Consider the following 117,098-nt stretch of genomic DNA (forward strand, 5'->3'; position numbering starts at 1 on the left):
CTCTTGGGATGCTCCCATCTATAGGTGCTTGGGTTCAAGTCCTAATTCCATACAGATTTTCAGCATCTTACACCCTGGGAGGCAACAGGTGATTGCTTACATGCTTGGCTTCCTGCCACCACAAGGGAGAATTAGAGGCCTGGTCTGCTAGGTCTGGCCATGTTCCTGTTGTAGATTTTTGGAGTGAGCCAGCAAATAGTGTGTGTGTGTGTTTCAAATGAAATTTTAAAAAAAAATTTAAATACATTGGAACAGATGTTGTGGCTCAGCAAGTTTAACAGCTGCCTGGGATACCTATAACCCATCTCAGAATGCCTAGTTCAAGGTTTGGCTACTCCACTTCTGATCCAGTTTCTTGATAATGCAACTGAGAGGTGGCATATGATAGCTCCAATGTTTGAGGACCAAGGTTCTGGCTCCTGGTTTCAGCCTGGCCAGCCTTAGCTGTCATAGACCTTTGGGAATGAATCGGCACATGGAAGACTTAAAAATCTCTCCCCAACTTCTCCATTCACTCTCCAATTTCTAAGAAATGCATATTTCAAAATGAAACAAAACACAGAAGTCACATTCACTGATTATGGATTCCTTTGTGCATTCATTAAGAATTATATCCTGGGCCTGGCATGATAGCCTAGTGGTTAAATCCTTACCTTGCATCTACTGGGATCCCATATGGATGCTGGTTCATATCCCAGCTGCTCCACTTCCCACCCAGCTCCTTTTTTTTTGTGGCCTGGGAAAGCAGTCAAGGATGAACCCAAAGCTTTGGAACTCTGTGCCCATCTGGGCAACATGGAAAAAGCTTCTGGCTCCTGGTTTTGGACCAGCTCAGCTTTGACCATTGCAGCTTTTGGGGGAATGAAGCAGCAGACAGAAGATCTTTCTCTTTGTATCTCCTTCTTTCATATGTCTGACTTTCAAAAAGAAAGAAAGAAAGAAAGAAAAAAAAGAAAGAGAGAAAGAAAGAAAGAAAGAAAGAAAGAAAGAAAGAAAGAGAACCAAACTTAAAAAATTTAAATTAAGAATTATGTTCTAGGAAAACACCTGTAGACAGTTTCTAATCTCAGAGACTGCTCTCTGTCCAGTTTTCTCTCTCTGAAAACGATGTTTTAATCATCTTAGAGTCCTTACCCAGGGGTCTGGTCAGCTAGAACGTGACAACCTAGTGTTCCTCACACTTTCATTGGGCTCTGCCTGAATTTGGATCGCTGTGTGATTGTGGCCTCATCTTGAGGATTTATAAAAGTAACCTAGAGTCTTGCAGCTGAGAGTTGTATGGAGAGAGGTACAACTTGTAGAGCTAGTGCTCATGCTCCTGTTTACTGGAACAGCAGAAACCTTGTCTATGATATATGAGAGCGGGACTCGGGGAGTAAACAGCTCAACTCAAACATCACAGTGCTAAAGGGCAACTGGGGAGCACAGAAATTCTCAACTGCCAGCACTTAGCGAGTACTTGACTCAACAAATGTGTAGTATGTAGAGTGAGTAAATTGTTGCAGGCTGGACTGGGAACTGTAAACATCATTTAGAGCCTGCTTCTGCTGGGAAAATTTGTTTTAAGTTCCAAACAACTTATTAACACAGGCACTTGGAAACACATTATGTTGTAACATGGGAACTTCCTGAACTTGAGCACTGTAGAGGAGAGCTGGATCCTGCAGAGCCAGGTGTGACTGCCTTCGAAAGGAGCAAGGGGAAGGGAGCCTGGTGACGTTCATTGCAATTGGAAAAAAAGTCATTCTGACTGCATGGTTTTTAACAAAAGTGGGTGAGACCTGAGGGAAAGGCAAGAATGCTCAAATGGGAGAATAGGAATGGCAACAAAGAAATGAAGGCAAGAGCAGGCAAAGGAAAATGGATGAGGGGCAACAGGGAATTGCAAAGAAAAAATCCCCTACCTCTACCCCAAATGCCAGCTTTATAAACTTTTAGAAACTTCTGGTTGCTCAGGGGTTAGCTGTCAGGAACTTCTAGGGTATCTTCTTTCTCTACCAAAATACTTTTATTGGTAGTAAAACCAAATTTTATTTTATTACTTATTCCTAAGCATAATTAACATTAAAAAGGGGCAAGCATGAAGCCTGTTATACCAGGCCTGGCGTGTTATTCAAGCATTCTCAATTAATACTTGCTAATCAGCTTTCTATAAACAAAGTGTGGGGGGTTGGGGTTCCTGGGGATGCAGATTTGCAGCAGTGTTTTTATAGCAAAAGGGGGACATCCCGGGGTGCCTGACAAAACACAATTTTGGTGGCTAGATATCTGGACAGCTATGACCCTGGAGAAATTATGCTAGCCAGCTTTTTCATGATAGGGCATGAATGCTGCATCACCTCCTGGCATGGTAGAAAGCCACACAGGTCTTCCTTTCACTCTGGCTTTATGGAAAGGCGCCCACATTCATCAGTCCCTAACTCAGCTAGAACTTTTGATCACCTGGACAGGAAGCCACAGTGTCTCTGCTACTACCTTTGAGAAGCACGTTTACTGAATTTGCCCATGTATTCTAATCAGTGACAAGAATGCCTATGGACAGTGACTAGAGTGAGAGAGTTCAATGGGGGCTGTAAAGAGAACGTCTTGGTGGCACAATATTGGTTAGCTGGAATGTTCTGAAGAAATGCTGAGTAAACAGCTCCATAGAAAGCAAATGAAAAGAGAGCTGGTAGAGGCAAGGAAGTGGCCCTGTAGAATGTCTCTCAACTGCAGGAGAGTAACTGCCATTGCAAAGCAACAGAAATATTTCACAATACCAAATATCTCAGATTCTATGTAAGTTCATTTAAATTAAGCAAACCATATCAATATGCAGTGTGAAAGACCTTTACACTTGATGAAGAAGTATAAATACTTTTTAAGTATTCATCTTGGGACCATATAATTCTGTGTATTTTTGTGCTTCAGAAAAGAGTGACAAATTTTGAGAAAGCTATGAGGGGAATCTTGCCATAGCAGATACAAAAATATATTATAAAAACATTAGATCTGGTGTGGCTTTTGTACTGGTTTGCCCAGGACAATCTAATTGTGAGGCCTGTCATCCAATATTTGATGCAGTCATGTTAAATCATTAGGATATGGAAGATTTATTCAGTCAGTTACACTGAAATTAATCATTGACTGTAGCAGGAAAAATTAGGTGTAATTTTCATATTCTTTAAGGAATTAATTTATCAAAAAGAAGAGAAAGAACTATGAAACAAAATAAAATAAATATTGATGCTCCTTTTGTTTCAAAATTGGAAGGGAGTTTTTAAAACATAAATGCAGAAGAAAAATCACAGAGGGGGCTGGAGATGGGGGATAGCAGGTAAAACCACTATCTGTAACATGGGCATCAATATGAATGATGCCTGTTTGTGTCCCGTTGTACCTCTCCCAACACATGCTAATGGTCTAGGGAAAGCTGAAGAGCTAGACCAAGTGCTCGGGCCCCTGCCACTCGTAAAGGAGACCAAGATGAAGCTACGGCCTCTGTGTTGGACATTGCAACCATTTGAAGAGTGGTTGAAAAATTTCTCTTTCTGTTTCTACCACTCTATAATGCTGATTTTCAAATAAACTAATAAGTTTTTTTAAAAAAAAGAAAAAGAAATCACAGGGAAAGTATTAATGCAGCAGATTACTGTGAGAAAATACTTCTAAAAGTAAAAACTAATGCCATAAATTAAAAAAAAGAAATCAAACAAAGAGCAAATGTTATCCTTGTGGTTAAGATGCCCACATTCCACATCAGAGTGCTTGGGCTCAAGTTCTGGCCACATCTCCATCCTGAGCTTCCTGTTAATTTAGACACTGCTCCAGCTCCAGTCCAGCCTTGACCATTCTGAACATGCAGGAGACAGTGCATGGGAGCACTCTTCCCTGCCCTCAATCCAAACGCTTGGGGGAAAACATTTTTAACATAGGATACATGGAGAGTTGTTAGCCTTCTGTATTACTTATTGAGAGGTATGTAGAACTCATAGTAATAAAAACTAACATTAAATGGAAAAATTAGACAAGTATATGAACAACTGGAAGGAGAATTATCAAAGAATGATGAAAGTGAATTCAATCTAACAGTAAAGAAAATTTAAATTAAAATGAAATATGGCGTATCAACCATCAAAGTGGCAATAGTATTTCCAATGTTGATTAAAATATGAGAGAAATGTACAACTTTGTGTTGTTACTGGTGGGGTTATAAATTGGCAGAAATTTTATCATAGGCAGTTTCCAAAATATTTCATTCACTGTTCATTTTGGATTAGTTAGCATTGCTTGTCCATATGCACCAAATTTGGATAACAGATATTACTGGTTGGGAGGGTCCATTCCATAAATTTGGCATATAATAACTCCATATAATATGGGGTATAGTGTGATATCTCAATACCTGTATACAATTCATAATGATTAGATGAAGCAACCAGCATTTCCATTATCATAAAAGTGTATTATTTTTTTCTGTTGTGAACATTCAGAATTCTCCATGCTAGCTCTTTTGAGATACACAGTTGTGAACCATAATTATTCTACAGTGCCAAAGAACATTAGAAGTTATTCTTTCTACCAGCCTTACCTCCTTGGCTACAAACCATGCTCCTCCACTCTTCTTTCTAATTCTTATACCTCCCATCCTCTGGTAGCTACTATTCTACTCCCTTCTATGAATAGCTTTCATATTTGCATGAATGTTTTCAGCAGTTCATGGAAAAAATTGACTTAAGGGGAAAGTTTAGTCGTGTGCAAAATATTTTTCAATCCATGTATACATTTTTTTCATAGAATGCATTTTACAGGAATTTTTCAAGGTATGTGGATTTCAAATTTTCTGCACCAAATTAAATTTATCTTTATAAATCCCCTTCTCACAGATGTTTTTGAAGCACACTTGTTGAAAGCTAGCATTGAAATCCTTTATAATTCCTTTACAATGAGCCTTGGAAAAGGACAGTGCACACTAGAATGATGCTTGGGATAGATATTTGGAATCACAACACTCTAAAGTTCTCACCCGATCAGGCTTTACTTTTTAGCAAGCACTTCATCAACTTTTCAACTATGCTAACATTGCATTTGGAAGCAATAATGGAGGATTTATTGGGTTTGCTTTCTCAGTTGCCCCCGTCCCATGTGCCAAGAGCATCCATTGAGCTCTCTGGCCATTTCCCAGTGTCTGAAAGCAAAAGAGCCGAGCAACAAATCTTTAAATGAATAAAAAATGTCAGCTCTTGGTTCCTAGACTCCTAAATGTTTTTTTCAATTCATAACAGGAAAAAAAAAATCTTACACAGAATGACTATGACTTGCAAAGCAGAAATTCTCCGGAACTTCAAAGGCTAAATGATGAAAGAAGCTGAATGTAAACATTTGTTCTAAGAGAATGGGTTACAATAGAACAGATGAGGAACCAGACCACCCTCCCTGCAGACTGTGTAGGATTTCCTAGATAGGGTTTCTGAGGAGCAGAATTTGATTTACAGAAGAAACAACACTGAAAGCCATAGGAAAGAAACTGCTGATACCACACTTCTTCCAAGACTGCTATTATGAGAACTTAGGTCTTCCTTCCATTAAGGAACCAAGGAATAATGAGTAGGCTTATGATTTTGAAATCTTATGATTTAAAAATGGCAGCTGTCACTTTCTAAGAGAGAATTGAGCTCCTCCACTCCAGTGTCGAGCTTATCCTCCTGACTTGCTTTAACCAATAAAATGTAGGCTTCACTAATCAGCATAATGATTGTCGACTTTACCCTCTAAGTCAACAGTGTTGTCTCCACCTGCCTGGATCCAAAGGAAGAGGGCATGAAGAAGCCCTGGAGGGCCAGGCAAGTGAGAAATAAACCTGTCTTTCTAATCCAATAAGACTTAGGGAGCAATCCTCACCACAGCCAAAACTTCACCTGTCTTGACTAATATAAATAGAATGGTGAGCTGTTTCCCACCTGAGCCTTGGATTAGAAGGGTTAATGCCTATGTGCTCATGCCTTGCTAATACGGGAACAGTGAATTTTTAGAAGATTTATTTTATTTACTTGAAGGCAAAGTTAAAGGAAGAGGGGAAGGGTAGAGGGGACACAAAAAAGGAGGAGAGGGGAAGAGGAGAAGAAAAAGAGGAGAGAGATCTCCCATCCACTGATTCACTCCCCAACTGCACAACACCCTGGGCTGTGCCAGGCTGAAGCCAGGAGATAGGACTGTGGGTTCAGTGACCCAAGCACTTGAGCTACCTTCCGCTGCCTTCTCCAACACATTAACAGAGAGGTGAACCAGAAATGGAGCAGCCAAGACTCAAAGTGGCAACCGTAAGGGATGCTGGCATGGAAAGCAGCAGCTTAACCTGGAAAGCAGCAATATTGAAGTGGTGGCATGATGTACTACACACAGGTGGCACTGAATTTACTTGTTTTCATGGATCCCAGGGTGATGCTGTAGCCCTAAAGTCAGTTCTTTTTTTTTATGATTTATTTATTTTTATTGGAAAGGCAGATTTACAAAAAGAAGGAAAGACAGAAAAATCTTCTGTCTGTTTGTTCACTTCCCAAATGGTTGCAACAACCAGAGCTGAGCTGATCTGAAGCCAGAAGCCAGGAGTTTCTTCTGGGTCTCCCACATGGGTACGGGGTCCCAAGGATTTGGGCCATCCTTGACTGCTTTCCCAGGCCACAAACAGGGATCTAGATGGGAAATGGAATAGCCAGGATATGAACCGGCACCTGTATGGGATTCCAGTGGATGCAAGGTTAGGATTTGGACACTGAGCCATCACATGGGCCTACCAAAATGAGTCCTTATCTAATAAATACCTAGAATGGGAACCTCACTAACGAATGCAGCAGGGACAGAAGGCACAATCATCTCTCAAAAAAACATCAAAAACGAGTTCTGTTTTCCCACCATTCTATGGCAAAACCCAAATACACCATTATTCCTTTGGAATTTAGATACTGTAATTTTTTTTTATGGGGGGGGGCAGCGCAATAGTCTAGCAGCTAAAGTCCTGGCCTTTCACACATCAGTATCCCATTGGGTGTTGGATCTAATCCAGGCAGCCCCACTTCCCATCCAGCTCCCTGCTTGTGGCCTAGGAAAACAATCGAGGACAGCCCAAAGCACTGGGACCCTGCACCTGTGTAGCAAACCCAGAGGAGACTCTGGGTTCCTGGCTTTGGATTGGTACAGCTTTGGGCATTGCAGTGGCTTGCGGAGTGAACCAACAGACAGAAGGTCTTTCTCTCTCTTTCCTCTTCTCTGTATATCAGACTTTCCAATAAAAAATAAATAAATAAATGGAAGACAAAGACTGCTGAAGTTGTCTGAGTCATCTGGAAAAATGACAGGATAAAATTCTCAGTCATGGAAAAAGGGGACTCAAGAGATAATTTAGGTCCACTATTCTAAAAATCATGTTTACATAGCCACATCTGTACATATCATACCTAAGATACTCTGGAAGGGCAGCATCAAGGTTGTTTATTTGAACCAGTTGTAACAGCTGAGGTCTGCATAGGCAGAGATGGAGCCACATGTGGCCAAGGACTGCACCTTACCTAACATACTAACTTTCCCAAACCTGATGCTCAAGCCATGAGCAGATATTGGCTTTGCCTGAAACAACCACCAAGAACCTGCTACCAGCAACACTTTCAGCTGCACAAGTATTTATTCTGGTAAGCCTGAAAAATGACAAAATAATAGTTGTAAATAAATCCTGCCAGAATTTTTTCTATTTTATGCAATGTTATTTTTTTTCCTTGTTTTGTAGATGAAAGCTGTAATATGACACCAGCATTTCATCCCTGTGATTTTTATTTCTATTGGATTTGATGTATTCTGGCCAGATTAATATTTAATGTTTTTATGTAACTTAAATAATAACACTGTAGACTAAGACTCAAATGCATCATGAAAAACAATCTGAGCTGTTAGCTGTTAGTTCATTTAAAATAGAAAATGCATTCCTTTAAAATGGAAGGTCCAGAGTTTAAAAGTTTTCATTCAGGGCCAGCATTAGCAGAGGGTCAAGCTTCATACTGGCATTCCCTTATCAGATGCCCAGGTTATCTCAGCTGCTCCACTTCCAGTCCAGCTCCCATTAACATACTTGGAAGATGGCCCTGGTGCTTGGGCCCTGGCCACCTATTTGGGAGACCCAAATAGATTTTCATGGTCCTGGCTTTAGCATGGCCATCCTCAGAAACTGCAGTCATTTTGGGAGTGAGCCTGCATATCCAAGATCTCTCCTCCCCTGCTCTCTCTCTCTGTTTCTCTTGCGTTTTCTGTCTCTTACTCATTCTGTGTGTGTGCGTGCGCGCATGCGTGTCCGCGTGTGTCTAGCCCTCTCTGTTACTCTGCCTTTCAAATAAGTATATGAGGTTTAAAAAAGAGAAAGAAAAAGAGAGAGGGAGGGAGAGAGGAAGAAAGGGAGGGAGAAGGGAGGGAGGGAGGAAAGGAGGGAGGGAGGAAGAGAGGAAGGAAGGAAGAAAGGGAGGGAGGAGAGAGGAAGAGAGGAAGGGACGGAGGGAGGGAGGGACGGAGGGAGGGAGGGACAGAAGAAAGAAAAGGAAGAGAAGGAATCATCTGGGGCTGGCACCATGCTGTAGGAGGCTAAGCCTCTGCCTCCAGAACTGACATCCCATACAGAAATCCACTTGTGTCCCAGGAACTCCACTTCCAATCCAGCTCTCTGTGGCCTGGGAAAGCAGTAGAGGATGGCTCAAATCCTAGGATTCCTGCACTCACATGGGAGTCCCAAAGAAAGCTCCTGCCTCTTGGCTTAGGATGAACTATGCTTTAGCCATTAGAGCCAGTTGGGGAGTGAATCAGCAGGTGAAAGAACTCTGTCTCTCCTCTCTGTAACTTTGCCTTTCAAATAAAAGCAAAATAAATCTTTTTTAAAAATAAAGTTTCATTATTCTAGTTAATGTAAAGATGATAAAATAATAATAAATCTAGATAATAAAATAAGATTATGTAATATTTAAAAGTATAATATAGTAATTATATTATGGTAATTTCTCCTTAATTTGTGTTCACTAATATTTTCTTCCCAATAAGAAAACATGTCATTACAAATTATCTTGATGTAATATAAGATTTTCCTGTAAGGTTAGTCAGTTTCATTTTAACTGATGTAGTTTGCTTTGATTACTTTGATCTTTATGTTCTGTTCGATGGGACTGATCCAGTAGAAAAAAGTAATAACAGAAATAGAGGGTAAACTATGAATATTATTTAGGAGAATAATGACTGATGTCTGTCAGAATAAACATGTAAGTTAAAAGTTATGAAAACCAAACATATAAAAAATAGGACATGTTCTAGGGCTTTACCCTAGAATATAATATTAATCAAAATACTCTTGACTTTGAAGATTTGCTGTCAAGTTCAAGAACTTTAGAATGCACTACCATTTTTACCAGTTATTCAACCTTGGCCAATTTAAACAGTTCCCTCAACTATAAATAAAACAATATATTACCTATCTCTAATACAGTAAGAATTAGAAAGACAGTATACTATAATAATTTTAATGAGTTTGTTGCTGTAAAAAAGCAGAAATTAGTTAGTGATGGTAAGAGTCAATTCTTTAAATAGAAAACCTCCAAAATATTTGCAATAAAAGTTAGCATAACTAGAGGATTAAAAATACAAATTCATAACCCTAGTTGGAGACTTTAACATTTCTCAGTAATTGAGAGTACAAGTAGAAAAAAAAAATAGGTGATAGAAATGTGAATTGCATTGCCAATCAACCCGACCTAATTGGCACTCAGGAAACATTTCACAATTACAAGACATTTCAGTGTTTGAGAACACATGGGACATTAATCAAGATAGGCCATAATCTGAAACTGAATCATAAAACAGGTTTCAATAAATCTAAGAACATTGGTATTATTCTCTGGTCAAATTAGCAGTAAATCAGAAGCCAATACAAAAATAAATAAATATATATATAAACCTGAAAATCTTCAAATAATTGGAAATTAAGTAACAATACATAAAAATGACTCATGATTAAGTAATAAACTGTTATGAAATTCAGAAAATATTTTATAGATAACTCACTAATAATGAAAATACCACATATCAAAATGTACCAGAGCAATATTTGCGTGTTTATAGTTTTAAATGCTTGTATTGGAAAGATAATTTAGAAATCAGTAATCCAAAATTTCCATCTTAAAAAAATGAGTGAAAAAGTAAAATAGGGCCCGGTGGTGTGGCCTAGCAGCTAAAGTCCTCGCCTTGAACGCCGGAATCCCATATGGACGCCGGTTCTAATCCCAGCAGCTCCACTTCCCTTCCAGCCCCCTGCTTATGGCCTGGGAAGGCAGTCGAGGATGGCCAAAAGCTTTGGGAACCTGCACCCATGTGGGATGCCCGGAAGAGGTTCCTGGATCCTGGCTTGGGATCTGCATAGCATCGGCCGTTGCACTCACTTGGGGAGTGAATCATCGGATGGAAGATCTTCCTCTCTGTCTCTCCTCTCTGTATATCCTCCTTTCCAATAAAAAAAAAAATAATAAAGAAAGAAAGAATAAAAATAAATCTTTTTTAAAAAAAAGAGTAAAGGGCCCGGCGCGGCGGCGCAGTGGTTAAGGTCCTCGCCTTGCACGCCCGGGATCCCATATGGGCGCCGGTTCTATCCCAGCAGCCCCGCTTCCCTTCCAGCTCCCTGACTGTGGCCCCGGGAAAGCAGTCGAGGACGGCCCAAAGCTTTGGGACCCTGCACCCACGTGGGAGACCCTGAAGAGGCTCCTGGCTTCGGATCGGCACAGCATTGGCCGTTGTGCTCACTTGGGGAGTGAATCATCAGACGGAAGATCTTCCTCTCTGTATATCCACCTTTCCAATAAAAAAAAAATAAATCTTTAAAAAAAAGAGTAAAATAAAAATTAAAATAAGTACAAGAAACATATAGATTAAACACATACACATAAATTACAAAAATTAGGAATGAAATGGGAGCATTACTACAGCTCCTACACACATCAAAAAAATTGGGGAAATTTTATGCATGTAAAGTTGATAACTTAGGTGAAAAGAACAAATTGTCTTTGAAAACCTGACTTGTTAAAACTGGCAGATGCCATGGTAAGATGTCTAACTAGTGCTATGCCTCTCAAATGAAATTAGACATGTAATTAAAAACCTTCTTACAAACAAACCTCTAGATTCAGACATGCTCATGTGTGATTTTTTTACAAATATTTAAGAAGGAATTAATATTTGTCTTCAAAGAAATTTTTGAGAAAATAGAAGAGGAGGCAAAAATTCTATTTTAGGAGGTCCACACAAGCTTTCATAGAAAAACATGGCAATAGAGCAAAATTATAGAATAATACGATTAATGTATGTTTAAAGTTATCATCAGATAATTAGCAAACCAAATCAAATTACATGATAGATTGATAGATACTATAGCATAGCTGATATATAACCCATGAATGCAAAGCAGGTTGAGCATTAGACAAATTGAAGTAAATCGTTACACTTAAAGAATAATAAATATGATGAATGAGGCAGAAGAAAGAATCTCAGAAATGAAGATATCTCCTACAATAATGATGTCACAGTGAAAAAGCTGGAGAATGAACTGAGTCAAGCTAAGACAACCATTCAGGAATTAAGGGGCACCATTAAAAGGCTGAATATAAGTTACGGGAGTTCTAGGAGGCACAGAAAGAGAAGCTGGGTTCAAAGATGTATTTGATGAAATAATAATTGAGAACCTCCCAGATACAGAGAGATAGCTAGCAAACAAAATACAGGACGGGGCACAGAACTCCCAACAAGGTGCACCAAAAGCGATCTTCACCATGACACATCATAAGGAAAAGATCTAAATAATTTATGAAAAACACAATGCCAGCATCATACTAAAAGAGACAACACTTGAAGCCTTTTTGTTAATACCTGGAATTAGACAAGGATGTTCACTTTAACCACTGCTATTCAATATAGTATTGGAAGTTCTTGCAAGAACTATCAGGCAAGAAAAAAAAATTAAAGAAATTAAATCAGATATGAAAAATCAAAATTATCCCTGTTTGCAGATGACATGATTTTCTACCGAGAGACTACTGGAACTCAGAAGAGACTTTAGCAGGATAGCAGGATACAAAAGTAATGAACATATTTAATGATTCTAGTATACATGTGTAACTCCATAGCTGAGAAAGAACTTGTAATTACATTCCACTTTAAAATAGCACAATTAGCCTAACCTAATTAACTTAACCAAAGTTGTGGAAGACCTCTTGATGAAAACTAGAAAGCATTAAAAAATAATTAGAAGAAGACATTAAAAGATGGAGAATTTTACCATGTTCCTGGATTGCAGGATTAACATCATAAAATGTCCATATTATCAAAAGTAATACACAGATTTAATGTGATCTGTATCCAAATCCCAACAACATTCTTCTCAAAAAGAGAAAGGATGATACGAAAGTTCATATGGGGGCCTGGCACCCATATAGTGTAGTGGTCAAGGTCCTCGCCTTGCACTCTCCAAGATCCCATATGGACACTGGTTCTAATCCTTGCAGCCCTACTTCCCATCCAGCTCCCTGCTTGTGGCCTGGGAAGGATGGCCAAGGGCCTTGGGACCCTGCACCCTGTGTGGGAGACCCAGAAGAGCTCCTGGCTCCTGGCTTCAGATTGACTCAGCTCCAGCCATTGCAGTCACTTGGGGAGTGAACCATCAGATGGAAGATCTTCCTCTCTGTCTCTCCTCCTCTCCATACATCTGCCTTTCCAAAATAAATAAATAAATAAATCTTCAAAAGAAAGAAAGAAAGAAAGAAAGAAAGACTCCAGGCTTTCTTTGAAAAAAAAAAAAAAGTTCATATGGAAACACAAGAGATCACAAATAGCCAAAACTATCCTGAAGAATAAAAATCAGGCTGGAAGAGTCACAATTCCAGAGCTCAAGACACACTACAGGGCAGTGGCCAACAAAACAGTCTGGTATTGGTACAGAAGAAAAGAAAATGGAACAGGATAGAACTCCAGAAAGGAGCCCACACATGTACGGCCAACTAATCTTCATCAAAAGAACTGAAAGTAGTGCAGGAAAGAATTCTGGTTCCCTCAACAAATGCTTTTGGGACAAATGGATGGCAACCTGCAGAAGTAAGATGCGTGACCCCCACCTCTTAAACAAAAATCAGCTCTAAGTGGATAAAAGACCTAAACCTGCACCAGTACCCATCCAATTATTAGAAAAAAGCATAGGGAGCACTCCCCAAGACACTGACATTGGTAAAGACTTCCTAGAAAAGTCACCAAATGCATAGGCAGTCAAAGTTAACATAAACAAATGGGACTACATCAAACTAAGAAGCTTCTGTACAGCAAAGGAAACAATCCACAAAATGAAAAGTGAAGAAACAACCAACACAATGGGAGAAAATCTTCCCACACTAGACAACTGATAGGGGACTAATATCAAGGATTTACAACAAGCTACAGAAACTCAACAACAGAAAAAAAAAATTGTGAAGAAATGGGCAGAGGAAGTGAGCACACGCTTTTCTTTCTTTTTCTTAAGATTTTATTTATTTTTTACTGGAAAGGCATATTTACAGAGAAAAGTAGCAACAGAGAAGGATCTGTGCGCTGGTTCACTCCCGAACTGGCTGCAATGGCTGGAACTGAGGCAATCCAAAACCAGGAGCCAGGAGCTTCTTCCAGGTTTCCCATATGGATGCAGGGTCTCAAGGTTTTAGGCCATCCTTTACGGCTTTCCCAGGCCACAGCAGGGAGCTGGATGGGAAGTGGAGCAGCTGGTACACGAATCAGTGCCCATATGGAATCCTGGTGAGTGCAAAGCAAGGATTTAGCCACTGAGTTATTGCACCCGATCCACAGGCATTTTTCAAAAGAACAAATTCAAGTGGTAAATAGACAGATGAAAAATGTGCAGGCTCCCTAGCTATGAGGTAAATACAAATAAAAACTACTTTAAGGTTCCACCTAACTCCAGTGAGCTTAGCCTACATTCAGAATTCTAACACCTGCTGGCATGGATGTGGGGTGAAAGGAATCCTACTTCACTGTTGATGTGAATGTAGGGTACTGGAAAGGAGTTGGGGGAAAAAAACCAAAACTAAAATACTAAACAAGAGAATAACTAAAATAATAACGAGAGAATTGTGTAAGAGAGATTTTGGTAATGGATAATCTATGCTTAAATCTCTGTATATTTTTCTAGGTCAGATAAAAATGTGAAAGGGTAAGAATAAATACTAAACTAAATACAAAGAAAGAAGAAAAACTTCATTAAGCCAATAAAAGGAAAGAGAGAGAGAAGAGGGAAAATAACTATATTTTCTGAAAAACACAAATTAGGGTGACAGACATTGCACTTCAACCAAAGATCCAGCTGCATGTTATTTCAACAAGATACATTGAAACCACGAATAAGGAATGTATACCAACAAAGTATTAACAAAAATGAAGCTGTATAATTCTACTGAGAGCAAACAAAAAGTGAACATAAGACTGAATGTGATTGTAGATAGAAAGATTGACCATATTTATGCCAGAAATAATTATTCATAAAGTTACCTTTCTAAAAAGCGAAGTTTTGTTTATAAAGCCGTTTTCTCAGAAGTCCAACGCATCTTTTAAAGCCGTATTCTTATTACCCAAAAAGCCAATTCCTATTCTATCTTCCCAAAATATCAAATCTAAAAATACTAAGTTTTCTTAGACCTTTTTTCTCTTTTTATTAATTAACCAGATAACAATCTAAAAAGTTTCAAGCTGCTTGCAATTTTTAGCCATGTCAGAAAAATGCATTTTCAGTGCTTGTGTTATTTTACTTATTAAGCTCTGTCTGCAGGAAACAACAAAAGGAATTTCAGATTTAAGTGTAGATTCCCCACCAACTGGGAGCACTGTCTCTAGTGTTTTTGAGATTGCATTAAATATTAAACATGAAGAAATGAACATTTCCAGGCAGACCTGTAAGTAGTTTCAGAAACTGTGTGCCTCTTATGTTGGGTTTCCAATATAGTTCTTACAATACATGGGCATTTCACTTAATCTTCTGCGTGTAAAAGAATACGATTTCCTCATATAGGAAACAAAGATAATAATATTAGCTCTGCCTGGCACAGGTTACTGTGAGGATAAAGCCGAACAATATATGTGAAAGCCTTTTGCAAACCTTTTAGTGTCATATAAATATAAACCATTATTCCTATTATGAATCCTTGGTGCTTGGTTGGATATTAGCTTTACCCACGCATTTCTGGAACACACCCATAAAGATCTCAGTTATAATTTATTGTGTGTTTATCTTGTCCTGAAAAGTGTCATTTATATATTTATACAAACACAAACAAATCAGGGCCCAGTAAAACTGTGCTTACCCTTCATCTTTCCACTATCAGAAACAGAATTTAAAGAGAAGGAAAACTGGTTTCAGTGTTTAGTGAAAAGAAAAGGTCCTTCTTAGCAGTGCATTTTATAGCTGTTGTAAACCTGACTAAAGTATCTTGCCATGCCTTGGCACAGCCTGGTCCATTGCTCGTATTTCAGTAAACCTGATTTTTTGGTGGATAATCTGAGCCAAAATAAACAAATGATAACAATAAAAGTGAACTAATTTGGGGGTGGAGGGAAAGGGGGGTCGGGGAGAGGATTGGCATTGTGGTGTAATGGTTAAAGCCACTGCCTGTAATACCTTCATCCCATATGGCTACCTGTTCGTGTCCCAGCTGCTCTGCTTCCAATGCAGCTGCCTGGTTACAGCCTGGGAAAAATCAGCAGATGATAGCCCAAGTGTTTGGGTCCCCGTCATTCATGTGGGAGACCTGAATGAAGTTCCTGGCTTCCTGGCTTCAGCCTGGCCTGGCCCTGGTTGTTGTGACCATGAGAAGGACTCAAGGTGAAATTTCCACCAAAAACACAAAACCTGTGTGTAACTGTGAATAAATGTTAACAAATGCAGTGAAGGGTTGTGTATAAAAATAACAGCCAGCATCATCAAAGACAAAGCCAAGCTTAGAAAATGCCACAGATGAGCGGTAGCCAAGGCAGTACAACACTGAAATCCCTTGGTGATGCTGGACTGGATCTTGTGCTGGAGGGGAAAACAACGTTAGTAAGAGAACTATTGGGACAATTCACGAAATTGGATTATGGACTGCAAACCTAATAAAAGCACATACCAATATTAAAGTTTCTGTATTTGCTTATTGTACTTTTAAAGATCATGTAAAGGATGAATCCTTTTGGACGATCTGTGACTGTCTTTGAGTTTCCTGTGTGTTGGTGAAGCTGAAGTATTTTTATTTGATTGTTGTTTACAGCCCTTACACATATTCCTTTTTGCATTTTATGTAACTCTTTATATAGTGGAACATTAAGCCTTTGACTATAAAATGAAAATACACAATCTCAAAAAATTTTTAAATGCATTTAAAAGATTATTCTTGAGCTTAGGAAATACACACTGATGTAGTAAGGCACCCCCTTTATGCCTCATAATATCTACATAATGCTCTTGTCATATTGAACCTTCTCGCAAATGGTTCAGCAAAGTAAGCTTATAAACGACAGAAAGAAAAGGAGGGAGGGAAAGGAGAGATCATAAAGGGCATCTTTTTAAAGATGTTCTCATTGAGATGCTCACACAACTGCTGACTTCATCCACAATCAAATACTACACCCAGGCAGGAAAAGGACATGAACAATTTTAAAACACATTACTAATGCCAACTCTTCTGGCTTCAAACCAGTAAGATGAAAGAGGTGCTGAGACCAGGTTTTATGGTGCAACTATCATTCTCAGTCTGAACTATGTGGTGATTCATTATTGCGCTTGCCAGAAACTCCACCCCAGTAGATATAATTACCTTTTTATTTTTTTAAGGAATAATGCTAGATAACAGCCTAATTGTGAGCATACAGACTTTGATTCATTAGTAAATGCTGCCATGTGAGTTTACTGTACAGGAGAAAGGAGGGAGGGGATGCTCAGTCCACGAGCATATATTTTAAATTATGAACATTTAAAATATGAGCCGGGCCAAAAAGACAGTCAACAATTGAGATGTCTCTATCAAACTTTAATTCTTACGTTTCTTTTAACAAAAGTTCAGTCTTATTTCTTTCTTATCTTTGGTCACCCATTGTGTCTAGTTATCATTTTCACAACTTTTTACATGCTTTATCTCCTAGACATTACATCAGCCTTGTGAGCTATCCAACCGTATTGATGGGTTGCCTGTTTCTGATGCCCCACTCTGGATGACCTTGGAAAATTACTTAGCCTCTCCGTTCTCTCCACTTTATTATTTCTGTATTACAGGTAAGAATTCTGGGACTCAGAGTTGTTCATTAAGCTGTTTAAAACACTAAAAAATGTAGTGTTACACCTGGGAGATGCTCAGAGGCTGTCAACCCCCCCACCAATGTAAAAAGTCATTTTCTATTAGCACCAGCATTGGTTGAGTTCAAGGAATGTTGCTTAACAAGGTGTTATTTGAAAATAGAAGCCACAGATCTCCTTAAGCAGGCTAAATACTTTTCCTGCCATTCAATTCTATACAGTACATATTTATTTTCAAGGCAAGAAGCAGAAAGAGAAGAAGGTTTTGGAGTTGAAAGCTTTGGATTTGGAGCCAGTCTCACCTCTTCTTTTGTGTTGTTTTCTTTGATGAAAATGAGACCCTGACAGGTAACCTAAGAAAATGTTGAGAAGAGTAGCAACAAAATATGTGTGAGTAGTAAGCATTCAACCAAATACAACTTAAAGAAATAAAGGCTCTCTCTATATTAAAAATATTTGAAAGTCAGAGAGAGAGAGAAAGAAGAGAGTGATCTGATACTGATTCACTCCTCAAATGCCAGAGTGGGCTAAGATGAAATCTGGAACCTGAAACTCAAACCAATCTCCCACATGGGAGGCAGGGACCCATGCACACTCACTCCCAGGGTGTACATTAGCAGGTAGATGGATCAGAAGTAGAGAGGCAGGGACTCAGATCAGGATGTGAGTGTCCCAAGTAGTGCCTTAAAAATTGCACCAATGTTGCTGCTGGTTGCTTTGCTTCTTATGCAAAATCATGAATGCCAAGCCTGTCATCTCAATCACACAAACATGGAAACTTTGACAGAGTGTTCTGCACAAGGGGTAAATGTCATGCCTTTCCTCAGTCCAGAGAAATGTGGGAGAGATAAGTTTATGCTATTCTTTCATTAGTCACCTTCAAGCCCAAATGTGCCTTATCTAACTGTTACCAAGTTCCTTTGTCCTCATCTTCTCCAGATGAACTGTGAAAGCATTTGTGTGAAAGAGATAAAAAGCAAATAAGCATCATTGATCTATCCATATCTTCTTTGGGCTATTACCATGGCTCCTTCAAAGTTGTTCTAGAGATATGATATGTAATAATAACGTGACTTAAAGCTGAAATGTATTTCCCAGCAAGACTTGGTGGAGGTGTTGCACAAGAATAGTTGTGAATAAGCACAGTTTCCCTTCAAAGTATCTTGCTGAGCATCCAGGGTTACTGTCCTGCTGTGGATCATTTGTAGGCCATTGCTTGGCCCCCTAGACATGGTACAGAAAGCTTGATCTCCACCATCTGTGCCAGGCTGCCTACTGTGCCCCTTGCTGCAGGATAGCCTTCAGAGCCATGAAATTTCTGTCACCACTGACATGCAGCTTGCTCCCTGACATTCTGATGTTTTGCCTTCTCTCCTCTGCTTCTTGTATTTTTCATACATTAAGGAAGTGTTGGTTTGCCACACCTAATCTACATGGGTTACGAGCATAGGAAGCTGGCCAAGTTGGAAGGAGGAATCACTGGAGTTGGTATTGTGATATGTATTTTGAAGATATGATTCTTGTGAATTTTAGTAAATAGATTTTTAAATGTTCATTTATGACATTTAAAAGGGAGATACAGAGACAGAGAGGGACAGAGGAAAAAGAGAGAGAGAATCTTTTATCAGCTGGTTCACTCCCCAAATGCCCACAATGGCCAGAGTTAGTCCAGGCCAAAGCCACAATTTCAGAACTGCATCTGGGTTTTGCATGTAGCTATCAGGGACCCAGTTACTTGAACTATTCATTGTCTGCTGCTTCTCAGGTTACATTAGCAGGAAACTGAATCAGAAGCAGAGAAGCCACTGTTCAAATCAGGACTCTGATATGGGATGCATATCCCCATGTCAGCGAATGCATAACCTACTATACCACAAAGTCTGCTAGGTAAACAAGTATGTTAATTATGATTAATATGGCTACAGCTTGACAGCAACTAACTCCATTTTGAGCTTTTCCTGGTGGCATCAGCTGTGACTGTACCAAGTGACTGGCTGATAGAAAAGAAGAGGCCCATCACTTCATATTGGCTGATAGCCACATTGACATCCATGCATTTCCACGCAGTTGAGAGTCTGGGGTTCAGAATTTTTCCTTCCAAAGTTAAAGATAATTCTCCTTCTGTGGCAGCAAGTACTGGTGCCTTTGAACTGCTCTTTGACACACATGTGTCTCTGACTCCCCTCCCTGAAAGAATTCACTCGGGATGATATCAGCTGCCATGGGCCCCGCCAGAGTATAAAACTCTTTACATCATTGCCAATACCTTGATGGTATCTGTGTCTATGTTTGAGTCATCTTGAGAGGCCCTATTATCCTGGATAATTTGCAAAACTCTCCTCCAAGACACAAAGCTTGGTTACTAACACTCTGTGCTCAGGGAAGTTTCTTTTACTTGTTTTTGCCTATCTTTTTATATAACCTTTTTTGTTCCATTTTTTAGTGTACTGCAACAAGCTGGTTAATTTAGGAGCTATCTTTGCTCCAAATGGCTTGTCATTTTACTGAAGAATAAAGGGACTTGCCCCTCTCAGAATAACTATAGTCCTTAAGGTTGAACCTGGCACCATGTATTGGGAAAACCTGGATACCTTGACTGACCTACAGTGACAGTTGGTCTCAGTACTGAGTGCCAGCTGTTTCTGCAGAGACCTGTATGGAAGTCAGTGAATCAGTACCATTTGTAAGCAGACATTTGAATCACATCACCTGTTGGGCATGCCCTGTCTACCAGCCTCAGGCTACTTCAGTCATGACCATTGTTCTAACATGATTGCTACCATCTTCTAAATCAAGTCAGTTAAGCAGATAAACTTATAAACATAAACTAATGCTGAATTAAGGATTTTTCTTAGCAGCATCCCTTTCCTTCTATAAAACATGTGTACCTAGTGTTTCCCCAAATTAATGACACTTATCACTTCCCTTGCTTAACTTTTCCTTTTGGAGACTTCCATGCTTATTAGCTAATTCTACTTTTAAACTCTTCCACCAGCTGAAGAAGATTCAATATTGATGGCAGCACACTGTCCCTTAAAGGCAAACCAAGAGGTAAGAGCCAGCTCACTGCCCTGTTATCTTGGCTCACACACTCACACACCCACACCCTTCCCTCTCCCACTACAGACAAACACACAATGGCACAAACACATGATGCTAATCAGAAAAGCATGGTAAATTCCCTCTCCTTCACACATGCTACAGCAGCCTATCATGTGAGGATGTAAATTCACTTCATCAGGACAAACACTCCTCTTGGGGGGCATCTCCTCAACTTCAAGGAGACAGTAATGACCAGCACCACAGACAGTGAGGGATGAGGAATTTACTGCTGCTGGGCAATTAGTGTTGCTAGGGGAAAAATTGCTTTCATTTAAAATTCTCTTTAAAGCCTAGATATCCAGGCTCATGGGATAATTTATCTTTCATTAGAAACTAGGACACATGCATCACACTAATAAATTGTTTCTCCCATTCACCTCAGCCAATAGATCCCAGAGGTCTTTAAGAAGTCAGAATCTTGCTGTCTTTGTTAGCTAAGATAGCGTGAAAATGCTTGCATGTATCTCATTTAGTCTCTCATTCACTCCCTGATTCTCTGGCACAGGCAGATGGCAGAAGAAACATTTGCCATGGTTGGTATGCATTGCTTTGCAGCACATTTTGTATAAATGAGTTTATGTAAACCAGCGGGAGCCTCAGCCTAGTAAGGGCAACTCCCCATAACCCCCACCAGGCCTGCCCCCTAACCTGCTTCCCATAATTACCAGTATGTACTGCAAACTTGTTCAGTCTGTCCCACATCCCATTTAGCTCTTACACATATCACTGGACGCTGAAGTCTAGCTCAACCTAACCTGCCCTACTATGCAGCCCACACACATGCTGGCAGGTGCCATTCTGTCTAGACACCCCTGCCCCAGGCCTGGTTTTCATGCTCTCCAGTGGGAGTGGTAACCCAAGAGGGAGGTGCCCACTAGTTCCCTCCTAGGTCACTCCCACTTCTGGATTATGCATTCTCCAAGTGGTTCTGCAGCTTGATTTGACAGAATTAGCCCCCAGTGCCAGCATCTGCCAGCTGATGCCACAGCAAAGCCCAAAAACTCTACCCTTACCCACTCTGATTTATGCTTGAACCAGTAGGAACAGACAGCCCAGCCTGGCATTTCCCTGATCTAGCTCACATGAGGCCCACAGGTGTTGTAGCCCTGCCTGGTCTGTTCTGCCTCATCTCAATTCACCCTCTCCAGTGGGAGTGGTTGTCCAGCAGCGGAGCCCTCCACATTCCTCTTACCAGCTTTGTCTCCTTCCTCCCTGGTTCTCATGTGTGGTGGTTGGGTGCTGATGCTCAGTCTGGCATGGCCTGCCTTGCCTCAACTTTGCCAGTGGGTGTTGTAGCCTGGCCTGGCCTGGCCCAGCCCAATTCCAGCTGATGCTGATGAGGGTTACAGATTAGCCCAGCCCGGCAGGCACCCAGTCCAAGCTGTAATGTGTACTGGTATGTGTTGCACCCGAATCTGGCCTGACCCACACTCAGTTCTGGTGCTCAGATTCGTCAGTGGGTGATGTGAACAGGTTCAGACTGGTCTGCTCTCGGCCTATGCCAAATGTATGCTGCTGAATACCTTTCCCTGGTCTGCTCTGGGCTGTTCCCTTTTGTGGCTCTTGTGCTCACCTGCAGGGACTATGTCCCAACAGAGGAGTTTCCCAAACTCCTCCATCAGAATCTCTCTCATTGCCAGATCTTGTGCATACTGGTGGGTCCATGGGCCAGCCCTACTTAGTCCACCTCCTGTCGTTACAGGAACAGTGGCTTTTCCTTGTTGGCCTTCAACCCATCCTGGTTCTTACTGTTGGATGTTTCAGCCCAACCAAGGCTCATCCATACACAGACACTGCTCACACATGGCTCAATAGGGCAGAAACCTAGCCTATTCTGTCCTGCATCTACCCAGGTTCTCATGAGCACCAGATGGTGCTGGAGTCTAGCTGGCTCAGTGCACCCAGCCTCAATTCTCACTTGTGCCAAGGAATACTCAGCCATATCCAGACCAGAACGCAGCCCTGAATCAGGCCCCCACACTCACCAGTGGGAACCCCAACCCAGCAACGGTGAACTCTCATAGCTCCCCAACTGGGCCTATTCCCAGCCAAGGATTATGTGCATGTCAGTGGTTGTTCTGAACCCGTTGGCTTAGCCCCTCACCTGTCTCAGTCTATGCCTTCGATGCCGTGGACTAGAATCCCTGGCTCATGCATACAAGTTGGTTTAAGATTCTTGCTCGGCATGACCTGTGCTACAGCTTGATTTCTGATCTTCCTTGTGAGTTAAGGTTTGCTCGGGCCTGCCCAGTCTGCCCCCTTCCAGTTGCAGCCCGGCCCACCCCACATCTTGTTTTAGGATGCACATTCTGATGCTGCTGCCTTGACCTGCCCAGACTGTTGTTAGTTCCTTTACTTGTGAGTGATGGCAGGTTCCATAGTCACACCTAGATCAGCCCATCCCTACTCCAACTCTTGAGCTAACCAGCAGAACTTGTATTTCCACCGGGTTGGGCCCACAATTCCCCCACAGAATCCATCCTCAAACCTGGTTCTCTCAAGTGCTAGTTAGTTCCTGACCATGCTAAGTGAAACTGTCCACTGTTCCACCACTCAGTCAGGTATTGTTGCCTAGCCCTGCCAGACAGGCCCCCAACCATAGCTTTGGTATGGAGTAGTGTGTGGCAGTCTGAGATGCTCTATGCTAATAGCCCATCTCGTGATTCCCATGTGGGCTGGTGAATCAGTCTGGCCCAAATAGATCTTATGAACTCTCTCCTCAAGCCACCAGGTCTCAGTCCCTACACTTGCCAGCAAGTTCTATGACCCCATGGCTGGAAGTCACAAAGGATTCATCTCTCACTTATACTTACACTGGCCTTATCCGTGGATGTCCCTAGGCAGCAAATATATACCCTAAAAACCCTAGAGATTGCCACCACGTGCCAAAAGCCTAGGACTCGCTCACCATGTGGCAATGGTGTCCTTGGGCCAAGTACCCAGCATTGGGTCCAGCCTCACTCGGGCACCCCCCCAGCCATTACACTGCAGAGGGCTCCTTTTCCCCAGTCCTCTGGCCGAACCTGAAAGTCACTATTAAAAGGCCAAATATAAGAGTTATGGGAGTTTCAGGAGATGCAGAAAGAGAAGCTGGGTTTAAAAATGTATTTAATGAAATAAAAAGGAAAAATTCCCCTAATCTGGAGAAAGAATTGGGAAACAACAACTAGGAGGGGCACAGAACTCCCAACAGGGTTGACCAAATGCGGTCTTCACCACAACGTATTTTAATCAAGCTCCCTTCAATAGAATATAAGGAAAAGATCCTTAGATGTGCACATAAATAAAAATCAATTGACATATAAAGGAATGCCAATTAAACTCACAGGAGACCTCTCATAGGAAACTCTACAGACCAGAAGAGGATGGGGTGACATATTCCAGATTCTAAAAGCAAAAAATTGTCAGCTCAGGTAACATACCCAGCAAAGTTTTTCTTTGTCTTTAAAAATGAAATAAAATTATTTCACAGTAAAGAAAAATTAAAAGAATATGCCTCTTCCAAACCTGCCCTACAAATATACTTAAAGATGTTCTCTTGACAGAGAAGAGGAATAGCATCCACCAAAACTAAAGGCAAATGTGAAGAACATCCTAGTAAAATAACAACAGAAGATTAAACTAATTAACAAACCATTGCTAAAATGACTGGAACAAATTACCACCCATTCATATTAACCTTGAATGTAATGGCTTAAACTTATCAATCAGACATCATAGATTAGTAGACTGGATTAGAAAACAAAACCCATTTATTTGTTGCTTATAAGAGACATATCTCACCAACAACGATCTGCTGGAACTATATCTCATAGATTTTTATTTTTATTTAGTTTGATCTCTTCAAAACACTTTTTCTCATTAAAATTTTCACTGACCCATAGATTATACTGAAGCATCATTTTTTCAAGAAGACTTTTGATTTTCTTTTTCATTTCTTCAGTGACACATCAGTCATTCAATCGCATGTTATTTATTAATTTCATGGTATTCATAATTTCTTTTTTTCTTCCTGTTGTTACTTTTTGTATGACTTTTTATATAAGAGAATGTATAATAACTGTGTAATGGAAACTATCACATCCAGAAGTATGTTACTTAACTTTATGGTGCTGTAAATTTCCATTTTTCTTCCTGTTGTTGATTTTATGTTGCGGCTTTTCATTTAATGGGATGTACAGTACCTGTATTGGAGACTATCATATCCAGATGTGAGCATACAATGCAGTATGCATCTCTACTTCCAGACCAAAGATAGACTCCCAATGAAATTATTATCTTGAAAATAGGATGCTGGACTCTGTCAGTTTCCATACCCTCAGCGATGGACATATGGCTGTTTAAGAAGAAGTATACTATAGTGATAATACAGGAGAACTCAATGATGAGGGAGGGATTTGGGGAGGGGATAAGGGAAATCCCAAGGCTTATGGAACTATATCATAAAATAATAATAATAACAAAAGAAGTTTTTTAAAAAGCCCTACAATAATGTCATTAATCTATGCATGAGTGTGGAGCTTCTGTTCCCAATCATCTCTTAAAAATCCCACCTCTTAATATTGCTGTAGTGGCAATTAAATTTTAATGTGATTTTTTGTTCATTGGAAAGTCAGATCTACAGAGAAAAAGAGAGACAAAGATCTTCTGTCTGCTGATTCCCTCCCCAAGTGACAACAGCAGCCAGATCTGAGCTAATCTAAAGCCAGGAACCAGGAGCCAGGAGCTTCTTCTGGATCACCCACATGAGTGCAGAGTCCCAAGCTCTTGAATCATACTCTATTGCTTTCCCATGCCACAGCCACTGAGCTTGATGGGATATGGGGCAACCAGGACATGAACCAGCAGCCATGTGGGTTTTCAGAATGTACAAGTGAGAACTGTAGCCACTGGGTTATCATGCCAGACCCTCAATATAAATTTTGAAGGAAACAAAGACTCAAAGCATAACCTCAGATCTTTTATTTTTTCACAGAAATAAATAATAAAACCTCTTTTCAATTCCCGTCTCTGGCTCTTGATTCCGGTTCCTACTAATGTGAACTCTGGGAGGCAATAGTGATGCTTCAATTAAATCAGTGTGAGCTGACCACATGGGAGATTGGAACTGTGTTCTCAGACCCAAGCTTGGGTTTCCTACCTACTGCAAGAACTTTTGGGAAATGAATCAACAGATGGGAACATTATCCCCTTTGCCTCTTTGAGATTTAAAAACCAGAATCTCAAAGGAATAGGAAAGAAAGCATGTATAATTATAAGCTGTGTAAAACAGCTGCTCTCAGGCAGTTCAGAGATCCATTTTCCTAGGTAAACAGTAGGTTTTCCTGTACTATTTTTCTTTCTTTCTTTCTTTCTATCTTTTTTTTTTTTAGGCAGACACTTTATAGAGGAGTCAGAGATGCCATAGGCAAGTAAGCTTGATTAACAGAAAAATATGCCAGTATTTGTCCATTTGTGCTAAGTAATATTTTTAATAGATCACAGTTGAGGTTAAGTTGAAAAGAGGAACTTGAGGAACTTGACTGGAATTTAGTCAAGGCCTGAGTCTCTGTTAGTCTCGCCTGCTTGTTCATTGTGCAATAGAGGTTCACTTTTAGAACCCAATCCTGCCTTGTTAACTAGGAACTAGCTAATGCAACTGTGGTAGTGGAGAATATTTGCCAGATGGTGAAAGTAGTAAGGCATTTAATATTTCTGTGAAAAAAAAGGAAAAAATGGTTAATGGTGGGAGATCACTATAAACCCAGTCCCTGAGCTCAGAGGGAGCCAATCAGGAAGTGTTTATGTGCTAGACTTACATCTGGTAGGACAGACTAAGCAAGGCAATGATCCGATTTGGCTTTTGAATCTCACTGGCAATGGTACAGACAATTGTCACAGTCACCACCTCTGTGAGATAAGTAGTAGCTCTATAGACATATTCATGATGACAAAGAAAACTGGGCAATTCCATGGAAACCCATGAAATTCGTACTTCAGAGTTCCAACCCCATGACATTTGAGGAAAAGAAACAAACTGCAAATATCAATATGATCAGTCAGTTCCAGAAACTGGGCAGGAGATAAGCAGGAATGACCAGGCAGAGGATTTTTTAGGGGAACCAAAACTTCTTTATGAAACTATAATGGTTAATGCATTAGTATACTTACCTGTACACAGATTCATGGAGTATACAGCAACAAAAGTGAACTCGATGGGAAATGATGGACTTTGGGTGACAACAACAGGTCTGTGTAAGTTCGTGGGATTTTCTGTAATAGTTGCTGGTGTAGCACTCTGACAGCAGTGTGTTGCCAATGGGGGAGGTTGTGCTAATGGGGGACAGAATGGATATAGGGACTCTACTTTCCTCCCAATGCTGCTGTGAACCCAAAACTGCTCTGAAAACAAACATTTTTTTAAAAATTTCAACTCGGGTTGTATCTCATAAATTTATTAAATTGAGAAATACAAGTCTAGACTGTGAAAGATTTATTTGAAAGGAAGAGTAATAGAGAGAGAGAGAATATCATTCATCTGCTCCTAAATGGCCACAAGAACAGAACTGGGCTGATTTGAGCCAGGAGCCAGGAACTTCTTCCACATTTCCTGCATGGGTGCCTGGGATCCAAACACATTGGCCATCTTCTGCTACTTTTCCAGGTGCAGTATCATGGAGCTGAATGGAAAGTGGAGCATTCAAGACTCAAACCAGCACCCTAATTGGATGTTGGCTCATAGGCAAAGTCTCATATACCACAGTACCAGCGACTAGATTTTTCTTAAAAGGCCATGCTATGATTCCCATGTTGTAATTTTGTGGCACCCCAATAGAACATGAAAATGCAGGCCCCTGCCTCAACACATATGAAGGATTTCAGGAGTGTGGGGCACATGACTAAACTAAGTGCAGGGTCCTCAGAGAACACACAAGCCCTATAGCACCAGAATTGGTCTTGTTTATCATGAGTATCAAGGACCTGACACAGATCAAATGGAATACTCAGCACTTGCTCACTTGTCCCGACACACAGAATCCATGTCTGGGCCAACTGTTCACCATCATCCCTGGGAGACTAACACTAGACTACTCTTCTTGATGTTTTTAGTCTTTGAGGTCCTCACCTTTGTCCCACAAGAACTCCTTCTTGCATGCTGTTATAAATAATATTTGGAAGGGAAAGACTCAGTGTCATTAAGACACATAAGTGAAATATTCCAACTTCCAGTCAGGCAGAGCAGAATAAGGATTATCCAAATTACGTGAAAATAAAGATAAATAAATTAGCACTAAATGGGGTCTGTTCGCCCACTGTTACTATAGTAGCTGGGCTATCATCAGTGAAATATTTACATTTCTGGAAATCACAACTCATTGTTGTCAGGAAACAGTGTTGTGATCAGACACACGGTAGTGGGTCAGTGACTATCCTTTCCCAATGACGTCAGAGCTCCTAGATATCACTGACAATGCTGGGTAATTGTGAACATGAAGGTCATGATGGAGTACTGACTACTTGCCAGTCAGTAAGTCTGAGCTACTACACTTCTCAGCAGCCCAGATTCTTGGCCTAGACTTCCATGAGTCTGTGCACCCTTGTTACCACTGGTACAAAGCCAGCCCTCAGTAAGAGTCAGGGAGCAGTGTTCAAAACCTCTTGAAGAGTTTTTCCTAAATATTTTCTCTTATTCTTTTGTAGGCACCACTTTGGATCAGCAGTGAGCCCAGAGGCAAGAGGGTCTGTATTTCTCACTTTCTGACAAATTGGGCCTAGTAGTAGGCTGCTGGTAGAGAACTGAAGGTCTTCTCCAGGTGAAATCTGAGACTTTGGGACAGCTAAGGCACCACTGGGACCTCTTCCCTTTCATCATGACTGCTGTGCCCCTAGTGGCAGGGCATTTGGGCTCCATCTCCACACCTCTCCCCCTACAGCTAAATGGGAGCTCCTTGGGGTCAAACTGAAAGGTAACTTATGGACAAAGATGGATGGAGAACCTTGGAACACGTAAGGACCAAACCACAGTCAAGAACACCAAAAGTGCATAGTGAGCTCATTAGAAAACAAAGATCTCCATGAGTGCCCCAGGTGAATAGATTCAGATGTCTGGAGACCATACAAGAAAAACTATTTTTTTAAGTGCTAATGTTCATAGAGCATTTAAGAGTTCTGCTCTGTTTTGTGAACTTTCTGTCTGACTCATCCAGTTCTTGCAATCTCTATCTTGCAAATGAGGAAATTGAGGCATGGTATAACCTGCCAAAGGAATCTGAGCCGGCAGGAGAATAGCCCAGGCAGGCCGGCTACAGAAGCATGATTCTAATGTCTGTCCTATTTATGTTCTCCTGGACCCCAGTTACAGTTTTGGCAGAGATTTAAGGGAAGGACAGTTTTTATTCAATGCCAGATTTTGTGTTATAGGACTTAAATTTCAGTCTCACTTGGTTGAGGTTTATCATCTTCACTAGGGTATGAAAATTGACTTGTTCAGGGCCTCCACACACACACACACACACAGTAAAGTAAGCAACAATTTTGGCTCACATCCGTCTCTATGACTCCCACATCAGGCTTTTTTCCTCTCAGCTCCAAACCAACAGCCATAAGATGTGCCCCTGTAAGCCAAAGAGTTAAGTTCTCCAAGGATTAAAGTTCCCAGAATGAAATAATAGGTAGGAAAAACAGGTCTTCCCGTTATGTACTCCAAATGAGGGCCTATGGTAGAAGAGAAAGGTTTCATCCTAGACATGTCTATCAGCCAAGTTATGAGACAACAGTTTACAATAAAATTCAAACAGATAACGCAGTTGGCTACATGTAAATTGCCTGAGATTATTTAAAAAGGGAGAAAACAATGTATCCATAGATGCAAAGTAACCTTGAAAAAAATATTTTTTTTTTTCCTGAAAGTGTTTTGTCAAACCAGAGGGAAAAGAAGAAGAGGAAACAAAAGCCAACACAAAAACACCATGAATGTGAAGTCCACCATGAATGGCCTATTCAAATGGCAGTTAAGCTACAGTGTAAGTGAGAGGCTCTCATAGCTGTTCTGTTCCCAGACGAAGTGTACAGGGGACATCTCCAGAAGTTAAGAAACACTCTAATTACATAATGAATTCTAGTGTCATGCAAATAACCACAAGTATAATAGCCTTTAGTTTAAAATCTAACATAACTCTTGGCTTTTGTTTTTCTAAAAAGGATGCTAGCTAAAATAATAATTGTCTTTTAAAAGTGTATTTATTGATCCTATTTGAAAGGCAAAGAGATACATAAAGACCTCTGTTCCACCAGTTCACTCTTTACATGCCCTCAGCAGCCAGGTTGGGACTAGACTAAAGAAAACAACGGGGACTCAGTCACAGTCTCCCCCACAGGTATCAAGGATCCAACCAAATGAACCCTCATTTGTAACCTCCCGAATGAGAAACAGAGCTGGGACTTGAACCTAGGTACTCCAAAGTGGGGCAAATGTTGTTCACACGATGCTGAAAAAGAAAGTGGCCAAGAAATGTTTCCTATGAGGAGTCTTCTTGATGATGTGAGTGCAATCTCTAAACAACTAAAAGATCATCCACTTAGAACCCTAATTTAGTATTGTGACCAACTTTGCTTCTGTGCAGGCTAAATTAATGAATGTTTTCCAAACTAAGAATCACTTTAACAATGAAAACTTAATTGATGAGCAGGTACACATCTTTAAATCATTTATTTGTACTTTCTGAAATGTACTGTTTTCCCCATCATATCATAATTAGCAAACTAGCAGAATTTCATTATCACTGCTCAATTACACTAATGCTCAGTAGAATCCTTCAAGCTCTTCTTATTCATTCAAGTTTATTAAAAAGTTGCTTTGGAACTTCAGTTATAGTCAGCCAGCTGACAGTCACTTCTCTTTTACAATCCACAATTAAATAAGGCAATCTTTTTGGAACTGCTGGTCCAAGCTGTATGGGGTCCCTCTGCATTGTCACTGGGAAGAGACCTGAAACTTAATTGTCCTTAGCAGGAGGACTTTAGTTAATAAGTATCAAGTGGTCATCGCTTGACTTCCTGTAACAGAAAGGGGGAGGAGAAAGGATCAATGATTTAAAATCTTTGAGGAAACAAAGTCTCTGAAGCTGTTCAAAAATATGTACTGTGAAAAAAAAAGACATGGATTTCAAAACTTTCTTGTACCCAAGTATATTTATCTTTACTTCCATTTTTCACCATGCTTTTTGAAGTAACACACATACAAAATGAAATATATGAGAAGGAAAACTGAACGGAGAATTTGCATTATTTGAGATTTGAGTATAGCTTTTGGAAACAAATCATGAAACATCATCCACCACAGGACCCTACCTCCACGTTCTCTAAGAAAGCCTTATCACCGTGACAGAGAAGAGGAAAACTTAACATTGCCAGCTGTTCCATGAAACATCTCTCCAAAGAACCACATCACTTTGGAACTGGAAGAGATTTCAGAGATCATGTGATCCAACCTGACGGATCCCAAGAAGGTTGGGTGAGCACATGGCTAATACAATCTCTGAAGAGCAGCTTGGGGACTGGCTTGGGGGTTAGACTGTGCCCATGCTTGTTTTCATCTAAAGCAGAGGTGGGGTTTTTAGCTGGAAAGGTTCCCTCTCTGTGTTGTCTTTGGAAAGATTCTCCAGACCAAATTCTTAATGGAAGATTAAAATTATGTTCTAATGATTACATTTTGTGAATTAATCTATCTCCCCAAAACTCATGCAGATGTCCAAACTCTATTACCTTAATACTAATGAATGATAAATTGATCTAAGCATAGGGACTTGATCTAATTGTGGTATCTATAAGATGGGTCTAGTGGGAAGTCTTCAGATCACTGGGGTGTGCTCTGAGTTGATTATCTGAGTTCAAGTTCTACCTAGTTATTCTATTTTCTGGATCACCATTCCTGCACACTACTATGAGCAGCTTCCACACAATTACAGGGCTGCCCAAGCCTGAACTGCACCCTCTTAACTGCAAAGCCAAACAACCCTTTTCCTTCCCAAGAAACTCCCTGTAAATATTTTAAAGTAACAAAACACTGACCAACATAGCTGGCTCTGTCAATATCAGGAAGCAGCATCAGTGTGAGTTGGCTGGCTAGACTACCTGGGTGAAAACAAGCAATCATATCCACACTCTGCAGAGACGGAGCTGTGAACAGGTGCCACCATCATGGTCACCACTCAGGGAGTACAAAGCCTGATCTGCACAGTGCTTTAAGTTCCCTTGTTGCCGTGGTGTGTTCCTTCTCCAATGTTCACCCTCTCCTCACGGCCATCCTCAATTCATCCCATTTTCCACATTCTACCCTTTACAGTTACTGAAGTACAGTTGATTTTTGGTGAAAGCCAAGCTGTCAAGTGTTCTCAAGCTCCAAGCCAGTCCACTTCCTTCTGCCTGGTCCTGTGGCCTTGATTTTCTCTTTACAGGGTCATTGCACTGCCCTTTCCACCAGGATGCAGGCTTTGTTCTGGTGATTCCATTTTAAGTATTGTAGCTAACTTTGCAGCCACATTTTAGTCAAATGTGCTAACAGTCAATTCTGTTTTCATATTTCCCTTTTCCAAATCTACCATCAGTTTCATAGCTGATTTCCTTGATGGACTCTCTTGTATCTTTTAATTCCTTCTTTCCTCATGATGGCCTGACACTTCTTTACCCAATCCATTTTCCCAACCACAGTTAGCATTCCGAAGTGCAGACTGCCTGTTGAAGTTACCCTTTCTCACAACTCACACCCCATCTCAGTCTCTCACCCTGCAAATCTTCTCACTCATTTCATATGCCACACAAGCATAATTTGGCAACCTTTTAAGGTGTGTTGTGGTGAAAATCAAAGTTAAGAATCTATCACAACAAAGACCTAGCCATTATTTTTCAGAACTCCACCTACATTCCCTAGTGCATGTTTGTGCCTTACAGTTAATGACATAATAGAAAGTCAACGTTGAGAGGATTTCCTTATCCAGGGCAACTCTAAGAAGGATGCTGCCCATGAAGAAGATTAATCTCTCTTCATTCCAGAGTTCAAAGCAACAGCCTAATGGTCTGAGAGGACCAAATGTGATTCTAAAAGCCTAACTCTTTCCAGAAGGCCTCATTTCATATTTAACAGACATTCCTGGGCATGCTCAGTAGCATCATTTCAATTCCCAAGATGCAGAGGAATTGATTAACAGAAAAATATGTCCTGTCGTTTTAAGGATTAATTATATTCTTGCATCTTCCATTAAGAATTTGGTCTGGAGAATCTTTCTAACGACAACGCAGAGAGGGTATCCTTCCAGCTAAAACCCCCACCTCTGCTTTAGATGAAAACAAGCATGGGCACACTCTAACCCCCAAGCCAGTCCCAAGTTGCTCTGGGATGTACTTTGTCCACTGAGGTCCAGACCCCTTCTCTTTGCATCCTGACAGGTGTCCAGGAAAACACAGTAGGTGATAAGGAGCTACTGGCACATGCCTCAGCCTGGAGCCCTTCAGCGTCCTTTTGGGCAGCTTGTCCACTCTATGCAAGGAGGGCCATCTGTTCCCCTGCCATGAAAAGACAAAATGTTTTTGGCAACCCCAGGGCCCCGCCTCTAAAAATAAGAGCTCTGACCTCTCCCTGTGGCCACTAGGGAGCTCAGTCTCTTGATTTGAAGGGCATAATCCATACTTTCTCACAAGAACCTCTTAGTTGTCCTGAGATTTTAGTCATTTAAAAAGATGATTTATTTCACACAATAAGCTGGCTCCTGGATGCAGGGTTAACCTTGGAAGCTCTCTTTCTTGGGGGAACAGAGAAGTTTGTCTCGGGAATGTGGAGAACAAACATAACACTGACCTCCTCCAACAGCAGGTATGCGACAGGAAGGCCGAGGCCTCTCTCCGCTGCTCCTCTTCACTGCTACCCCTTTTCAGGAATTGCTGTAGGTCTGTTTCAGGAAACCCATTCTGTTGGTATTTCTTCAAAAAACAGTGCATGAGGCCATTACTTTATTGATAGAAAATGAGAAATGGGCCATGCTCACCTTTGCTAAAATCATACTCTATCACGTAGCTAGCTTAGGTCAAAGAAGCAATATTAACAATGATGAATCAATCCATCCCAGAATGCCAAGCCAGGCCCACCATGGAAACAGAGAATAATCTGTGGGAAAACTCCAGACAGCCAGCCAGGGTGAAGCAGGGAAGTGATGTGTTCAAAAGCAAATGAAAGTAATAGTCAAAAAAATAAAGTGTGAGTACAATTGCAAGACCAGAAAGAATTTGCTGTCACATATGGTCATCTCTCTTTCCTCTAACTTCTATGCAAGATGGTCATTTAGTGGGTCAGAAGACAGGTTTTTCCGAAACTTAAAGACCCTGAGACCACCTTCCTTCATAACCAATGAGGTCTTCCTTCCCACCACTGAGCTCTGGCCCACTCCTGGGACACTGTCATATGAAAGACATGTGCCTACAGTTTTTCTCCTACCCAAGACATGCTGCTACAGCCAATCCCCATTCCCACCTGAAAAGTAGCCTGATCGCACACCAAAAATGTGTCCAGTAGTTTTTCTGTTTATCTGGCTTTCGTCAGGTTGGTCTAAGAGAGCATAAAGCAGAGGAAAGCGCCCAAAGCTGCCAATGCTGACCCTAGAGCAGGATTCTCCAAGCATAAGCAACTTCCGTAGAAGCACCCAATACCTAAGAAAGTGATCTTTGACCAAGCAATCAGTGGGTGAAAAAGGTTTTATGTTGGAAGGATACAGAGCCCTTTAGGTGGCCCAAGAAAGCATGAAGCCACACAATCACAAAAACTTCAGCTTTCACAGAATAAAAGAACATGCTAGCCCACGTGTGTCAATATCTACATAGTGATCAGGCAGGCAGTGCCACGTCATCATTGATATTTGACTGCTCCAAACCCAGGATCCAGGTGGCCTCACAAGGCAGGGGAATGTTTCAGCGCTGAGAGCAGCAAGCGTTTTTACCCGATCCTTTCCTCCTTCCTACCATATCTTCAAGCCTGGGTCTGGGAACAGGGACAACGTCCTAGTTGTATATTTAAAATTAATCTCCAGTATCAAAAACCATTTCTCCAAACTCTCAAGATCAAAGCAGAACTGTAATATTTTAAGAGAAAAATGCATATGCCCAAGTTTCAACCTACACAAAATTTGCTATTTGGGGGGAGGCAAATATTGATAAATGCTTACCTTAATAGTGTCGTAAGAATCTGTAATAAGTGCAATAAAAAGGCTGAGAATCATATATATAAAAAGGCTAATGAAGGAATATAAATAGAGACGGCTGAACAGCCACACCAAGACACTCTTCTGCTCAATTTGAGCGAAAGTCGCAAACATGTCATCACCATTGACCAGAGAAAAGAGGCACTCAGCAACTATGTCCAGATTTTCAAACTGCAAGGGGAAACAAAAAACAGTTTTTGAGACAGAATAACCCAAAGCATAGAGGTATCTGATTAGCTCCTCTTACTAAGGATACTTCATCATTATCAGTAACTTACTCATTCAACCTAGATCACTACCAGAAACTGAGAAGTGTTATTCAAAACGCTACCCACACTCAAAGCTGACCTCTTTCTATTTGCACCAGGTTCTTTATATACACTTAGAGCATTTACTTATTTGTTTCTCTGATAGGCAGACAAACAGAGATAGAGACACCAAGTTCTCTTAGCTGCTGGCTCACTCGTCAAATGCCCCTAGTAAACTGAGACTGCATATCCTACCTGGGAGCTGGGAAATCAACCAAAGCTGCAAAGTGGGTGCCAGGAACCCAACTACTTAAATCGTCACTGGCTGTCTCTTGGGGTGAGCATTAGTAGGAAGCCTGGATTGGGAGCCAGGGCAAGGAATTGAACCCAGGTTCCCCAATGTGGAACCCCAATATGTTTTAACCAATATTTTAAGCTAGGCCAAATGATACTTCTATACACTTTTTAATGTATTTGTAATTACACCATCTAACAATTTTAGATCCTAATACTTATTTTCTGCTTTGGATAAACAACTTCTTAGGTTATTCACATTTGTAGAGTGCTTTTATACAATATATCACTCCTTAGAGATGCCAAATTCCTTGCCACTGGACATTGCAATGGTGCTTGCCATTATAAAGAACAAAGGACTGAACACTGCTATGGATAAGGCTTTTTTCTCTTAATGGGTCTTAGCTGGTGCTAAGAATTTCAGGCAGCATTTATGTAAAATGTTTTAACTGGCTAACCCTTCTCTGGAGTTAGATGGGCTTAGCTAAAACAAGAGGGCCTGGAAACATGAAAACATAGGGGACAGAGTATGCCTAAATTTTGCCCATGGCATTAGCTAAGTCCAGTAATTCCTAATGCCTTGGCCTTCTCATTTGGAAAATGGGGAAAACACAATTTGATGGTTTATTTTTCAAAGAAAATAAAAGCCTCTGGTATTGTAAAAGCCAAATTAGAGTAATGTTTAATAATTTAAGAGCGCATTTGGAAGAATATCAACTATCTAAGGCCATTGGTGCCCACACATTTTGAGAAGGCAAGACGCCAAGTCCATTAGCGCTAAAAATGAACATTGGCAGGACAGTTTTTGCATCTTTACTTCTTTTGAGTTGAACATTGAAATTACATATCAAACAGGAAGTCAGAAAGGTAACAAAGTTGTGGAACTCCAGTTACACATCAAACAGTGGAAAATCACAATTTTCTTAGCATGTCCTTTAAAGAGTTGTGAATTTTGTTTTAAAGGAAGGCTCAGTTTGCACACTCAGGGTTGGTATGATTCTAAAAATTCTAGACACTTCTGTTCTAACGCTCAGCTGCTTAAGGCTTTGGGTGACACTGAAAGTCCTGATTCACTAGATACTGGTAGACATTGAAAATTCTGACCTTTTGACTGAATTTGGCGGAGAGAGATATAGGTGGGGGCGGGGGGGGGCAGTAAAATTTCCTGACTTCAGAATCAAATAAGAAACCATTTGTAAAAGAAAAGCACAAAATTCCAGGACGAAACTAAAGTTCTTTGTCTCCACTGACTCCCACTTTACAAAGTAATCCAAATATACATGCATTTCCCCAACAGATTAGGGTTAACCCTAGCAGAAACATCTGTGAGGGCCTTGGAAACAGCCCTCTTCCTTCCACTTCTCCTCGAGGGAGGGATAAAAAGAAGGAAGATAATAAGTAAGAAGCACAGTCCAGAAGCACATTATCTACAATGGCAGCCATTGGCTAGGTGTGACAACTAAATATCCAATAGGTAGCTAGAAAGGCTGGATTATATACTAGATCTCAAGATTTAGTATGAAAAGAACATGAAATAGCTCCATATTTTATATTGATGACATGCTACAATAATATTTGGATTTAATCAGATATATAATTAAAATTAACTGTCAATTTTTTTTTCTTTTGTAATGTGACTGCTAGAACATTTTATACGCATAGCTCTCATTTGTAGCTCACATTATGCTTCTATTAGACAGTGGTAGGCTGGAGCATCCCAATTTCACTGGACCTTTCCAAAGGACACAACTGAAATACGGAAATGCAGTCAGGCTTACAAACAGTCGCTTCACTTTCCCACATGATGACCCTGACACCAGTGACAGCTAAGACTGATGGCAAGACTTTTCTCTGTCAACCTAAAAGTACCAGCCTGCTTCTTGGGTTGAACTAAATGCTCTTCTGTGATGGTCTGTTTTAAAAAATACTAAGTAAATTCCTAAGACATATTGATTAAAGAAGAGATTGAGTTCAGGCAGATCCGCATTTGTATCCCATCTCTTCTGTTTACTAACTAGAAACCTCGGGGAATGAGATACTAGGATGCTACTTTCTGTAAAATAGTAACAACAACAATGTGAGGGAGCTGCAAAAAGTTCGCAGGAAATGGAATTCAAAGCTTTGTTTATTTCAGTGCAAACAACTTTGAGATCTATGCATATGAGGATTCTTCAAATGGTGCAAGAAAATGCCTACTATGTAAAAACCATGCATGAAACTTCTAAAACATTTTTGCACAGAAATAAACTGACCTTATAGCTACAATTTAGTGAGCTTTTGGTATCACATTCACATTTCCCTACAAGGAAAAGAAAGAGGCTTAACACAACAAAGTAGGAAAAGAGCTTGGCTAATGGGTCTAATACACGGCACTGGAGAATTACGGTTATTTAGTCAAATTCAAAGCATCAATATCTGAGTGCCTTCTAGAATCCGAATGGAAGCAGACAGATGAATTAGGGGTACAAAGTGGCAGGACAGATTGTTGGGTTGTCCTGAGACTTTGAGACCAGTGAATTAAGTCCGAATCCTTATGGTCAATATTTATTCCACACAGTGCAACACTGCTCTCTAGCGACAGAAAAGAAGAGGAGCTCCCAGAGCTCAAGCCAAGGAGGAGGAGAAACGCCAGAGCACTGAGCTGTGTCAAGTTCTTCCAGGACACAGGGATCACAGGCAAGCACTGTTTTCACTTCGCGAGTCGGCGTTAAAGCAATGGCATGGGATTAGAAGCAGTCAGGGGATCAAGATATATTACTAACCCAGAAGTTATCCTTCTATGTACTCTACTCTGTCTCAAATGAGAACTAACTTCCTTCAGACATATAAAATGCGACACTCGAAGAGAAGGCAACCAGAGGATGCCAGTCCACATGGCTTAATGTGGTAGGACAACACTGAAGGGCCGGGTTTCATGGACAGCTTACTCTTTGTGCACAGTCTGCAAGCCAGAGTTGATCCTTTTGGCTAATACAACTAACAAGGTTAAAACTGAGAGTTGAACTCCTATACGAGCTGGAATGTCATCCTCTATCGTTACCCCCTTTCCTGCCTAGCACCTCAGTGAGGGCAACAGCTGCCTGGACTGCTGTGGGGAGCTAATAAATGGGAGCATGGAAATACACAGCAAGTGCTTGAGCAACAGCGAATGTTAGCCGCTGTGGCTTTCCAACTGCCCCAGGCCCATGAAGACAAACTGCAAACTGCAATAACCCGGTTTACTATTTTGGCTTGAAAACAAGACCTCCCTGGTTTCATTTCTTGATGTATCTACCAACCTAATTTATCATTTTAAAACAAGTACATTTTAGCATAACTGATGTCCCTGAGATTAGGATGTGCAGTAATAGTTTCAAAATCAGATACTGATCTTAAATGAATATAAAAATGATGCTATAATCAGAGCCACCTGCAAGAACAAGATGTGCTGCTTTTTTATCACAAACCTAATAACAGGCATTCTCACAGTCTCTGCTCACTTGGCATTCTCCTCCACTTACTTGAATTAAAACCTTAATACCTCAAGGTAAAAAGATTTTTGGAATAATTGTCCCATTTGTTTTTACATAATGATCTCACATTCAAACATTTTGCACTTGATCATCATGTGTGTGGTTATGTGACCCCTTAAGTCAGTCTCAGACAGTCCATATTTCAATATCCTCAAGAACCTTCAATGTTCCATAAAGGGAAAAAAAAAGAGAACTGACACAGATGTATGGTGCATGCTAAGAACGTATGGGCCGGAAACTCCTTCTCATGATTCAAAGTGCCCATTGTCCAAGGAGAATGAGGGCTACGTACCTTGTCGTGATAGGGGCCTAAGACAATCCAGCCACAGAATGTGTAACCCAGATAAATCATACCCGCACAAGCACAAAATCGAAGAACTTTGGGTAGCGAGGCTTGCATTGTTAAGATGAGGACCTGAAAAATGTGAACAGAACAGGGTAAATGTATATAACCACCAGAATTCAGAGAAGAAATAAGTCAGTAGCAGCATCACCAACCAAGGTCAGCTCCTTACATTATATGCTTGGAAATAACCCAGGTAACGAATGACTCCAACCCACACAAGCAGCGTAGATGTCCCAAGTAAAATGCTGCACAGATCATAATTTGTGAGATTCTAAGGAAAAAAAAAGAAAAGATGAATGAGGAAAAATTCAATTGTACTTGGGTTATTTATCTCATTGTAAATGGGATGGAAAAGGATGGATTTCTGTCAGTCTGCAGGTGATGCTAAGAGATTTTTAAAAAGAAAAAAATACATATATAGAAACCAGAGTTCCAAATGTGTTTCTAATTTCCTTTTAGTATTTCAATGAGATGGAGCTGAGGGACACAAGGCTGAAGAGAGGAGCACCAGTGAGAAAGCTGTTGTGTTCACGGGAACAGGGAGGAAAGATGGCCTGCAGGAAGCAGGGAATGGTGGAATGGAGAAGGGGTGGGGCGCAGTAAGTGTTCGGTCAGTGAGAGCCACTGACTGACACCAGAGCATGCAGGTGAGATTGGCTGGGTGAGGAGGAGCCAAGACTTCCAAGGTGTACTCAAGCAGTTTATACAAAGGAGCAAGTGTTAGCAGGTACCTAAGCATTCCTGAACCCACCCCACCTGTCAGAGCTTCCAATGCTAGAGAAATTTCCCTCTGGCTCTTGACATGTGTTTAGTGGGATGTGACTGGTTTATGGTTCAGCTCCTCCTTCATCAAATGAAAAGAACAAAAAACCCAAACAATCATGGTTTCAGTAACTATTTTGAAAGGACTGACTAATTTTCTGGGACACATTCATAGAGCAGCTTCCTTATTGCTCCTTCATGAACTACCAAATGTGAGGAGGCCTCTCACACAAGCAGGTGCGAGAAAATGTTTAAAAGCAAGACTCAATGTCTTGTGTCTGTTGGATTTTTTTTTTGTCATAAACTGCCTGAGGCCAACCAGAAAAACACGAGAATTGAAAGGTCTCAAGTGGACTGTACCTCACCTTTGTTTTGATTTCCATTTTCATTATGGATCCAATTATTGTCATGAGGTCGCTGATAATCACCAGGACATACCATCCATTGATGAACTCCCACCGGTCCGCATCACATACCTGTCGCTTGTACTTCTCCAGGAAGAACTGTAGAAATCTCTACAGCAAACACATGAGAAAACATTTGTGGGATCCCCTCAAGGGTGGAGATTATGTCACCCATTTTTTCCCTGTGAAGCACCCCAGTCAAGAGAGCATCCAACTACCTGCTAAATGAACTAAACCACCAAATATGCATGCGTCACTTTCCACTAACTTTTGTCTTAAAAGCGGCTGTATAGCTCATTGCTAACACTCAGTATATCATTAACTCATGCAAAGCAGCCTTAAGAACCCCAGGGACTGTTGGCCCTGTCATCAGTAAGACTGAGCCAGGATCCCAGCCCAAGCAGGCAAGCTGTACTCCCATATACAGGAGCTTATTCTTGGATTCAGACTACCAAGGGGATTGGAAGGCTGGGAAAAGTGGCAGGTATTTTCAAAGTGAGTTGACAAAGGTCAAGATTCAGGAAGGTAAAATACTGACTATCCCTTGTTCTGCCTACAGCATCCCATTGACTTCTATTTGCCTGAGCCAAGTAAGAAGATACATGCACCCCACAAACCGGAAGTTTGTAAGGAGCTGGAGCATGGGTTCCTAAAAGCACTAAGTATAAAAAGGAAAAATGCAGCTCATTTTGTTAACTATTTTGCTAAAGCCAAGTATTCGATACTTTATTACCACCCATTTACCACACCTGCATATTAAAACGAACATGAATTTCAAGAAAAAAGATGGATCCTACACTTACCCTGCTGTGACACTTACTCATGGATTTAAACGGATATCATTTATGCTGGAAGCATGCAAAAGCTCAAGCTCTCCACATTTTGACCTGTTGTCATTGGTTCGATTTTAAGCAGGGATCCCACTTGATGCAGCCAGTCTTTCTGTTTACCTCCTACCCCCTGGGCTGATTAATGCGCCAGAGGAGACAAGCACTGGAAAGACCTTATTTGGAGGCATCCCAGAAAGAAATGCACTGTTTGGAGAAACTGAGGGCACAGGGCAAGAAGGGAGAAGAAGGTGTAACCACACACTTACCTTTCGCAAACTCAGGGCGAGGACAATGGATCTGGTGCACAGAGTGAGAGACGCCAGGCAAATTACAATGACAAATGTATCAAACGCCAGCACATACTGGGTGTTCTTTGGAACTGAGAGACAAAAGCAGAATGTGGATGTGCACCTGACTTGAGACTAATTTTCCAAACAGATTAGCAGTCCAGAAAGAATGATGCACACTTTGTCTGCTGTTATAACGGTAAATATCAGGAAGAGATGGCATGGCATTCATGCAGAAGTGTAGAAACAAAGGCAACGTGGGCGTAGAAAGTGCAAGTGCACTATTAACTAGGACACTGGAGCTTACTTACAAATACTGACTTGCAATGGTGTTCAACAAAAGTAAAATGACTGGCATACCCTGAGTTCTTTCAGAAAAAAAAAAAAAGTGTAGACATCAAGCATGTCAGCCATGCAAAGATAAACAGATGGGACTCTACCACCCAGAACCCCTGCCTCTGCTCCCACCCTTTCTGCACACTTTCCCAGCCAACATGGCCAGTCACATGAGCTTACTCTGCAGCTGCAAATAATGACTTCTCGGAAGGGCAATAAAGAAGGAGACTGGTGAGCAGTTTTCTTCTGGACTTCATAGGAACAGAGAGCACACACCAGAGGGAAACGAAACTCTACCCTGAGCTACCCTCCACCCTCGGGTCTTCACAGCTGCAGTCCCACCCTCCCTGCTGGGCTCCTTCCCACCTGACTCCTCCTCCATGCTGTGGCCATACTCTTCGCCCTTCTTCCTTGCCCTCACCCCAGGGACTTTGCACAAGCTGCTTCATGTACCTATAACAGCCCTTTGGTTCACACACACATATGGGCAGATTTTTTTTTTCCGAGCCTCTGGACTCAGGTGGATAATCTCCCATCTCAGCCCAGAATTGCTTAAATTTCCATCTCTATAGTCCCTCTATAGTCCCTCTTGTTTCTGTGCACAGCATCCTCCCTCAGCAGGAATGCCTCAACTGTTAGAAATTGGCTCCCTAAACTCAGCAAGATTATCTGTACCCTAAAGACTCATCTTAGTTCACAAATTAATGCTACTGGATGACAAATGCAGTGGGCGATTGAGTCATCGCGGTGTCTGAAGGTGAGCCTTTAGGAAGCCATAAGACTGGCCCAGGCTGCCAGGATAGACACCAGGGCCAGAACAGAGATGGCACCTTAGAGACCACAAGGAGGATGAACGTGCTCTCTGTGTCTCTGCTCCATGCCCACCATGTCATCATGCCTCTGCACCCACTCTGCCTCTGCCAGCCACCACCAGGCACCAGACTAATGAAGCTGCCCCATCTTGAAATGGGAGCCCCCAAACTAAGATAAAGCACACCTTTTCCTGCCTCAGAAGCTCCCCGCAGGCACTACAGTTGAAGTTATGCAGAGCCAACCAATGTAAGTTACCACTATGTCATACCCATAATTGTCCAGATTAAACTGCTACTCCCAGGATGGAAACCATGAAATGTGTGTCATTGGAGACCAGATTGTGACTCTCCTTCCTGAGTCTCCCATACCCTGTGCCTCCTCGCTTCCCTCTGCCTCTCTCTTAGCTCTCACCTTCTTAAAATCCAGCTGGGATTCTCCAGGGCTCTCATACTCACTGCCCTCTCTTCGCATACTCACAAGCATGCTGAAGCACTGTGCAAAGCACACAGTTGTTCCACTTTGGTCTGCACTAGTCATGGGCCCTGCCTTTAGAGGGAAAGATGGATACTGATGGCAAAACAGGAACCGCTGTTTTAGCAGCAGAGAAGGGCAGAGAGTCCAGGAGGAACTGGGGTGTGAATGGCACAATGCATGAGAATTAGAAGAGGAGGTGAGACCCAGCACTGCAGGAGAGCAGCTTATGCCACAGCTTACAATGCTGGCCCCCTGAATGAGAGTGCCCTAAGAACCCATGGCTCCACTTCCTCTTTTTTTTTGGAATGTAAGTGTTTTATTGTAAATTTTAGGACATCAAAACTTACTGTTTAGAATTTTTTTTTATTAATAATCTTACTTAGTTGACTAGGGTGCAAAGGGTCAAGGGCTACAGGAAAGTGGGTAAGAACATTGTTTCCACACTAATATCATCATTTTTCCCCTGTATCTGGTCACTCATCCCAGGTTGCCTGATGCGAGGCATGCTCTGAGGGTCCTGCTCAAGCAATTTTGATAGTTCAACAGTTCTGAATTGCTGCCAATCTCGCCATTCCAATCATGATGAAATCTCTTCAGAATCCACTGCCTAACATAGTCTGTTCATGGTTGGGGTTCTGAAATCAGCAGTTCAGTTGGAGGGATCCCCAAAGAAACTTCGTCTGAGGTAATCCCAGACCTGATTCTTATATGTGCTTACAGCTCCACTTCTGATTCAGCTCCCATGCCATCATGCTTGGGAAGGCACAGGAAGGTGGTAATAAGTGCTGGAGCCCCTGACTGCAACCTGGTACAGATCTGGCTATTGCAGCCATTGGGGGCAGGGGTGGGGTGTTAATTGGTGGATCAAAGATTCTCTCCTTCTTCATCACTCTGTCTTTAAAATAAATAAACCTTTTAAAATATATATATATATATATATATGAGTTCAGGTTTGGGAAGGAAATGAAGAAAGGCCAGAGAAACAGAAATAGGACTAGGAGCGTCAACCTTGAGAGGGGTGTGTAGTTCAGTGCCACATGTAACACCTGCCAGGGAAGGCATTTCAGAGGAAGATCTGTGTGTTCCTTGATTTAACAATGCAAACCTGTGTGTGACACTGAGGGCAGATTAGCTCACCCTGAGGGGAATGAGCATAGCCAGCCAACAAAGCTGGTTCACACAGCAGTGACTGCACCTTGCTAAACTACAGATGCTTCAATGACACGGTAAGGAGGACCACTACACCTGCTGCACAGGCTGTCCTGAGACTTGGGGGAAACAGCTCGTGCTTGCTAGAATAGCACTTAGGGCTCAGCTTCATCTCTGCCACTTTACATGCGGAAAAGATACCTCAAAATGCCATCTACTCGATAGGCAAGAAGACAAATTAGCTCTGAAACCCTATGTTTTCTTGGCCCCACAGAGAAGAGCAGAAGACATGGGGGCGTTCTTGTGAAGACAGGACTGAGAGGCTAATGAATGCCTCTGTTGCCCACCTTTTCGACATGAAAGAACCAAAGTCTATAAAATGGCTTGTACCACAGGGAGTACACAAACCTGAAAGACAAAACATCCCTTCAACAGTGTGGTATTCTGCTTTCCTTTAAATGATTTTTAATAAGACTTATTTATTTGAGAGTCAGAGTGATGGAGAGTTAGGGAGAGAAAGATCTTGCCTCTACTGGTTCATTCCACAAATGGCTGCAACAGCTGGGACCTGGCCAGGCCAAAACCAAAAAAACCAGGTACCCAGAACTCCATCTGGGTCTCCCATGTGGGTGGCAGGGATCCAAGCATTTGTACTGCTTTACCAAGCAATTGGCAGGGAGCTGGATCAAAAGTAGACTATCTGGAACTCGAACCAGCATCCAGATGGGATGCTGGATTGTAGGTGCTGATTTAAATCCTGCACTCCAATGCTGGACCCTTCTTTGCATTATTTTAACACTTACTTTTATTTGAGAGGCAGATCTACAGAGAGGGGTGAAAAGACTGAGAGAGAGAGAGAGAAATTCAGTAGTTCATTCCCTAAATTGCTACAATGGCCAGAACTGGACTGATGCAAAGCCAGGAGTCAGGAGCCAAGAACTTGGGCCATCCTCCACTGCCCTCAGATCATAAGCAGGGAGCTGGATCAGAAGTGGAGCAGCCGGGACTTAAACCAGAACCCATAAGTGCTGTTGGTGGTGCAGGTGGAGGATTCTTTTGCTAAGCCATGGTGCTGATCTCTTCTTGGCTTTATTGGAAAGACTAGTTTTGTGTGCTAAATATTGTAATGACCTGTGATCACTTTCTTACTCTACTAAAACCATGTTACCCCACCCCACAAGATCATTCTCCAAACCTACCTTTGTGAAACACAGGAAAATGTCCAAAAACTTGCACCTGCTTGGGGAAGTCCCCCACACCCACGCCTGGCCTGTCAGTGGGACCCTCAGCCTACTGACCTCCCCTCCAGTAAGATCATTTGCATCATCCAGCAAAGGGGAATCCTGCTCATGAATTTTCCCTCAAGGTCCTCATACTCAAAGTGCTACACTTATTAAATTGGGTTAAATGAAGGTTAGTAGGACACTTGGATGAAAAATCAGTAACCATAAATGGCAACATACTTGTACGGGGAACTTGAGATGGTAAAAGCAGACAAGAGGAAGAAAGGAGCTTTGGGTGAGTGTGTGGGAGCAAGGAGTTTTTGAGCTTCTTGGAAATGGTACAAGGGCCCCCATCAAATGTAGCCTTGCCATGACTTACTGGCAAAGTACCAGGACAACCTCAATCCACCAGACAGCTTCATATAGCAGGAAAGTTAAAAAAAAAAAGAATTTCCTAGGTTTATTTCAAACTTAAGCAATTTTAGCCTTTGACTTCACATCGTTTATTTTAACTCATATTCTCCTAGAGCTGAAAACTGGTTTCTTGGGACCCGTGTGGTAGAAGAGCAAATGTTAAGTTTCCCTGTTTTCATTCAGTGTCATGTTAGGTTTGTGCTTCTCCATACTGGCCACACGAGGGAGCCAGAGTTCCTTTCTTCCAAGTACAGGCAAAAGAATTCAAGGTTTCAGGATTTAGGAACCCTGTGTGGAGACTGCTTGGCAACAGATTTGAACTCACTAATTCCCACATCTTGATTTTCATAAAGACCATTTCAAATCACATATAAGAAAAGATCAGCTTTCACATGGTAACTAGCTACACCCTATACATGGAGAAATGGACTGGTGCTGTGTGCTGAGAGGTGCCGCTGGCTAACCAGAGAGGCCTGGTCAGTAACAGGACCCCCGAGCCAGCCCCTCATGACCATTAGCACACACTGTGTACCCAAAAAGCCGCCAGCCACACGTCAAATCTAATTTACAGCAAAACTGAAAGCAGGTCCACAGACATTTTGTTTTATCTGACAACCTAGTCATTCACTTAAAGTGAATTCACTGAAAGGGAAATTCATTCAAAGTCACATGGCAAGTTGAAAAACACAAAGAACCCTGAACGTCGTCATGACCGCTCATCTAGCCCGTGGGGCAGGGTCTGTGTGGTCCATTGTGAATGTGTATATTAAAGGTATTTCCCAGGAAAGACTCAGCAAGTGACCAGGCCTTGTAGAGGCTGCAGTCTGGGCCCTGCAGCTCCTTCTCCACTGCCTCAGATACCGTCACTAGGAATCATTCCTAGGTTTGACTTCTTACTCTGGCCCAGGCTCATGCAGGCTTTGCAGGTTTTCTCCACACACTTTGGGCAGATCTGCCATTCAGTTCCATCCTTAGCACACTAGAGTGAAGTATTTTCTTCCTCTACCCACGGTGCTTGGGAGCTAACATGTAGTAATTCTTGCTGTCAGTACTCCACTTTACCAAGGAACATGCTTTTGACTCAACATCTTGAAGATAAGCACATGCAAGAGGAAGGTGCTGAGACAGAGGGGTGGGAACTCTGTCCAAGGTCACAGACACAGCGGACAGAGCTAGCTCTGAACACAGGCCTGCTGGCTCCAGAGCCTGAGCTCCTAACCGCCAAGGCATGTTGAGTCCCTGAAGAGACAAGGAATACAGATTTGCTGACTTGAGCAAAGATAAAAAGCTCAGAGACGTGCTTTAAGAATCTAACGCTCACATGCTTTCTGGAACTCTTTTGTCCTGCCAGCATCCAAACAAAGCATGTAAACAATTGTCCCATAACCACAGCAGATTGGCAAATAGCATACGTACTGGATCCAGATATGTTTAGATCTTTACATTCTCTTATCTTGGCATCACTCTCAAAATAGACTCTGATTTTGCCACTGTGAGCTTTGTTGTCGAAGGTGATCTGCAGACACAGACAGACAGAAGGGTTACAGTCCAGCAGGGAGTGTAACCTGTTGGATGGACTCTGTTGACAAAGCACCAACAGCAGCCAAGCTGTGCTGATCTGAGGGAAACGACCAGAACAAAAATGACTTGGTCACAGGCTTATTTTGCAAATTGCTATGACCAATGACAAAATACAAGTATTACTTGAAGGTGAACCTATCTCCAGAGTTCTAAGTCTGATTTCAAATCTCTCATACAAAGAAATCCTACAACAAGACTACCTAGCAGTGCCCAGAGCGAAAAAATCAGAATTCAGTCTCGGGCAAATGAACTCAATGACCTTCATGATGATACGGAACAGACTTTAAAGGCATTTGTTTCGTATTACTCCTTTGTGTACAAAATGCTAGTTTTTTTTACTAGGTTGAAGATCCTTTTGTATTTTGCTTCAAGAGCTAATTATGCACAATACTTTCAGAAAGGACAAAAGTTACTACAAGATTGCAGGTGAATAAATGTCCAAATGCCCTCACCCTTCCATGTTGTGGAATTGAAGTTAATCATGTAAATCACTGAAAGTTTACAGGGGATATATACAAAGTAATTCTAGGGTGGCCACATTAAACAATCCCAAAGACTTACACAGTGCCTGGAGTGCTGAATGCGTCAGTGTCCAAAGCCCAAAGCATCTGTGCCTTTGTGAACACAAGCCAACTTCCGTGTTCTCTAGGAACACACCATAAGCAAACCAGGAGGTTCCAAGGTCAGTCCACTGGTCTCATTTCTATACCATAAGCTGAGGAAGCCCCCACTCACACTGGCATTCCCCACCTCCATTTCCCCCAGAAAGACCCCTAAAACACTTGTATCAAACGTTTAGAGTGTCCTAAGCAGATAGAAATTCAATGAAGAAAACAAAAATATGAAAGTCAATGTTGTTTAAATCTTCCCTGCTGACTAACAGTTGATTATACTTGGGTAGCGCCATTTCCACATGAGCCTCTTAATCATCAGGCAATACAAGGCTCCTTCAGTCCAGTCAGCCCAGGAACTTAGCCATACTCCTCTCAGCAGGAGGCATTCATCCATGTACACCTGCAGGTTTGTTTTCTCAAGAGGCCACAGCAGTTACAACAAGACCAAGGCCAAAGCCAAGAGTCAGGAACTCAATCCAAGTCTCCCACATGGGTGGCAGATACCCAGTTATTTGAGCCATCATTGTTGCATCCCAGAGCCTGCAGGAATCAGAAGCCAGTGCCAGTCACTCTTACACAGAATATGAGCATCTGAACTAGTGGCTTAGTCAAAGGCTATTCTTTCTTTCTTTCTTCCTTCCTTCCTTTCTTTCTTTCTTTCTTCCTTCCTTCCTTCCTTCCTTCCTTCCTTCCTTCCTTCCTTCCTTCCTTCCTTTCTTTCTTTCTTTCTTTCTTTCTTTCTTTCTTTCTTTCTTTCTTTCTTTCTTTCTTTCTTTCTTTCTTTCTTTCTTTTTTGTCTGGTTCTATCAGTTGCCTGTAAGGAACCCTGTATCTCTAAGACATAGGGCAATTCCTGGTACCAAGTGAGTGGGATTCAGGATTCCTCCACTATGGTGGCATGAAGCAGTCTTCTGAGTTGCAAATGGACAATGGATGCAATTTCCAGTTAATCTACCCACCCGGGGTACAGAACACTGGCCCAGCAGGACATGTAATGTCAGCAAAATCATCTGGGCTGTCCCTCCTAAGATAACTAGTGGGGCAGCAGGGGGCAGGGGAAGGTAGACTCCAAATCAAATGAAACTTTCACAAGCTAGGTTGATAATCTTATAATGTTGATAACCCATGAATGATGTTGTACATATCCAAATGGCCCCTGGTAGAAACAAGGTTCTCTACCCTCTGGTAACCTGTTAACAATCAAATAAGAAAGGAAAGAAAAATAGAAGGAGGAAGGAGGGGAGTGGGGGCATTCCACAACCATGAGAAGTACTGTCCTCACAAGACTGAGTGGTGGCTGGACTCATCTCTCAAAGTGAAAGGGGAAGCCACTCCTTGGTGGCCTGGCCCGCAGATCAAGGGTGCAGCTTCTGTTTTGAGGTCTGATGACCTTCCTCTGAGGCCAGAAAAAACATAACGGACACTTAAAACGTGTCATTCTTCAACGGATTAGGGGAGCTGGAGGCCAAAGTCACCTTGCAAACTACTCTTTTCAACCCTGGAATCTCAGTTTGACAAATCTGGAAAGGGCACATTTCAAGTGCAGAAGTAATGGTTTCTGGATCAACCAAACCATAACACATAAAAGAAACTGAAACCTGGCCACAGCCAACATGTGTGCTGGTGTGGTTTACACAGGAAGCTACAGCAGCAAGTGGCTAGGTACAACAAAGACACTGACCTTGTTTTGAAAGATGTAACAGTCAGGCAGCTCTCGGGAACGAATGGTCTGTAGATCAATGCCCTTGAGATGAAAGGACATTTCAACGTGTAAGAGCCTGCATAAGATACAGTAAAGGTATACATAGTCATAGCTTTCGACACTACTCCCCTTACCCCACTCCTGTTTCCTTAAAGTTGTACTCACTGATCAAAATCCAGTCTGAAGAATGATGACTGTTTCCAGTCCTGAGGTTCCTGGGAGAGGACCTGGAGGTCCAAGTGGATACAGTCTGGTGGTAGAAGAAACACGGATCATGGCAGGCAAGAGTCATATACTAGTCCTTGTGGGCAGGTGGGGTGGGAAATAGGATGAGAAGCAGAATGCCTGCCAAGCTTCAAAATCTCTCCCCAGAAAATATTCACTAATTGTCACAGAAGAATAGTAGCCTTTCCATGGAGAGCTTGCAGACACCACACTGAGTGAGCCAAGTGGGCACTGCCAGTAACAGTATAGACGCTCTGTGTCTCCCAAAACCATGCCCTAGAAAGATACAACACTGGCACAGGATATCTGTGAAAAATATATGTAAAGCCAATCTAGTCATGAATAAAAGCCCAAAGCAGGGGACATCCTACTCTTTAAAGTTGTCAAGGGCAGAGCAGGCATTTGGCACAGCAGTTAAGTGGCCTCTTGGGACACCCGCATTCCAAATCAGAGAGTCTAGTTTGAATCTTGGTTCTACTACAGATTCAGGTTCCTGCTAAAGTATATCCTGGGAGGCAGCAGGTGACGGCTCAAACATTGCGCCCCTGTTACCCATGTGGGACACCTGATTGGAGATCTAGATAGTCCCAGCTGTTGGGAGCATTTGGGAAGTGAACCAATAGGTGGGAAATCTCTGTTTCTTGCATTTTAAGTAAAATGAAAATAAATAAAATATTATGTTAAAAAGATCCAAGATACTCTTCTTTTTAAAAATGTCAACATTAGTTAAAGACAAAAAGTCAAACAGCTTCTTTTGCTCCAGAGTCAAAAAAAAAAAAAAAAGTAAAATTCTGGACAGGAATTAAGATTCTGGACGGGAATTAAGATTCTGGACAGGAATTAAGATTCTGGACAGGAATTAAGATTCTGAACGGGAATTAAGATTCTGGACGGGACCCCAGAGAGGGAGTATGGGTTTGGTTTGCTGTGAAGGACACTAGGACAGTTGATACAATCATCCTAGTGTCCACATCATCACCTTGGATACTGTATTGTGGTTATGGAGCAGATGACAAACGCACACTGGAATCTTTAGAGGTAAAGAAATAGCACTTCTACACTTTCAGGAGAAATATTTATACCCAGGAAAAATAATCAAGAGTGTGTGAGAAAACATTAATATTTTGGCAATCTGGATAAAAGGTAAATGGTGTTACATAGTTTCTAAATGAAAACAGAGAGAGAGAGCAATAACTCAAACAATAGCAAAGTATGAGCTGTAAACTATAAAAGAATGATTCTAAGAGCCACACATTAAAATTAGTCTCATTTGCAGGTCGCACATCCCTAACTAAAAAACCCAAAATCTGCAACTTTCTGAGTATCAACATGACATCACAATTGGAAAAGTCCACACCTGATGTAGAAGAGATAGATTTGACAGATGTTGGTGAAAATACAGGTACCAAAAAAAATTTTATATAATTATCTTGAGCCTATATGCTCAAAATATAGTTCAAACATAGATGAATACTGAATTTAGACGTAGATCTAATTCCCAAAATACCTCATTATGTATATGCAAACATTCAGAAATTCAAAACCATGCAAGATCTGAAATCTTTCCAGTCCCAAGAGTTTCAGTTAAGGGTTACTATCACTGTATCATGCTTTATAGGACAAGAAATCAGGAAGTCTGGAAATGAGCACTTTCAAGGTCAGAGAAACTTAGTGGCAGAACTGGTATAAAGCCAGTCTGACCAATTCCTCTAGAATGTGCTGCCCTACTCCTGATAACAGCCTTGTCATATAAGAGGATCCCACTCACTGACAAAAAGACCCCAGCTAAAACAAACAAACAAACAAAACAGCCCCAAAGGAAGGGGAACAGGTACATTTTTCAACCATCAGGGGAAATAAGAAAATGGCCATAATGTCTCATGCTTAAAGCATGTGACAAAAAAGTACGAAGCTTTATTATTTGAGTAACAAAAACAAAACCCTGTGTTGCCTTGTTGTAATCTAAACAATAGAGAAAAGAATGTTTTCAACAGGACTTACAGCCATCCCCTCAGTAAGGCTGAACCAGAGAGCTTGCAGCTCTAGAGACAGATATCCCTTCAGGATAAACTAAGTGAAAACACACGGCTTGGGCTACACAACCAGTGGCACAGGACGCAGAAACTCACAGGGAGAGCTGGGCTCAGCGACAGAGCTGGCACGTAGCATCCTACAGATCCTTCTCTGAATAGTAAAGACAATGAAGATCCAGGAGTCTAATTTGAAACTGCTTCTGCCACATGCCTCCTTACCCTATTGTGCCACACCGAGGAAGTCAAGCTCAGTCCTTTCACATCATCTGCAGGCTTCCTCCAAAGCATCCAAGAAAACAAAATCTAAAATCCGGCATTAAAATAAAGATGCATACTTATTTCATGATGCACATTTATTTCTTGAGGCACATTTCCCATGAACTTCTTGAAGACCCTCCTAGATACAGATTCAAAAATTTTTGCATCAAAATAAACTGAGCTTTTCATTCCATTTTTCCATAATTTTCTGAAGTAATCCTGGATTTTAAAAAGTCTTCCTTAAAGTTTTCAACCACATCTTCAGATTTTCTTTAGCAAGATCTATTTAATTAAAAAATATAAATAACTTGCTTAATAAAACTCTCAAAGTAAAATTAAATTCATAATCACCCCCTCTCCATTTAGCTAAAATATTCCATATTCTGATAGGGAGGAAATGAACAAAGATGCCACTGTCCACTGACCATGGAACAAATCCTGCTTTCCAGCTCTGTCCGTCCTACGTAGCCACTGATATTGACTTTGGCCTTATTTCTTGACCAATTTTCCAAGAAAAATCAAGTGAGAAAAACAGTATACGAATCACTGGGAAACTGGTTCATTCTATTTGAGTCACATTTATGAGAGGAAAAGAGGCAGATGGCTCATTTGAAAGCAAAAGACAACTGGACAGGCTTTCAGCCCCATGTTCAAGTTCTCCTATCACAGTCACAGGTATCACCTACAGGCACAAACAGCAGACCAGCCCCAGCCCTGAGGAAAAGACAAAGCCTGAAACAGGACTGCCTCCTGGAGGTGGATGACCAAATAGACCTCAGGTTAGCAGACACATCCTGGGCAATCAGAAAAGTCTCACTTCAGTGCTGCTAGCTTTAGAACTAGCAATCTGGTTGCTGGATGCAGCCTGGGAGGGAACCTCATCAATGTGTCTGTAGGCTTGGCAGCTATAGCCGCATCAATGGCTATAGAACACATTGACTCTTGAAGAGATTATAAACAGGCAACCTGAGAAGACAGAACCAAAATCACTGTCTTACAGGGGCATTCTGTTGTACTATCAGAGCCCCTTCAGATCAGATTGTAGGAAATGTGGCCAAAGGACCTGTGTGACTCTCCTGAGACAGGAGAGAAACCAAATTCCCTCCATCAAGCCCCTTCTGACCTGGATGGGCATCTGTCTTCGCACATGACTGCGTAGTCACCCAGCTTGAAGCCAATCAGGATCAAAAGAGCAATTCACACCCAAACCACCAGATGCCTCTACTGCCTCTTTGGGGTTTCCCCAACCCACGCATGTCCAGAATAGCCCCAGAGTGACCTGTATTGACTTTTCTGGGGAGGTAGTAGCAAGCAACATCCCCATTTCAAGACTGTCTTGTGCCAAACACAGAAGCCTGAGAAAAATTCCCATCCTGATGCTGAGCCAGAACCCTGGCCCAGCTCCCCTCATGCAGCCTGTCAGTGACACTTCTTTGTACCATGCTGTCTCCCTTGTGCTCAACCCCCCAATCAGCCTTGTCTGGGTCATGCATTGGCCTCTTCCAAATTTTTAACATGGGAGGTGGGTCAAAGAACCTTAAGTCGCAATGACTCTCATTTGAATAACGGTTCTGTTTCATTTGAAACGGTTCCAGATTTCCACTTACTAAAACCCTTGCTTCTAAACTATTTGCTACAGGAAGAGTTAGAGTCAATTCATCCACACAACTGTGGTTTGTAAAACAGTGGTTGTAGCAGCTGTGCACCGATCTGCTAAACTGATGAAAAACCCCTCCCCCTCAAATCCTAAATTAAGCCCTTTGTGTTTACACGTGGCATGCTCTTGAATCCTTGCAAGAATAGCACAAGATGATTCGTGTTCTACCAAAAGATCTCCTAGCAAAAAGTAACTACTTAAGCACAATTTGCCTTTGAGAGCATTTGTATGTCCTGGGAATACACACACACACGTACACACACAATGCATTTTTTACACACATTTCTTCATTTAATACATACAGGCCTATTTTTTCAAAATGCCTAATGACCCCTCATGAGGGCTAAAGTTTAAACAAAAACAGCACACCTGTTCCCTTAGGTGAATACAGTAATACTGAGCTGCTCCAGAGAACCATGTATGGGGGAGCTTCCTACATCTCAACAGGCACATGGTAAGGTGACAGACTGAGTGGCTGTGTGGTTGGCTGCACGTGAGGGCCCTTCGGGTCTTAGCACAGAAAACAGAAAAGGCATGTGATGAAATTATTGTCATTGTGTTACCTGTCTCAATGTCACTGTCAAGGTTCAGTGTGTCATTAGCAGAAGGCACCATCCCCTTCTTGTAATGCTGCTTACAGACCTTCAGGCCAATCCTATGGTCTTCATTTTCCCCATAATCAAGGGTGGTCAGGGAGATGTTCTTTAGATGGTGGTACTGTTAAAAATACAGGTTAGTGACTGTTAGCTAAAACCAGACATGAGCCTGCAGAACTGGAGCAGAAGTCACATCACACAGTACATACTTCAGCCACTCTGCTGTTTACTCGTGCCCCTCAGTAGACCTTTTTATTTTAAAACACTATGGAGTAATCTTCTAGAAAGATCTGGCTCACAGAGCTCAAGCCTTGAAGAGTCAACACAGAGGTTGACTCTGCCATCCTCTCAGAGCTAGGCCAGAGTCCTGCCTTATCTGACAAACACCTTGGCTCCACCCCCAATGCCTCAGCCTGCTCCTGGAGTGGCCAGGCACCATCTTCCTGCCTCTGATCTTCCCTTTTTCCTCATGTACACCTGTTTATTCTCATCTCCAGGTCTGAACTCAGCTATCACCACCTCCCCCGTACCAAGTCAATGAAAATCGCCAACATTCATCAAGACATCACACTGTGTCCCACAGAAATGTAATATATACAATTACTGTCAATTCAAAGCAACATAACATAGAAGGAAATGAATAAACACACACACACACACACAGACTGCAAGCATCCTTGGCCATGCCTGGGTGTTGCCCATCTCCAGAGATCCTGTTGGGACATATCATTGACCAAAACAAAGCATCCACATCCCCAGTTATTAGTCATATAATCTTACTATTTGACTAGCTGCACTAACAAGGCATTATTAGATCCTGTCTTCACTCATAATGATTTGACTATTTCAGAAACTTCTGTCCAGGAACACAAAAGGTACAAACAATGGTGTTGCTGATTTCAGGAGTATCTGGGAAAAATATATTTAAATAGCTACCAATGTCAAGGTTGAACCCACTAATAACTCCAAGACTCTGTGGGACTGCCCACCCCCAACCTCTATAAACTCTCATCTTGCTGTGACTGCCACAACCCAAAACTACTATATCATAATCCTTACTCTTGTTTATTTATTTATCTAGAAGGTAGAATTATATGTAGATAAAGAGAACAAGAATCAGAGAGATCTGCAGAAATCTTTCATATGATAGTTAATTCTCTGAATGGCTGCAATAGATACAGTTGTCAGATCAAAGCCAAGAGCCTGGAACCCCACCCTGGTCTCCCATGTAGGTGACTGGGGTGCAAGGATGTGGGCCATCTTGCACTTCCTTTCTAGCATTAGCACGAAACTGGATTAGAAGTGGAACAGAGAGGCCCAGCGCTGTGGCCTAGTGACTAAAGTCCTTGTCTTGAACGTGCCGGGATCCCGTATGTGCGCCGGTTCTAATCCCAACATCTGCACTTCCCATCCAGCGCCCTGCTTGTGGCCTGGGAAAGCAGTCAAGGATAGCCCAAAGCCTTGGGACCCTGCACCCATGTGGGAGACCCAGAAGAAAATCTGGGCTCCTGGCTTCAGATTGGCGCAACACCGACCGTTGCGGTTGCTTGGGGAGTGACTCATTGGACAGAGGATATTTCTCTCTGTCTCTCCTCCTCTCTGTGTATCTGACTTTGTGATGAAAATAAAAATTTTAAAAATGGAACAGATAGAACTAGAACGAGTGCTCATATGCACTGCAGGTATTGCAGGCAGGCATTTACCCTACTGTGGCACACACTGACCAAAGTCACCCCTCTCCCAAGAAACTATGAGACCATTCAAAATAGCACCTCCTTTGTTGTAACCAAAAGCTCAGCTTTGCTCATCAACACATGATGAGGGTGCTAATATGTATATATTTTTCTTTTTTTTTCTTTTTTACTATTTAAAATTATCTTTTTAAAGATTTGTTTATTTTTATTAGAAAGGCAAATTTACAGAGGAGAGACCGAGCAAAAGATCTTCCATCCACTATTCACTCCCAAGTGGCTGCAGTGACCAGAGCTTAGCCAATCTGAAGTCAGAAACCAGGAATTTCTTCCTGGTCTCCCACAAGAATACAGGGTCCTAAGGCTTTGGGCCATCTTCTACTGCTTTCCCAGGCCACAAACAGGGAATTGGACAAGAAATGGAGCAGCCAAGTAAAGAGCCAGGGCCACACGGGATCCAGGAGCTTGCAAGGTGAGGATTTAGTCATTGAGTCATTGAGCCATTGTGCTAGGCCCCAAAATTTTATTTATTAGTTCTTTTTTTTTTATGGCCAGAAAGACAGAGGGGTAAACCCACCCATTGGGTTTACTCCTTAAATGCCTTCACAGTTGAATCTGGGCTAGGCCAAATCCAAGAGCCAGGAACACAGTCTGATCTCTCCGAACTACTTGAATCATCATCCTGATGTCCCAGGGTGAGCATCAGAAACAAGTTGGAACTGGGAGTGGAACTGGGACTTGAACTTCAGTACTCCAGTCCCATGGGACATCTTAATGTCCCATGTGACATCAAATTCCCACCTCATGTATATATTTGTTTTTTAAAACAAGAAGGTAAAATATTCATACATTCATAAGTATAGGTTGTATCCAGCAAGACACTTGCCTGATCAATAGCGAAAAAGATGCTTTCATAGGTGTCCTCCTGAGTATATACACTGCAACTGTAGTCATCTTCATCGACACCAGAATAGCCTTTCAAAAACAAATGCTTAAAAGCGATGGTGTTGTCTTCTTTGAAAGCAACGACCAGCTGGTTCCCCAAACCAAAACGAACAAGCTAGAAAATAAAGTCATACAGGAACTTATGAAGTTTTTTACTTCCAAAGGAGGCAAATGCCTTATTCTTATCATCAACTTTCACCTCTAAACATCACAAACCTCAGTGTTTTGGTTTAAACAAATGCAAAAAAACATGTCAAATACAAGTTCTTAGAGCAACCTCATGAAATTACACTGGCAATTCAAAGTAGCATGAAACTGCATGGAGATTAAGAATCCCAAACTACTAAGGACTTTGGCCTTTCTCATACTGTGACACACTGGATACTTGGAACTGAGAAGCTACCTGGGAACCAAGGCCTCTCTGACCTGCCCCAGTGGCTGCATCGATCCTCAAGCATGTGGAGGGACTGATGCTTTCTTGGTTCAAGGAGAAATTCTCCAAAAGGAATCCTAACTAATCCCTCCCCATAATCTCATGAAACAAAGAAGGTTAATTCAAGGGATGAGGAGAGTGATAGGGTTGATTAAGCTCAGACAACCTCTGTCATAGGACATTGCAGGTCACTGGGACATACTCTGGGCCATTCATTTCCTGAAAATGCCTGCATCTCTCAATCCACACTCACCTAAGAAAGGACAAATAAACTTTAAACTATCATTGGGTTTTGGAATACTCACTTTCCATTCTTATGATAATTCCATGAAGACAATAAATTTCATACCTCCTTCCTCAGCATTCTGTCTTTCAGCCCCAGTCTTTATAACCATCTGGGGAGTAAAACAGCAGGTGGAGGCATGGGAAGTGTTCACTCAGTCCTCAACTTTGCGCCCCTCCACCCCAGTGCCCTGTGTCTCCATTTCCCCCTCTTCCTCTGTAATTCTGCCTCTCAAGTAAATAGATCTGTCTTTCTTTAAAGAAGAATGAGGAGTAGCAGGCGGAAAAGGAGAAAAATTACATTTACAAAGATTAATGACCCTCTAGGTTTTTAACTAAGAAAGAATCTGTATCAGTTTCAATTTTTTCTATCTTATACAGGTTAAGCATTCCCAAACCAAAAAATTGAAATCTAAGACGTTCCAAAATTCAGATAAAACTATATTATTTGCATATAGCAAACAAGTTTGTATTTCTTAGCAGTGTATATTCTTCAACTTTTACACTGTGTCTGGCTTCTTTTTTAAAAATCTGAACAATTTAAAATGGCTACCACTTCCTAACAATTAGTATATAGCAGACACTGTAGCAACTGCTTTGTATGGATTATCTCATTTACCACTCCTTTAGCCTCACTTCATGGAAGCAAAAGCTGAGATGTAGGCTCATTGAATTGTTCTAAGTCACCTAACTTGATGAAGTTACTCTAAGTTGCACTAAGTTACCTAATGGAAACCAAGTCTAACTTCAAAGTAATTTTTATTATGATACAAAACCCGATTCCTTCTACTGAAAATTTTTTTAAAAAAATGTATTTGGGACATTTAGAAAATGTATTTGTCCTTCCAAATTATGAAGGACAAATATTATTTGAGAATGGGTATAGATCCTTTTAGCACTTTAGTCTCACCAATATCACATTCCTCAAATATCAAGTCAAAGAATTTAGCAACTGCTAAAACCCAGCAATTCTGAGAAAAACATCAGATAAGAAGTCCTATCATTCAATTTGTACTGATAGGTCAAGTAACAAAGGTTAAAATGTGTTCCAAGCGTATGAGTCTTTCTATGATGCCTATGAGAACCCAGGAAAGATCACGTGCTCATAGGAAGCTAAAAAAGCAAACCAGGTCATCAACACGTAGAATTATTTTTGAGGTTTTATTGAAAATATGAATACTTATGTGAATAAAAACCTGGTATACAAATGAACTAAGATCTACAACCAAAATTTGTTAAATGGCTACTCTGTGCCAAGTGGGGTGGCTCAGGTGTCTCACTAAGATATATAAGGATACTTCAGAAACTTCGTAGAAAAATGAAATTAAAAGCAGTTTATTCTGGTATCAATTTTTTTAATTAAATTTTTTATTTGAAAAAGATTTTTTTGAATTGAAAAACTAGGGATAGTTTTTATAATATTCACTTTCGGTGTATTCTGCAAAAAAACAAAAATAGGAAAAAAAAAAACTGCACTCTTTTTTTCAACAAAACAATTTTATCCTTGAAAGTTTATGAGCTTCTGAAGTGCCCCTGTAGAAAACTATTAACAGAGATAAACGTTTATTCAGCATTCACAGCACCTATGAAGGGAAGAGCTAGCATGTCTTACTAAAACAACATTACCTAATAATGTTACCAAATTGTTATTGAAGCACTGTACTATTGTAATAATATAGGGAAGTTCAGTGAAGGGTGGGAAAATAGGGAGAGGTGGGAGGAGAAATCCCTAAACGTATGAAACTGTATCACTAAATAAATTAAAAATTCTGTAAGAATAGGAAAAAGAAAATAGATAAAGCAAGCTTCTATCTACCAACGATATTACAATTCTGTAAACAATTTTATCTCAGAGTACGAAAAGAACTGAGCATAGATGACAACACAATTTACCTGCGTGGTGACCATGACTATCTTCAAAATCTGCAAGCCCAGTTTCCATGGAATCTGGTGCCTGGCTCGGTATTTTTCACAAGGGCTCATGAAATAGAACTTCAAGTCTTCCCTCAGACAGTCTTCTTTCACCTCAGAATCAAGATGTGCCATCGCATTTCTGCCAGAGAAGATCAATTTTTAAATTGAGCCTGTTGCACAAAATGTTCCTGTATAATGCTTCCCATTTACATTCTTCACTTCTCCAGATAAGCTCTCTCTCTTCAGCCAGGAAATTTCTTTCTGTTTAGAAACCTGAAATTTATCTTGGACTCTTATCAATGAGCTAAGTGGCATTTCCACTTAGCCGCTATCTTGTTCAATGTGACCATTCTCGAGAATTATGAAAAATAGTATTCTATTTGCAAGAGTTATCAATACCCATATCTTAATATATAGCATCCAGGTATCATTGGAAGTATTACAAGAAAGTGTATGGATGTGTGCGAGAGCATGAGCATGTTTGTCGATGTCATATGAACAAGCACTAGATGGAACATTTCCACGGAACTCAAGACACAAAATTATAGGAATTTATAACATACTAATAGGAGTAAATTGTAATGGAAGTTAGAGAATCTGTCTTGTAGCTAACTCTGTTCTGAGGGAAAAAAATTACATCTAGTTTGGGATTTTAAAAACTAAGGATTATGAGATTTCTTAATAGAAACAGCTCTGAAAAGTTTAAGCCTACTCAGATATTTGTCACCTTACAACTTTGAGTTCACTATTTTAGGGACCCTAGCCTTAGGAAAAGGCACATGACTTTCTTGAGGCCAAAGAAAGTAAATGAGACGTGAGCCTAAGACTGATGGCAAGAATGCTATCTTTGTACTAAGCAGGACCCAAGTGGGAAAAGGGAAAAATTCTTCAAGGGCTACAAAAAGTATTTGGTTCTTCTAGTTCATTCTACAAAATCAAGGGGTAGCATTTGGCACAGCAATTAACATGTGGCTTGGCGTGCATGTGTCCCAAATCAGAGTGCCTAGGTTCAAGTCCCAGTTCCACTCCTTATTAAAGACTAGAGCTAAGATAGAAGATCAGACAGGAGACAAACATCCAAACTATTGACAAAATTTGAGTTCCCAGATCCAACTGTACCTAAGCCCATTCATATCAAAGACTTTCACTGAGTGAACAAACACCATTTGGGGCACAAGTCAGTTTGTATTAGATTTCTATTACCAAAAAAGGTGTCTTGAGGGCAAGTTTAGTGAAAAAAGTCCAGTATGTGAGATCCATTATTTGAGGTATTATTTTCATGGGAAGTTTTTATAACTGAGATTCATTCTTGGAAACCTTATTATCAGAAATACCTGAAGGACTAATTTTTGCACTAATTTATGAGCTAAGTCATAAGCCTTGACTAACAAGTTTCTTTTTCTTTTTTAAAGATTTATTTTATTTTTATTGGAAAGGCGGATATACAGAGAGGAGAGACAGAGAGGAAGATCTTCCGTCCCATGATTCACTCCCCAAGTGAGCGCAACGGCCGATGCTATGCCGATCCGAAGCCAGGAGCCTCTTCTGGGTCTCCCACGCGGGTGCAGGGTCCCAAAGCTTTGGGCCGTTCTCGACTGCTTTCCCAGGCCACAGGCAGGGAGCTGGAAGGGAAGCAGAGCTGCCAGGATTAGAACCGGCGCCCATATGGGATCCCAGGCGTGCAAGGCGAGGACCTTAACCACTGCACCACCGCGCCGGGCCCTACTAACAAGTTTCATAGAAGCACAAAAAGGAGTGACCATTAAGGCCTATAATCAGTTATTAATTTTTTATTTCTGAATGGACTTTCTGACTCCTATTTCTAGAATTAGTAGGCTAAGTTATTCAGAACTTTCCTACTGGAATGGACAGAGCAAAAGAAGTGAAGGACGTAGAATAAAGAAGAAGGGAAGGAAGGGGAAAAAAAGGATTAGCAAAAGAAGAAAAAAAAAAGAAAAGAAAAATACTGAATAAAATGCACTCTTGATGGGGGTGGTCACCTTAAAAAATGAATAAACAAAACGAAGAGTTAAAGAAGGCAAGGAAGCATGAGCTTTTGGAACAGCTTGGGATGCCCCAAGCTCTGCTGAAGGCCCAGCTGTGCTCCTGTTCCAGCTCCCTGCTGATGGATATTCTGGAAGGCAGCAGGTGATAACTCAAGCACTTGGAACCCTGTAATCTACATGAGAGACCCTGTTGAGTCCTTGGCTCCTGGCTTCACTAGGGCCCAGTTCCAGTCACTAAGGACATTTGGGAAGTGAACTGTGGATCTCTGCTTCCTCTCCCTCTCCCACTGCCTTTCCCTCATCCTCTCATTTTCAAACAATATTATTTTAAAAAGGGAACTCCATGCCCATCTTGGCAGATACCTAGAGAAATCAGAACACATTCCATGTATTCCACCCATGATTCTGTGGCCTCAGGAAAGGGGAAACAGCAAGCCAGGATAAAAATCTTTAAGCTATCCAAAATGTAATGAGTGTAGACAGGTGCACCCAGGGCTGCTGTCTCAGGAAATAGAGCACCATTGAAACCGCCTGTTCCCAAACAGGACTACAAAGATGACTGCAGCAGTTCCCAATCAATGAGGAAAGAAAGAAAATTTTAAAAGTAGATCCATCCAGCAGAAATAAAGGTCATAGAAGGTAGATAAACCAGGGAGCTGTGAAGTGTGAGTTTGTTTGGTTCTGAGGCTCTCAGCCTGGAACTGCTCTTTATATGCCAGAAAACACACCTGGACTTCTCCAGACATTCATGTGAGGGCTTGGGTACTCTCACAAGCAACTAGAAAACACAATGACCAGCAGTGGTTCAGGAAGACCAAACTCAAGACCAATCTGAATGACTGAGAGTCTGCTACAAGAATGCACAAGTTTACTGCATAAAAGACAAACAGCATAGGGGAAAATATCTGCACGAAAACCTTTGAGATGAAAATATTTTTTAAATTAAAAAAATTATGGTCACAAAGAGGCTCATTTCTAAAGAATGAAAAGTTTGAAATGTGTTTGCCCTGTGCCCATGATGGTCATCTCTTGATTCAGCTTCATCACCTTGATGGGCATTTATTCAGCTGAGTAAGCACAATGAACTTTGGGACACAAGCCAGAGTGAGTTCCCTGAATTACAGGGAAATTCACGCTAAGTATCCAGCAGGAGAGACAAACTTATGAAAGGATAAAAAGCAAGTATTCCAGTGAATGCATAACCGTAAAACAGCATGCGTGTGCAGTTCTGACTGGGAAAAGGAATTCAAAGAGTCAGTTGGAAAGCCCCTCACAGTCAGAACGTCCAGCTGGGGAAGTGCTACTGGAGCATATGACTGGGGCACAGAGGCTCTTCCACGAAGAAGGTGACATCTCAAATGGTTGAGATGAGAGCAGCATCTTCAACCAGGAGCCCTCAGACCCCCGAGAACACACTTGTTAGAAGCCCTGGTGGACACGTGTGAGCAACACAGATTTCATAGTTAGCCACAGTATGACTCTAGTGGATCAGTGCTACCAAGGGATTCATTCTTGTTATCCACAATATGCCTTGTGTTTAATAAGAAGAAAAGAATACATGGAAGCTGCATATTTGAGTCTCAGAAACCTGAGTGCACAGCTGTCGACTCCCTCCTGGCCACATCCATATCCCTGGCCCATGTGAGAGATGCTTCAGTCAAAGAAGAGACTGTTTTCTCAAAAACAGTTACACAAAACACAAGGTACTCTGTGAACCATGCTCTGCAGGAGACACCCTGTGCTTCCAGGACTCAGTCCTGGGGATGGGGTTGTTGTGAGCAGATAAAAGTACAGTCATATGGGCAAGCTATAGTTGAGATGCATTGAACACCCTGGAAAGACAGAAATGCCTAATGCAACCCAGTTTTTAAGAAGCTTAAAAAATGTTTCTTGCTGAAAAGCCATTAAGAATAAAAGAAACAATAATTAGGGGCTGGTATTGTGGTACAGCATGTTAAGCTACCAATGGGGCACTCACATCAACTAGTCACTGAGAAAACCCATTCCTTCCCCAGATAATTAGGAAGGGGTGGCGTCAGCGAAGTTTAAGGCCACCAGATATCCTTCAGCAATTTTAGTTTTATCAAAGCCATAACTAAAATAATCTACAGAAGTCTGACATTTTGACAAGACAAGTTACCGGTGATTATTAACTTTATTGGAGTCATAAACCCCTATGAGGACAAGATGAAGGCTTTTGACTTTGCCCCAGAAAAATGCACACACCAGTTTTTGTGATGTCAGAAGAAGACAAATCAATCCAGGTTGCATCCGTTTGTGACTTGTAGGCTACTCACTGCACCTGACAAGGAACCTGCTGGAGTTTCCTACTGCAGTGTTCTCCAGAGTCAGGTGTGTGCACACAGGGATTGTGCGGGTGTGAGACAGAGGCTTAGGGCTCCCACTTGCATCCATCTAGCACATGGTTACAAGATTGGGGCTGGCGTTATGGCATAATAAGTTAAGCAGCTAGTCCTCCTGCAGATCCTGACCACCACAGCCTGGGGACTCATGCCCATTTACCCCACAGCCTCACTTCCCCTTCCTCACTACATCACACTTCAGCCCTGGCCCTGCAACATCACATTCTGGGAATTCACACTTGCAGTGTCAATCACCCTGCCACAGTTTAAGTCACATGTCACCACATCTGAGGACTGCTTGGCTGTCGCATCAACTGTGGCCTCCTCCACCCTGCAGCCTGTCTTCCCTTACTCCCTTCATAATCAAGATCACAATCTCTATTGGTCTCCCTTACTGGAGGACTTCAAGAAGGTCCAGGCCTGCTTATCAGTGTGTATTCCAGCAAGTAGCAGTAATGTTTCCTGCAGTAAAGAAATAAATTAACAAGACAACAACCCTGACACCCTTCCTCTGCGAGTATCCCTTAAGATAAAATAATAATAATAGTAAATGTACAATAACAGCAGAAAGTCTAAAATATTGATATGAACAAGATAATGAAATGCTTGTTTAAAAGCTTGGTGGGGCCAGCTTGGTGGTATAGTAGACTAAGCTTCTGTTTGCCATGCTAGCATCCTATATGGGTGCCAACTGGTATCCCAGCTGCTTGACTTCCAGTCCAGTTCCCTGCTTATGGCCTGTGAAAGTAGAGGAGGATGGCTCAAGTCCTTGGGACCATATACCCCCTTAGGAGACCTGAAGGAGGCTGTTTGGCTCTCAGATTCAGACCAACCCAGCTCTGACTGTTGCTATCATTTAGGAAATGAACTAACAGATGGAAGACCTCTCTCTGTCTCCTTCTGTAAGTCTGCCTTCCAAACAAAAAAATTTTTTTTAATATAAATGTTTTCCTTAGCTAAAGTCTGTAAGGAGGAACACTGAGGACGGACCCCATCATCCTGGACTCAGTGCTACCTTGAATGCCTGCTTACCTAGTAGCCTTCAGCACAAGAACCAGGGCTGGGGCCGGCCTGGTGAGGGTTTTAGTAGTCGAACTGACTAGGCTGCAGCTCCCACTGGTGTATATGAGAACCAAGTGAGTGGTGGGCAGCGTTAGGCTGGGCCACAGCATCGGCTGACTTATGTAAGAGCCAGGGCAGGACACAGAACTGACCCAGCAATTCCAATGACCAGTGTGTGTGTAGACTGATGTGGGTGATAGAACCTGACCCCATGCTAGCAAGCACACACAGTAGTAGCAGTAGCCTTCAATCCCCTAGGTCTCGGTCCTCTTAAACACCTGGTTCCTGCCCCCAACCCCCTTGTAAACTTCCTAGACCTCAAACTCCCTTAAGGCCCATTTGCCTAATCAAGCTTAGTGACCTTCAGATTTCAATTGCGAGCTCCACCAATCCCCTGAGGCATTTATCCCTAGTGTCCACCTACAGCCTTATCTGCCAATCCCTGAGCCCACACTCCCTAATCCCCTACCCCAAGGCCTTGAAAGATGCCTTTTGCCTTTGTTCTCTCTGCTCTCACTTTCTCCCTGCCCCAGGCTACTTCCCTTGCTGAAATAAAGACCTCTGTGACTCACTTGCTGTGTCTGATGTCTTGGGCTTGTGGAAAAAGCTAACATTGGTGTGTTGGCCAGGGTCCCGCTGCAGGCTCCCCCTCCCTGGGGTTTGTTGTTTATTTCATTCACTATTGTTACAGTTTTCCAGATAATTAATTATTCAATGAATCATTGTCATGACAATTTGCTTACTGTGTGAGAGAAAAAATTCTTCATATTCAAAAAGTAAAATTGATATAACAGAATTTTTTATAGCTTAGCAAGCTTTTCTAAGTATGCAAAATTGAGAAGTCATGAAAATAATGAGCAGATTTTTTTGCAAAAATTTAAGATTTCAAAAAGTTAAAAAGATAAACTGGGAGGAAAAAAATCTGCAATGTATCCAAACAGGTTAAAGTTTACAATCTCTTACCTATAGAGAACTCTAAAATCAGAATTTTTTTAAAAAGACAGCTCAATGTGAAATAACAGGCAAAGCATCTGAATAAGGCAATAAAAATTTCATAGCAACAAACATCCACTAGTAATCAGACTGGTAGAACCCTACTGTCGTTTTTATTGTCAAGAACACAGGAGAGACTCTAGTGACAAAAAAAATAACACCTGTAGAGGACCTTTGGGCAGGATCTGCAGATTTGTGATTTCATAATCAGGATTCTGCTGGTCAGATCTAAGAGAGCGATGAAAATGCTCATGGCGACCCTGTAACTGGGTGTTAGTTGAACGTGTCTATGACATACTGTTGATTTTTTTCCAACAGGCAGAGACACAGAGGAAAAAAGTGACACACAGGGCCCAGCGCAGTAACCTAGAAGCTAAAGTCCTCACCTTGAACACACCAGGAACCCACGTAGACACCAGTTCTAATCCCGGCAGCCCTGCTTCCCATCTAGCTCCCTGCTTGTGGCCAGGGAAAGCAGTTGAGATGGCCCAAGGCCTTGAGACCCTGCACCCATGTGGGAAAACTGAAGGAGGTTCCTGGCTCCTGGCTTTGGGTCAGTGCAGCATTCAGACGGCCACTGAGGTCGCCTGGGGAGTAAACCATTGGGTGGAGGATCTTCCTTTCTGTCTCTCCTCCTCTCTGTGTATCTGACTTTGAAAAAAAAAAAAAACAAAACTCTCTTTTTTAAAAAAAGTGACACATGGACAGAGCTTCCATCTCTGGTTCACTCTCCAAATTGTTGAAAGCCAGGCCAAAGCCTAGAGCCGGGAACTCAACCTGGGTTGTACACTTGCAAAGTGCAGGAATCTCTCCTTGGACTACCACCTCTGCCTCCCAGGGTCTGCATTAACAGGAAGCCAGATAAGGAACCACAGAAGGGAATCCAGCAGAGATACCCCAGGCAGAGTGCAGGCCTCTTAACCACCAGCCAAGTGCCTATCCCACATCAAGTTTTTTCTAAATAACAAAGTGAAATCCCATTTTTTAAAAACTGCAACAATTTCTATTTATACTCAGACATTCTTGGTCTAGAAGTACACAAGCCAGCAGATAGCAAAAACATATATATGTACATATATATATACACATCTTGATAATTTCTGATATTAATTTTCTTATTTTAATGTTTCCTTTATTTTTTGTGATTTATATGTATGCATCTTGAATTATCATTATTACTTAAATTAAGTATTTCAAGAAGAAAGTAGTAATTAGTTATTTCACTGTCTTTAGTTTTTGGTGGGTACTGAGATAGAAAGTGAGAAGAGATGTGCAGAAACTAAAAATCAGTGTTTCCACAGCAATGGCCAGGTTGGCCCTGGCAGGATCATCGCAGCAATCCAGCAGACAGAAAGCTTTGAATCTGTGCTGGTAACTGATATCTTGCTTTTTTTGTGTTTGCTTGCTTTTTGCTGTTTTTTCACTCCAATTCCTATAATGAACTAATTTCCTCATGACTTGCTAGGGTCATAAGAGCAAAAGACAAAAAGAATGTGTGGTTGAGTGCCCATCAAAAGAATGAGTGCCCATCAAAACAAACTGAGTGGGGAAAATAATAATAGGCCAAAAAAGGGAAATTTGGGTTACCCCTCAATACCACCCTTGGACCACTAACGACCTGGTAATTTCAATCCCAGGCATTTTGATGGAAGGCCAAAGGGGCTTTTCACTTTCCATTGGAGCCACCCATGAGATGAGGAAGCCAAGTTTTCAGGAATTTCCCTAAAAACAGGCTAGCTAGCAAGTTCCTATAAAATCACCTCCAATCACTGTTTTGCTGCCTCAGACCACCAGGAAAGCAGAAGTGGAGCCTCCCATTTTTAAAGTGCTTGTCCTGAACATACCACCAGCTCCTTTCCATCAGCTCTTGGGCGGGGCAGGGGTGCGTGCTGGGAGGGAGGGGCAACAAGTGAAAGCGGAACTGCTACTCAGCAAGTCAGGAGGTGATGACTGTTCCTAAGTAAGAGTTAAAGGATTTATACAGAAATCATCTTTCTTCCCTCAGTGTTCATCTTCATTTCCAACCAGCCCACCTTGGGGCCATATTGCCCAAGATGCAGTTGGTATAGGTGGTATGATTGGTTTAAGCCAACCACCTAAATGGTGGTCTTCTTGAACTCCATCTAGGACAGCTTGCCAGGAGCTTTGACTTCGGGAGTCATCACCAGTCAACTGTTTGGTTGAACCTCTTTGGATGCACTCAAATGTAGCCATTAAAGAAAAAGGCAGGAAGCACCTCACCTGATGGAGGGGAAAGGAGGGTGAACAAGAGTTCTCTCACACCAGGGAAAAGGAGTAAAGGCACAAGCTCCTTTGGAAGAAAGCTGAGAAAAGTAGGGAAGAACAAACCCCAAGGGCTGCCAAATAAACAAACCCAAAACTTGCCCTTAAACATGTAATACCAAACAGAATACTGCAGGGTTTTTTAAACAAAAGAAAGAAATACAGAAGCAGAATGACTTTCCTGTACAGCAGCCCTTGACCCAGGGTGCCAGAGCTCACAGAAAGCCAGTCATTGTGAGCCAACATGTGGAACTGGACCTGTATGCCTCAGCTGCAGGAACAGCCCAGCACAAGCACCGGCACACCTTCCACTCACACAGCCAGAAGAGTTTTCTGTGACCACTATTTTTACTTTACAAACTGGAACCACAAGAAGCCACCTGGTGCTTCACCAAGTTTCACAAGTTGTCTTGGTCTCTGTTCCACTTCACTGACAGAGAAGGGATGGCCAAAGAGGACAAGTCGTGGATGAGTTCTTTCCTGACTTTCAGTTCTGTATTCTCTGTTCAAACTGCTCCTAACCCTTTTTAGTTGCTTCTTGAGGATATTTTGCAGCTAACACTTCATGTGGTGTTGTGTGGGTTTGTTTGTTTTGTTTTGTTTTGTTTTTAACAATTAACACTTCCTCTATAGAGAAGAGTGTAACTATCTCAAACCCTGTATCTTTTATCACCATCAAGTTATTATTATCAACGTTTTGGTCCATGATCACAATGGCCTCTAAATGGGAATGGCCCAACAAAGCATGAAAAATGTGCCTGTTTCTGCAGGGCTCAGACCACAGCACCTGTTGAGAGAGGGCTATTAGAGACTTAAACGCTCATGCAATGGGAGTTTACTCTTCCACAGGTGTGAAGGGGAAGATGAAGTAAAATCCCTAGAGACCTCTGACTCATTAGTTGTGCTCCCCAAAACTTGTGCTTTTTGGTTAACATGTCACAGAGGTGCTGAGAAGGTCCTCAGTGTGAGTCCCATCCCAACTGTGAGGATGACTTCTCATGGTTGGTCCCTTCTGCATAAACATTTGTGTCCCGACAGCCATGGAAAAGCTCTCCTGCTTCTCTCTTACTAGTCTGCTCTTCCATCTTCTATTTACAACTGACACAATCTTGTTTTCCCCAGTACCAAACAACTCGACACATATCTATTTCAGAGGGGAACACCTTCAAAGGCTGTTCACTTTGCACACTGAAGTGTGTGCCCTTTATCCTAATAATGGGAGCTGCTTCTGAGACACTGGATATGGTTAAAGGAAAAAAAAAAAAAGACACATTTGTGTCCTGAAGGAAATGTATTATGAAAAATACTGGAGTCAAATAAAAATTGAGATTACACACCACACCCACCATAAGACAAAGCCCATTTGCCAGCCCAGCCAGCAGGAGGTAAATAAACCCAGAGTCCATTTGTGCCTACCTTAAAGACAGTGCATTCAGAGCAAAGATAGGTAGAAGGAATGTTTAACTGCTCACCACCTGGCCAATTAAAGATCAACACCTCAACATGAGAACCATTGATAAGGTATAGGACTTTAGTCACTTCCGTCTGATGTCCAGTTATCCAGATGTCCAAAAAGTTAGAGTAAAGTTATGTTTTTAAAATTCGTCATTCAAAGTCCAACAACAACAAAAGATCAAAATACAAGAAGTCTTCAAAAGAGTCACAAGAGATGAGTATTACAGAAAAACCATGCATGGATTTCAGTGTTGTGCAACAAAGTCAACTTAGCTTTTCGTTACATCTCCCATGAACTTGTCTGAAATACTTTCATATATCTGAATCTACATCACTCATGTTGGGAAATGAATTCAGGCCTCCCTTGCCAACACTAAGTCTGTTTATAACACGCGGAGCACCACTTAGGAAAGTTTCAACACTATTTGTAGACCGTCTAACAACCCTGCACTGTATTTGTGTTGAGAGAGCAAGGAAGAGGGGCGCCAAGGAGGTTTACCTCACACCCCCTGGCACACAAGACTGGCAGGAATGGAGCTTTGACAGGGCTGCCGGGCCCCTTGGCAACGCCCTGGGCGAAACTGTGGGCCTTTCACGCAGGCCTCGGAACTGGGCTCACCACACTCCCACCTGAGAAAAGGCCTGTTTGTTCCGGAAGGTCAGGCCCAACCTCAAGTAACTGAGTGCGAGCAGTTAACGGAAGCCAGCGCCCTAGGCGGCAGAAAAGCGCTAATCCAGGACAGTAAAGCAACTTTAATGAGGATTTCTCAGAGGCTGAAAGCGGTAGCTCCAATGTTTCACCCGACTTTAATCTTCAAACACCTGATCTTCTCTCTGAGTTTCTTGCCAAGGGAGAGGGATGATCAGGACGTCTCCTCAGGAATTGGGAACCTGAAAATTGGCTCTCTGCACACCCATTCCAACCTCTCCCGGTACAGTCCCCATCCAGGCCGGGCCTCCCTTCCTCCTCCTACCCTTCGGTGCGCGCAGACCGCTGCAGGCAAGAGGCCGAGCACCCGGTGCAAACTATGCTGCTCCAGTGGTTCAAAGGCGTCTCTGTGCTCACCCCGGCGGGACGCGGAGTGTGGCCAGGCGGCCTCGCCCCGCCCCAGTCACCACCTCCTCCCAGTCGCAGCTGGCAAACCGAGAGATTCTCGATTTGTACCAGGAGGCATTTTCCACGTGTCAGCAAGCTGGCATCTCCGTGTCCTCGGGAGTTAGAGGCAATGAGGCAGGGTCGGGAGTGGGACTGTGCAGATGGCGCTGAGGTACCAGCGCGGGAAAATTCGGGGAAGCAACCGGGGAACGAACGGTGCTATGGAAAGGGTGGCAGAGCCCCGACGTGACCCCCGGGCGGTGCTGACCTGTGGCGGAGGCCCTGGGACAGGCCCGAAGCTTGGTTCCACGCCGGTAGGTCCACCGTGTCCACGCCTCCAGGCATGGCTCCAACAGCGAGTGTCAAGAGGAGGACGCCAAACTTGGGACAGCTGCACCTGCTTGCGTTCCGGGATCGCGTGCGGCTGCAGCGCTCGCCCTGCTGCCCAACCCTTTGGTGCGCCTGCTGCCGCTCGGCTGAGGTGTCTGCCGCGAGGTAGCGCTGGCGAGAAGTGTCTCTTGTAAAGGGAACCCGCCTGCCGAGCACTTGCTGCCCGGCAGCCCGCGCACCCTGAGCCCCGCCCCGACGGCGGCCGCGCCCGCCCGCCCAGGCCCCACCGGCCCTCCTCCCCGCTAGCGCTGATTTCTCCGCACCACGATGCACCCCTTGCTTCTGCAGCCGTCTGTCTGTCCGCCCATTTATTCTGGTCACATGTAGAGGAATGAGACCGGGAAGCAATCACTGCGCCACCAGTCGAAAGTGGGGACCGCTTTTCCCCGTCTGCCCTACAGGACGTCAACGCTAGATGGACACGTCCGTGCTTCCCCTCGCATCTTTATCCTGAAGTGTACGGTCACATTCTCTGTGTCCCCGTTCCTGTTTTCGGAAATGTTGAAAGCGTGACGAAGCACCTGAGGAAAGGAAAACCGAATCTCGCTTCTCCCCAAATTGGAGCCGGCTCCCTGTATGGGTATTGAGGACCGGCTCAGCTCGGGGGCACGGAGTCCGGGCGCACACCTGCAGGGTGCCGGGCGGCCTCTGTCGGGTCAACGCGGAGGTTCATCGGAAGGTGCAGGCGGCTGCGGGGCGGGCGGGAATGGAGGGTGAGGAGTGGTGGGAGGGATAAGGGTTTGGAGCGGGGCAGGCACTTAGAGACTCCTGCAGAGGATTCATACCACTGTGCCTCACTTGGGTGGGGATGGGAAGAAGGGCAACCAAGTCCCAGGCTACTTGGATCAACAAGTGTATAAAGAGTCTGTGGCTCATTGTGGGGCAAAGGTTACTCTTCCAGGTTAATTAATAACGGGGCGTGTCTCCAGGTAGAAGCAGCTGGGCACCCTGATGTATACAAACGCTACACAACTGCTCTTGAAAATTCCCTCCAAGGGGCTGTGATGGGGGGAGCTCTATTTCAGTCCCGCTTTTATCGGAGGTACCCCTGGGTACAGAGAGCTTGGACGACTGTGTGGCCACAGCCCCCAAAGGCAGGTGGAATAACGGTTTGACAGCTTTATAGTGGAAAGGGGGAGAAAGCCTTACAGCGCTGGTCTTGTGGGGAGGTTGTGGATTCCAGTGAAGGAGACAGACTGGCTTAATATCTGAAAAGCAAAGTTAGAGAAAGAGAATTTTTGATCCATTGGTTATCTCTCCAAATGCCCTGATAGCCTGAACAGAACCAGGCTGAAGCCAGGAAACAGGCATTTCTTTGAGGTCTAGCACGTGGGTACATGGGGTCATGCACTTAAGCCATCCTCCACTGCTTTCACAGGCACACGAGGGACAAGCCGGATCCCAAATGTGGCAGCAGGGACTCCCGACTCCCGCGCTACAGCACTGGCCCTAAGATATTAACTTTTACCTTAAAAAACTTTTTAAGTCTCTTAAAAATAACAACAACAACAAACCCTCCACGAAGTGGAAAACTTATTAACTTCCAAATAGTAGGACTTTAGTAAATACCAACTCCTTTAGAAGATGAATGTAGACTAGGGTGATGTTGGGGGAAGGCAGAGGTTGCATCAGTAAATGTCTCATTTTAACTATTTTCTAAAGAAAGAAAAACTTATCCAATAAATTACTAGTGGATAGTTCAAGAGCAAATCAGCTCAGTGTTCAAGACCTCCACTTATAATGTCCCCACCCGGTACTGAAGTGCCTGGGTTTGAGTCTCAGTCTGATTTGCAGTTCCAGCTTCCTGCTAACGTGCACCCTGGGAGGAGGAAGGTTTGCAGCCCTGCTCACACAGGGGAGACGACACGGGCTGCTCCCTGTGGGAAGGCCAGAGACGAGACTTGGTAGAAAGTGGGTTTCCTCAGAGACCAGCGATCTTGGGGTGAGGTGGGCTGAGATGGGCTGAGGGAAGGCTGCTCCTGTCTCACCGGGCTTTCCCTGTCTTCCTTAGCCAGCAAGGGAAGTGTTGGAGGGAGGGGATAGAGGAAATAACAGGCTCAGTTTTAGGTCAAGCACATTCCAGACTCAGCTTGGTACTGGTTGGGCAGTGGTCCCTTTGGTGGTTGCAATTGCTGCTCGTGTCCTGTGGTTTTAGCACTTCTCATAGTCTCTGAAATTGTTAAGCAAGTGTTATTTGCCTGTTGAATTAAACAAATGCTTATTCATCACAAGATAAGCGATTAGCCATTATTAATTAGAATGTGAAGAGGAAAAGGAAGGTGCATTCTCTGACTATGGGTGGCAACAGGTATAACTGGATCGTTAGTTACAAGCTTAGAAGGTGCAGTTATACTGCTGCCTACATGGCCAACCCTGATTGAATGCTGGGCTCCTGGCTGTGGCCTGGTCCAGCACTGCTGTTTGTGGACATTCAGAGAAGGAGCCAGTTCATGGAGCAAATATATCCATTTTAAATGGGAAGGAAAAAGTCCAATAAAATGCAATAATATTGCATTTATGAAAAGCACCACTATATGCTAAGGCTCAGTGCAGAAAGGCCCAGCAGTAACCCTGAGCACCTATTCCCTGCTCAGGTGGGCCTACCTGGATCATCATCTCAAGGAATGCTGAGCAATCTCTACACTGTCATCTTCCTTTGAAAATGAGGAAATGGGTTCAGACAGGTTTAATGTACGTCCATGAGGTCATCCACACAGCAGGTAGCAAGTTCAAGATATCTATTTAGGTATTTTAAGTCTCCACAATCTTTATTCTCTTCACGTTGCTGCACTAATTGGTGACTAAACAGCTACTGCCTTTCGGTAGCTTTCTCCATCTTCAGGAGTTTCTTAAACAGTTCCACATCTGTCATCATTTATAAAGAGTTTCATAAAAGTGGGGCCCGATGCGATGGCGTAGTGGTTGGAAGCTTTTTCTTTCCTTTTTTTTTTTTTTCCCCTATGGTGACAGCTTCATCTCGTAACAAGTTCCAGGGATGACATAGTGACTCATGCTAGGTGCTGGTTTATGTCCTTTCTACTATGGCCTGCAAAATCAGTGCAGGATGGACCAAGGTTCCACCTGTGTGGGAGACTTAGAAGAAGCTCTTGGCTCCTGGCTTCAGATCAGCTCAGCTCTGGCCATTGTGACCATTTGGGGTTTGAACCAGCACATGCAACAATCTCTCTTTTTCTGTCTCTCTCTCTCTCCAGAACTGTAGGAGGACATTGTGAGCCTGGAAGGCCAGCAGCACAGGATTGCAGTTCATTGGGCAGTATTTGCATGAAAACAACCAAATGGCTACCTTTTGTATACCTGTTGGGAGATAGTTCCCACGGGTCGAGTAAACAGCATGTAAATGAGAACACCTAGCACGATATACAAGACAAAAGGAATTCCAGTCTAGAGTGCGAAAACAGTTGATAGTTTTGTTTATGAGCTCGATACTTCCTCCCCTACCCCATACGGACTTTCAGAGTACAAAGTCTGATGCCCCTAATAAACTTTGGCTTTTGACCATCAGTCAGAGTCCACGCGTGTTATTATCGGCTCCGTGCACCAAGTCCGTCACTGCGGGACAGCGACACAGAACTTCCACTTTCAAGTAAAATAAATAAATAAAATTTTCCCAAATATGTGACTGTACTTGTACTTCCACGTTCTATTCACTGGCCTTTTGTTCATTTGTTAATACCGTAGTAATTTCACATTAATTTTTTCAATGTTTTTTTTTTTTTACTATGTTTTAATATTGAATAGGCTGAATCTCTCCTTTTCTTCCTTTCTTTTTTTAGGGATGGGTAGGAAGTAGGAGCTGGAAACACAGCCTATGTCTCCCACATGGGTAACAGGAACCCAGTTACCTGAGCCATGAACATAGAATGTGGGCATCTTAGTCAAATGCCCACTCTGTCCTTCCTTTCTTGCTCATGGACTTTTTCCTCATATAAATTTTAGAATTAATTTTTAACTTTAAAAAATAAAGTATAATTTTACTGCTGTCAAAATTGAATTTACAACATAATTACAGGAGTTGCATCTTTATTATGTTGTCCTCATTCAAAAATATTTATATCTACAATTGTTGATCTTTGTCATTATTAAATGGAGTTTTAAGTTTTTTTATGAGGTCTCATAATTTCTATGTTTAAATGCTTAGCAGATAATTTGTAGTTATTATTTCTAGTGTGAATTTTGTCATTTTCTATATAATAATTAATAGTAAAGAAGAGGCTTAGAGTTTTGTTATTAAGTTTTTAAGCATGTACTAATATTACCAGATCCTCTAATAATTTTTGAGAATTAATTTATCAGACTATGTAGCTTGTCATATGTGCAAATAATGGACTTTAGCTTTTTCCTTCAAACCCATATGCTTCTATTTTTATGTACTAATTTAATTTGCAAATGATGAACTGAGAAAGATCAAAAGCCAATATTGTCAGATATTTTAAAGCTTTATTAAGGAAGAAAATTATATCTGAATGGTTTAAAGAAGGCATGACATCAGTAAATTCAAAATCTGTTTAAAAACTGACTTTAACAAACGCAAATCCTAATATATAAAGCTGTTTAGTTGCAGTTTCTCTCATGACTGGTAAGTCGAATCTGATGCCTAAGCCATATGGACAGTTTCTTACTCATTCCGCAGAAACCCTGTTCCTGGTACACCTCTGGGCCACAAGGCTCCCACCAACCACTTGCATCACAGCCACATTTGTGTGTGAGCTGAAAATGCAGCTTCCTGACCTCTTCTTGTGACATGATAAGTAACAATCTCTGCTGACATTACTTTGGCATCCATGAATAAGATCCCCGAGGGAATCTTATATCTGCAAGCTTGACAATCACTGTAGGCATGGGGAAACGGCACTAATAATAGAGGTGTAAACAACAAAAAATGAGTCCCTGATTCCCTGGGCCAGAGAGAACAGAAGCTGCAAGGACACAAGGCTTCTATCTTCTGTTCCTTCTTACAACCACTATCTATGCTTGCTACTCTCTATATTAAATATATAAACAACAGTTTGGCAATGGGGTTGGGGCAAAAGTAGCTCCCTGCAGTGTGGCAGCTGTCAGAGGTGCCCCAGCCAAGCGGGACCCAATGCTGGGGCACCAAAGTCACTGCTGCCAGACAGTCACCTAGTCCTAGGCTTTGGGTGGCTAGTGCGCTTATTGGTGCAAGGCTCTGCCTGCTGGCTGACCACTGGCAAGCTCTGGGGATTTTAGAATATCTAATTGCTGCCTAAGCACATCCATGGAAAACGCCAGTGTGAGTGTAGGTGAGGGAAGAAATCTAGGTGCTTCCCAGCCATGGGGTCATGGAAATTTCTGGCAAGTGTGGGGACTGAGACCTGGTGGTTTGGAGGGGAGAGTCCTTAAGATCTATTTGAGCCAGACTGTTTCACCAGACACATGGGAATCACGATATTGGCTGTCAGCACAGAGCATCTCTGACTGCCACACACCAGTCTATACCAAAACTATGGCTGGGGGCCTGTCTGGCAGGGCTAGGTACCTGACTGAGTGGTGGAACAGGGGACAGTCTCACTTAGCACGGTCAAGAACTAATCAGCACATGAGAGAACCAGGACTGAGGATAGATTCTGTGGGGGGAGTGTGGGCCCAACCCTGTGGAAAAACAAGTCCCACTGGTTAGGTCAAGAGCTGGGGTGGTGATGGGCTGAGCTAGGTGTGACTGTGGAACCTGCCATCACTCACAAGTAAAGGAACCAACAACAGTCTGGTTAAGGCAGCAGCATCGGAATGTGCATCCTAAAATAGGTTGTGGGATAGGCCAAACTGCAACTGGAAGGGGGTGAACCAGGCAGGCCCGAGCAAACCTTAACTCACAAGGAAGAACAGAAATCAAGCTAGAGCACAGGTCAGGCCGAGCTAGGCTCTTACCCCAACTGGTCTTCATGAGTCAGGGATACTAGGCCATAGCATCGAAGACAAAGGCTGAGACAAGCGAGGGGCTAAGCCAACTGGGTCAGAGCAATCACTGGCATGCGTGTAGTCTAGCGCTGGGAATAGGCCCAGTTGGGGAGCTATGAGAGTTCACCTTGCTGGGTTAGGGTTACCACAGGAGAGTGCTGGGGACAGAGTGGGGGATGCATCCAGGTCTGGCTATGCCTGCAATCTCCCTAGGTACAAGTGGGAACTGGGGCTGGGAGCTCACACTTGCGAACTACATCTAGCCAGGCTAGGTGCCAGCACCATCTGGTGCTCATGAGAATCTGGGTAGATGTAGGATGGATTAGGCTAGGTCTCTGCCCCTACTGAGCCATGTGTAAGCAGTGTTTGGGTATGGACGAGCCTTGGCTGGGCTGAAACATCCAACAATAAGAACCAGAATGTGTTGGAAAGCCAGTCAGGAAGTGCCGCTGTTCTTGCCAGGACAGAAGGTGGACTAAGTAGGGCTGGCCCATGCACCCCCAGTGTGCACAAGATCTGGCATAGGGAGAGGTTCTAATGGAGGAGCTTGGGAAACTCCTCTGTCCAGACAGTTCCTGCAGGTGAGTGCAAGAACAACAATAGGGAGCAACCCAGACCCGACCAGGGAAATGTACCCAGCAGCCTACATTTGGCATAGGTCGAGGGCAGACCAGGCTGAACCAGTTTACATCACTCGCTGGCAAATCTAAGCACCAGAATAGAGTGTGGATTGGGCCAGATTCAGTCAAAACACAAAACAGTGCACATTATGGAATGCCAAGGTGAGGTGAGCTGTACCAGTTGTGGTCGAAGCACCCAAACAGCACACGTGAGAACCAGGGAGGGAAGGTGCAAAGCCAGCATGGAGGCTGTGGGCTCCCCTGTTGGACAACCACTCCCATGGAAAGTGTGAGTTGGGATGGGGGCAGACCAGACCAGGCAGAGCTACAACACCTGTGGGCCTCATAAGAGCTAGATCAGGAAGAAGCCAGATTGGGCTGTTTCAACTGGTGCAAGCAAAAGTTACAGTGGGTAAGGGTTGGTTGGGCATTGTCGCAGCATCAGCTGGCAGATGCTGGCACTGGGGGCTAACTCTGTCAAGTTAAACTGCAGAACCACCTGAAGAGTGCATGATCCTGGAGTGGGTGTGGCCCAACAGGGACCTAGTGGGCACCTCCCTCTTAGGTTACCACTCCCACTGGAGAGCACGAAAACTAGGCCCAGGAAAGGAGTAGATAGACAGAAAGGCACCACCAGCATATGTGTGGGCTGGATAGTAGGGCTGGTTGGGTTGAACTAGGCTTCAAGGTCCAGTGATATGTATAAGAGCTAAATGGGATGTGGGACAGACTGGGCCAGTCTGCGATACAAACTGCCAAGCATGGGAAGCAGGGTAAGGGGCAGGCATGGTGGGGTTTATGGGAGTCACCCCAATTAGGCTGCAGTTCCCACTGGCTTGCATGAGGGTCGAGTATGAAGTGTGCAGAATGGGGCTGGACTGCAACACCCATTGGTTTATGTGGAAGACAGGGCTGTAAACAGAACTGACCCAGCAATGGCATCTACCACCATATACATAAGCTGATTGGGGCAAAGGACTGTGTTGAATCCTGTACTGACAATCACATATAAGGATCAGGTCTGGGATCACCTCAGACGAAGTTTCTTTGGGGATCCCTTCAACTGAACTGCTGATCTCAGAACCCCAATCATGAAGAGATTATGTCAGCTAGTGGATTCTGAAGAGTTTTCATTGTGCTTGGAATGGTGAGATTGGCAGCAATTCAGAACTGTTGAACTATCAAAACTGCTTGAGCAGGACCCTTGGAGCATGCCTAACATCGAGGACCTGGGATGGGTGGGAGGCTGGATGGGCCTTCTCCCTTTGTTTCTCCTCTGACCCTGATACAAGCAGAAAAAAATAATGATATTAGTGTGGAAGTAATGGTTTTATCCACTTTCCTGTAACCTTGACCATTTGTGCCCTAATCAGCTAAGTAAGATTATTAATAAAAAAAATTAAACATCAACAGAACTCTAAAATAACTCTGATTATCCCCCCTCTACCTGCTCAGATCAAGTTAGTGTGCTTGTTCGGATTCTGTTCCAAAAAGTTAGCCGGTGGTATTTATTTCAGGAAATGACAGAACTATTCTCCTGTGAATGTCGTTTATAACAGTTAGGTCTTAGCATATCAGGGACCCCTGCTACAATAAGAAAATTTGAAGAATTAGGACAATGACATGAGAGCACCAAGTCACCTGCTGTAATTCCACAGTAGAAGCAGAGGAGCTTCAAAGCCAAATTCCAGTCCCAATCCTGCATCATTGCCTTCAAGTTTCCATGAAAGTGTTATTGTTAGTGGAAAACTCTCAGGAGGAGTTGAAGGAAAGGATTTATCAGACAATGAACACGATTTAGAAAATCACATCACATCTTAATAAATTCTGAAAGTAATTGTGTTAACCATATTAGAACTCAGGCCTCCCCAACACTTGTTATGCCATCAAATACTTAGAGGTTTAGATTCCTCATTCTTTAAGAGTCACGGGTCCTACAAAAATAGCTTAGACCTAACATAAGCACTCACATTTCCAAACTTAGAGTCAGTATTATCATTGTCATTGGGTAAACAGTAAGATTTCAGTGCCCAGTAAAGCCTGGCAGCTAAGATGCCAGTGAAGATGCCCGTATGCTTTCCAGCAGCTCCTGACCTCAGGTTTCTACTGATACAGAACTTGGGCAGCAGTGGCAATACCTCAGATAACTGCACACCTGCCAGCTAACTGGAATTCTGGACGGAGAGCCTGGCTCCTGACTCTGGCCAATCTCAGCACCAGCCAATGCAGGAATCCGAGGTGTCAACCAGTGTGTAAGAGCTCCTCTGCTTTGTGTCTTCCACTCTCAAATAAGTAAATAATACTTTAAAAGATCAGAGAGATTATTTCAGTGTCAAAATACTATCTTCCTGAAGCCTTCAACATAAAACAGAAATTAAAAAACTACTTTCTTCTAGAAAAATGAAATCGCTTTGAGAAAACTTTTATTTCAACCAATGAATTCACTTTTATTTAAATAAATATTGCTCCAAACTAGCATTCATTCTTTGAGAATCCCTGTAATTACAAACCATCAGTCTATAAGCAATAGACATTATTTTTGTCTTGTATAAAATTATTATTTGACAGTCAGTGTGTACTAGTGTGCTAGCTCACTCCCCAAATGCCCACCATAGCCACAACTGGGCCAGGCTGGCATCAGGAGGCAGGAACACAGTTTGGATTCCCTATGTGTTAGTCAGGAATCTAATCACTTGAGCCAGCACTGCTGTTGATAGCATGGTCCAGGAATCAAACCCAGGCTCTCTGATGTGAGATGCAGGAATCTTAACTGCCAGGCCAAAAGCCTACTCCCAACTTTTATACCTCTTTAAAGCATGCACTTCTCACTTACCTAAAATAATTACTGTACAAAAATCTTAAAGGTGGTGTATAGAGCTTCACGCCAGGAAACCACAGCCCCTGGTCCCAAAATACTTCACTGTGGGACCTAAGGTGTTGATGAAAGGCATCTTCTGCCACAAACTTTGACAGAGCTGCAAAGGTGCTAGTTAAATAATCATCATTGAATTGGATATTCATTGATATGTGCTTTCACTTTCAAACAGGCACAGTCTACTCTTTCAACTTTGCACTTCACTTCCAATTGAAAGACAGGAAACAAAAATGAATACTTAAAAATCCAATCCTCTCCAGAAGTCCAACCAGAATCAATTAACAGTTGTCCTTCAGAATTGAAAGTTGCATCATCAGCAGTGATGGTTAATTTTTTTTTCTCTACTGCATTTTAAAAGAAGATTTTGGATTTATATATTAATGATCCCCACAGGGATGGACATTTGGGAGTGATCCAGGCCACATCTCCAAATAATCTGAATTTCTGGTCAGAACAGGGATTGCTTTTCACTGATGACATACTCCACACTGGGTAGCTGGAAGCCAAGACTACATGAACCAAACAGGTTAACAGAGAACATATTCTCAAGCTACAGTACCAAGGACAGGAAAGAACAATAATTGAACAGTTTCCCTCATTAAATTAGTTACAATTTTTAACAATTAGCATAAAGAAGAAAATATATGAAATATGGCTTCTAAAGATATAAACATAGTTCTTTGTGAATTATAGCTACCAATTAACCCAACATAATAGTCTTCAAACATCGTATCTTATTTTAAAATATCCATATGCTATCCTAGCTCAGCTGCATATTACATTTCGCCCACAGCAGTCACCCTGAGAGCTACTTATTACAACAACAGAATAAAGATATTGGAGGATCATCTTCTAGTCTATATTTTCCAGAATCTGGTAGATCCTTACACTCTGATATGAATGTCCAAAGTTCAGTCTCTGGGAAGCCATCTTGTTGGTAATGCTATACAAAACAAGAAGAAAGTCACTTTAGTAAGCACTTGAACTCAGCTTTATTCTGAATTAAACATGGATCATTTGACAGGGAGGGGATTTTCCAGAGGCCAAGCTGAGTCACTTGCAATTGACTTTCAGGGAGGAATATCCTATAGTGTGGCCTTCAGGTCAGGCCAAGATAAAATGAACCTGCTGTGCCATCCTGGGCATTCTTTTCTGGGTTAATGGGCAGGTTATGCTTTCTACTGAGAGAATTCAGCCAGCCACATCCCAAGGCTGAGAGGTCATTGCTCTGTCAGTACCCTCTGTGACTTCCAGATCATCATCAAACAGGCTTCTCATACAGAACCTGGCTCAGTCTCAGGTGTCAAGGGTTAAGCAACAACCAGCCCCAGTCTTGCTTAGATGACCTCAGCATGCCTTGGACACCACTGACTGGTTGGGTCCAGGTGTCTGGACAGATTGGAATATCATGAGGGTCCTTCCCAACATAAATATCTCTCTGCAGTCACTCTTCTGGAAAGACAGTTAAAGAGCCTTGTGTTTATACAATTAGAGGATCTAAGCTCCTTAGACCATGCCCTAACCAGAAAGGATCAGAAAAAAACTTGATTTGTCCGTTTGGCAAGTCTCTGCAAGTCTCTAAGCTGACAGAAACAAGTTAACAATTTGAACTGCGTCTCAGGCCTGGGTTACTAAAAAATGAAAACCTATATTACATTTAACACTCTTTCATGGCTCCCTTAAGAGCTAGTTACTTGCAGGAAGAGTTAATAAGGGTGAGTTCTAGAGCATCATGGGGAGTGATTTGTACATTTAAACCCACACTTTCAGCTGCTTGGGTACCCTAAGTAAACATCAGACAAGTAACTATGGTGGACAAAAAGAGGACAGTCTCTGAAATCTCGCTCAATAAGAATGATCTTTTGGGAGTGGGCACTGTGGCACAGCAAGTCAAGTTTCTGGTATAATGTGTACATCCCATTTTGGAGTGGCTGGTTCAAACACCAGTTATTCCACTTCCAATCTAGCTTCCTGCTAGCATGCAACAATAGATGATGCTTAATGGCTTAGATCCCTGTCACCCACATGGGAGAGTCATAGGGAGTTCTGGGCCCAAAACTTTAGCCTGACTGAGCCCTAACTATTTTGAGTGTTTGGAGAATGAACCAGTGGACGGAAGCATGAATGATCTGTCTTTATCTCTGAAAATAAAAATTAAAAGAAACAGGACGGAGTCATGGCTTGGCTTCATGAGGAAAGTATTGATAAAATCAGCTCCAAACCATGGTTGTCTCTGTATCCTGAGGTCAATTATACATCATGAAGTTTCATTGTTCCAATGGTACCCAGAATGAAAAGTCCCCAAGAGGAAGTGCCTATGCCAATAGTATACCTAACAACACAAGGTTATTAGAAGTGTAAATATGAGTCTTCATTCTTCCTTTATATAGTTCAAGGACTCAAAATGATTTTTCAAATTTCCCATTTGGCTGGCAATATCTTTTTTCAAGTCATGTTTCTGATTGTGTAAAGCATACCTGACTAATAGTTGACACATAAATTCTGTTGTTGGGTAGCAGGGTTGTGCCGTGCAGAGAATCCTAAGTACAAAATATCCCAAATGAAGGGGTCACTTTTTCTTCATGAAAATTGTGTTTTTAAGTTTCCCACAAAATTTTGGAATTCTGAAAATTCATCTTTTTTTGTCAGTGTCTACTAACCCCTGTGATTGTAATAAAAGGCTAGAAAGCTTGCTTGAAAAACACTTCCTTAAAAGACTTTCAGCAATCTAGAAACTCTGTTTCTCTTTCATTTCTCTTTCTCAATCTCTAAAACAAAGGACTTGCTTTTCTATCTCAATAAAATCAATATCCCATCAACTTTTTTCCCTATTTAAGTAACAGATTTTATCTCAACAAGTTCCGGAAGAAGGGTGCCACTCAAAGCTCTTGATAAACCTACCTTAATTGTTTCATACGTATCAGTTATCAGTGCAATGAAAAGACTTAAAATCATATATATAAATAGGCTGATGAATGAGTAGAGGTAAATCCTGCTAAATAACCAGACCAAATAGCTTTTTTGCTGCATCTTTGCAAATGTAGCAAACATATCATCTCCATTTATCAGAGAGAAAAGACACTCAGACACCATGTTCAGAGACCGGAACTGCAAAGAAAAAAAGAGAGAAATATAATCATTATTCCACATTCCTTCCCATTGGAGACCTTGACTCATGACATGACATTGAAAACAGAGTCAGCTAGGGCCCAGCGCGGTGGCGCAAGTGGTTAAAGGTCCTCGCCTTGCACGCCCGGGATCCCATATGGGCGCCGGTTCTAATCCCGGCAGCCCCGCTTCCCTTCCAGCTCCCTGCCTGTGGCCCAGGAAAGCAGTCGAGGATGGCCCAAAGTTTTGGGACCCTGCACCCGCGTGGGAGACCCGGAAGTGGCTCCTGGCTTCGGATAGGCATAGTATCGGCCGTTGTGCTCACTTGGGGAGTGAGTCATCAAATGGAAGATCTTCCTCTCTGTATATCCGCCTTTGCAATGAAAAAATAATAAAAATAAATCTTTAAAAAAAGAAAACAAATAATCTCTGCTGAACACAAGCATGTGCTCTGTGATGCATTATCCAGGCATCAGCCACCCGACAGAGCACAACTCTCCTGTGCTCCCCGTAAGTGGAATCCTGGGGCTTGTCTGAACCCTAAGTACCTTTCTGGGTTAAGCCTTTCTCTCCCACTTTATCTTCACATCCTTGAAATGCTTCTGTAGAAATGCCCAGGTCAAATGCCATGGACTGTGGTACGCACCTCATTTTTACATTCATCTATTTCACATACTGGCTGTGGTAACAATGTTTTCCACTATTTTTATAAGTTTCTTCCTATACTACTTGGTATACTACTTGGGTTTTGTTTTTTTTTTTAACAAAATCACATTTTTGAGAAGGTGTACTTAAATTGTATACTCTAATTCAGAGGTACTTCAAAAAGTTTGTGGGATAATGGAATTAAAAGATAAGCATGTTTTGTTTCACACTTTTTTTTTTTTTTTGCAAAATCCAGGCACAGTTTTTTCGCTCATGTATTTTCCATGAACTTAAAAAGATCCCTTATATGTTGATGAATTGACCAAGGTAGACTTTGCTGGTTATAAATGAGAGTTAATTATTTGTATATTCCCCAAAATATTTAAGACATTTGAAGGAATCAATTTGCACAAATTAGTAATACCTTATCATTTTACAAACATGGTCACAGGTACACTACCTTCAAACAGATAAGACTGAATTGTAAATAAAGAGTTCATTTTAAAAGGACAACAAACTATTAGCACTGCTGTAGAGCTTAATAGGAACTAGATAAAAGCTGTTCATTCATACCTTAACATGATAAGGCCCCAGCACAATCCATCCACAGAAACAATAGCCCAAATAAATCATAGCTGCGCAGCAGCAGAACCTCATGACATTGGGTAGTGCAGCCTGGAGAGTCAGAATGAGGAGCTGAGAAAGTAAGACAGGTCATTAGAATCCCTCTGTCCTTCTGCCTAAACAGCAAGAGTCATGAGAGAAATACCAAAGTATGGAGATCCATGCTGTCCTCACATTGTACTTCTCGAAGAAACCAAGGTATCGGATAACTCCAAGCCACACAAGCATGGTAGAAGTCCCAAGAAATATGCTACAGACATCATAACTTGTTAGACTCTAGGAAAGAATGGGAAAAATGTTCTGATTACATAGTAGAAATTCTTTGGGACAACAAATATTTGTTGGGTTGCTATAACATCATTCTAGGTGCTAAGAATAAAGCAACGAACAAGCAAATTGATATGCTCACCTGAGGCATACATTCTAGTTTAGAAGTGCACAGAGAGGCAATAGAAATATATTGGTGTTACCTTTCATATATTAACTGAGGAAAAGTGCTAAGAAGAAAGTCAAGAAGACAAAGACTGAATATAAGTTTGTAATTTTAAATAGGGTCAGGGGAAAGGTGGCAGTTAGGCAAAGATCTAAAAGGAGTGAGGAAGAAAATCCAACTAAAATCCAAAAGAGGAGCTTTGCAAACATAGGGAACATCCATTGCAAATCCCCAACACAGGAGAGGGTCTAGCAAGTGAGCAAGTGGCTGCAGAGACCAACCGGAAGAGGATGACTTCAGGAAAATAAAGGGGCAGGTAGCATAGGAACTCATGGGGACTTAACAGCTTTGTCTTTAACTCTACATACGTCGGGGAGATCTGATAGCCGTGAATAGGGATGATATAATTAAATATGGGCTTCTATGATGAGAAGCAGATTGTTATAAGTCTATTGCAAGAATATAGATGTAAGTTAATAATGGTGGCTTGGCTGAACCTGGTAAAAGTGGAGAGGATGATGTGATTGAGTTTAAAAGGCAGAACAACAAATTTTCCTCTTTGCATAAATGTTGGATAGTGGGTATTGGTGAAAAAGAGGAGAATTTCATTAATCTATGGTTTGGTTCTTTAGCAATTGAAGAGAGCTACCATTCACTGAAATTAGAAAACCTAGGTACCTGCAGGTTAGGACAATGGAGGTGAGCATTTTAGCAGTTCTGTTTTAGATGTGTTAAATTTGAGAACACAAGTAGAGATGTGGAATAGACATATGGATATCAGAATCTAGACTTTAGGGAACACCTCCACACTAGAGAGAAATGTTTCAGAGTCACTAAAAATTACATGATATTTAATATATCTACCTGGACATGGTGAGACTACCAAAACAGAAGAAAAGAGATGTCCAATCACTATGCCTTAAAGCACTAACATCCTGAGAGATTGATGAGATGAGAGGAAATCAGAAAGGGAGGGTCAGAGCACCAATCTACCATTTGGGAAGACAATCAGACAAGAGAGAGCCCAGGGAAAAAAATCTGTGGAAGAAGAGGCAGTGCTTGGCAGTGCCAGAGCAGCTGATGGGGAAGGATGAGGATACATCATCAATCAGTAACTTAGAAACATGGCATGTCATTTGGAAGAACACTTTCCATGAGTGGCAGGGAAATCTCACTGAAACTGACATGACAAAGAACAGGAAACAGATTCAGAATCAACAAGATTAACTAGTTTTTTGAGATCTTTTGCTGTATCAATGTAGGTAGAGAAATTATTCTCCTTTTGAAAGACTAGAACATTCTCAGAGAATTTTTTTTTAAAAAAAAAGATGTTTTTTAAAAAAATTTTTATTGGAAAGGCATATTTACAAAGACAAAAGACAGCGAAAGATCTCCGTCCTCTTGTTCACTCCCCAAGTGGCCAGTGAGTGGAGCTGAGCCAATATGAAGCTAGGAGTCAGGAACTTCCTCTGGGTCTCCCATGTGGGTGCAGGGTCCCAAGGCTTTGGAACATCCTCTACTGCCTTCCCAGGCCACAAGCAGGGAGCTGCATGGCAAGTGAAACAGCCGGGACACAAACTGCTGCCCATATGGAATCCTGTGCATGGAAGGTGAGGATTTAGCCACTACGATACTGCACCAGACTAAGAGAATTATTCTCAGAGGGAGAAATAGACAGTGTTGGAGTTGTGTCCTTGAACAGAGGACAGCACCTGGTAGGCAAGTAGAGGGACTGGCCCTGGATTGCAACTGAAATAGTATTGCACAATAGCAAAAAAAGGGAAAAGCGCAGAGTGTAAGAGTGTATGGGTACTAATGCTGCAACAAGTATGAGCAATGTGAGAATCTGAAGAAGTTCTGGGTTTGTCCTTCACTTTCGCAACACAGAAATCCCTGACTAATGGATAAAGGCAAGAGTATTACAGGCTCGGAAAGAAAAGAGAACATGAAATAATCACTTGCTATCTGCAGGAGTCAGTGGCCTAGAGGAATGCAGAAAGATGGCTGGATAATGCTGAGGTTAACAATAGTTGAGACTGGAAAAAAAAAATAGACTGGCTACAGGCCTCCCATCCTCTTCTTATTTTTGTTCCTTAAGTCACCTTTTAACAATGCATGTTAGACCCATTTACCTTGGCAACTGTCTACTGCTGACCTATCTAACCCTCATTCCCTCCTTCATTGGCACATGCCTGGGCTGCATTCCACAGCCCCCCTTGCAGTTTGACTTAATTAAAGCCTCTCCAGTGTGATGGGAACAGAAATGAAGTTTCCTGCTCTTGTGTCCAGAATGTCAGCCTATGGGAGTTCGTGCCTTCCGTAGGCTATAGGCTACAGTGTTTGTGCATCCCACAGCCTATAAGGTGTAACCTGCAGTGAGGCAGATTAGCATCAGTGCGCAGTTAAGGAAGCCCTCAAAGACTGGTAACTAATGACTTTGAGTTCCAGAATGACTGTGTGGAGCCGAATGCCCTGCGAGCAGCTTACTCTTTGGTTGTTGAAGATTTTATGAACTTTATGCAGTCCTTTAAAAACTCTTATCTTAATTTGGTGTGTGTAACCCTCTATGGCCTGTCCCTCCTTCAATGAGTTTGGATTCAGTAGGGCTAACATGAGGCTTATTTCCAAACACCCAAATGATTTTAATACAGTGATCTATGGATCATACTTTGAAAACCTGCCTGAGATTTCCCAAGAAAATTCTCATGTTCTGGAAAAACACACTGTCATTAATTTAAGCCTAACACTAACAATTGCATGATTAGGGGAAAAAAGTTACCTTAGCTTGGATCTCCATTTTCAGAATTGACCCAGTGATTGTCAGTATATCACTAATAATAATCATAATGTACCATCCATTGACAAATTCCATTTGATCAGAAACAGAAACAACTTTCTTATAATGGAGAAGGAAAAAGTTGACAAATTCCTTAAAAGAAGAGAGGGGGGAGAGAGACATTGAAATTTTCTGTCAATCAAAACATTGGTAGCAGTCCTGTAGAACATGGAGCCACACCTGCTGAAGCTGAAGTCCTCTAATCACAGATCTGGCGCAGAGGACCAACGAAGCCATGCAGGTGAGGATGACAAAGGCATCAAAGATCATCATGTAGTGAGTGTTCTTCTGAACTGAAATAAAAAAAATCATGCAGTGCTTAGTGGTGGGACACTAATACAGAACAGCTTCTTGTGTTTAGAGTAATTCAGAAAATTTAAGTGTTCTTTTCAGAAAGATATCACTGAAGAGAAGCCCTAATAAAAACATTCTCCAATTAGCATTTAAAGAAGGCTTAAAGTCCTTTGAAAAATCATTGCAACCATTTGTTCAAGATCTTTAATTATCAGCTTGTGGTCTTTTGTTTGTAATGTAATTTGTCTCTTTGCTTATGAGGCAAGCCAGCCCTAAAAATGACAAAAATCATACGTTCTCTCTTATATAAGGCAACCAATATGCAAAGTACTATATATATGTGTGTGTGTGTGTGTATATATATTACTACACATATAAATTATATATAATAGTACTATATATACTATATATACACAGTACTATATATACTAAATATAGTCCTATATATATAATACATATATATGTAAAAAATACACACACACATATATATATTTCAATGGCACAAGAGAGACTAGCATACCAAGAAATAGAGGTACTATGCAGTACGCATCTCTACCTCCAAATAAAAGTAGGACTCCCGATGAAATTTTTAAATATACCTCTAAAATACAGTATTAGATTTTCTACCTTTCTTACACTTAGCATGTCCTGATACATAAATATCAAAAAGTTACACTTGTACTAAGGGACTATACTATTCTGATAATATGGGGGAGGGAAGACATGAGAGGAATATGGAGAAGGAGAAAGGGGATGGAGCAATAAATCACTACAACTGTAAAAACATTGTGGAAAATAACAAACAACAGTCAAAATGTACTTATCCATATCAAAGATATTTATCAAGCCTATCCACTATGTGCCATGGATATTTGTAGATACTGGAATACACAGCAAACAAGACAAAGCCCCTGATCTTGTAGAATTCCTATTCTGTTGGAGTGAGACAAACACAGATGTAAATAAACACATGAACAAAAAACTTTCAGAAAGAAATAAATGATACAAAGAAAAATCTAAGTCACTAACATGTACTAACATGTACATGAGCACGTTTCTCATCAGGAATAATTCCAAGAATTTCATATATATTAACTTACTTGATGTTCCAAACAATTCCAATGAAGTTGGTATAAAAAACCTGAAGCACAGGTAAGATTTATCCACAGTTGGAGGTCTCGCTAGGGCCAGTCAGGATTCAAAAGTAAAGGGCCAAGTGTTATGACTCAATGGCTAAATCCTCACCTCATAAGCACCAGGATCCCACATGGGCACTGGTTCATGTCCTGGCTGTTCCACTTCCCATCCAGCGTATGATCTAGGAAAGCAGGAGACCCTGCACCCACACGGGAGACCTGGAGGAAGCTCCTGGCTCCCAGCTTTGCTTCGGCTCAGCCCTGGCCAATGCAGCCATTTGGGAAGTGGGCCAGCAGATACAGGGTCTTTTTCTGTCTCTCCTTCTCTCTATAAATCTGCTCTGCCCTTCAAATAAAAATAAATGAATCTTTGAAAACAAACTAAAGGAAAATTCGGCATTTTCACATCTATTACCAGAATTATGAAATCAGAAACACTATGTGTTTGCAAGTCTTCCAGTTTGGCAACCAATGTTTTAGACAAGGGAGGTTGGTGTGGAAGAATGGGAGAATGCAGAGTGAAAAAAGGTCTCACTGAGAGAGTAGTAAGATTTAGCTGAAACTTGAGTGATGAGAAAGAAGCACCTACACAGTTTCTGTTGAATGGACAGTGCCAGGTCCTGGCCAGCATGAATGAATCACACAAACAGCTGGCCAGAGGCCTCAGCCACTGTAGGCTCTGCTGTAGGCCCTGTCTCAGGCCTTGTCACAGTGAGACTGCTCACTGTTTAACAAAAAAGGCTGGACAGGAGAGGGAGGGGAGCAACTTAAGACTAGTTCTACAAATAGGTGTCTGGTGAAAAGGGAACCCTACTCCACTGCTGGTGGGACTTCAGGTTGGTACAGCCTCTATGGAAATCAATATGGAGAGCACTCAAACAACTCAAAATCTGCATACCATGTGATCCAGCAATAGCACTCCTAGGAATATATCCAAAACACCTGTTATACAAGAAACCAACATGCACCCCTATGTTCATAGCAGCTCAATCAATAATTGCAAAAACTTGGAAGCAACCAAAATGCCCATCAACAGAAGACTGGTTAAGAAAGCTATGCTTCATTTACTCCATGGAATACTACTCAACTATTAAAAAAAAATGCAGTTCTTTGTGGCCAAATGGACCATTATGTTAAGGAAAATGAGCCAATCCCAAAAGGTTAGATACCACGTTTGCCTTAATTTAAGATAAAATTATGTCAATTAAAAAAAACAGTACCTGTAAACTGTAATGTTATTCCAACCCCAAACAGCCTATATCTCATGCAATAAGATAGTGTGATGTAACCAATGAACGAACAATCAATGTGAGTCAGGCTGCTTATGATCTAAATCAAAGAATTGTAAAACTTACTATACCTTTAAGACCCTATGCTACTCGGAAATGGGGAGGGAAAGCAGAGAAATCTTACATCTCCCTACAATGTGTGAGGAAGACGTGAAGTATAACCTATCAGGAACATAACAGGTAACTCATAGACAACAGACTCAAATCAGCATTAGAATGTAGAAAAACTACAAGACATATAGGTGGAATCAAGAGCAACCCTGTCAACCTCTTAACAGTAGGCCATATGGACAGAGCAAAGGAACCCCAGAATGGAGCAGAGGGACAGGAGGAGGCTTGTATCACAACCCTGAAGACTCCCAGATCCTCACCAAGGACCATCAGTATGGGCACCAAGGACTACATCCCAACTGCCAAGGAGACCATGGGGAATTGGAGTGCCTTTGGAGGCCGAGAACTCTGAGGTCATCCACCCCCGTTTGGACCTACCACATGGGATGAAAGAAGCGCAAATCCTCCCTCGCAGGATCCAAGATCATCGGAACAACAGCCAGAAGCCCTGAGCGGTCCACAGAAACAGAACAACAGTAAACTTCCTTTGGGACTAGGGAGAGCTTTCTCTGGTCCTTACTTAGTTCCAACTTTGGATCCCCACCCTCTCTTGCAATGACCATCAGGGTTGCTCCAGAGCACCCCACAAAACAAACAAACAAACAAAAAATTAGAATAGATAGAGAACAGCAAGGAAAGCTTAGAACCAGACAGGAAACAGCGTGAATTCACACATACCTTACTAGGTAGGACACAAAGATTAGTTACTCCTCACTAAGGTATTGAAGATTTCTCTGCACTCCCCTCCTAAAACTATCCCACACCTCAGCTGTTGACATATGCCTTGTTAGAGTTATAACCCAGTTTAGACTATCCTAAAATATGCCAAATTCAGCAAAATTATTCTTCAACACTATAACTATAAACTGCTAAATACTAAAATGAAAATAGACACAAGACAGCTGAATAATACCCTATAGCCATTTTAAGGTGTATATATATATAAACTAAAATTGAAATGTCAATGAAGTAGTCACAGGATATGGTTAAGAACTTGCATTTTTAAAAACATATTGGATACTCAATACCATGTGAATTAATTCCATAATGTTGTAAACTGGTGTTAATGTTATGTTGGGGCTTTTAATTGATCGGGATAATATTCTGCCAGCTCTAACTTCAGACCAGAGATGGTCTCCCCAAGTAACCGTTCAATGTATCTGGACAATAGCGGCTGGACTCTATGTTCGGTATATGCTTGCAATGAAGGAATGTTGACTGAATTTGAACTGTAATACTGCAATAATATGGAGGAATCCACTATAGGGGGAGGATATTGGGAGGGGTTGGGGAATCCCAGAGCCTATGAAACTGTCACGTAATGCAATGTAATTAATAATAATAATAAAATAGGTGTCCCATAATGCTTGCCAAAACGAATCTAACTTACACAAATGTCTATTTTAGAACAACTTCAACAGCAAGAAACAAACATTTCAGAGAAAATATGCTAGGCAGTTTCACATGCTCTCATTTCCCTTAAAGAAACCAGGCTTGTGCTTGAAATAAACAAGTTTGTGATTGAAATGAAAGTTTGTAACCCAAGAATCTCATAATACAAACCAAGCTTGTGCTGAAATAAACAAATTTGTGGTTGAAATGAAAGTTTGCAACCCAATAATCTTGTGTATTTTAAGTTATCTTTATTTAAAAGAATACTACAGGGAGATTTAATTTTAATTATGCTTACACTCTCATTATTACTTCTGAATCTTGGCAAATGGATCAGTAGGAAATCAGCACAGTAGCTACCTGAATATGCTAAAAGAATTATCCACACATTTCTAGTTCATACTCCAGACCTGTCTTGAAAGTGGAGCAGGGGAAACTGTTATTCATAATAACTGGGCTGATTCTTTAGCCCATAGCATCTAAGAATCCTAGTCATTAACTACAATTATGTTACTTGTGTAGGATTAGAAAATGAGATAGAGAATTCTTTCTTGGCAATTTACTCATGTTTAGTTCCAAATTATTTGATAACACTGAGTTTGTTCCATTATTCTAAGAATAGTCCCTTTCCTTGGTTAACCTGGATGGAAAGCAATTATAAGACATAGAATGCTTCAGGATCAAATCATATCTTATATCTTTCTGGCTGTATGATTATCAACATGAAACATCACTACTGATCCTGTACAGCACCCATTGGTTTACATAAGAGATAGGGCTGGAGACAAAACTGACCCAGCAATTGCAACTAACCGTGTGTAAGCTGATATTGGTGACAAACAGATGGATCCAATACTGGCAAGCACATGCAAGATTCAGGTCTGGGATCACCACAGACAAGGTTTCTTTGGGAATCCCCCCAAGTGGATTGCTGGACTCAGAACTTCAACCCCAGGGAGAATTGCAAGATCTGTGGTCTGACCATTGAGGTTTTGTGTCAGAATTGGGCCCCCTCAGTGGCTTAAAAATGGACCAGCGGATGGCATACTCATATGCACATGGAGGATATGGTAATCCATTGGGGCCTGCAGAGGACATTGGGTACCATACAAGGAAGGAGGGCAAAACAAATTGGTCAACTACCCTAGCCAAGTGTTGACAGCAAATATCTAGGAGAATGGATACTCTGATGTGGACTATGGCAGTCAATGGGCCTTGGAAGGATTTCCTCATCCCTAAAGCAGCGAGATTAACAGTATTTCAGAACTACCAAAACCACTTGAGCAGAACCCTTGGAGCATGCTCCACATCAGGGACCCTGGGATAACATCAGGTGGCCATTCCCTATCCTGGGTACTAGGGCAGCTAGGAGGCTGAGTGTGGCTTTTCCCTTTCTCTCCCTGCTTCCCCCAGATGTAGGAAGAAAAAAAAGAAAATCTGAAAACAATGCTTTCACCTACCTTCCACTAATCCTTGACCCTTTCCACCCTAATCAACTATGCAAACTTCATCAACAATAAAAGTTTTTTTTAAATGCACCTGAGTATTATAGCGGTGGCACAGCACATAAAGGTACTGTCAGCAACCCCTGATGACCTCCAGTTCAAATCCTGCTCTAGTTCTAGACCCAGCTCCCTGCTAATGTGTATAGGAGAGCAGGAGAGGCTATTTGGGCGCCCTAGGAAGCCAGAATGGAGTTCCAGGCTCCTGGCTTCAGCTTGACCCAGTCCTGTCCATCATGGTCATTTGGAGGAGTGAACCAATGGATGAAAGATATCTCTTATTGTCTTTCCCTTTCATTCTGTAACTCCATCTTTCCAATGAATAAAATAAATCTAAAAATATAATAATGAACCTGCCTATGATGAAGACATTTTTAGGTTAATTTTTTGAATTTTTATTTTGAATTTTGAATTTTATGGTACAATTCCGTAAAGTATGGGATTCTCAACCACCGACTGATTTTTCCCCATATTGCTACAATAGTCTAGTCCTTCATATGGAGTTACAATTCCATCTGTATTGTTATTTAAGTGCGCATTTTAAAATATATGACAAAAACTAACATAGGTGATTTCATACAGAGTGAACTCAATAAATCCTGGTGTGTGTATATGAATATGTTTGGTGGAAATGCTAAGTATGTTCTTAGTGAGGGGGATGTGGGTGGGGGTACATGGAGAATGGAAGGAAGGCCAGTTCTTGTGTATTGCCTGGAACATAAGATATCAACTGTAAGCCCACTTATCTGAAGAAAGCTGTGACTTTGGAATGGTCCAATCTTCTATTTAATGTAGCACATATCCTTGGAGCAGCAACTTAATAAATATTGTATGTCATTTAATAACCATTCTGAAAATCAGGAAAGCTCAGTACTTACTTGATCCAGATACATGCCACTCTTTACATTCCCTGATGGAAATGTCATTATCTAAGCTTATTTTAATTCTTCCACTGTGGGCCTGATTGTCAAATGTTATCTGTGAAGAGAGGAAAAGGGTCAAAAACAGAACTGTTGCTTTTGGATCCAAGATGCCTTTATGTTTCACCCAAGAAACAATGCTTTCAAGAGGCCAGGAGCACCAGCTCCTCATCTCCAATCTGTGGCTATCTGTTCAATGTGGGGAAGTTCTCTTCCTATTTCTCTGAGTGAGAAGGCTGATTAAGACCTTCAATGGAGACCTTTTTGTATCTAAAGTCCTATGTTTGTAGGACAGCAGCCAAACCCTGGTAAAGAGGGCTCGGCCAAGTCAAAGAGTACTTGCATTTGTATATTTCAGTATATTCTAGTCCAAGTACAAGAGTACCTCTCCCTGCCTCCCATTCTGGGCACTTCCAGTCACTCTCTTGATAACAAGTATTGGTCTAATCGTGTCTATCCCTGCAGAGCCTCAGCTGGGGGTAGATTTTTAGTGATCTTGCCATTTTTAAAACAATGGGCTTCACTTTGAAGGTGAAGCTTTTTCCAATTTTCATTCTGGGCTTATCTAGATTTCTTAGTCACTCTAGTACAATACACTTTGCAAACCATTTGGTGACAGGAAGTTGCCAGCCATGCTGTCCTTCACAGATAGCCAGTTTAGGACACCAGGCACCAAGCAGGACAAAGTTTGACCTGAGTACTTCCTACTGCCCTTCTACTGTCTTCCTTTTTCTATCCTCTTTCCCTTTTTTCATGTTGGGAGAGGGAAAGCCAAGCAAGAAAATCAGTCCAATTTTGTAATTGCCTCTATGTCCTAGAGAAAACAGTTTTTAATATGCATTACCTAAATGAATTTTATTAAAATTTTTCTATGTGAGAACATCAGAATTCACTTCAGATGTAAGACCTGAAATGATTTTAAAGAGTTTCCTCACTTTCTCCTCAAGGCAGTGTGAGCTTGACACTGTCAAAGTCTGACCCTCTCTGTGATGGCTAAAGGACCTGGCCCAAAGCCCTAACCAAGGCAGATGCTACGATACCACTTACATCAGAAATCCCTGCTAAGGAGACAGGAAATTGTGGAGATAGCTCAATTATATAAAAAAAAGTAATACTGATCATTCATAACAGTTAATATTAAAATCCATGTACAGCCTAATTCAGTTTCAGTTTCAATGATAATGTTTTTTCTAGCTAAACGTTATGCTAAATTTTGGAGTTATTTTAACTGCAGTCTCTGAAACCTAGACTTCTCCCAGCCAGTTGGCTGAGTAGCAGGGGCATAGCTTTTCATAGACTAGAGTGGAAGTCACAGACTCTTTGATCCTATTACACCATGTTTCCTCACACCACCTAATGTGACCAAGCAACAAGGTGACAAGACTTATGTGAGAGGAGTCTTGTGGTCTCTTGGAAGCCTAAGGCTCCAACAGCAACAGGAACACAAAGAACACACAAGTGATAGAATGGGCTCAAGGGGTGAGATGAACCACAGAATTTGCAGCAGTATGAGGAAGATTCTGTGAGCAATATCAAAAGCATCAAACACCCATGGGCAGGAGATGCAGCCCAAGAACCCCGCAAGCAGACAAGTCAGCGCTGCTCCCCCAGAACCCTCAGATCTCCATTGTTTCATCATCGAACACTACACTATGCCAGCCGCTATTCTCAGTACTGGAGATGGCAATGACTAAGATGAAGTTCCCCACCCTCAGAGAACAGGCACTGAGGTGCAGAAGACAGGTGATGGATGCATAAACCAGCTAGTACAGCCAACACAGACAAAGAAGTGCCAGCACTGCCGCTGAGCATTCAAGTAAAAGCATCTTATACACTTGATGCCCCATAATACCCAAGACATGAAACAACAGAAAACAGCTTCTCTCCAGACTGGGAGCAACTTCAGCCTGGCCCACACTTACAGTCAAAGTAAAGTCGTAACAATCAGGGAGCTCCTGGTGACGAACTGTCTGCAGGTTAATGGCCTTCAGTTTAAACTGAAGCTCCACTGTGAGGAGTCTAGAAAACAGTGGCAATTACTTCAGTGCAAAGAAACATACATACACACACACACACACACACACACTGACGCTCCCATCTGCTTCCCTCACCTGTGGAAGTCCAACGTTAGGTTGAGCTTATTGTCTTGTAGTGTTCCAAAATGAAAATGCTCATCAGGCTGTATAAAAAAACACTCTGCCAGAGAAAGAAACAAAAATACATCAAATCTGAAACAAATAAAGCTGTGTTCTGAAAGCATAACACATTTAAAGCCAGTTATTCCGATTCTCATTATTTTTCTGAAATGGGAATTTAAAAGCTAGATATATATGCCACCTGCGTACAGTGAGTCATTTGTTAGGAAGTAGCTGGAGTGCCTGGGTACCAGGGAAAGAGCTCAACTCCACTGCACCAATGTTCTTGAGGATGATAGCCCCTTGCTCTGAAAGAGTGACTGGCAGACAGCCCCCATCTGCTAGTCATTCCCAAATTCCCTAATAATTGAAGTAAGGCCAGGCAAAAGCCAGGAGCCAGTATCTCAGTCCAGGCCTCCCACTTGGGTGGCAGGGACCCGATTACTTGAGCCATCAATCAATACTGCCTCTCAGGGTCAGCTTTAGCTGATTTCAGGCATGCCAATAAGGAGTGCTGGTGTCCTAAAAGGCACCAAACATACACCCAAACCTCGCAGAATAATTATTTCTAACTCCTGACTTAAGCCAGTATTTTAGGTACTGATTACAAATAACACTGCTTAAAGGAATTGGCTACATTCTTCCAAGTTCTGCTTTCCGTTCCTTTTTCCATCCCAACCTATACCAAAAGAAACGAACTACTAAAATTATATGGGGGAAGCAGAGGGTTTTAGACACACAAAACTTTGTACATGTAATGTTTTGTAAGAACAATACCCACTTACTAACTGATTCATGATCCAGTATGAAAGGCAGAGAAACACAGAAACTAAGCAAACAATGTTTCAACAACACCTGGCATAAACTACATCTTGAACAAATTGCTCACCTCTCTGAGCCATTATTTAATCTTCTGTAAAATGGGGTGATTATAATCTACCATGTCTTTGTTTCTCTTTTGAGGACTGATGAGTAAAGGCCCTAGGACAGTACCTGATTCAAAGCAGCTGCTACATAATTCTCATACTGACAGCACAAAGCCAGATTAATGTCTTCTGGGATAAAGTCACTGATTTTCAGTCTAAACCATGGAATTAAAGATTTAAGTTCCAGCTTAGGGAAGAACATCACCTGTTTCAATTTCTGGATCTATGTCGAAGGTATCATTCCCAGGACAGATGCTTGCTCGCCTGTAGAAATGCTGGCAGACTGCCATGGCTGACTGCTTCGAACCCTGGTTCTTGTAGGCATGATTCCCAACTGAGATGTTGCGCAGCTGCAAGTACTTCAACCAAAGACAGAAATGGCAACTGGGAACCTGCAAGCGGAGCTGTGAGGTTCTCCCTCCCGGCCTTTGACCCAGAAGGCTTCCACCTCCCCTGAAACCAGAAACCGCATGCGGGGGAAGTGACCTGCTGCAGGGCGCCAGCAGGGTCGGGGCAAGGAGCATTCAGATTAGAGTACTGGGTTCAAATCTCATTTCTGTACCAAACTTTCTGATCTTCTGCTCCCTCTTGTGCAAAATGAAAATCTACAGCCATGCAGTCTTTGAGGCTCTTTCTTCCTCCAAAGAATAATGCTCAGGAACTGCTGTGCACACTCAATAAAACACAAATTTCACATATGCTAGAATTATTTTCTGCAAAAGCAGAGTTGTACCTTACTACTGCAACTTAAGACATGGGATACAACTGTTTTTAGACTACCCAGCAGACCTTTCTAAAGCAGCACAGATTTAATCTTTGTCTTTGCAACAAAACAATGTAATCACTTTCATAGGCATACTCTATCCTGCCAAAACCTACAAATAAAACTGAACATTGCCTTTACAAATGGGAATCTATGATACCACGGGTAGTCGTAAATTCAAATTCTTGATTAATTTATGTGGATATTTAAAAAAAAAAAGGTCAGAGCCCATTATTAGCAATTTGAACTGGACAGGCAAAGATGAAGAGATGGAACTTTTCTCTCTTAGAACTAATACTTTTGGATAATAGGCAAGTAGAGAATAATTCCAATTGCTATGAAGGAATGCTAAATGCTATGATAAATGAAGGAAATGTTTTTTTTTGCTTTAAAGATTTATTTTTATTATATTTTTATTGGAAAGGCGGATATACAGAGACGAGAGACAGAGAGGAAGATCTTCCGTCCGATGATTCACTCCCCAAGTGAGCGCAACTGCTGATGCTATGCCGATCCGAAGCCAGGAGCCTCTTCTGGGTCTCCCACGGGGCCGCTGGGATAGAACCGGCGCCCATATGGGATCCTGGGCGTGCAAGGTGAGGACTTAACCACTTGCGCCACTTGCGCCACCGCGCCAGGCCCCAAAGGAAATGTTATAATCTGTATCTCCAGGAGGGATCCTGAGCTGGACTTGATAAGGCCACCAACGGGTAGCATGTTCCCAACTCTAATGCTTTATCCTCAAGCTCCATCTAATTTGACCTCTCTGTGACCTGGGGCAGCTGAGTGCTCCTCCTCCAGGGGATGCTTTGTATCCCTGACTTTTGGCCCATACTCTGCTTCTTGGACACCTATGCTGTATCCTTCTCTTGTCAACCTCTTGCTCTTGAAGTGCCCAGTATTCAGCCCTTGGCCTCGGGATCCACACTGTGGTCACAGATGACATCCAGCAGTCCTTTGTTTGATTCGCCATTCATATGAAAATCTCTAGTCTTAACTTCCCTACTAAATGTTACACCTGGGTAGCAGTCTGCCTTCGTGATGTCATAGGGATCAAGGGGAATTTCAAACACAAATGTGCAAATAGAAACCCTCCTTCTTCCACAATGATTCCCTTCTGCATGAGCAACTCCATCAGTAAAGCAATTTTCAAGACAAAAATCAGGAAAGATCATTTAGTTTCCTTCTCTCAAATGCTACCCAGGAGTACCTACTGCTCATACCCTTCCCATCACACACTGTGTCTTAAGCCTTTTAACAACTTGGAACACAAAAGATCTGAGATACAGGATGCAAGCAGCTATTTACATTATACACTGTGTGACAGACTTCCTTGCTGGCTCAGAAAGGCTCTCTATGGAGCTCTGAGCATCTGGAAGGAATGATATGTCAAGGGCACATGACAGGGCTATGTCCAACTGAAGGGCAGCTCAGTTGCCTGGTGGTGAATTTTGAGACAGGAATGTGGGGTGAAATGGAAGTTAGAAAGTACATGGACTGTCAACCTACTAGAGAGAATTCACAGGGCACCAAAGTGGCTGAGTCCTTGGTGGGGCTTTACTGGGGCTGGGTACATGTCCTTTGGGCAACTCTACCTGGCCAGGAGGAGTTTCTCACTTGATCCAGGTGCTCTTTGGGTAAAAATAGAAAAACACATTAATGGTCCCTCAAAAACTAAGACAGCCAGTTCTTTGATGGCAATAGTGCAAGGACCTTATGATCACTGGACCTAACACAGATAACGGGCCCAGTAGAACTCATTCATTTACCACCATTTAAATACCTGTTTTGTATCTCTGTCTCCATGGAATTAACACATCAGATGTTGTGGTGCTGAACACTTTAATCTAGGCAGTTGTAAATATAGAAGTAGATCAGATATAGATGTGTACAGATAGAGTACACCTACCTACATATCATGAGGAATACTAGATGGTAATTTCTGTGATGGTAGGCAAATTTTTCAGAAAACAAAGGATGTGGGAAGGCAAGAGGGAAGGGTGAAAAGGAAGTCAGCCAGAAATAGAACTTTATAAGCCATGCTTGAGCAGTCAGCAAATGATGCCAGGAGAACCTAAACAACCAACAAGAAAGAAAAACCAGTTTGGGGAGAGCTTGGGAAGGGACCGCAAAGCATACAATTTCAGAAAACAGATGAAAGAAGGCAGTTAAGATGACCCAAAAACAATTGCAGAAGCAAGAGAAGAGTCATGAAACAGTACTGAGTTAGCCCATTTGCTGTTACTATACAGGAATACATGAGAACAGGTAACTGATAAAGAATAGAAATGTAAGTTCCTCATGGTTCCAGAAGCTAGGAAATGAAGAGCACAGTGCCAGCATCTACTTGCTATCCAGAGCAGGCCTTTTTCCTGCACAGTAACATGTCAGGTGGCACAATGTGCCCACACAGACGAAACCTGTTGCCTGGGACTTTCCCATTTTGTAAAACCACTGATGCCATCATTGGGGCCTGACCTCCTCTCATGCTGACTTCCTCCCACAAGCCCCTCCAAACGTCATTGACATATGATCTTGGATATTATGTTTCTAACACTTCAGCTTTTATAGGACATATTAAAATCCTAATAGATATGAAAAGCAAAATAATTAGGCTTTTGACATTCACATATGGAAGCAAATATAATAAACAAAAAGAAATATTCTTATCATCACAGTATTGAATCAGAATGGGTCCTAAAAATTATCCAGTTAGCTAATACCTAGGGGTTAAATTCTTTGGGATCACTCATTAAGGGATCCCAAAGTTATCCCCAAAACTCTACTTGTTTATTAAAATTATGATCAAAATACTTTCTCTTCAGTTAAAAGTGCCTACTAATACTTGGAAGACAATAGGGAATCACCTACTCAAGGTAAACTACCACAATTAGCATTATCTATTTATGTGGTAGTACTTGGATCTGAGATACATATCCCTCAAAAAAATGCATGCACTTGAACTTAATCCCCATTATGTTGGTATTGAGAGGACATTATGGTATAGCAAGAAGGGGAAGCTCTGGCTATGCTGATATCTTCAAATTGAACTTTCTAGTCTGCTCTGTATCTGTTAATTTCAGTTGTTTGAAATTATCAAGTCCCAAATATTTTGTTCTAACAGCAAGAACACATCAAGAAACCAAGATAGGGCTGGTAGGAAGGCTAAGTGGCTAAATCCTCACCTTGCACATGCCAGAATCCCATTTGGGCATGGCTCGTGTCCTGGTTGCTTCACTTCCCATCCACTTGCCTGCCTGAGGCCCGGGAAACCAGTAGAGGATGACCCAAAGCCTTAGGACGATGGACCCACATGTTTGCACCCTCATACAAGAACTAGAAGAAGCTCCTGGCTTGTGGCTAGAGATGGGCTCAGCTCCGACCGTTGTGGCCACTTGGGGAGTAAACCAGCAGAGATCTTTCTCTCTGTTTCTTCTTCTCTCTGCCCTTTAATAAGTTTCCTTCAATCTGCCTTCCCAATAAAAATAAATAAATCTTTAAAGAAAAAAAAAAGAAAGAAACTGGGATAAGAACCTAACATGAGTTTCTGTAAATAACGTGAGAATCTGGTAAACTGAATGGTCAGAATGCCAAGCACTACACTTGGAAAACTGGGGAAACTTGGAAAACTTAGGACTTCTGGGAAAGGTAAAGATGTTTTATAAAGAATTCACCACTTATAAATTTACCTCTATAAAGCTCCCTCACCACTTCCCCTGCCCCTATAGCTCACTCCCACACACACAATGTAGCTTGCTTCTATTCTCATAAATTTCTGGACAATTTTCCCAATCTCAATGCTAACAGAAAGCTTACACTCTAGTAATTTTCCATCTCACTGTGCATAGACTATTCCTAGAAAATGAAGTGCCACAACTGAATTACCAAAAGTTTTGAAGAACAGTTGTAATATTTTAAAATGTAATCTGTAAGCTAATCCAGGTTGGAAGTACTGACTTCAAGAATAATTATAAAATAAGAAACGTGAAATTATGGGGAAAAAAGCAATAATTAAAGCAAAAGCAGATGATTATAAACAAAACAAAAATATAACTCATCCATATGAAAAATGAGCTTCCTTTTTGTTTGGCAGTTAGTCAATGTCACAACAAAATTACTGGTATGTGTGATAGGCCAAGCATTTTTAATGAATTTTAGGTCTTGGTTGCTACACAAACTTTGCAAAGTTAATATTCTCAGTATTTGTTAGAATTCCCTAAAAGGACAAGCTCACAGAGTTAATGATCACTTTTGACCTGAGTCATGGTTAGTAATTTTAATCTTTGAGGCTTCTGTGGCAAGCCCTCACCCTGACTTTAATTAAATGTTTAAAGTTTCCAGATCTCTACTGCTAAGCAAAAGCTTTAGGCAAAAACTTATGGGCATTTTTTTACAACTGATCTTATTCAGAGTCTTCCACCCTTCTACATTTGGATATTAATTTCTATGTATACAAAGGCAGCATATTTCTAGTCAGTTTTTTCTCCTAACTAAAGGACACACACTTGATTTACCTGGTTCACAGCAAAGACGATCTGATCATACACATCGTGCTGTGTATACACAGCATATGTGTCCTCCATTCGGTCTGTGTATCCTTTCAGAAAGAGGTGTTTGAAGGCTATAGTGTTCTCCTCCTTGAAAGCCACCACCATCTGGTTACTTAACCCAAAAAAGACCAGCTTAAAAGGAGAGAAAAAAAACAAGAGTAAGAAATGAAAAATGTGAGCAGAAAAAGGGGAGCTAGAAGAGATGCTGCTTGAATAACAAGTAGAAGAGCTTAATATGAGTTCTGCAGGAATTCAAAAACAGCTTTGTAGCAGGTGCATGACACCTTATAAGAAACCCGAGGTCCTATGACCAAACCAGGTCTGGTTACCTAGGTCTAACAGCCAAAGCTGTGACAATTAAACCCAAAATGGAAAATACATTTTCAAGTTATCATCAAAGTATACTCACATTAATGTGTCCTTAATATTAGTGAAAGATTGATCCCCGAGCTTCACCTATATTCAGCTGTTCATATATCCTCTCTCTCTTTCTTCCTCTCACTCTCTCTCTCTTCTCTCTCTCTCACACACACAGTGATTTCACTCCACTGCTCTCATCACATCCAAAACTTACTTACTCCAAGTATCTCTTTTATCTTTTATTCTCTTTCAAGCAACCTCAAACTGTCTCTCACTCTCCCCCACAACACCAGGTATAGGTTTTAAGCTCAGAAAATACAACCTGACTCTGATCCCAGAAGGAGGCAATGTTCACACGTAGTATTTCACACACTAACCCAGGAAATTTCCTCATACTATTTCCATAGCAAAGTTTCTAATACAACAATATCAGAGATGAGCAGGTAGAGTCTCAGAGAACTTTGCCATCCTTTCAAACTGCATCACCAGCAAGTATGTTGTCAGAATTGGTGCTCAAATCTGACAGACTAAGCCCACCCTAACCAACAATAACAGTAAAATACACCTATCACACCTATTTCCCCCCTTTCTGCCTATATTTTTACACATCTGCTTTTAATAAGGTTATTATTCTTGCCAGTACAAAAACATTTTTCATCAGAATAAATCACAATCAGTTTATTCAAGAATCATGAAATACTTTCTCCAAAAATTGTTAAAAGGAGTCAAGGAGATGATATTCAAAATTTTTGTTAAAAAATAAAGTTCCATGATTCATTAAATAATGCCACTTCTTTTTAGTTAACTTCACTTCCACCTCTCTATTCCCAGAATCGTGAGGCAGAGAAAATCCAAGACCTTTTCTGTCACAAAGAGCTTAGAGTTTCAGAAGGGGAGAAATTTCCAAAGAACTGACTGGAAAGAAAAAGAAAGTACTATGGCTGAGAATCACTGGATCTCATGGAACCATGTGGAACTCTCAGTTGAACCTGATTAGAAGGCAAACACTAAATTTTTCTAAAATCTAGTTAGATTACATGACTAAAATTACAACCCAATTAAGATGAAATGGAAGGAAGAAAATAGTTTCATCTATTAAAGAGATGAATTTTTAAGGTTGTCTTTATGGTTCCTTATTATGTGCTAAAAATTATAAAGCCCACTGCCTGACGTTCTTGGCTAGTGACAGAGCTTTCCACCAAACTTACAACTTGAACTCACAACTTACCTGTATAGTCACCATGGCAATTTTTAGAATTTGTATGGCAAGTTTCCACGGTTTTCTCCCTCGCGCCCAGAACTTCTCACAGGGATTCATGAAAAAAAATTTGAGTTTTCGCCTCATCTGGTCCTCCAGCAAGAGCTCCACAGATGGAGATGAACGCTGCTGAAAAGTACAGCCATTTTCCTCTTCGTGAAAGCTGCAACTACTTATCACTACCTCAGGACTTGCCATCTCTAGGGAAGGAAAAATACAATAAGAACATTTGCACTGAGTGAGTAAAGGCACAAATCCTTATTGTCTGCTAGAGCTATCCAACCAAAGATCTGGTTTTAAATCACATCACCATGCTGCCTACACTTCAAACAGCTTGGAATATAAGATGTTTGTATACTCGTTTACATTTTTAAATGAATGTGTATCTGGCTGAAGCAATCATTTTCAAAGACTGCTCCTATGAACCTAAGAATTTGTGTGTATCCATTATAGGATAGATACATATGCTGCCTGCCTCCTCCACCAATAGACATAGTCAGGTCCCAGGCTGGAGCGAGAGCCTGGGTAAGACTCCAGAAGCTGATGGGCTCTGAAATTTTACACAAAATTTGGTCAAATGAAGAAAAGGGTATTTTTTCCCTCTGGAAAGAAACTAAGACTTCTATCACATTACTAAAAAAGAGAGAGATTTAGAAACATTGAGTTTAAAAGGTAAGTAGGGCATAGAAAACCTAGATGTGGCCTTGTTTTCAGTCTTACTTTTGCAACCTGACACTTCAGTGATCTGAGGTAGGTCACTTGGCTGCCTCGAGGCTGCGCTTTCACTCCCAGAAAACAGCAGTAGTCCCGCTAGCCCTCAAACCAGAGAAGCAACACAAATGCAAATCAAGCCCTCACTCGCTAAGGACCACACACCCAAACTTCCTGATCCCCAACTCTTGCCGGCAGAACAGCCAGCAAGCCTCTTACAGGGAATTGGCAGCCTCTGGGAGCTGAAATATTCAACACACAGCATCCGAGGCACTCAAATTTCAATTCAGTTCTGTTCCAGCCACTCACTCCTATCTGCCTGAATGGGCACTTCAAATGGGATGCAGGAGTTCCAAGCGGTAGCTTAACCAGTTGCACCATAACACTCGCCACAGTTTTTAAACTCTTGATTATGAAACATTAACAAGGATCCTGATGATTAAAAAAGCATATTTCCCAGGCCTATGTACTACCTTCTCAGAATTAAAGCATGGTTCCTGTGTATTTGTGGCAAGAAGCCTGTCAAAGTGTAAGTTCCAACTCATATACAATGGCTAAGACACTGGAATTTCCTATCAGAGGATCAGAGAGCAAGTCCTGGATGGGATCTGGATTCCAGCTCCTTGGCAGGGCACCCTGTCCGGTACCAGACAGGACTCCAGTACTCTGGTCCCTTCCACCCCGGTGGGAAACCTGGGCTGAGTTCCTGGCCCCCAGCTTCAGCCCTTCTGTTTCATCCAGCCCTGCTTTTGACAGCAGGGAGATGACCATGCATGCATGCTGGCTGTCTCACTCTTATCTGGCGTTAACAAAGGATAAAGGCACCATGGAGAAAAAGTTATTAATCCCTTAGAATTTTTACTCAAGAACAGCTTCCCTTTTCAAGAAGGTAGCATACTTTAGCCAGCAATGAAGGAGATTTTATCCATGAAGCAGAAATAATTCTATGTTGAACAAAAATCCTGCACAATAATGAAATGGGAGATAATGAAGTATGTTGGACACATTAAGGCCTTTCCGCATTGATGGGGAGGGGGACAGCGTTAAGCTTTAAACAAACTAGCAACACCGATTCACAGTAAAACCCACAGGAACACAAGAGAAAACCAGTCTCGGCCTTCAGCACATTTCACCAAGCTGTCCAGGAAGTGAGAAAAGTCTTTCACAGGGGCAGACTGAACTCGCTGCAAACTACAGTGCCCTCTCCAATCTGCGAAGTGTGCCCCTCCCCAGCTTCTGCCTTCTCCTCCTCCTCAAGGGGCACCCGCGGGGCCGCGGGGCGGGGTGGTCCTGGATTTCAGCCTGGCACCAAGTTGGCTCAACCTTCAGACTGGCACACGCTCCTGATTGATTCATGGTGGGCAGACGCTTAGCAGGACTGAATCGCAGACAACTAAAGAAGGCCAGAGAGCCTGTGTTGGTGGTAAAAACCCCACAGGAGGGCACCAAGCAAGGCACCCTCCTTAGTGTAAAAGGGCTTTCTTCCCGCCTCCAACTCCCCTTCGCCGATTTCTAATTCCTTCCATCTCTCCTCTACCGCCTTCTCCACACTCTCCCCATCTTCGAGTGCCATGCGACCCCAGAACCCGACTCTGATCTCCTTTAGACGGCTGCCCTAACCCCACTTTCCATTCGTCCCTACGCCTCCATGCTAGGGACGTCTGAGAAAGTCGGGGCCGGGACCACCTGCCGGACCCCGCTGAAGCCATAGGCTCTGGGCTGGGGACGCCTTCCTGCTCCCAAGCCGTCAGCCTGCGAGCGCAGAAGCCTCTGGTCCAAGCGGAACACCAGCTGAGCACCGAGCACCGGGCCCGGCCCGACGCCGGCCCGCACGCACCCTGCTGACCTCTGTCTGGAGACGGAGCCGGCACCGTGCGCACCAGCCGCATCTCGCACCCCGCAGGCTCCTGGGGGCCCGCCATGGCGCTGGCGTCCGGGCGCTCGAGCCTAGCGCCTGAGGTGAACGCCGCCGGCCCGCGACCTCACGGCCCCTCCCCGACACCTGGGGCCTCCGGGCGGCGCCAGCGCGGCTCACCTGCGGCCCGGGCGCTGAGGGCGCACCCGGCGGAGAGGCGACAGGGTCTCCTCAGCCGCGCGGCCGCGGCAGCTCTGCGCGCCGCTCCCGCAGCCCCCGACGCAACGCGCCTTCTCCTCCTCCTCAAGGGGCACCCGCGGACGGGAGCCTGGCATCCTCCCTCCCCGGCCGCTTTAACTCGTGACCCTCCTCCCGGTCGCTCGCGTTCCGCGCCACGCCCTTTCTGGCAGCTCCTTCCCACAGGAGGCTCCAAGGGAGGCTGTCGGAACGGACCCGCCCCCCATACTTTGTGACCCTCGGGTTCACCGTGAGCGGCCCCCAGGAACCCCCTTCCGGGTCCTTCCCGAGCCGCCGCTGCAAGGTGCCAAGACCTGGGCACCGAGCTTCTGGGCTACCAGCAGCCACCCTGCCTGCTCGAGGGGCTGCAGCGCGTTCTGGGACCGCACCCGGCCTGTAGCCGTCCACCAGGTCTTCCCTGAGGAGGTAGAAACACGAAACCTAAGGTATTTCAGGACTGGACCTTGGACCCTTCCCGGGTCTTCTGGTTTCGGGTGAGTGCTGGGAAAGGAGTGAGCCAATGGTCCACTGTGCTCTTCCCTTCACTGCTCCTCCCCAGACTCCAGCGGAGGCGTCAGCGGAGGGAAGGCGGGAAGGAGTTGGGTGCGGAAGGTGGTACACAGAAATGCATGAGTTCTTTGATCCAGAACCTGCTTTTTCTCCCTTGAGGCCTGTCTTTTGTCTTTCTTAGTACTTTTCCCAACAATTAATTCTTTTTTTTTTCCATTTTTAATGCTTTTAGTTTGATAATCTTTACAAGTTGATTAGGGTACAAAGGGTCAAGGGCTACAGGAAAGTGGGTAAGACCGTTGTTTCCACATTAATATTATTATTATTTTCTATATCTGGGATAAGGGCTGGAGAGATAAAGGGAGAAGTCCCACCGAGCCTCACACCCATCCCATGTCCTCGATGTTAGGCATGCTCCAAGGGTCCTGCTCAAGCAGTTTTGATAGTTCAACAGTTCTGAATTGCTGCCAATCTCGCCATTCCAAGCACAATGAAAACTCTTCAGAATCTCATGGTTGGGGTTCTGAGATCAGCAGTTCAGTTGAAGGAATCCGCAAGAAACTTCGTCTGAGGTGATCCCAGACCTGATCCTTATATGTGATTGTCAGTACAGGATTCAATACAGTCCTTTGCCCCAATCAGCTTGTGTATATGGTGGTAGATGCCATTGCTGGGTCAGTTCTGTTTACAACTCTGTCTTCCACATAAACCAATGGCTGTTGCAGTCAAGCCTGATTCTGCCCACTTCACACTCAGCCCTCATGCAAACCAGTGGGAGCTGCAGCCTAATTGGGGTGACTCCTATAACCTCCACCATGCCTGCCCCCATCACAGCTCCCGTGCTTGGCAGTATGTACCGCAGATTGGCCCAGTCTGTCCCACATCCCATTTAGCTCTTATACATATCACTGGACCTTGAAGCCTAGTTCAACCCAACCAGCCCTACTATCCAGCCCACACACATGCTGGCAGGTGCCTTTCTGTCTAGCTACCCCTGCCCCTGTACTGGTTTTTGTGCTTTCCAGTGGGAGTGGTAACCCAGGAGGGAGGCCCTACTGAGCCACTCCCACTCCAGGATCATGCACTCTAGTGGTGGTTCTGCAGTTTAACTTGACAGAGTTAGCCCCCAGTGCCAGCATCTGCCAGCTGATGCTGCGACAAAGCCCAATCAGCCCTCGCAGTCTCTGATTTATGCTTGCACCAGTCGGAACAGTCAGCCCAACCTGGCTTTTCCTTGATCTAGCTCACATGAGGCCCACAGGTATTGTAGCCCTGCCTGGTCTGGTCTGCCCCCATCTCAATTCACACTCTCCAGTGGGAGTGGTTGTCCAGCATGGGAGCCCTCCACATTCTCCCTACCAGCTTTGCATCCTCCCCTGCATGCCCCATTTCTCACATGTGGTGGTTGGGTGCTGAGACCCAGTCTGGCAAGGCCTGCCTCGCCTCGACTTTTGCCAGTGGGTGCTGTAACCTGGCCTGGCCCACCCCAATTCCAGCTGATGCTGATGAGGGTTACAGATTAGCCCAGCCCAGCAGGCACCCAGTCCCAGCTGTAATGTGTACTGGTATGTGTTGCACCCGAATCTGGCCTGACCCACACTCAGTTCCGGTGCTCAGATTCGTCAGCAGCTGATGTAAACTCGTTCAGCCTGGTCTGCCCTCGACCTATGCCAAATGTATGCTGCTGGGTACATTTCCCTGGTCTGGCCTGGGCTGTTCCATTTTGTGGCTCTTGTGCTCACCTGCAGGGACTATGTCCCAACAGAAGAGTTGCCCAGGCTCCTCCATCAGAACCTCTCCCAGTGCCAGATCTCGCACTGGTGGGTCCATGGGCCAGCCCTACTTAGTCCACCTCCTGTCGTTACAGGAACAGTGGCCTTTCCTTGCTGCCTTCAACCCATTCCGGTTTTTACTGTTGGATATTTCAACCCAGCCAAGGCTCATCCATCCCAGACACTGCTCACACATGGCTCAGTATGGGCAGAGACCTAGCCAAGTCTGTCCTACATCTACACAGGTTCTCCAGGGCACCAAATTGTGCTGGAGTCTAGCTGGCTCATTGCACCCAGCCCCAGTTTACACTTGTGCCAAAGGATACTGCAGTCTTATCCAGACCAGAACGCAGCCCCCATCCCAGCCCCCATACTCACCAGTGGGAACCCCAACCCAGCAACGGTGAACTCTCATAGCTCCCCAACCGGACCTGCCAACAATCAATTCTTTGTAAAGATTAAATATGTTTGCTATTAATGGGAATGGCTCGAGAACTTTGGGTTAATTTCAACTACAATCACTTGGAGAGTTGTTTACACCTATATTCTAAATATTTATTATTTGTGGCTATGAGTAAGTTTGTAAAGCTAACTTTACAAATTCCTATCAGGCCTTTTACAAAATCTTTTTGCAACTTTTTTCTAACCAAGTTTGCATGGATAATTTATAAAGGGGAATGTTTCGTTAGCCCGAATCCCAAAGTGTTAGGAACAATGTGGATACACAAAGGATGTATCTGGCACTGCCAATTCTCAAGGTAGCATGGAAAAGACCTTAACCTGTAAAGCCCCTGTGCCTCCATGCAATTTAGCACCATTTCCTGAGTTCCACATTGGAGTTGTGATGGTGAATTTGAATGTGCTTGGATTTTTAGTTATATTCTGAAGTTTCCAGAATTTCACATAAACAACAGCTTAATCCTCATTGAGCTGAGTTGTGCAGAGGAAGGAGTTAGAACAACCAGGCTCTGGAATGAGACACCCCTGGGGTTCACCTTCCCTGACCTCTCAACCTCCCATTTCCTTTTGGTTATCATCTGTTTAGTGAAATGAAAGCCAAGTTTAGTTAAAAATGGTTGCAAAGCAACTATTTATGTGCTTGTAAAGATTGACACCCCCCCCTTTTTTCCCTTTCTTTCTTCTCTCTCTCTGTTTTTGGAACCTTAATTGATGAAAAGATCAGCTACTCTTATAACTTATAAGACTCAATATTGTTAAGATATTACTTTTCAGAGTCCAATTCTACATTCAATCCAATGTGAATGAAAACTCCAGCAAGCCATTTTTTTTTTTTAGAAATTGACAAGCTTTTTTTCTAGGACTCATAAACACAAAGAACCTACAATAACCAATTTTTTAAAAAGACAAAATTATTGGATTTATCTGACTTGATTTCAAGACTTATAAAACTTAATAGACAAAACAGTTTGGTGTTGGTGAAAATGCATGAAATATATCTAAGTGTGGGGGCTGGCATTGTTATGGCCCAAATAAAGCCATTGCCTGCAAAGTAGGCATCCCGAACATGAGTGCTAGTTCAAGTCCTGGCAGCTCCACTTCCGATCCAGCTTCCAGCATATGGTCTGGGAAACAAGCAGAGGATGGCTCAAATCCTTGACCCCTGCAATCACAAGGGAGACCCGGAGGAAGCTCTTGGCTCTTGTCATCTGATGGGCCCTGCTGTGGTGGTGGTTGTTAGGTTTTTTTTTTTTTTCAAAGATTTATTTTTATTATTTTCTTATTGGAAAGGCGGATATACAGAGAGGAGAGACAGAGAGGAAGATCTTCCGTCCGTCCGATGATTCACTCCCCAAGTGAGCGCAACGGGCCGGGCCGGGCCGATACTATGCCCATCCGAATCTAGGAGCCTCTTCCGGGTCTCCCACGCGGGTGCAGGTTCCAAAAGGCAGGGAGCTGGAAGGGAAGCGGGGCTGCCGGGATTAGAACCGGCGCCCATATGGGATCGGGGGCGCGCACGGCGAGGACCTTTAACCACTTGCGCCACCGTGCCGGGCCCGGTTGTTAGGTTTTAAATGCATTTAAAGTTCATGAAGTTCTTACATTGTTATGAGCAGCTAATTCCCTTAGCCAAGTCCTCTTTTTACAATTAGTTTACTACAAGCCAAAATCCCAGATGCAGCATGGGGCTTAGTAGGTCCTTTATTCCAGCAGGGTAGGAACAGGAGCTGGGTGGGGGGATGGTGTGTGACAGGTCTCCTGCCCTGGTAGCACGATGGGGGCTACGGGCAAGGGAAAGGGCAGGTAAGAAAGGAAGGGAAGGGAGAGTGGGGAAGGAGAAGGAAGGCGGCGTGTGGGCTTGTGCTGGTCCCAGCACTGAAATTATCTGAGCCACAGAGAAATTGGTGGAGATTAGGGGGAGGGGCCGGAGAGATTGGGGAGTGGGATTCTCCAGTAAGGCACCAGGTTACATCTGGCTAGGCGCAAATTTCGGGAGCTGTTGGGAAGGGGAAGCAGGAAATGGCGCAGGGGCCAATATGGCATGTGTGAATCACTCCTCACAGTTGTAGCAATTTGGAAAATGAACCAGAGAATGGAAAATATTCTCATTCTCTCTCTCTCTCTCTCTCTCTCTTTCTCCCTCTTTCTCCCTCTATCCCTCCCTCCCTCTTTATAAGTGCTTTGCAAAGAAATAGAAATCAGTCTTTTTAAAAAAAGAATATATTTGAGTGTGGACAATGGAACAGTCTGCAAGTAACAGACTCACATGAGTTGGATCAATTGGTGTGTGACAAAGGTATCGAGGGGGAAAATAAACCTTAACCATTGATGTAGTGATGTCATTAGAATACATAGACATGAAGTCAAAACAAAGGAAACTAGTGTTCAGAGGTAAAGGTTGGGTAATGTTTTATGAAGAGCAAGACAATGGCATGTGAAAGAGAGGCACTTAAAATCTATCAGTCTTGCATTCAACTTCTGTCGTGTCATAAGTGTCCCTCTTTGGACTAACTGATGAATCATTTTTGCAAATAGAATCAATATCTATACTCATAGAATACATTGTGCTAATCTTGTGAATAGTGTTTCAAGAAAAAAGAATTTGAGAGCAAAATAAGTTCTAGGTAATGCTATTGCTGCTGCCAGAAAACCCACATGTTACATTATTTGACATCTCTGAGTCATGCTTGCTGCAGTTTTTAGTCTTGAAATACAGTCAGGAACCATGTAAGGACATGCTGTTTTTTGATGGACCATAGATCCAACGGTGGTCCCGTTAGATCATCGTAGAGCTGAAAAATGCCCATCACCTAGTGATTCCATACCCTCTCCACACCACAGCACAGTGCTGCACTCACACACTTGTGGCAATGATGCTATAAACCTACTGCACTGCCAGCCTATAAAAGGGTAGCACACACATTTATGTATATGGTGATCCTAAGTGACTATTACAGGGCTATACATTCACCATGCTCTACTTTTTATTTTTGTCTTTGAGTGCACTTCTACTCACCTAGTAGAGTTAGCATTGAAGCAGCTTCAGGCAGGTACTGAGATTTTTAAACAGAAGATGCCACCAGTGAACAACTTCAGAAAGATACATGGAGGCCCACTAAAATGGCTAATTGGCTAATCCTTACTCTGAAAGTGCTGATATTCCATATGGGTGCCAGTTCATGGCCCAGCTGCTCCACTTCTAATCCGGATCTTTATTTATGGCATGGAAAAGCAGTGGAGGATGGAATCCTGCACCCACATGGGAGACCTGGAAGAGCCTCCTGGCTCCTGGCTTCAAATCAACTCCGCTCTGGCCATGTGGCCATTTGAGGCGTGAACTAGCAGGTGGGAGATCTCTATTCTTCTCTCTTTGCAAAAAAAAAAAAAAAAAAAAAAATCTTTCAAATAAAAACAAATAAATCTTTTAAAATAAGATAAAAATTTTTTGAAAATAAAAAATAGAAAAAACTTTGGGACTAGGCATGTAAAGAGTGAGAATATGTTTGCATGTTTGTATAACATGCCTATGCTTTAAACAAAGGTCAAACTTTTTAAAACAAATTTTAAACTTTAAAATTTATAAAGTAACCAAGTGAGTCAGTGTTGTGGTACAGTAGGTTAAGCTGCTACTTGCAGTGCCCACATACCCCCATCAGAGTGTTGCTCAAGCTCTGGCTGTTCTGCTTCTGAACCAGCTCCAGGATAATGTACCTGGGAAAGCAGCAAAAGATGGCCTCTTCCACCCAAGTGGGAGACCCAGCTGGTGTCCTGGAATTACTCTGCCTCTCTTGCTCTCTCTCTCTCTATCCTTGCAGAACTTGCATTTTAGTGGACAGTCAGTAAAAGTATCTAATGTATAAGAAAGTAATAGACACTGAATAAAAGAGCAAGCAGCACCAGGAATACTATGAAGTTGCCATTTTAAGTAGCAGAGGGTACACCTCACTGAGAAGTCAGCAGTTCCAAAAACTTCAAGAATGTCTGGATTAAGTATTCCTGGCAGGTGGAACATGCAATGCCACACAGAAGCTTGCTTCTGAGGGTGCTGGAACAACCACAAGGCTGCCAATGAGTCTTGCAAGGGTGTGAACCCTAGGTGCCATTGTAGCAAAGAGTCTGGTAACTGGAGCAAGCTTAGGCTGGACCTTTGTGAGGTTTGGATCTTTGACCTTGACATGGAGTGAGACGGGAGCTATTGGAGGGTTTTGAGCAGAGGACCCATATGACACAATGTATATTTGAAAAGTGCATGATGTATGTGGCTGCAGTGTTGAAAATATATCCTAGTGAAATATATCCTAGGAAGGTGGGAGAAGAGCTGCAAGGATATCTGAAGTTTTGCCAAATATCCAAGAGAACAAAATTGCCACCAGCTAAGATGAAGAATGAGAAATGGACAGATGAGGGGTGGCAGTGGTTCCATCTTGACTGTTCATTTGAGATTTCTACAAAGTGCTTCTTCAAGTATCTGATAAAGAGCTAGTTGACCTGTTTTGTTTTCAGATACTGTATAAGTAAATTGCTAAGAAAATGGACTAAAGAAAGATAAACCTCGATTTGGCTGAGGCATAATAATGTTACTCTCTCAAACTGACTAAAGTTTTCCAATATTATCAATTTCTGTATTTTTGGCATTGTGACAAATATTTCATGGATTGGTGAACTAATAAAAAGTATTTCCTGGTTGACACTATTCCAAGCTCTAAATAACTATTAGTCATTCAAGCAGAAATGCTTTATGGATTTCTGCTATTTGAATCCAGATTTAATTGCTGCCAAAGGGTATTAGCAATGTCTATAACTTCACTTTAAACAAAATTTCGTCTAATTCTAATTCAACAACTATTTATCAAATACGAATCACATGGAGGCACTAGGCTAACCTTTGTATATCATTGTTATGATGAAGTTATATTAAGAGCTGTGAGCATACTTTTTTTATTTATTTTTTATATTGTTTACATAGTTGACAAGAATGCAGACCCATGAGGACCATTGAATAGGGTCAACATATGAAAGAAAGTGAGTGGGACAAATGCTTCCAATTTTCCTTTTCTTCTCTTTTCTCCTGTATAAGGAGGGGGGCAAGTGAGGGGGAGGGGACTGCTCCCAGGTGCCAAACTATATCAGTACTGGGCATGGGGATGTCCACTTGATATCATCTTAGAAACCCCAAGGTGGAAAATAATGTTTCGAGGGTATTGCTTAAGTGGTGTTGAGAGCTCCAAGTTGCTTCTCCAAGTTTGAGAAAATCCTTCCATTCTAGTGCAGCCACTCACCCAGATATTTGCTGCCAAATCTTTGTCACGAGGGATGTCTGCTCTTCATCTTCTTACATGGCATTTGATGTCCTTTGCCAGCCCAAATAAGCTGGCTGTCATGTCCCACTTATGCACCTATGCATGCTATTCACTGCGTAGGCATCAGTAACCCCAATATATACATTCCAAGGCTGGATCACAAATTCTATGATTCTCCCTGTGGATGAAGTTTTGAGTCCAGTGGTTCAGTTGAGAATTCCCCCAAGACACCTCGCCTGGGGTGACCCCAGACCTGGCTCTTGCCTGTGCCACACAGTACAGGGTCTGGTTCAGTCTGCACCCCATATCAGCCTATACACATGCTAGTAATTATACTTGCCTGGTCAGTTATAGCCCCAGCTTCACATCCCATGCAAATTAATGGGTGTTGTGGTCCAGCCTTTCCCAGCATGCCACAGACCTGGCGCCTTGCACACCAGCGGAAACTGCAGCCTAGTTGGGGAAACTCCCAATAACCCCACCAAGCCCCAGTTCCTATGCATGCCACTATGTGCAGCAGACAAATCTAATCTGTGCCACATCCCAATCAGTGTCTTGTATACACCTATGGGTGTTGCAGCTTATCTTCATCCACCCCACAGCACGAACAAGTTCACATGTATGCTGACAGGTGCTGCTGCATTGTCCATCCTGGCCTGCCTCTAGCCTTAGCTCTCATGTACACCAATGGTAGCTGCAACAGAGGAGTACCCTCAGTTTTCTTACTAAGCCCAATCACTGTCCAGGACCTTGCACTTTCCAGGGAGTACCATGGTTCAATCTGACATTACTTGCCCCCTGTCCCAGCAGATAGTAGATGCTACCACAAAAGCCTAGCCAATCAGTACCTATCCTGACCCTTATATGTGTCAGAGGATGCAGTCACCTGGTTTATCCCAGCCTTCTCCTCCCCTCTCCCCCGCCCAATCCAGCTTGCATGCAGGCCCATGGGTGTTGCAGTTCTGTCCAGGGTCTGTTGCAGCCCGATATGCTCCGAGTTCCAGCTCTCACACTCACCAGTGGGAGCAGTGGTCCAGCAGGGGAGCCCCGACAGCAATGCGTCCCCACCACCACCAGGCTCATGCCCAGCCTGTTTCTTGCAGCATGGTTGGTGGTGGGTGCTGTGGCCCAGTCTGTCATGGTCTGTCTCACCTTGGCATTTGCTGTTGTGTACTGCAGCCTGGCTCTGCCCAGC

The 117,098-nt window shown here is 42.5% G+C and overlaps 2 protein-coding genes across 3 annotated transcripts; both read right to left on the reverse strand.

Moving 5' to 3' along the window:
• Positions 1–30,229: 30,229 nt before the first annotated feature.
• On the reverse strand, positions 30,230–71,430 carry MCOLN2 (mucolipin TRP cation channel 2). The gene is made up of 14 exons (XM_040987375.1): positions 71,224–71,430; positions 59,677–59,836; positions 57,010–57,183; positions 54,400–54,553; positions 49,829–49,913; positions 49,643–49,739; positions 47,183–47,282; positions 41,337–41,449; positions 40,202–40,351; positions 39,244–39,345; positions 39,021–39,143; positions 34,639–34,845; positions 33,282–33,403; positions 30,230–30,484 (listed from the first exon to the last, which is right to left on the reverse strand). The coding sequence occupies exons 1-14, from the start codon at positions 71,298–71,300 to the stop codon at positions 30,448–30,450; spliced, it is 1,701 nt and encodes a 566-aa protein (XP_040843309.1). The 5' UTR covers positions 71,301–71,430; the 3' UTR covers positions 30,230–30,447.
• A 9,647-nt stretch (positions 71,431–81,077) lies between these two features.
• MCOLN3 (mucolipin TRP cation channel 3) lies at positions 81,078–105,265 on the reverse strand. 2 transcript variants are annotated; one of them, XM_040987237.1, is made up of 12 exons: positions 105,030–105,265; positions 103,406–103,573; positions 98,334–98,487; positions 97,179–97,263; positions 96,990–97,086; positions 95,026–95,125; positions 88,604–88,716; positions 88,367–88,516; positions 85,329–85,430; positions 85,104–85,226; positions 83,679–83,885; positions 81,078–81,720 (listed from the first exon to the last, which is right to left on the reverse strand). In XM_040987237.1, the coding sequence occupies exons 1-12, from the start codon at positions 105,255–105,257 to the stop codon at positions 81,586–81,588; spliced, it is 1,662 nt and encodes a 553-aa protein (XP_040843171.1). In that variant the 5' UTR covers positions 105,258–105,265; the 3' UTR covers positions 81,078–81,585. The 2 variants fall into 2 exon arrangements, with proteins under 2 accessions (XP_040843171.1, XP_040843172.1); XM_040987238.1 differs by lacking the exon at positions 103,406–103,573.
• Positions 105,266–117,098: the final 11,833 nt, after the last annotated feature.

Source organism: Ochotona curzoniae, unplaced genomic scaffold (genome assembly GCF_017591425.1).
Source record: "Ochotona curzoniae isolate NIBS_2020 unplaced genomic scaffold, NIBS_Ocur_1.0 contig_4612, whole genome shotgun sequence".
Taxonomy (NCBI): Eukaryota; Metazoa; Chordata; class Mammalia; order Lagomorpha; family Ochotonidae; genus Ochotona; species Ochotona curzoniae.

What these genes read in the sequence shown, in the direction of transcription:
- MCOLN2 (XM_040987375.1), bottom strand. Translation starts at nt 71,300, where the DNA reads ATGCCTGGAGGCGTGGACACGGTGGACCTACCGGCGTGGAACCAAGCT. An exon ending in TCCCAGGGCCTCCGCCACAG is followed by an intron (nt 59,837 to 71,223) that starts GTCAGCACCGCC and finishes CTTCTCTGGCAG; the next exon opens with AAATGCGATGGCACATCTTG. An exon ending in TGACAGTGACATTGAGACAG is followed by an intron (nt 49,914 to 54,399) that starts GTAACACAATGA and finishes TTCTACCACCAG; the next exon opens with ACTGTATCCACTTGGACCTC.
- MCOLN3 (XM_040987237.1), bottom strand. Translation starts at nt 105,257, where the DNA reads ATGGCAAGTCCTGAGGTAGTGATAAGTAGTTGCAGCTTTCACGAAGAG. An exon ending in GTTTCTTCGAGAAGTACAAT is followed by an intron (nt 85,227 to 85,328) that starts GTGAGGACAGCA and finishes TTACTTTCTCAG; the next exon opens with CTCCTCATTCTGACTCTCCA. An exon ending in TGGGGCCTTATCATGTTAAG is followed by an intron (nt 83,886 to 85,103) that starts GTATGAATGAAC and finishes TTTTCTTTGCAG; the next exon opens with TTCCGGTCTCTGAACATGGT.